At 40.9% G+C, this 144,179-nt stretch overlaps 1 protein-coding gene across 4 annotated transcripts; it reads right to left on the bottom strand.

Annotated features, from left to right (window-relative positions):
• Positions 1-28,662: 28,662 nt before the first annotated feature.
• Positions 28,663-143,218, bottom strand: LOC137006100 (NACHT, LRR and PYD domains-containing protein 12-like). 4 transcript variants are annotated; one of them, XM_067366548.1, is made up of 12 exons: positions 143,100-143,218; positions 141,782-141,860; positions 128,102-128,173; positions 127,890-128,027; positions 127,193-127,240; positions 118,381-120,166; positions 117,875-118,048; positions 84,731-84,904; positions 84,463-84,633; positions 63,841-64,014; positions 40,077-40,123; positions 28,663-30,625 (listed from the first exon to the last, which is right to left on the bottom strand). In XM_067366548.1, exons 3-12 carry the CDS (start codon positions 128,130-128,132, stop codon positions 30,075-30,077), a joined length of 3,294 nt encoding a protein of 1,097 aa, XP_067222649.1. In that variant the 5' UTR covers positions 128,133-128,173; positions 141,782-141,860; positions 143,100-143,218; the 3' UTR covers positions 28,663-30,074. The 4 variants fall into 4 exon arrangements, with proteins under 4 accessions (XP_067222649.1, XP_067222658.1, XP_067222667.1 ...); XM_067366557.1 differs by having other exon boundaries at positions 118,381-120,124; XM_067366566.1 differs by lacking the exon at positions 28,663-30,625 and adding an exon at positions 39,378-39,939.
• Between the last annotated feature and the right edge of the window lie 961 nt (positions 143,219-144,179).

The following is a 144,179-nucleotide window of genomic DNA, read 5'->3' as shown; positions in this document are numbered from 1 at the left end:
GACTTCGCCAATTGGAGATCACTAAAATTAACATTAAAGAGGTGTGTGAACTTGCAAGTACAATGTCAGGAGAAGTAATTTGTTCTGGCCCTCTTCCTGTTCGTAGGAGTGATGAGATAGTTAGCAGATTATCATCACTCAATGTCTGGCTGTCTAAGTGGTGTCCGCAGAATAATATAGGTTTCATAGACAATTGGAAAAGCTTTTGGGGCAGACCTGACCTGTTGAAAAGAGATGGTATTCATCCTTCCCGGGATGGTGCTGCTCTTCTCTCTAGTAATATGGCACATAGTCTCAGAACTAAAACATGACAACCTGGGGCCCAGGACAGGAAGCAGACAGACTGGCTAAACCGACCGTCTGCTAGCTGCCTCACGTTACAGAAGTCAGATAATTCCCAACACATAGAAACTCTTGCACCTAGATATTATCAAATAGAGACTGTGTCTGTACCCCGAATTAATAAAAACAAAAAACTTCCAAACCCATTTAATGGTAAAAATGTAATTGATGTTCAACGAATAAAAAAATAGAGATAATAATGATAAACAAATGATAAAGCTTGGGTTGTTAAATATTATATCACTTTCTTCAAAAGCACTTATTGTAAACGATATTATCACAGACAATAATCTAGATGTGCTGTGTTTGACAGAAACCTGGCTAAAACCAGATGATTACATTACTTTATATGAGTTTAGCCCTCAAGGTTATGATTATCGACACAATCCTCGACAGAAAGGAAAAGGGGGAGGTGTTGCTGTAATTTATAGTAATATTTACAGAATCAGCCAGAAGTCTTTCAAATATAATTCCTTCGAAGTGATGGTGCTTTACGTAACATTATGTAAGTTGACATTTGTGTTGGCTACTGTATACAGGCCACCAGGGCACAATACAGACTTTATCAAAGAGATTGCCGATTTTCTATCAGAATTAGTACTAGCTGCAGATAAAGTCCTTGTTGTTGGTGATTTTAATACCATGTAGATAATAAAAAAGACTCATTAGGATTGGCATTTACAGACATTCTAAACTCTACTGGTGTTAGACAACACGTGTCGGGACCCACTCATTGTCATAATCATACTTTAGATCTAATATTATCACATGGAATCGATATTGATGCCGTTGAAATTCTGCAGCAGAGTGATGACATCTCAGATCATTATCTAGTCTTGTGTTTATTACATTTAGTGAAAGCGGCTAAACTGCCTCCCTGCCATAAATATGGTAGAACCATCACTTCTACCACTAAAGATTGCTTTATAAATAATCTTCCTAATCAGTTTCATCACCTTAGCATACCAGACAGCTTAGAAGACCTCGATATTGCAACAGAAACTATTGACTCTCTCTTTTTTTTCAGCACATTAGACTCAGTTGCTCCTTTGCGTTTAAAAAAGATTAAGGAAATTAATCCAACACCATGGTACAAAGAGCACACTCGGGCCCTAAAAACAGCAGTTAGAAAAATGGAGCGCAGCTGGAAGAAAACAAAACTAGAAGTATTTTGCATTTCATGGAGAGAGAAAATGACTGAGTACAGAAAGGCCTTAAAAACTGATAGATCTGCCTATTTTTCTAAACTTTTAGAAGAAAATAAACACAACCCTAGGTATTTATTCGATACAGTGGCTAAATTAACAAGAAATAAAACTTCTGATGTTTCCAAAGAGCACAGTAGTAATGACTTGATGAACTTCTTTACTTGCAAGATTGATAATATTAGAGAAAAAATTATAACCATGCAATTTTACTTACTTTCATTTACTGCTTTAGGAGAGGAAGAATCTAAACTTGTTAAATCATCAAAATCATCCACATGTTAGACACTATACCGACTAAGCTATTAAAAGAGATGCTTCCAGAGGTCATAGATCCTCTTCTTAATATTGTTAATTCATCTTTATCACTAGGATACATACCAAAAACCTTTAAGCTGGCTGTTATTAAACCTCTTATTAAAAAAACACAACTCATTAGTCAATTACAGGCCGATCTCAAATCTCACTTTTCTGTCAAAAATACTAGAAAAGGCAGTTTCATCACAACTATGTTCCTTTTTAGAAAGAAATACTATCTGTGAAGATTTCCAGTCAGGATTTAGACCATGCCATAGTACTGAGACTGCTCTCATTAGAGTTACTAATGATTTGCTCTTATCATCAGATCGTGGTTGTATCTCTCTATTAGTGTTACTGGATCTTAGTGCTGCTTTTGACACTATTGATCACAATATTCTTCTAAACAGACTCGAAAATTATGTTGGCATTAGTGGAATTGCATTGGCATGGTTCAAATCATACTTATCTGACCGTTATCAGTTTGCAGTAATAAACGATGAGATGTCATATCAATCACAAGTTAAATATGGAGTACCGCAAGGCTCAGTACTAGGACCGTTGCTTTTTACTCTGTACATGCTACCCTTGGGAGATATCATTAAGAAGCATGGCATTAGTTTTCATTGTTACACTGATGATACTCAGCTCTATATTTCTTCGCGCCTTGACAAAAATCACCAATTAGCTGATATAAAAAACAGGATGACCAGTAATTTCCTACTACTAAATTCAGGAAAAACAGAGATTCTAATTTTTGGACCAAAAACGTCTTCACGCAATAATCTAGAATACTGTCTAACACTTGATGGCTGCTCTGTTAAGTCTTCGTCGTCAGTTAGGAACCTGGGTGTGCTCTTTGATACTAATCTTTCATTTGAAGGCCATGTTACTAGCATCTGTAAAACTGCATTCTTCCATCTGAAAAATATATCTAAACAACGACATATGCTCTCAATGAAAAATGCAGAACAGTTAGTTCATGCGTTTATGACCTCAAGGCTAGACTACTGTAACGCTCTACTGAGTGGTTGTTCCTCCCGCTTGATAAATAAATTACAGCTCGTACAAAATGCAGCAGCTAGAGTTCTTACTAGAACTAGGAAGTATGACCATATTAGCCCAGTTCTGTCATCACTGCATTGGCTTCCTGTTAAACATTGTATAGATTTTAAAATCTTGCTAATTACTTACAAAGCACTAAATGGTTAAGCTCCCCAGTACTTGAGTGAGCTCTTAATACATTATAGTCCTTCACGTTTATTGCAATCTCAGAATTCAGGCCAGCTGATGATACCTAGAATATCAAGATCAACTGCAGGTGGTAGATTCTTCTCCTATTTGGCACCTAAACTCTGGAACAATCTTCCTAGCATTGTTCGGGATGCAGACACAAAAACGCATCTCTTTAACCTGGCATACACATAACACATTATCAATTTATATTTTCAAATCTATTAAAAGATTATTAGGCTGCATAAATTAGGTCAGCCGGAACCGGGAACACTTCCTATAACAACTGATGTACTCGTTACATCAGAAAAAGAATGGCATCTACGCTAATATTAGTCTTTCTGTTTATCCCGAGGTTTACCTTAGTCAACCGGATCTGGGCCGTATCCAGCTGAGACCGAGGACCGGTGACAAGACACAACCACAACGCAGCCCTGAAGGATCAGCAGAGATCGAGTCAACTAGATCATCCATTGTGAAGACATCATCAACACGACAGCCAGTGCCACAGTTCATCAACAGACGGTCCATACCGGCGTGATGAATACGATCCTCAACTGGACACGACCACAACGCAGCCCTGGAGTATCAGCAGAGATCGAGTCAACTGGATCATCCATTGTGAAGGCCTCATCGACACGACAGCCAGTAGCACAGTTCCTCAACAGACCGTCCATACCGCGTGATGAATACGATCCTCAACTGGATGGAACTGAAATAAATACTTTGATTGTTGCGATCCTATCAGACTTATGATAGCAACCTGATTGTAACAAAGCACTGTTCGCCAGAGGAGAACTGGCCCCCCGACTAAGCCTGGTTTCTCTTAGTTTCTTCTTAACACCTATTTGCCACTTGTTTGCCACCTGATGTCACCTGATGGAATTTGGGTTCTTTGCCGCTGTTGCCTTTGACTTGCTTAATTGGGGACACTTGACATTTGATATTCAGTAGTATTCTTGACATTTATTCAACAGTGCTTCTGATCTGCCTGCATTGACACTATTATTTAAGAGATGCTGTGCAGCCAAATTATGTACCAGTTATCAATGTAAAGCTGCTTTGACACAATCTGCATTGTAAAAAGCGCTATATAATTAAAGGTGACTTGACTTGACATGCTCCAAAGTGCCAGCGTCTGAAGTTGCAGGTTCAGCAGCCTTCAAAGGACTATCAGGGACATAAACAGGAGCATCCACTTTCATATTATCTCCCTTGGGGGTAGGTTGATACTTTAGCTGCAGCGACTTGGACGATGTTAACATCATGCGCGACAGCGGACAGTTTTTTTAGACTGGACTTCCCTCTGGTGTTCGTCAATGGCCTCCTGAATTTCAGTGACTGACCATTTAATGATAGGTTTACACCTAAACATACTAGAGAGGTTTGGTTCTGAACAGTTTCTGATGAACATCATCGCAATTTCAGAACTCATGTTTTTCATCTTTTCTCCTTGTTTCTGCAAATGGCTGTCTGCTAATTCAGCAGCTGCATTTAATCGAACCCAGTAATCAACAGGGTACTCATTTGCTCTGGGTCGTGTCGCATAAAAGTCAGCAAGTGGTTGACATGATACAGGAATTTCACTGAAGTAACGTCTCAACACATCGTAGATGGTCTCAGGGGAGATGGCTTCGTTAGGGCTGCTTTTGAGTCTTGGCCCTGCCTAGCAGGTGGCTCAGTATCTCATCTGTCAGAGCAATCCGCTTTATGGAGATACAATTCCATCAACTCAATCCATTCTTGAACTGCGTATATGTCTGTTCCATCCCCTCTAAACATTGGAGGCTCTTTGACATCTGGCTTGACTATCAGGCTGACATTAGTTAGATTTCGGCCTGCGTTAGAGGGTTCTGGATGGGACTGAACTGGAGGGGGTGACTGGGCTTTGACTAGTTAATAGCCGGGTGACGATGGAATCACCTATCTGACTGCCTAATTCACCAATAAGTTCATGTAACTATTGTGCAGTGTTATTATTTGCATTACTAGGAGTAGAGGCAGTCGGCCCAATAGGTTGATCTAGTAGGGTATCATGTGATTGAGGACTATAAGCTAACACTCTAGGTTTACCAACGGCAGTTTCTTCTATCCCCAACAACCCTCTGCCCCTCCCCAGATGAGGCTTCGTCATATCAGAGTCTTTCCATGCCCCGGCCATGGTGTAAATTTATGACAGTGACAGAATAAACACAAAAGAAAACTGGCCTCATTCAATGTCCAGTAAGTATGATGAGGAAAAAAACGACAGTTCAATATGTCAGTCCGTGGAAAAAGTTTTTTTTGTTTTTGGTTTACAGTTACCAGAACAATGGTGAAATCGATTCCTCAGTCTCCAGATGCAGCATCAATACGTCACGAACACGTTGCACAACTCCGGCGATCAGCTGCAGCTGATCCAGTTGATCCAGTAGGTCACGGCACCATTTCTATGTAGCAGTTTTACTCTGGTTGTGTTTTGTTACTCTCAAAGAAGACAATACGGGTGGAGCAGGTCTCGGGATGATTTATTCTGAAGAAGCAGGTCTGCAGAAATACACAGAGCACAATTAATGTTTTTTGAGATACACGTCTCTCCCCTTCAGTGATCCATACAGCATGGAGAAAGCAGCACTCTTGTTTGAAGAGCGAGAGAAAGCACAACCGATCTCGTCAATAGCAAATGTGCTTCTCAAGATCACAATTTGCTCACTTACCAGTCTGGTCTGAAATAGTCAGAATATAAACACTTATTATAAGTGTACCATAATGATTCAGGATAAGACAAAAACACGGTTTGGAAAATGGATTCATGTTGTATATTCTCATTATATACTTTATAAATATAAATTATAAATATAAATTTTTAAAAAAATTGTGGACTGCAGCTTTAAATATGGATTTTTTTCTAATTTTAACTTTTTTTTAAAAATGTTTTTTTTATTAAAATGTACCTTAAATATGAAACTAAAGTAAACTGTCAGTCTTCATGAGTGAGTGAGTCAACCGATTTGTTCAAATGACTGATTTATTCAAGAACAAAGCTCAGATTCATTCAGATTCAGTCAGTATATGGAAGTAAATTAATACCAAATGTTTTTGAAATAAAAAGCTTGTTGAATTGCACTAATTGAAAAAAATGCATTACATTAGCTGTGTTTGCATTTAGAAAAATAATTGAAAAAAAAAAAAGCATTACATTAGCTGTTTGCATTTAGATGCGTGCATTGTATTTCTAAAGCTGAAATTCAACATGGTCGTATATTAAAAAAAGCCTCCATGATTATGTGCCCACAGTAGGGGTGTAACGGTACATGTATTTGTACCGAACCGTTTCGGTACAGGGCTTTCGGTACGGTGCACGTGTGTACCGAAGCATTACATTGCAACCAATATTCACCACCAATACCTGCAATAAGCTCTGCGTTTTGTTACTTTCGATAAGAAACAAAGTGTCATCCTTCAAATTCTGTCCACGAAATCATGAAGTTTAAACAGAAAATGCCATTTTGACGTGTTGTGATATGGGGTGACAGATCACTGTACAGGCGCCTCAGTTCAACCGGCAGCGCGAGCGCAGAGCGCAAGTGAATGTGTTCATCTCTTCCTCCTTAATACTAGTTACAGAATAAACATGAAAGAACATCTGAATGTATGTTGCAAGATTAAGTACAACTTACTGAAACGGTCATATCTCATGTAATCGCTCATTCAGTGTTTCAACGGTGGAAAGACATCAATGAAAGCGTCCGTATTCAACAATATGTCATGATGCATTTACCTCAGAAAAGCCATTCAGTGTTCACAGCTTGTTAGTTCGCTAGAGAAATGAACTCTTTCGCTTAATATATGCACTGTATTAGCCAATATATTCATTATTTTACTTAATCTTTTAGTGATATCCTGATTAGGCTATTTAATGTATGTTTAAATAAATCTGATGTTAAAATAACAGCCACTGTGTAGAAATGATTATATTTCAACAACGAATTGGAGTAAAAACATTTAGAAGTTAATGCAAAAACTGCCTTAGGTGCAGCTTACAGGTTTGCATACAATTTGTTATTTGAGTGTTGATTATTTTATCTAAAAATAAAAAGCAATTGAATTTAGGCTAATAGTTTGGGCTTCTTTCAAGTTAGGGCTCCCTACATAGTTTATAGCATTAGCAGAGATCATTTTTTTATCCTTAAGAAACTTTTAGTTTTAATTTAATTTAATTTAATATATTTAAAGACAAAAACACAATTTGTTCAGCAAACCTCTGTTTAATAATAAAAAAAAAAGCAATTTTATGTTTAGTTTTCTCTCCACCTGCTGTACCGAAAACTGTACCGAACCGTGACTTCAAAACCGAGGTACGTACCGAACCGTGAGTTTTGTGTACCGTTACACCCCTAGCCCACAGTATGGTCTACCTGTTAGGTTGAGCTTTGTACTTCCCTGCTAGGGTTGTCTGTTTAATAGTGCTTAGCTCCCTAAGCTGTTCATGGGTTGAAGGCCTCCTTAAGGCCTCCTTAAGTTCAGCCCTAGGTTGGTTTGTGCTCCCCTGTATCAGGGTTTCTAGTGCACAGCCTCCTCAGTGCAAATAATCAACCTCTGAGTAGATCCTAGGATGAGTGGATTACACTCCTCTCAGTACGAGGGTTCACAGCACTCAGCTGAGTTCTGCTCTCCAGGATGCCCGTCTCTATGCGTGGGTTGCTTACTGCCCTTCTTTTGCAGTCGCTCTTACCTGCTCTCTTCTCTGAAGAATGCGTTATATACGATTCTATATTCAGACAGGGTTGGCTAAGACTAAGTTTGTCCTACATCAGAACAGGTTGGCCTCCCTGGTGGCATTGGGAGTGACTTCATTCCCTTCTAGTGACTGGCCGGGGCTCCTTTCAGTTCTCTGGCCACCTTCCCTTTAAGGGACCACTTTTCCTTGGAAAAGTTGGTCCCAAATGCCTTTAGCGGCCTTGGTAGGCTTTCTACAGAAGGCCTCTTTGTGGCTTAGCTTGGGCTGTTGGCCGTAGGGAATGCTGTCACTGACAGCCTCTGTGTGACCCAAGGGTGAGTTGCTAAGCGTTTCCTTCGAAACTGCTTGACGTTTGTCTAGCCATCTTTTGGCATGCACTCTCCTTAAGCATGGTGGCGTGGGTATATCGTTCCCCAAAGTGTGACTGAATGCAGAGTTGAAGTTCCCTTCGAAAGGGAACGTCTCATGTTAGGTATGTAACCATAGTTCCCTGAGAACAGGGAACGAGACTCTGCGTTGCTCTGCCATGTTTGGGGGCTGCCTGATGAACAATCCCACAAGACGAAAAGATACTGACTGTTTCTCCAGGCGCTCCTTTTATACTTCCGGGTCGCGCCATATTACGTCATAGGCTATCACCGGCCAATAGGGATTGGAGTCGTTGGATAGTTGGCTTTCAGACACGGGGTCAAGTGTGACGTTCCCCCAAAGCGTAATTGAACGCAGAGTCTCATTCCCTTTTCTCAGGGAACTATGGTAACATACGTAACCTGAGATGTTTTCCCTTTTGTATAGATGGTGATGAAACAAAGACTAACACTTGTGTAGGTGTTCAGCTTACATCTAATTATTTTGATTGTATTAGATTTTATTTTTAGATTCAGGATATGTTTTAATATAGTGTTATTGTAGAAATGTAGCAAATTTCAGTCTTTCTCATTTTTGTGTTGTGTTAGGTCTTGAACTTAAATTGAACAGTTCTGTAAAGAGTATGTAAGCATTAGGGGTGTGACGAGACGGGTATCTCACGAGACGAGACGAGACGAGAGACTGAGTTCACGAGACGAGACGGGACGAGACAAGATTTTTACACACTATTTTTAAGAAATCCTCAATGGCAAAATACATGACTAGAAAAAATATTCTGCAGGTGTATTTGAAATGTTTTAACTAATCATCTTGTAATGAATGTCATTCAGTTCTACTTTCTGAGTATGAATTATCATATGCAGGAAAACACAATACTCAAGCACTGTAAAAGGTTTTGCCACAAACTCAACTGACTGACTTCTGTATGATTTCAGTCTCTTCAGACCTTACTGTACATGATTTATGAGCTTCTACAACTTTTGTCCTTCTAACTGAACTCCTTTCCACAAACTGATCATAGAAATAAAAATAGTATAAATAAAAATGGTAACACTTTACAATAAGGTCTCATTTATTAACATTAATGTATTAATCAAAATCAACTAACAATGAGCAATATCTTTGCTACAGTATTTATTAATCTTTGATATTGTTAGTTAATAAAAATGGTCATTCATTGTTCATGATAGTTCACAGTGCATTAACTAATGTTAACAAATGAAACCTTACTGTTTGTGCTTAATAAGATTAAGAGAAAACTGTTATTCATTTTTATGGTAACACTTTACAATAAGTGCAACCATAATCGCACCCTCTCAATATTCAAAGTGCAAATAAGACCCACTTTTTCTTTGATACAGAGCTGAGAGATGGTTACAACTTACGCTGCCCAGCCTAAAATGCGGGGTTTTGAAATCACGTTTGAATGTGCGCACGCGTTTACTTTCACTTTCAGCGATCACGCATACTCTTTAAATATGTCTCGCCTCGACGAGAAATCTCGTCACACTTTAGTCTCGCGAGATCTCGTGACACGAGATCTCGTCACACCCCTAGTAAGCATGTATAAATCGACCTAAATAGGATACTTGTTTTGTAAAGATATTTTTACCAAAGGAAACATTGTGAAATGTTTCTGTTTTGTTTTCGTTTTTTTGACAAAGTGTGTTTGTTGGGGGAAACTTTTTTCTAGTCTTGTGAAGAATGACTTGATTTGACACATGAATTAAGTATTTTAGTAGTTTTAGTGCATTTTGAATGGGAAATTAACTGTTGTGAAGCTGAAAGTTGTTACGGTAATTTTTCTAAACTCTTCAATCAGTTCTAAATATTGAGAAATGTGTCGTAGCAGTGGTACAAACTGTTTAAATTTAATTTGGGTAATTCCCAGCATCTTGTCTAGTTTATTTGAGATGTTCCACAGATTCTTAAGGCCCTAATATACTTCAGTTTTTTTTTTTCGTTCTTCGTTTAGGGGTGAAACTAAGTAAGCAGTGATATACTGTAAATGAACATCTGACTCCGCCCACACTGCTGAGAGCGACGGTTAGATGAATATGTAAATATGTGCCGTGCACGTTCTTCTCAGTAACAAAATAAACAAAAATGAGAATTTTTTTATAGAAAGCATAAGTGTCTGATCATAACAACATGGGTATGTTAGAACGAGCTCTGCAAATTAGCACTCCAGTAATGTTTATTTATATAGCAGCTTTACAGTATCAAACATGAAAAACAGTGTCAGTGCCTCATTTTATCAGAAGCATAACTTTATTTTGTACTATAAAGCAGCTATCCAGTGCGTTCATGTTTTCACATGTGGAGATTTACCTTAGTGAACTCGAACACACAAAATGAGTCAAAGACCCGTTCCACACGAGAGAAGGCAGAGCCTCAGCGCACACCTCCTATTATGTTATTGTCCCGGACCTATGGTAGTACGAAGGTGTTTTGCAGCTGGAGCGAACTTTTCTTGAATGTTCGCTTTGGCAAGCTGCTTCGAACTTCCAAACAGAACACAACATGAACTTCATTTTGGCCCGATTTTGTTTGAAATGACGTCACGTCAGTTTGATCTTCGATTCCATTTGAAGTATATCGGGGCCTTTAGACATTGGCAACAGTATTGGTAGTTAGTGAGCTTGTTTGTCTGTACTTCACCTGTGATAAACTGGCCTTTTTTGAAGCCTTCCTGTATTGAAATGTAAATTGCCAGTGGGGGTTTCTCTCATGTCTTCTATTTCATAAAGAAACCTTTCTGTCATTTGTGCATTGTGTTTCTTATTGTACTGTACTACTCAGAGCAGGTAGTCCGGATCTATCACTTAAGCGGCAATTCATTAGCAGACGGAGTCAGAACCAAACATGTCCTGTGCACAATCTTTATTAACTAACTCACAAACACATAACTAAACAAACAAACACGTAACATAACATACACAAAGGGTCACACACACATACACAAGTCAGAATGAGTAATGATAGAGTTGAACCGGAAGAGATGCTGTTATTAGAGCTACATGAAATGTCAAAGGCAATCTGGAAAGGAATCATCAGTTTCTTCAGGAATAGCAACGGTACATCTTACAAATTAATACTAAATTGCTATTTAGTGTTAAAATGTACGATACTTGCAAGGTGCTCTTAGGCTGAGGAGCATCGGCTCTGCCATCTGAGGAGAGGTCTTGATTATTCAGTTCGGAGTTTTTATCAGTCTTTTCCATGTTGGATGAGGAGCACATGGCCTTGCAGGCCTCGCCTAGGCCGGCCGCAAGGACAGTCCGTTCGGTCGTTCAGGAGCAAGGAGAAAGAGAGAGGGAGTGGCCCTGTTCAATCGTTTTTAACTTCTGGTCAAAGCCAACCTCTTAGGAATGATGGGGGCCAATGAGGTCGTTGTATTTCCGGGTGACACACACCTCCCTTTGGTGGGGCTTTTATGACCGAGCAAGATTATACTGGTTGAGCTTTGAAGAAGTACTATTAAAGATTCTTATAACACTTATGTGTTGTGCAGGTATGGACATACCGCATACACAAACATTTAAATCTGCTCGACACGAATGCATAGACACCAAACATGGCATAATTGAAGTGACCGTGCAGGTCATAACATTTAACAATCATCAAACATGTAAATACAATGAGTACAATACAACAACAGTAATAATGGATGCCATTTCCTGAGAATGATTCATATATAGCACAGTCTGTCTATACATTAATGCCATAGAGTCTGTGTTCTGTGTGGAAAATGCAGGGAAGATGCAGATTTTCTGTGTCTCTACTCTGCTCTCCATGCGGCAACCACATTCCTCAGTGCAATAAACTTGTAACTGAAAACTTCCCGGGGGATGGGGACAGTCAAATCCCAGAGTGAGCTTAAAACTATTGGTGAACTAACAAATAATGGTGTCTGATTTGTCTCAGTCATTACAATATTCAAAATGCACTAAAGCTACCAAAACACATAATTCATTTCTCAAATCAAGTCATTCTTCCAGAACACTAGCAAAAGGTTTTTTTTTTGTTTTTGTTTTTTTTTGCTGTTTTCTGCTGTAATTTGTTACATGGTCCATGTTTGCGTTACAGTACAATTTTTCCTCCCAAGTTTTCCCTTGTGTATAAATGGTAATAGAACTGAAAGATGAATACCTGTGTAGGTGTTCAGCTACATCTAATTGTTTTGATAGTATTTTATTTTTTAGATTTGGAATATATTTCAATATGGTATTACTGTAGAAAATTGTCTTTTTCAATGTCATAATAATGTGTTCAATCTTTTAGACTACATGAATACATCTTTCACAGACACAACCACTGCCAAAACTATATACAAGGCCTAAAACTTACTTTTGCCACATCTGCCTATGGCCGGTGACTTAAGAAAATTTTCCAGCCACATATATATATATATATAATGTATATTATATATATATATACAGTATATATATATATATATATATATATATATATATATATATATATATATATATTTTTTTTTAATGGCCATGAAACTGTTTTTGCCAAAACAAGCAGTGATGACACCAACATTTTAGATACCAGTGAAGATTCATAATTCTCTATTCCAATTTCAAGACCACATCTAAAACCACATAAATGTAAAACATTATTAAAGACAAATAAGTAATAAAATAACAAATAATCAGATAACAAGCAAAAGCACCAATAAATACAAATGATATTATCCAAATGGTACAAATAAAATTAACCGTCCTTTTCAGGTTTTTCAGGTAGGTCTAACAGTAGTTTTCAGATACAGAAATTAAATAAAGTAAGGAAATGTAATATAACACCGCATAGCCTTCACTGTACATTAAACATCCTTATTAATGAATATTTAAAGTTACTAGAAAAAAAGTTAATTTGTCCACTTAAAGGTACAATTTGTGATATTTTTTTCCGCTAGAGGTCGCTAGAAGCCTATTCAAAACAAAGGCGTAGTTTGATGACGTAAAGTTTTAGAGTGGAAACTTGGGACATGTGGTCTCCATATCAACGGACGGTGCAAAAGAATAGGGATTGGAGTCTGGAAGAACTCATGTTCATGGATGCGATTATTAACATTACTGTAGTATGAAGTAGAGCAGGACCGAGTGTTGCGGGAGCTGAACGAGGAGCTGGAGCGATTGATCAACACACGCCTCACGAGCAGCGGGACTTTTATTATGACACAGTCGCCGGCGCCGCTTCCGCTTTTCCAGTCATGAGTTTACGGGAGCTGTCCTTGTCGACAGAACCAGCGGCAGATGGTAAACAGTAATTATGTTCCATAAATAAGTAACACAATCCACCATAAAACGTGCAAGAAGTAAATAAGGAACTGCTTGAAGCAAGCTAGTGGTTTGCTGGACACTAGACACTACTTCTGCATTTGTCCACGGCACTGTTGTCATGTGGTTTCTACGTCAGTAAAGGCGGTAACAAAGGTAACTGCGTCATTGACAGGCGACTGCACTGCCCCGTGTCACTGTTTAGAATGGGAATTTTCTCATGATTAACAAGTAGTTGAAAACATTAGAGATATTGTTAGTAATCAGCTGAACAAAATATATAACACTAGCCTAGTGGTTTTTGGATATTTTACTGCAAAAATTTTACAAACTGTACCTTTAAGAACAAAATGTAATGAAAGACAGCTAAGTTTAGTATTTGCGCGCTGTTAAGAGATGCTGATTTTTCGGCATGCGCTTGTTTGCGCAAACAAAACTTTCCTCACAGCACATGAAATGTGCTCCCTTTTGTGCCTTCTTGCACTTGAATACTTAACGTTTCGAGGCTTAAACTCTCTTGATGATGCAGCACTGGCCTGTCAACTGTCCCAATCGTCGTTTATGATTGTTCACGTTCATGCTTTGTTATACGTTTTTATATGCTCCCCAACACCAATTTTTACTCACATTTTGCAGATGTCAAGTATTCATTTTGGGCCCTGTCTATGAGTACAGGCCAATTTTACATGCTCTTTTCAAAACTATTCAACTTAAGTTCAAAACTGAACATAATATTACATTAAATAAGACCTCAATTTGCTATATTTCTGAAGTATTATTATATTGAAATATTTTCAGAATTTAAAAGACGATCTATCAAAATACTATCAAAACAATTAGATGTTGCTGAACATCAGTGATAATGTACAGTGGCATGAAAAAGTATTTGAACCCCTTGCAGAATCTGTGAAAATGAGAATTATTTTAATAAAATAAGAGGGATAATAAAAAATGCATGTTATTTTTTGTTTAGTACTGTCCTGAGTAAGATATTTTACATAAAAGATGTTTGCATTTAGTTCACAAGACAAAACAATAATTGAATTTATTAAACTAACCCCATTCATAAGTATGTGAACCATTGATTCTCAATACTGTTTGTGGTTACCTGATGATCTACGACTGTTTTTATGTTTTGTGATGGTTGTTCATGAGTCTCTTGTTTGTCCTGAGCAGTTAACCTGTTAGCCAGCACCCCCGCTTTTGGAAAATCCCAAGAAATGACATACCCAAACTAAAACAGATACAGTTCATGAACCCTTTGCACTAAAAGCATAAGTAAGGTCTCATTTGAAAGCAGACACTTTGCAGTTTATGGTAAACTCATAAAAATAAAATTTTATTATAAAGCAAAAAAAATGTTATTTAACATCAATAAACCAACCATGGTCAATTAACCAATGTACATACATCAGTATATACCAACAAAGTTTTATGGGTTAAATCAAGCAGAAATAGCACTTTAACACTCTGAGGACTGAGGTATCGCCGGCGATACCACCAGGGTTTTTTCCTTACCAGTGTGAAAGAGACTCAAAATACTACATCAAAGTTGCACATACAATTAAGAGTTATACACCATTTTAATCTGTGGAATAACTTCTTTCATTTGTGTACACTCAGAGTAAAAACAAAATTTTGTGCTTTTTGTAAAATAAGGAAAAAAACATGATGCGTCTCCCTCTGAACAAAGTTGAATCTGATAGTTCTCAGAAAATGAACTGTAACTTAGTGAATACTAATCACAAAAAAATGACTTGTGTCTAAAGAAACATTGAAATGTCAGGTTTTAAATCGTGTAAGTCAAATCGAAAACAAAAATTCTGTGCTTATGTAATCTGTATGAAAAGAGAGCCATGTCAGAAGTCCGTGATTCAGCTCATTATCCACTAATGCGGCCACGGAGCCAGCGCTATTCAGACGCAAAAATTTTTTTTTTTACATTTTTTATTGTTTACAATATAACAACAAAAACAATACAATTAGTGTACATTAAGCAGTATCAGATTATACAAATGTAACATATACATCAACAGGTCCAGTTTGTATTAGTAAAATAGACTAAAACAAAATAATAGCACATGAATGGTCAACGTGTAAACGATGGATAAAAAAAAAAATAATAATAAAAATAAATAAATAAATTAAAAATTAAAGGGTCAAAGGGTTCAAGATAGATCCAAAAAAAATATTCCAGTTCTCTAAGAAGATGTGAGTTTTGTTTTTTAAACTGTTTGTTAAATATTCCATATGTAGTGTGTCGTTTATAATTTGTTTAAATAATTCAAATGTTGGTGGTTGTTCTTTTTTCCAATTCAGTAATATACATTTCTTAGATATATAAGAAATCAGACCTATCCTTTTTATAAATACAGAGTCTGAAGTTTCATTTAAGTCCACCCCAAAAAGATATATTAAAGGAGTCTTGAGATATGTTTTCCCCAGGGCCATCACAGAGAACTCATGTACAGAATCCCAAAACTCATTTAGTTTTGCAGTTCCAAAAAATATGCATAATGTTGCCCCTATGTGTTTTACATCTATTGCATAAAGGGGATGCACCAGAATATATCTTACTAAGGCGAACTGGGGTCAAATATATTCTTTGTATATATTTGTAATTTTGTTCAATTATTTTGTTACTAGAGAATGAAAAAAAAAAAAAACTTTTGTATATGATATCCCACTGATCGTCATCAAAATAACAACCCAAATCTTTTTGCCATACTTTTAATGAAGTTAATGATGATTCAGCTTGATCTCTTAAAATTGCATATATCTCAGACATTTTTCCCTTTAGTATTGACGTGTTCTCTAGAATATTATCTCATTTAGATAGTTCCACTGAGATATGACCCTTTGCAAGAAGATAATTTATCAAATGTCTAAGTTGTAAGAACTTGTAAAAATCTTTATTGTCGATATCAAATTCACTTTTTAATTCAGAAAAAGATTTAGGAAAAAGGTTCCCTCTTTAAAAACTTGCTTAAAAGAGACAATACCTAGATCTTTCCACTTTATGAATGATGTCTTCCCCATAGAAAATGGTAGATCTGGGTTAAAAGACAAAGGTGCCAAAACAGAGATTTTTGAGTGCAAACTGCAAAATCTTTTGATTTCCTGCCAGGCTTTCATTATATTATAAATCACAAATGTATTTACGCAGCCATTTATCCGTTTGATATTATTAATATAGGGTAATGATGTTAACGACACTGGGTAAATGGCTTGTTTCTTGATATCAGTCCATTGTGCATTTTCTCGAGAATGTACACAACTTATGATACTTTTTGTTTGTGCTGCCCAGTAATATAATTGAAAATCTGGAAGCCCTAGGCCCCCATTTTCTTTTGATTTGCATAAAGTTTTAAGAGCAATCCTTGGTGGATGGTTATTCCAAATAAAGGAGCTAATCTGCTTATTTAAAGTTTTGAAAAATGACTTATTTAAGTAACATGGTAGAGACTGAAAAAAATTATTATAGCGCGGCAGTACATTCATTTTAACCACATTGATTCTTCCCAAAAGAGAGATGGGCAATAGAGACCAATATTCTAAGTCACCCTTTATTTTTTTATTTAATGGAAGATAGTTATTGCTAAACAGATCCTCACGGTTAGATGTTATCACCACGCACAGATATTTAAAACCAGTCTGGCTCCAAGTAAAGGGTGATATATTATAAAGTTTTTGGCTAATTGAAGAGGATAATAGGCAAGCATTAGATTTGGTCAAGTTAACTTTGTAACCTGATATATTGCCAAAATCATTTATAATACTAAGTGTTGCAGGGACAGATTGGTCGGGCTTAGTTAAATATAATAAAATATCATCTGCGTACAATGAGATCTTATGAACAGTATTTGAAATACATACCCCTGAAACATCATCCCTACTCCGTATAGCTTCAGCAAGAGGTTCAATTGCTAAGTTAAATAGTAAAGGGGAAAGAGGGCACCCCTGTCGACAACCTCTTTTTAATACTATTTCTTCAGACATTAAATTATTTGTACAAATTTTTGCTAAGGGATTACTATATAAGTTTTTAATCAACAAAATAAATGTATTACTCAAATTGAATTTTTTTAATGCAGCGAATAAAAATTTCCATTCAATTCTATCAAATGCCTTTTCGGCATCAAGGGATACTATTAGTGTTTGTAAGTTGTTCAGTTTTGAATAATTAATTATATTTAAAAGTCTACGAATATTGTCTGAACCATATCTGGCTTTTACGAAACCCGTCTGATCTGAATTAATTAGATTGGGGAGAATTTTTCAAGCCTACTTGCAAGAAGTTTAGATATAATTTTAAGATCAACTGGAAGTAGCGAAATTGGACAATATGACATGCATTCTCTAGCATCTTTATCTTTCTCATGGATTAAAGTTATAATGGCAGTCTTCATTGTTTCAGGAAGACTGCCATTCTCAAAGAAATTATTCACCATTGGCATAAAAAGGGGTTTGATTTAAGCCAAAATGCCTTATAAAATTCCGAAGGGAATCCGTCTAATCCAGGGGTTTTCCCTGATGCCAAGGATTTGATAGCTTTTTGTACTTCAACTGAGGTGGGTAAAGCATCCAAATATGCCCTATCCTCCTCTGCCAGTGACGGTAAAGATATAGAATCCAAAAAAGTTTGTATATTTGAATCAGATGGGTTCTCAGAGTAATAAAGCTTATTATAAAATTCAGCGAAAGCTTGATTTATTAATTTTGCAACATAAGTCAGCTGGCCATTAGAGTTACGAATTACCTTAATTATACGTTCTGCACGTTCCTCCTTCAGTTGGTGAGCCAATAATCTACTAGGTTTGTTCCCAAATTCGAAATACTTCTGCTTCGTAAAGGACAGCAATGAGAGAACGGCGTGTCAGGTGTTGTGTCTGTCCACCGAGGCAGCATGTCTTTGATAAAATCCATGAGCGGCCTTGAGCCTTCTGTGCCTTCACGGAGGCCGAACAGTCGGAGGTTATTTCTCCTGCTGCGGTTTTCTAAATTGTCAACCTTTGCCTCCAGAAGATTCAAATGTTTAGATGCTGAGGTGATGAAAGAATCAGCTGTATCCAGTCGGCTTTCCGCCACCACGATGCGGCCTTCCGTGTCATCAATTCTTTTTTCGTTGGATATTACCGCAGTTTTAATTTCTGTCAAGTTGTTCTCTAATGTCTTAATGGACGATGAAACTTCACTTAATCGTTTTTCAATGCCGTCCAATTTGGTTCCAAGCTCTGTTCTCAGCGTTTTTAATTCAGCTAACACATCCGATGTGTCAGCCATGGCAGCCAGGTCTGGGTCGGCCTGAGATTTCGTTTTTTCTGATCCTGTTTTTCGTGCTCTGGTAAAAATGGCACACTGTTTTGCAGTAAGATGTTTGGACATCAGTTTTGATTGGAGTTAAGTTTACAGGGGTATAATAACTTTTTTTGTGTGCGGGTAGTCAGATGCAAATTCTGAGCCAATGCATGCATACATCGTCTCAATTGTGTATTTGTCTTCAAAAGTGTTTTGAATAGCCATAATTAGCGATCTCTGGAAGCCTGTAGTTCCTGGAGAGTTCCTTTTCTTCTTGGTTGTTCTTCTTTAGATTAATCTGTGGACTAAATGTGCACAGAGCGCCCTCCGGCTGCAAGTATGAATTGAAAACACAGTATCCAACGCTCACAGTGATGACAATAATATTACTCCTCTGTATAGAAAATTGATATAAGGGAGTCACGTGACGGCAAGCTGGGAAATGGCAGCACGCTAGAGCAGCGCTCGGATACCCACCATTAATTACGTTATTTAGTATATTTTTGCTTCGCAAATTTAATCAATCTTCGATATATAAGTTATTTCTTACTTGAAGCATCCGACAAATGACAAGATGACATCGTCCAAACAACCAATTCGAGGAGTGCAAACACGTCTGAAAACGACGATCCCAGAAGCTAATGATTCCCCGTCGCCAGAGCCAACCAGTCAAAACCCGAACTTGAAAGATGTTTTCGCTGAAATTAGTCAAATGAACGCTACTTTGCAACGGGTAGCAAGTGATGTGATAACTATTAAAGCAACTACTACAGAACTTAAAGAGGCGATTAGTTCCGTACAGGCTAGACTCGACGAAGCCGAGAATCGCATCTCGCATGTGGAAGATTCAACGAATCACCTAACTGATGATACCGAGAGGATGGCGAAACTTGTGGACGATCTCTGGAATAAAGCTGAGGATTTAGAAAATCGCAGCAGGCGGAACAACATCAAAATAATAGGCCTTAAAGAGGGCTGCAAAATGAACGAATATGTCCAAAAGATCCTGTCAGAGGGGCTCGGGTTAACGGGGTCAGAGTTCGAGATCGAGCGGAGTCATCGGAGCATCGGGCCAAAGCCTAATGATGATCAACGTCCCCGGGTCGTGTTGGTGAAATTTCTTCGTTATACCGCGAGGGAGAAATTCCTGACAGCAGCGAAAAAGAGCAGGGGATTTGAATGGGAGGAATGCAGGCTTTCCGTCTTCGAGGATATGTCGAGGGAGAGAGCACTGATGAGGAAAAAGTTCTCCGCAGCGAAGAAGCTACTCTGGGACTGCGAGGTTCGACATACCCTGGTTCATCCAGCCACTCTGAAGTTTACTTGGAAGGGGAAAAAGCTGAGTTTTACTGACCATGTGGAAGCGGAAAGATATATAAAGGAGCACATCCAACTACAAAGAGGTGATATGTAAATTGCCGTGTCTAGATATATGTAAGTCGAAGTATTATGATACGTTGTTGAAATGGTGGGCCGGGAAAAGCTTTGTGGGTCTGTCTTCCCGAGTCAGCGAGCGCGCTCTGACTGCGAGCATCACGGACCAATTGTGTGACCCAGAAGTGGGCTCACTGCCCCTTATGGGCAGTGTTTTGAGTTCAGTTTTTTTTTTCCTTTTTTTCCCTGTTTTTCACAAAAATGTTGGAAGTTAAATACTTGGTTTTCTATCAGAAATGACTGTGAGTACAATACCAGTTTATATGTTTGTTACGACCCTTCCTTGGCTGTAATTTATCTAGGGAAGAAGGGGAACATTGGGCCAGTCGAAGGTCGCTGTCATTAAAAAAAAACCACAGGAAAATGGAATGAGAGGTGAACAGAGACTGCAATACAAGGTACAAGTGAACCTGTAATTAATTATAAATTATACATAAAGTTTTAAAGTTGAAATTATTTACAAAGGAATAAAAAAAAAAACAAAAAACAAACAAACACCAGCAAACTCACAGTATTTAAGAACTGAGGAGAACAAAGGAACACCAGACCGTGCCAAATGAAAGAAAAGAATAAAACAAAAACAAGCTTTCTAACCCATTTACACACTAAACCTAACTTATTAAAAATAAGAAAAAGAAAAGAAAAATATTCATTGTCCGAGACGTCGTATCTTTTCTACACTAACTAACAAACCAAAATTACAATAGATGGCACAGATCCCTAACCTAATGTGTCTAAACAAAAATCAAACTAAGTGTGTGCATCATGTAGGTCACGTGACATGCTTACCTAACCCCTTTTCCTCCGTTCAGTTCGACACTTTTATAAGCTTTCAAACAGTCACAAATGAGAAAACAATAGGGAAACTCAGAGAAACAATGTTTACATGGTAAGCAAAGCACACACTAACATAACTCTAAAAAGGAAAAAAAATAAGCCAAAAAGTATAACAAAAAAAAACACAAGATACAGAAACAAAGACTCAAGTTCACACAAATAGGCCGGCTGCCGTCTGCTCTTTGGCGTTTTCCTTATATAGCGTTCCTCCCCTGTCGCACAGCATTCCGATTGGATCATCTCCTACCATCATCCCATCCAATCCGTTTTCTTTTCCCGAATGATTGGTAGCTAAAACAACCAATCAGCTTACATCTGCATCACAGAGAGAGAAAAGAGCAACAGAAAACAACAGGGGAGAGAGAAAAATACAAAAGAACACCTACACCACCACTAAACGTCACAAAAGGACGTAACAATGTTAAAGGATTATTTTTTTTTTTTTTTATTATTTAATAAGCAAGTTACATCGGAGCACAACAGGTGCACAGTTTTACACAGTGGGTGATTGATAGACAATGTATAAATATCATATCATGGAATATAAATGGTTGTGGGTCACCTGTTAAAAGGAAAAAAATACTTGCATATCTTAAGATCAGAAAAACAGACATTGCCTTCTTACAAGAAACGCATTTTAAAGATGAAAAGGAAGCTTTGAAATTTAGACATGACTGGGTCGGTCACGTGTTTCATAATTCTGTGTCAAGCAAGAGAAGTGGAGTAGCCATACTAGTGAGGAAGAAAATAAATTTTGTATTAATGAATCAACACAAAGACAAGGAAGGTTGGATTCTCTGCATAGAAGCAAAGCTCAACGATGTTAAAGTAGTGTTTTGTAATGTTTATGCACCAAATAAGGAGGAACCTGAATTCTTTCATGAGGTAAACAAAATATTAGCCAACTTCGAGGGACATGTTATACTTGGAGGTGACTTTAATCAAACTATGGATAACATCCTGGACAGAAGTCAAAACAACATCAGATCATTCCCTAGAGATAGGGCTGCTATTCACACTCTTAAAGATGATAATGGATTAACAGATATTTGGAGACTGGTCAATCCACGAGAACGGGAATATACATTCTTCTCAAATTGTCACAAGACCTTTTCAAGAATTTATTATTTTCTGATCTCCAACTCTTTAATTAACTCTGTTGCTGATTGTCTAATCGGAGTAATAGGGTTGACAGATCATGCACATGTGGAATTAAAATTAGAAGTGAATGTAGATTTTAAGAAACGGGGGAGGTGGAGACTAAATACTTTTATGCTGGAGGATAAGGTCTTTGTAGATTCATTGCAGGATGACATAAATATGTTTTTGAACTTAATATTGGGTCAACTCAGAGATTAGCAACAGTATGGGACGCCTGTAAAGCATTTATCAGAGGAAAATGTATTGCTTATGCAAGTAGAAAAAAAAAAGAAAGTGTAGGAAAAGTGAAACTTTTAGAGAAACAAATCAGTGATCTGGAAAAGGACTTGGTGCATCATTTTACAGATTTGAAATTTAAACAGCTTTGTCAATTGAAGTTTGATCTCCATGAATTCTTTAATAAAAAAAGCAGAATATGCATTATTTAGATTGAAGACTAAGTATTATGAGAGTGGGGAAAAAGCTGGGAAACTCCTTGCTAGACAAATAAAGCAACATGATGCATGTCATGTCATACCTGTAATTAAGGAAGGCAATAAGGTTCTCACCTCCAACAAAGAAATTAATAGGGTTTTCAACCAGTACTATTCAAAACTGTACACATCAGAAACCATTTACAGTCAGAAGGAGTTAAATGACTTCCTAGCTAATGTTACTTTGCCCACTTTAACCCCTGACGAACGAACCTCAATAGATGGACCTATAGCACAAGAGGAGGTCAGAAAGATTATAATGTCTTTGAAACCTGGAAAATCACCAGGTTCTGACGGATTTCCTGTAGAATATTATAAGAAGTTTGTTAACGAGTTGACCCCAATATTAACTGAGGTATACACAGAAGGACTTGAGAATGACATGTTGCCCGACAGTTTTAATGAAGCCTTAATATCACTCATACCAAAACCGGATAGAGATACGATGGATCCTGCTAATTACCGTCCCATAAGTTTATTAAATGTAGATTGGAAAGTGTTAACAAGATTATTAGCCTCACGATTAGAAAGTATTTTACCTAAAATTATACACAGAGATCAGGTAGGCTTTATTAAAAATAGATCTTCGTCTGACAATATGACAATTACATCTCATGTGGATGAATCTTTCTAATCTAGATCCCATTGCAGCAATATCGCTTGATGCCGAAAAGGCTTTTGATAGGGTGGAGTGGGGGTTTCTTTTTGCGGTATTAGGAAAATTTGGTTTTGGTTCAGGTTTTGTGAAGTGGGTTAAAATTCTTTACTCCAATCCTAAAGCAGCTGTAATAACTAATGGAACAATGTCATCCTTTTTTAATCTGTCTAGGTCTACCCGCCAAGGCTGTCCTCTTAGTCCACTACTTTTTATATTAGTTTTGGAACCGCTTGCTTCAATGATTAGAGAGGAACCAAGAGTTAAAGGTGTTTTTGCAGGGAAAAGACAACATAAATTACTATTATATGCCGATGACATACTGCTCATAGTCAAAGACCCTGTATGTTCCTTACCAGTACTCCTTAATATGATTGAATCTTATTCAAAATCTTCAGGATATAAGATCAATTGGCACAAGTCAGAGGCTATGCCAGTATTTGCCTAGAGATAGAGGGGGATTAGCATTACCGAATGTAGAGCTCTATAGAATAGCATTTGAAATGTCTAAGCTCACTAGACACTGGGGGGAAGATGATTTAGATTTAGATTGGGTGTTAATAGAACGAAAACTTACTCACCCTTTTCGGCCAATAGAGGCTTTTTCACAAAACCCAGAGGGGAACTTACGGCATCATATGGCCAATCCAATATTGCTTCATTCTAAAGAGGTTTGGGTAACCGTTCACAGAAAATGTAAGATTTCTCACATGTGTCAGCATTACTCTTCAATATGGAATAATCCTTATGTTAAGGTTGGGAAACAGCCCCTGTTCTGGGGACAATGGTTTAGGAATGGAATACATACTCTAAAGGATTTATTTAGTGATGATAAGCTTTTATCTTATACAAATTTAAAAGAAAAATTTCATTTAGAAGGCAGGGATCACTTCTGGAAATATTTACAGATTAGAAACTGTCTGGTGGCAAAGGTTTCTATGGGACAGGAAAAGAATGTTTTAGAAAAATTTTGTGAACTACCAAGACCCCTTCAAAAATCATCTAAATTTTACCAACTCATCTTAAGGATTGATGATAACTGTGAAAGCTTGAGATTGATCTGGCAAAGAGACATTAATAGTGACATAGATAAGGACACTTGGAACAGAAATCTATCCTACAGTGGAAGGTACATTAAGGAAGAAAGAGGTAAATTTATCCAGTATAAAGTATTGCATAGGTATTATTATACTCCAGTGCGACTTTTCAGAATGGGATGTCTGATTGATAATAAATGCTGGAAATTTAAACAAAAAACTGGCACATACTTTCACACTCTCTGGCAATGTTCAAAGATTCAACCTTTTTGGGAAATTGTGTTGAAATATCTTGGAAGATGTCTGGGATTTGACCTTCCATTTTCATCAAGGATTTGTCTTTTAGGAGATAAATCTGAGATTTCTCAGATTAAAAATAACGAGTTTTCCCTTGTTACTGTGGGTGTAATCACAGCAGTACGACTGATACTTAGATTTTGGAAAGATATTCAATGTCCTTCACTTAATATGTGGATTGTATATATGATAGAGAATGTATCATATGAAAAAATGTTAGCTAAAGTGAATGGAAATCACATGGATGTTGACATGTGGGAGAAATTCATTCAAATTGTCAATTCAAATTTGGATCCAGTATCAGTCATCTCTTGAAGTGATTTGTTTATCCTGTTGTGCATTTAAATCTCATTTCTATAATTATTATTATTATTATTCATTACATATTTTTTTGTTTGCTTGTTTGTTTTTGTTTGTTTGATTTTGTATACAGTCTAGTTTACTTATTTAATTTTGTACTGGTTTGTTTTGCTCTGTTTAAAGAAAACCAATAAAAAACTTCGTTTTCAAAAAAAAAAAAAAAAAGAAGAAAATTGATATAAACATATTGTTACAGTTCCCTCGTCTCCAAGACTCCATTTCCCATGATCCTCCTGTTTCTACACCTGCACTCACTTCCCTCGTCAGCTCCTCATCATCACCCATCACCATCACCTGGACTTCCTCGTTTGCACTCCATATATATATGGACTCACTCCCTTCACTCCTTGTCTGTTCTTAAATGTTATATTGTAGTGTTTGGTTGTGTGTTATGCTCCTGCTTTCATTAAATACCCATTAATTGTGGATGTCCATATACGACTCGTCTATTGCAACCAGCACCCGTAACAGAAGAACAGACCCAACCGTTGGACCTCCACATCATAAGATGGGTATCTACCTGGTACCGGTTTCCACTACTGCTCATCATATCGAGGCTCCCACTCCTTCACCACCTCTCTCTGCGGCGGAACGGCTCGTAGGACTCTTCCAGGTTGGCCGTTCACTGGAGAGGTATGTGGAGGAGTTTGTAGAGCTGGCTTTCCTGACTAACTGGTCAGATGCACTTTTGAACGCCCTGTTTCTGGATGGACTGGACGAGGAAACTATCCGTTTTGATGAACCTGAAAATTCTTTTTCCTTGAGCGAAACCATTAATCTAATTTTGTATTTAAACGGATCTAATTTCTTTGTCGATGAGGTTCGGGATATGTGTCAATCCAGTCCAGTCCCTCCAGAAACAGAGGTGGCCAGGCCAGTCGGTCAGACTGCTTCTTCCTCCACATATCCCTCCAGTGAACGGATTTCCTGGTCAACGCTGGACCCACAATCCTCCGTTGGGTCCAGAAAGCGGAGGAGGAGGAAGAAATCAGCTCCAGCCGCTGCCGCCGAGCCCTCAGCTCCAACTCTATGCAAGCCGCCAGATGATGCGGTCTGGCTTATAGACTTTTTCTCTGAGCCTGTAGCGCCAGTCTCCGCCGCCGAGCAAGCAGCGCCAGTCTCCGCCGCCGAGCAAGCAGCGCCAGTCTCCGCCGCCGAGCAAGCAGCGCCAGTCTCCGCCGCCGAGCAAGCAGCGCCAGTCTCCGCCGCCGAGCAAGCAGCGCCAGTCTCCGCCGCCGAGCAAGCAGCGCCAGTCTCCGCCGCCAAGCAAGCAGCGCCAGTCTCCGCCGCCGAGCCCTCCGCTCCAGTCTCAGCCGCCGAGCCCTCCGCTCCAGTCTCAGCCGCCGAGTCAGCTGCTCCACGCGCCGCCAAGCCCGCTCCATGCTCCTCCACCCACATTTCCATTATGTCTCTGGGACTCCGTGTTGCTATCCTAAACCTCCCCAAGTATTTTTTGGGGGGGGGGCCAAGTACCCGTGGGTGGGGGACATGTGGGGAATACACATGGGGGTGGGCTCCGAACACTGCCGTGGCTGCCCACGTCTCCTGACCCGCCGTGGCTGCCCACTGCACCTGACCCGCCGTGGCTGCCCACTGCACCTGACCCGCCGTGGCTGCCCACTGCACCTGACCCACCATGGCTGCCCGCTGCACCTGACCTGCCATGGCTCATGGACCCGCCCTGGAGACCTCCACTACTACCAATGCCTCTCCCTGCACCGGCATGAGGTCTCCAGGGCGCCCACCCCCCCTCCCCGGTGTTACATCTACGGGAGGTACTGTTACAATTCCCTCGTCTACAAGACTCCATTTCCCATGATCCTCCTGTTTCTACACCTGCACTCACTTCCCTCGTCAGCTCCTCATCATCACCCATCATCATCACCTGGACTTCCTCGTTTGCACTCCCTATATATATGGACTGACTCCCTTCACTCCTTGTCTGTTCTTAAATGTTATATTGTAGTGTTTGGTTGTGTGTTATGCTCCTGCTTTCATTAAATGCCCATTAATTGTGGATGTCCGTATACGACTCGTCTATTGCAACCAGCACCCGTAACACATATGAGAATCCATCAATATTTCTCCAAATATGCATGCTTTTAAGCATATTAAGAAATTAGTCAATAAGAGTTTTAAGAGTCAAAATGTGAAGCTTGAGTCTTAGATCTTTTTAATGATGTATAGTTTGTCAACTGCACATTAACATTTAGGCTATATAACAAATGTAGTAGCCTATATGAAATGCCATAGAGGTAGGAATGTTCAGACACTTTGCTTCACAGAGATACATTATTAGGTAATTACACCTCATTATGCAATTCTTTTCTCTTCTCAGGTGTGAATTACAGGATTATTCATGCCTCCACGCATACTGTGTTTCTTGACAAAAAGTGTCTTAAATTTAAATCTCTCTATTGTTTCATATGAACGAGTAGGAAAGATAATTTTACTTCATTTTGAAGCAAAAACTCTAGTCTACAACATCCAATACCCAGAAGTCTTGTGAACACAGATTTAATATATTTTTTTGGCTTTATTTCAGTGACATAACCACGCATAAACATTATTCCTTCAAAAACACAAACGTACATACATTTTGCTCACATATTATTGTAGCCTAGTTTGTGCTGAATACAGTGTAATGAAAAAAAGCACACAAAAAGCACAAATGTCAGGGCATGTCAAAACTTTTCCAGGCCCCAAAAAGGGTCAAAGTGTACATGGTATGCAGCAGCAACATATGCATGTTATAGTGATTTTATTACACAAAAGGACACTAGTCCCCTGTTAGATGGTAAAATGTGACACCTGCTTGGTTGCCTTTAAATTTTCATAATATGATTAGCTCTGAATGTAACAGCAAAGTTCGTAATAAAACTAAAAACACCAGTTCTTGCAATAAAAAAAAACTGTAGAAATATTTTGAAGGTCAAAACTCATAAAAGGTCATAAAACAAGTTTTATGTTGATTGTTGCATTGTAAAACTTCAGTTGGCTCAACTAATGTGCCAGTGTTAAAATACATTGTTCACATAATTTAATTAAAATAACTGACAATTTTGCAGCAAGTCAACGTAAGATTTTGAGATCTGACCAACAAAATCTTTACAGTGTGTTTGTGATGGTAAAAAATGGCAAAGCAACCAAACAGATGTTGCAATTTACCATCTAACAGGGGACTAAAGGCATTTTGTTTAATCAAATCAAAATTCACTGTATAAAGTGATGACCTCAACTGTTATCTTAAAGAGCTATTTCTGCTTGATTTAAAACAAAACTTAGTTCCCTTTCGTGGGAACTATCGACGCTACGTCAATGACGTGATGGGAACCCTCTGCATTTTGTGTTCGTGAAGCACCTCTGTATCCAACCAATGAGAAGATGTGATGTCAGAGGCGGCTTTTGCTGAAGAAAAGCAAAAGTGTTCATGCTAAAGTTCAGCAGCAGCAGCAGCATGTGTACTAGTGATTTCACTACACAAAAGGACATTGGTCCCCTGTTAGATGGTAAAGTGCAATTAGCAATATTTCATATTCTGTATATCTCTGAATATAGCAGCAATGTTCATAGTAACACTGAATACCATTTCTTGCCATGAGCCACACTTTACCATCTGACAGGGGACCAAAGGCATTTTGTTTATTCTCTATTCCATGCCAATTTCCACACTAGTTAAACTGTACATGATAAATGAGCAGTTTAAGCATACACAAGTATTTTTCTTGCAACTCAAAGTTTACTGTTGTACCCCATATAACTAAGTATAATGCCATCCATACAAACCCAGAAACTGAAAAGCACTTAAAGGCCTTCTATGTCAAGATCAAAGTTCAAAATTATGAGTTGACTGTTCTATTGAAAATCTTCAGTTGGTTCAACTAAAGTGCCCGTGTAAAAAAAAAGACATTTTGTTTGCATAATTTGAAAAATCCAGCTGAACATTTTCAATGCAGCAAGTCGATATAAAATTTTGAATCTTCACCTGATATGTTGCTTTGTTTTTTTGTTTGTTCCCTCTATCGATGGCAGTTGTATTACATTTTATACTGGATGAGTATATATTTTGAAATATTTACGGTTTAAAATTTCAATTTTAAATAAATTTTAATATTAATGTAATGCAAAGTTTGAAACTAGTAAGTTATAGGCTCTATTGATGGCAGTTGTATTTAATTTTTTACTGGATGAGTATATATATTTTGAAATATTTACTGTTTAAAATTTCAATTTTAAATGTATTGTATTATTAATGTAATGCAAAGTTTGAAACTAGTAAGTTATAGGCTTCCACCCAGATGTAGAATGATGCATAAAAGATTTTTTCTGGTATGGGTTAGGGTTATAAATATAAACACTTGAATATTTTGGCAATTTAAAGGATAATTATCTTGGAATGTATTAGCATTACAGTGAAATAATAATGAAGATAATTAAAATTCAATAATTGGCCTAGTAGTATAAAAACAATAAATAAAAAGGTTCCTTAAGTATGCAGCCTGTTAATCAGCAGCTCGCAGTCTCAGACCCTCTCTAGGACAGCAAGCCATTCAAACAATAGAGGAGTGTGAACAACGTGTGTTTATGGGCCATTGTAGTTCCTGCTCCAGCCTACAGGGGTGTTGCTGAGTATACACACACACACACACACACACACACACACACACACACACACACACACACACACACACACACACACACACACACACACACACACACACACACACACACACCTGTCAGTCCCCACTTGGCCAAAAATGGAAAAAAAAAAGAAAGAAAAAAAATCACCAGAGCGTTTTTTTCCTTGATTTTCATATGATTTAAAGCATGACCTACAGGGGACTTGAAAAATGTCCCCTCTTTGTTTGGTGGTCCCCTGTTCGGGAATGTGTTACAACATCAATGTTCCCTGTTATATAGGTAGACAAGTACACACACACATTTATTCTGACATGATATTTCAATATTAATGTAATGAAGAGACTCTATAACATCTCACTGTCACTGATTCATCATGAGCTCAAAGCATTATGGGTAAAATCTCTCGTCAGTCTGTTCTGATTCATCAACACAGTTTCACTGATGATTCAGACCAAACCATAAACCCAGGATAGAGCGGCTCAGTGAATGTGGTCTGGACTGTGTGGATGAGGATCATTGTGTCTCCAGAGACGCTATAGAAGGACAGAGTTCCTGCACTGTGATCCACATACACTCCTACTCCATAGTGATTCACATTCACTATTGTTTTACTGCTGATGGACTCTACAGGGAGATCAGTCCCTATCTTATTGTGTCTGAATGAGTAACTGGAGGAAGAGCAGTTCAAACTCCAGGACTGATCATTATATCCAAACCGACACTCATGACCCCGTCCCTTCCTGCTGATGCTCTTATATGACACTGATATTAACACAGGTCCACTGCACTCAATCTCCCAGTAACAGCGTTGATCAAACACACTCTTACTACACAACACCTGAGGACTAAAATCAAATCTGTCTGGATGATCAGGATACAACAGCGGTGTGCGAGTGCCAGTAATCACTGTGTTCCTCTCAGACAGACAGAGGAGTTTATTCACTGTGTTTAGATCCGGAGTGAGCCGATGGGAATCTGATGGAGATAAAACACATCACAATCAGGAATCATCAATCTGTCCATCTTTTAATCTACACTGTAAACATGATTTCTGCTGCTTGTTAAATGAACTTCATTAAAATGAGTTAAAGCACACAAATACTGCACATTCTGTCCTGATTTAATGGAGTAAATCCACTTAAACACGTCAAACTGAAAGTTCACTTCATTTGTGTGTGGAGGGTCAAACCTGCAAAAACAATAAATAAATACATACATTAATAAATAAATAAATATATGAAGAAAAAAAAACATAAATGCATAAACATACAAGGAAATGTGGAAAAATATAAATTAATGAGTATTTATACCTCTATTTCCTTATTTATTTTTTCATTTATTTATGCATTTATTTATTTCCACATTTATTTAAATCAGGGTGTCATATTAATAATAATCATATTATTAATTAATTATTAATAATAATAATAATAATAATAATACACTTTAGTGCGCTGATTGTTGCATTAATATTAACCATATAAACACCAAATTAATTTGCATTTGTTTTTACAGTGAAATTACTATTTTTTTTATTTTTTGTGGCCAATTCCAATTTTCTTAGAAGCAAATTGGTCGATTCTGATACTGGTTGCAGTTTTTTTTTTCTTTTTAAGGCTAATTTATTTTTTTTATTTGTTCAAAAATATGTGTAGCTCATTGTCATTTTTATCTCAATCCCAACAAAGATGTTACATGAGCAGTTGTTTTTCATTTAGATTATTGTATAATTAAGATTAACAGCAAATGAACAGCATGGTCTGACTTTAGCTTTGTGAAATTATGCGACCTTTGGATTTATGAGCAGTGGACTAGTGCATCGCTATTTTATATTATAGTTCAAAATGATCCCTGGGCCGAATGGTAGAAGGTAGAAATACTCAATTATTTTTCTTTTTTCTCATTTCCTTGTATATTTATTTATGCATTTATTTATTTATTGTTATTATTTGCAGGTTTGGCCCTCCATATTTGTGTTCAATGAACTGAAACTGGGCAGTGTATTTTTAGTTCCCAGCATGCTTTGCTCTGGTCTGGATCTATTACAGAATCTTGAGTTCAGATCTGAAGAGTTCACATAGGATTTGTCTCAGATCTGAACTTGATTTAGGATCTTCTCCTCTCTCACAGAATCTCCTCTTAACTAATAATTATAATGGTCTTATTTAAAAAGTATTATACTATAGAACTGAACACTCATCACAATTTATGAGTTTTAATCCTCTTTAATGTGTAGAAACATGTAGAGCTAGAGCTTAGCCCGTCTACAAACAACATGAAGAAAAAGGAAGAAAAAACATTAGATTAATCTGATTTTGTTCACTTTAAAGCAGTCTGGTGAACACACACACACACACACACACACACACACACACTAACAGAATAAATAATTTTAATAAGCTATACTGTACACAAAATATGTAATTGGTTATTATGTTATTGCTACTAATATAATCTTTTCTTGATTTAAAAGATAATTACAAACATTTCTCGTTTCATCTTGAATCTAAAGCAGCAGGACTCTTCCTATGGTGAAAATGAATCCATTAAAATCATTTAACACCATAGTGTGTCTTACTGGTTCACAGGAAGTGTTTCTATAAACACATTTTGATTTTGGTTTTTGTCTTATGATTCAAGGCAAGTAAGAAACCTTTATTTCTTCAGATATGAATCAAGTGCTGATTCAGCTGTAAAGCAGCTCTAAAAAGACAATGAAGTCATTATTTAAATCTATGTTAGTTTAATGTGTTCATTAAGAGTGTAAGGGGTCAAAGTTGAACAGTGAGAAACATGCTGAATTCAACAATAAAGCATCATAAAGCACAACTGTGTCATCATTCATCTCAGTTCAGTTCACTTGTGAAATCATTGAATGATCCTCAAACATAATGCCCAGCTTCATTCAGCAGGTAAGCAGCTTTACAGAAAGAAACTGTGTCATCATTCAGCTCAGTTCAATATCAGGATTGAAGGAGTTCATAAGTTATCAATCAAATCTGAATAAGCTCTTATGAACCGTCACTGATATTACTAAGATCAATATAAGAATCTTTTAAACTCCAGCCAAGCCCAAGATCACAGTGGCATTGAGAAAAAGATGTTATGATGTTGGTTTAAGAGTCAAAAGTGATGCTGAAGATGTTATTGAAACTCAACTATTGTGAGAAACAGTGTTGGGTGTAACACATTACTAAGTAACACATTATTGTAATTAAATTTCTTATCCACTGAAAAAGTGAAGTAAGGGACTACTGTTCATTTTTAGGTAATTTAATTACTGTTACTTATAATGCACTTGTGTTAGATACTGTAAATTAGTTGAACCGTTCTGTTTAAATCAATATTGAATTTAAAATTAAATTTGTCGTCTAAAGGTAAAAGTGAACACTGCCTCTTTAAAATCGTTAGCTGTAGAGCATTTGAGCACACCATTTGGCTGTGTAGTCGCTGTCTGAAGGTGTCGGCAGAAGCGAGTGGCTGTTTTGCAGAATGGAAATATTCCCATTACTTCACTTTTTGACACAGGTAGGCAAGAACATTACGGTAAAATTTATGTTATTTCCTAGAGTCTTCAGTCAGTGCACTCTCAACCAAAGTGCACACATTCTCGCAAGATTTTCGCTGTTTATTACACATAAACAAAATGCACACACAGTTATGTCAAAATGCCTTTCTTGGCATATATTCGTGTTGGTTATGTGAATGTGAACAGCATGTGTAACAGTGTATTGTCTCCGTCCATTAGCAGCCTTTAACACTAGAACCGCCACAGGGTAAATTTTACCCGTGGCTGTTTTTCAAATGCACATACCAGGTTTTCTATAAAACATTCAAGTCTCCCAGTCATTGACTTTTACTAAAATTGTGTAATTTACAATCCCTTGGTGTTAAAAATTGTTTCGATAAAACCAGATCATAAAACAGGGCATTTATACCTATAAGTGCCACGAGGGTCAAATTTACCCACTATATAATGCCTGTATTTTCGTGCTGCCAAATTCACCTTTCACTCACAGAATTAGCGGTCATCGGTTTCATAAATAAAGTCACAATGAGTAAAAGCCGCCGATTTATGGATGCCGAAGAGGTAGAAGCCCTAAATGCCATGAGTGAAGGAGTTTGATGGTGGTGAGCTCAGTGATGCGTCCTGGGTCGACTCAGCATCTGACGGCTCATCTGACAGCGATCCAGAGCCTCCGAGAAAAATTAGACTGACTGTTCTTCAGGACAGGATTGTTACAATAGTTACAGAGAGTCAGCATCAATAAACTTTGGATATAAATAATTAAGGTGAATCTGTGCGCTTGAATTTGTCATCGCATCATACATCCTATGCAGTGTGGTGAATTATTATTGTTCATTATTGTCTATAGGCTATTTTAGTCATTTAAATAGCATGGGTTGTCTTAATATATGATTAATTGTTGTCAGTGCAGACTTGACCGTTATAAAAAAAAGTGATTAGTGTAGCCTGCATAAAAAGCCTTGAACATAAAACAACAGGACAAAAATATAGTTGATGACAAGACATTATCATTTCATGACTCTAGACACTTCTTTGTGAAGACTGTGGCATAATACAGTGAAATAATATGTTATTTAGCCATATAAAAACAGGTGTAATGTGCACAGGTAAAATTTACCCGCATGGCGGTTTTAGGTATACAGCGACCCCCGGCGGTTCTAGTGTTAAAACATGCTACTGTCTACATTGGCTCTCTGTATTATAAATGATTATCAAACAACAAATAAAAACTTTAATAAGGATTCATCTATATTTAATTTATACAGTTATGACTATGTAGAGTTATTTTATATTTGATTATTCAATTTCTGTGGTATTTTTACTTACTATTAGACCTACCTGGAAAAATATATAACATTGTTTTATTTGTATTTTTATATATTTTTACAGCGGTCGACTTTGGTATCGAGTATTGTGCACTCTTGGTGGAATCGGTACCGACTACTAGATTTTTGGTATAGTAACATCCCTATTTGTTACAAAAAATATAAGTATTATAAAGAAATAAAAGTATTATAGTGTATGTTTTAATAAAGTTAAAATGTTTTAAAAAGCTATAAAAGGCTAAACTATTCCATGTTTGACTAAATTATTAAAAGAGTTTCCTTTCTATTGTCCATCAGGTCAAGGTTTATAGGGATTTTAAGAAGTATTTAGTAAGTTACTTATTATTGAGTAATTAAATTACTTTTCAGACAGAGTAATTAGAAAAGTATTTTAAATACAACACTGATGATGTAATTAGTAATGATCTGACTGAGATTGATATTCAAACATTTAAAGGGGCTCTATGTAGGAATGACACCCAGTGGTCGAAATAGATACTGCAGTATAAATTCAAAATATTATTTACTCCGCCCCCTCGTTCAAAGACACCGGTGGCTAGCTTGAGAGTGAGCGCAACTGACAATAAAAGCTGAGGAGATTTACACACTGTAAGCTGATGAGTTGATTTAACACTCTGAGGTCTGAAAATGCGCCGGCGCGTTTTGCAGGGTTTTTTTCACATTGCAGCAAAACAGACTTAAAATACTCCGTCATTTTTTGTCATAGAGACATAAGTAATATATCAGTTGAAACTATAGAATATCTTCTTTTATGTGTATATACTCAGAGTAAAAACAAAATGTTGTGTTTTTTGTAAAATAAAGAAAACTAACATGATGCGTGATCTCTCGTCTCCCTCTGAACGAATTCCAATCTGATAGTTCTCAGAAAATGAACTAACTTAGTGAATACTAATCACAGAAAAATTACACTTACGTCTAAAGAAAAGTTGAAATGTCAGGTTTTAAATCATGTAAGTCAAATCGAAAACAAACCTTCTGTGTTTATGTAATCTGTATGAAAAGAGAGCCATGTCAGAAGTCCGTGATTCAGCTCATTATCCGCTAATGCGGCCACGCCCAAGGAGCCAGCGCTATTCAGATGCAAATTCAGAGGCAATACATGCATTCATCATCTCAATCGTGCAAAGCAAGTGACCAGAGCGTTTTTAGATTCATTCCAATGGAAGTTGAGTGGCACACTTAACTTAGCGTGAGACTCAGCTTCCATCGGAATGAACTGAAAACGTTTGGTTCTGGTTGTTGAAACCACATATGTAAATTTTCAATAAAAAATAAAAAATACCAAAAATAAATGTGTGAGAGCGTGTTATAGGCTAAATAACATGTTATAGCCAGATATGACAGTGCTACTGCAGCACACATAACCAAAGATGAGCTCATATGAAGAGATTTCTTTTATTTGTATTATTTATTTATTTATTTGATTTAGGATTTCTTTTAAAATGTCAGTTTAGTTGTTATAAAGATATTTCAATTCCACAAAGAAATATGCAGCTTTTTGTCTGAGAAATAATAAAAAGACATTCTCATTTAAATATAATTTTGTTAAAAAAAATGTGAGAAAATCGAATCGTGAAACCAGTATCGTGGATCATATTGAATCGTAAATTGAGTGAACAGTTACATCCCTAGTTTTTTGGTTTTCAGATAACCGATACCAATCAAAATACCAATGCATGAAACTCTGTGAGCCATCATCACAGGCTCGAATTCTTCATCTGCCAAACAATCTGGTAGGCCTGTTATCCCTATAAATTATAAAGACATTTATAATGTTACAAAAGATTAGATTTCAGATAAACACTGTTCTTTTGAACTTTCTATTCATCAAATAATCCTGAAAAAAAATATTGTACACAAATATTTTGTACAATTGTACACATTAAATGTTTCTTGAGCAGCAGATCAGCATATTAGAAAACATTTCTGAAGGATCATGTGACACTGAAGACTGGAGTAATGATGCTGAAAATTCAGCTTTGCATCACAGGAATAAATTACTTTGTGAAATATATTCAAATAGAAAACAGTTATTTTAAATTGTAATAATATTTCACAATATTACTGTTTTTATTGTATTTTTAATTAAATAAATGTAGCCTTGGTGAGCAGACGAAACTTCTTTTAAAAACATTAAAAATCTTAGTGGTTCCAAACTTTTGGACTGTACTGTATGAAGACATATCGAATATCGTAAAAATTTGGACAATATCGAGATATCAAATATTTTTATATATCGCTCAGCCCTAATTTATGCACACGTTTCAGTTCATTCACATTGTTTTCACCAAATTCAGGATAATGTTTGAATTTGTCCTGTGTATGTTTCTGTGTACTTTAATAAATATGCAGGTCAAGGAGGTTGGTTCAGGTTTTTTGGCTTCTCTATGTGGTCCTGTTCAGTATTGTAACTGGACTTGTCTAAAATGTAAACAAGCTCTTTGCTGATGCACACTGTTACGAATGTGCAGGCATGAGACAGAGTGAGAATCCAAATGCAAGCACCAACATTTAATAACAAAAACTAAGCGGTAATCCATAAGCACAGACAGCAGGCGAGAGCAACGGCAAGAACAAACACATAAGAGCATGACCAACAAACAACTGAAGCGTAAAGGTTTAAATAGACAAGTTAACAATGGGCTGATAAGGGACAGGTGTTGGTGATATGATGTCATGGTAACTAATGAGGGTAACTATAGCTGTGTCCCAATTCAGGGGCCGTGCACTTCGAAGTGCATGAAAGGGGTGGGGTTTTGGAGTGGACGGTTGCCAGGTCTTTGCAACAAAACCATTCCAAAAGTAGTATAATCACAGCACAAGTGTAAAGGTATTCCAATCCTAGACGTGGCAACAATGAGCCAAGCGTTGTTACATCGCTAGCGGCTGTGCGACAGACAGCTGACAGTTGACGTTTGTGTGTGCATTTTGCAGTTTATGACTTTCTGTTGGGTTTTGACATGTTCACTGCTGACGACGACAGGACACTGGACCAAAATATGTATGGTTAAAACTATGTAATGTTAGTTTTATATCGTTAGCAACTAGTTAACCTTGTTTGTTTTTATGTTAAAGGAAATGTTAACTGTCAGTTGTTTTAACTAAAAGAAACTTTCACTTAAAACTTTCACTTATTTTTCTTAAAATATACCTGCTGAGCATGACTTTAGACAAAATTTGAATGGACCATAGATCTGTTTTGTATGTTCAAATATTTCTGATTCTATTTTAATATATTTATATAATATGCTCCACCAGCGTCTCCCTTCTCAGCCGAATGAAAGTGTACACAAATGTTTTGTTCTGTTTTATATACTGATAATTTAAAATGTTATGCTATTTTTCTGATGTTACATCTAAGTTCTGTTGTATATAGTTGTAAAAGGTACTTTATGTAATGTAGCTTTAGAAAGATGTATTTAATGTAAAAACATTTAATTTACATGATGAAAAAAATATTATATACATATAATTTTTCATGTAAAATTACAAGTTGCATAAAAGAAATAAACAATGAACAGAACAATTCTCTTTTATTTACACATGTGAACATATGTAAAAAAAAAAATGTTTAACAGAAATTACTCTGGCTCATTTACAAATAAATTACATTACAAATATATTTATACAACTTATGCATTTGCTAACTTACATCAAAAAATAAACTGTACAGAAATTACTGAGAAATTTAACTGACAAAGTGACATTTAAATAATACTTATATTGACACATTTTAATGCACTGTACTTCTGTTCTTGAAAAAAATGGGGGGAAAGCAGCCTTTGAAGTGCAGCGCGAGGAGGGCTGACGTAATTCGAGAGCGACTTCAAGTGCACCCTCTCCGTTTCCCAGTGGAATGAAGCTCCCATCTCAATACACTTCGCGGTCTACACTATCCCACAGTTCATTGCGCACCAGTGACGACAGGATTTCAGGTGTGAATTCACATAAATGTAAGCAATGCCCCGGTTTCACCAATCAAACTGTAATATCCGTGATGTCCAAATCGTCAGTTTTTTATAAATGCAATATTTGTCTCCGAGATGAAGTGCAGTTGAATAAAATCCTTAAGTACTGTACTTTAAATTCAGACTTAAATACAGAGTAAATGTATAAATATGAATGCATATATTTTTCAAGTTAACATTTTAACTTGCTAACGATATAAAACTAACATTACGTAGTTTAACCATACATATTTTGGTCCAGTGTCCTGTCGTCGTCAGCAGTGAACATGTCAAAACCCAATAGAAAGTCATAAACTTTAAAATGCACACATAAACGTCAACTGTCAGCTGTCTGGCGCACAGCCGCTAGCCATGTAACAATGCTCAGCTCATTGTTGCCACGTCTGGGATTGGAATACCTTTACACTTGTGCTGTGATTATACTACTTTTGGAATGGTTTTGTTGCGCAGGCCTGGCAACCCTCCACTCTAAAACCCCACCCCTTTCATGCACTTCGAAGTGTGCGGCCCCTGAATTGGGACACAGCTTATAACAACACACAAGGGCTGCGTTCCAGTTCGGCTTTTAAATTCCCTTCCCTCGCTAACTTCCCTTGGTCGCGTTGACTCAGATGTACGTCATTGCTTACGTTGCACGAGTGCCCACTTCTGGCAGAACCTTTGCAATGGGCTGAACTGGAACGTCCTAAGCCTTTGATCACTTGGAATCCCGGATTATCCGCAATGGAGCTTATTTATTATTTATTTTTCCCCCTTACAAATTTTACTACAGCATTCTATATGTATATACAGCTATGGAAAATTAAGAGACCACTTAACATTGATTTCTGAACTTGGAGTGGTCTCTTAATTTTTTCCATAGCTGTATGTGTGTTTTAAATGTTTAAAAAAATAAGTAATATATCATAGAATTGTTTGTGGTGGGGTAAAATAAACGCGATATGTGGGTTATGGAGCTGCCGGAAGTGTACATATGAAGTAGACTCGCTCCCTCGGTTAAAATCGAGGGAGCGAGTGTCTGTCCATGTAAACTTCCCTCGTCCACTTCATGAAGTGGAACGCACCTCAAAATGGCGGCAGGGATTCCCCCGAGGGGAAGTGTTTAGGGAAGTTCACGAGTACGTGTCTAAAACTGGAGTGGAACACAGCCAAGGTACAAGGCAGAACAGAAACCAAAACACAGGAAGTGAAAATTGAAACAAAGAAAACCAAGATTACACTTCAACATAAAAGTCCTACAAAACACAAGACAACACAGGGATGGTGAAACACAATATACAAAGTGAATTCTCAAACGATTTTTGCTGTGATTTTTTTATGGGTGCTTTGGAGTACATAAATGTATGAATTATTTGGACTCATATCATTTGGTTATTAGGTGTCCTTTTGGAGTCCGCAAGTGTCCTTTTTTTGGAAAGACACCTAAATTTACCTTGAAAAAAGCTGAAACATACAGTTTTGTGAAAATCACACTTCAATCTGATGGTTTACTTTGATGGATATAGGAAATGATGGCAAAACGGACATGTTAAACAAGATAAATTGTGAATGCGTGTGTGTGTGTGTATGTGTAGACATACATTTGTGCAGTCCTGCTGTAATCCTGAGCTCTCCTCCATGATCCACACTGCAAAAAAAAAAAACAGTTTCAGGAAATACACATTTAATCAGTAAACGCTCAGACACACACACATTCATGCACTACACACACACTAACACATACATTTACACACTACACACACTAAAACCTACATTTGCGCACTACACACACACACACATTTACTCACTATACAAACACTCACATTCAATCACTATGCACATTAACACCTACAAACACACATACACACACAGCAGTGCAGGGTGATTAATCAAATTAATTGTTTCATTGTCACTTTGAAATTACAATTTGGGCTTCCAATGATTATGGAAACAAGATAATCTAGATAAAACAACATGGTAAAACATGCTTTAAACATACTAGTAATATTCTATAGTTCGTACGCTCATGAAAAACCTGGAAAACATCAAAAAAATAGCTTCTATATAATTTCTAGGCATGGGAAAGTTGATAGGAAATTAATAAGAAAAAAAACAAAAAAGTTTTGGAAAAGTCATGGAAATTAGTTTCAAAATACAAATCCGATTCCAAAAAAGTTGGGACACTGTACAAATTGTGAATAAAAACAGAATGCTATGATGTGGAAGTTTCAAATTTCCATCATGCGTAAGCCTATCATTAAAAAAAGACTGAAAATCGACACCAATAAAGATTCACACTCGATCCCCCTTCGTAATCAAACTCAACCAATCGTAATTCAAATTTCCATAGGCATAATGGTTTTTATTCTGTACAAACTGTATATTCTAGACCTACCCATGACAGAAAACATTCTGCTATTTTAGATGTTCAGAAAACATCATTCTGTATGATTTATGTATAAGCTTGTTTGTCCCCACAAAGTCAAAATGCACTGGTATTACGTTACTTGTGGGGATATTTAGTCCCCCCTACCAGGACACACATACACACCCTTCCTTTGGAATAGTCACCCGTTTCAAAATCATGCTAGTTTTTGGTTGCTACTATTTTTTTTTTTTTTTCCAACTACACATGGTTGATGTATTTATTTTGTTTCATACTGTGCAATACTGTATTCACAGCCACAAATGCTTACAGTAAAAAAAATAAAAAATAAATAAATGCTTACTGTTACGGTACACAGGAGGCAGACACAGATGTAAACAGGTAACTTGTCTTTTATTGACACCAGTAGAGCAAGGAGCATGAAACAGGTAAACAGAGGTGAGTCAATGGATGTTTAGATGATAATAATGGATATAGTTACTGTCCTTTTCCTTTCAGATACGGAGATGAATGAACACGCTGGAGCTTGGAGAACGCTGGAGGTGACTGGAGCGCACACACACACACACACACACACACACACAGTAGACGAGGCACACAGAGGGAAGGAGACACGCTGGAGACTGGTAAGTATGGAATGAGGAGTGCTTGAGGTAAGCATTAACACAAGTATATGCGAACGAAACCGAACATGGAGTGCTGTGTGCGTGTGCTCTTTATGGTGCTACTGATGAGTGTGGTGATGAGGTGCAGGTGGCGGTAATCAGTACTCTGGGGAAGGTGTGCGCTGGGATTGGTGGATCTCATGAACCTCGTATGCCGCGCCGTCCTCCAGGATGAGTGGAAGGGGGGTTCGGCGGGAGCCACGTCAGGTCCTGTGGAGAGAGCAGAAGGGTGGTAAGGTTTGAGGAGTGAGACGTGGAAAGTGGAGTGAATACGGTACCCTTGTGACAGCTGGAGTTGGTAAGTGACTGGGTTGACCTGCTTGATGATGGGAAATGGGCCAATGAACCTGGGACTTAGCTTTCTGCAGGGCAGACGCAGTCTGATGTCCCGGGTGGACAGCCAAACCTTCTGACCGGGCTGGAAGACTGGAGTGTTGGAAAGGCGAAGGTCAGCTGTCATTCTGCGTCTGCGCAGGGCTCGTTGCAGCTGATGGTGCGCTGAGTCCCAGACCCTCTTGCTCTCGGAACCAGTAATCCACTGCCGGAACATTAAAGGGTTCCCCGGTCCAGGGGGACTGGTAGCCGAGTACGCATTGGAATGGTGTGAGTCCTGTAGTCGACTGCCGGAGAGAGTTCTGGGCTAACTCGGCCCAACCCAGGATCTGGTTCCAAGAGTCCTGGTGGTACGGAGGAAGCGGCCGATATCCTGGACCTTCCTTTCAGTCTTCCATGAAGAGCATTTCTGCGGTTTCCATGGCAGTGGGTAATCCTCGTAGTGGAATGAGACAACAAGATTTGGAGAAACGGTCTACGATTACTAGGATGCAGGTATTTCCATCAGAAACAGGGAGATCAGTGATGAAGTCCACTCCTAGGTGTGACCATGGTCGGTTGGGAACGGGCAGAGGAAGGAGTTTCCCAGCTGGCAGATGACGAGGACTTTTGGAGATGGCGCACTCCCGACAGCCCTGCACATACCTTCTGACATCAGATGCCATCCCTGGCCACCAGAAGCGTTCTTTCAGCAATGAGAGGGTTTCATTGACCCCCGGGTGACTAGTGCCTAGTGACGTGTGAGCGGAGTGGATGGTTTGAGTGCGTCGTGTCCAGGTGATGTAGAGCAAGCTGGGTGGACAGTCCGGCGGAGGGTTTGTGGAGGCATTGGAGGAGGGAATGGTCTCCTCTGACCAAGTGATGGGGCTTACAATGAGTGAGCTCGGGATGATAGGCTCGGGTTCTTCTATCGCTCTTCTGGAGCATGGAGACGGGAGAGAGCGTCGGCTTTTATGTTCTTTGAGGCTGGACGATAGGAGATGGTGTAGTTGAATCGGGATAAGAACATGGCCCAACGGGCTTGTCTTGGGTTTAATCTTTTTGCAGAACGAAGATACTCCAGGTTTTTGTGGTCGGTTAGCACCAGGAACGCGTGTTTGGCTCCCTCCAGCCAATGCCTCCACTCTTCCAAGGCAAGCTTTAATGCTAGGAGTTCCCTGTCACCGATGGAGTAGTTGACTTCCGCCGGGCTGAGCTTGTGGGAGAAGGCGGCGCATGGATGGAGTCTACTTGGCGTCCCCTGCTGCTGTGACAACACCTCTCCCACTCCGGTGATAAGAGGCGTCTACCTCTACGATGAAGGGTTGTTCTGGATCGGGGTGAACGAGCATGGGAGCGGTGGTGAAGGCTTCCTTGAGGCGGTTGAATGCGTTGGTGGCTGCTGGGTTCCAGAACAGAGACTTGGGCTTGTTACGGAGAAGGCTGGTGAGTGGATGGATGATGGAGCTGTAGTCTTTAATGAATTGACGGTAGAAATTTGAGAATCCAAGGAAGCGTTGCAGTTCTTTGATGGTAGTGGGCTCTGGCCAGTCTGTGACGAGAGGAAGGGGATATCTGAATTTGACGGTGATTTTATTGAGTGAGCGATAGTCTATGCATGGCCGCAAGCCTCCGTCCTTTTTAGAAGTAGACGGCCTTGGGCTAGGGCCTCCTTGATATAATCCTCCATGGCTTTCTCCTTCGGGATGGATAATGGGTAGATCTTACCCTTCGGCACTGGTAAGCCCGGAAGCAGGTCGATGGCACAGTCCCATAGCAGGTGTGGAGGCAGCTCGGAAGCCCTCTGTGGGCAGAAGACGTCGCTGAAGGGGCGTAACACTTGGGGATGTCGATGGAGCGTTGTTCAACTGGACTCTCGATGGAAGTTGCACAGAGGGAGAGATCAGAAGATGGAGAAGATGGCACAGGAAGTTCAGTTAAACAGCGAGAGAAACAGGTGTCGCTCCACTTCAGGATTTCGCCCGTCTTCCAGGAGATGGTCGGGTTGTGCTGCTCCAACCAGGGGTGCCCTAGAACCACGTCAGCGGTGGAATCCTCCAGAACCAGCAGATGTAATTCTTCTTGATGAAGTAGACCGACTTAAAGCTTGAGAGGTCCTGCCACTGTACGAACATGCTTACGGCTGAGAGGCTTGCCAGTTATGGAGTTGATCTGGTAGATCGTCGGAGACGGAGAGGTCTTGAGACGTAGCTGACGGCAGAGGGCGCCGGAGACAAAGTTGCCGGCTGACCCTGAATCGAGGAGCGCGACCACTGTAAGGGAGATATCAGCGGCAGTAAGATTGACGACAGTGAGGAGTGGTTTCATCTTATGAGTAAAAGGAATGATGGCACTCACCATGGGTCGAGGAGGTCATGTGGGGCACGTCGCAATCGCATGCCCAGGAGCGCCACAGTACAAACATAAGTTCATGGTCAGCCGACGGCGGGGCTCAGCGGGAGATAAACGGGAGTTTTCTACGTCCATTGATTCATTGGCTGGTTCTGGGGAGCTGACGGGTTCGGATCGGCAGAGGAGCATGTTGGGAAGTGACGGGTCCTGGTGCTCTTGGAGGCACGCCTGTATGCGAGTGGCACAGCGGATGGAGAGCTGGATGAACTTCTCAAGGCCAATGGAGTCCTTGCATGCAGCGAGATGCAGCCGTACCCGAGGTTCTAATCCTTGACGATCTGTAGTAATGAGAGCTTGTTCATTCCATCCGCTAACTGCAGCAAGCATTCTGAATTGCAAAGCATAATCATAAATAGACATTGATCCTTGTTTTAAATTGTAGAGTTTCTCACCAGCAGACGAATCTGTAAACGGTTTTCCAAACACCTCCCGGAAGTGGGAAATAAACGCCAGATAGGATTGTGTTATTGCACCATGTTGTGATCAGATGGAATCGGCCCATTTTAATGCTTTGCCACTTAACTGAGAGATGACAATGGCGATTTTGGAAGTTTCGCTCGGGTACAGGTGCAGCTGCATCTCCAGGACCAGTTCGCATTGCAGCATGAATCCACTGCAATCCTCCGCCGATCCTTAGTAAGGCGCCGGTTTGGCCATGGGACTGGCGTACGGTGGCAGTGAAGAAGATCCTGTGGTGCTGGCAGTGGTGTTCGCTGGTGCAGGTGAGGGAGAAGTGACTGGAGATGGTGGCGGTGAGGGTTCGCCGAAGCGCATCCACCAAGGCCTGAAATGGATCCGGCTGGCTCATACTGGGTCTGCGGTGTTGGTCCGGTCTTCTGTTACGGTACACAGGAGGCAGACACAGATGTAAACAGGTAACTTGTCTTTTATTTACACCAGTAGAGCAAGGAGCATGAAACAGGTAAGCAGAGGTGAGTCAATGAATGTTTAGATGATAATAATGGAGATAGTTACTGTCCTTTTCCTTTCAGATACGGAGATGAATGAACACGCTGGAGCTTGGAGAACGCTGGAGGTGACTGGAGCTGACTGGAGCGCACACACACACACACACACACACACACACACACACACACACACACACACACACACACACACACACACACACACACACAGTAGACGAGGCACACAGAGGGAAGGAGACACGCTGGAGACTGGTAAGTATGGCGTGAGGAGTCCTTGAGGTAAGCATTAACACAAGTATATGCAAACGAGACCGGACATGGAGTGCTGTGTGCGTGTGCTCTTTATGGTGCTGCTGATGAGTGTGGTGATGAGGTGCAGGTGGCGGTGATCAGTACTCTGTGGAAGGTGTGCACTGGGATTGGTGAATGTTGGAACCTGATGTGTCGGTGACACTTACCATGCATTTTTCAACATCTCTCTGCAAATTATTTTTAATCTTTTGATTGATCGATTGATTTACTTTATTAATCCCCAAATGGGGAAATTCAATTGTCACAGCAGCACAACATACTACAATAAATACATTATGTAAAATAAAAAAATAAAATAAAATAAATAAAAATAACAAAACTGCCCCCTACCAAGTACAACATATCAAACTCAAGTCATGATCATGTAAGATCAATAGATCCTCAGATACTTTGATCTCCTAAGATATGGACAGCACAAACGCATACAGCCATTTGTCTCCACACACCACAGCGTGAAGTTGCGGGAAGGCTTCTTTCCATCCTGTCCTTCCTTCGCATTTGCTCCTTCTCCCCCACTTCCTTCCCTTTACACATTCTTCCCATCACTCAGTTCACTTAAAAAGATTATATACAAATTATAATGTTCTGTCAATGCAAATGAATTAACAGTCATGTCTGGTATCATTTGAAATGTCTCAATGCAACTGGTACAATGGTCTCATCTACATAAAAGTAAACCAAAGGTATTAAAGGTTTTAAGAGTTTTAGAGATACTTTGGTTACAACCATGGGTGTGCCTCTTTCCCAGGGTCTTTCATCTAAATTACCTCCTGTTCCACAGCAAGGTGCAAACCCCTGAGGTCTGTGACCCTAGTCAATGCAAATTCTGATTGTAAGTTCATGCCCCACATTGGGGGATGTTTTGTCTTGGTCTGATTATTTAAAGAAATGTTGCAAAAGGCTCGGGGGGCTTCTGTATTCAGACGAGCCCTCATTGCTGGGTGTCCAGTGTGTATTTTCCTAATGTCAGGTATGCATCTTACTCTATTTCTGAGCATTTGATGTTTGGTATTGATCACCTTTGAATTGATTATGTAATTGGCATGATACATTTACCTGACTAATAAATTGTCACATTTGACTTTATTCTGATTTACTCTGAAATTATTGACTTTAGTAGATTCTGTGTATCCATTGTTACTGCAAATCTGCGTCAGGTTAGTAACGGACTAAAGTCCAGTTGAGTGGAGCATAGGGCACACTAACTGTGACTTTAGAGCTCCGACTAACGCTTGGCATTAGTTCAAGTGTACTTAAGACTGTAAAGGCTAAAAAAGGAATTCCGTTTAGGCAACAAATGTTGATCGACCAACCTAAATAGGGTGAGCCTTACCTCTGTTTATTGTAACGTTACTCTAGCTAAGTGTACATGGGAAACCATGGCATAACCAAACCAAAGCTATTATAAGAGAAGTAATATTGGTCGACTTCCCTGTAAATAGTGGTTATGACCTCTGACTAGAGTTAGTGTTACTTTAATTCAAGTGTATACAGATCTAAGGGGACTACACAAATACTTTTAGACAGAGCAAGCATGAAAGCGGCCTTCTAAATAGTATAGTCAATTACCTCTGTCTAGTGACCAAGACTGACGAGTTTGTGATCGTGGGCCCGCATATTAATGAATGGCCAGTGCGAGGACCCTGTGCGACACTGAGAACCGAATGAATGAGTATAATAAGAGTAAAGAGTTAAATAGAATATTCAAATGTAAAGCTAAATTATTATACAAATGACCAATAATCAATTGACATTCTAAACTAAATTCAAGGTCATAATAACATGGAGTCAGATAAAGGAATATTTGGAATTAAACTACTTTGCCACACTGAAAAGACAGAACGCGCAAGAAACCTTCCCTGCCCAGTGGGAAACCGCCATTGGGCCGATTGGGTGGGCCTTACAATCACAATTGATTAAATAATCTCACAGCAGTTGGGAGAAAAGACCTTCTGTAACGCTCCTTAGAGCAACGTGGATAAATAAATATGTTACTAAATGAACTGTACATATACTGGCTGCCCTTGTCTAATGCCTTGAACATGGGCTGGCATATGCAAATATTGGGGTCATACATATTAAATGATCCTGACTGTTACGTAACAGTCGGTGTTATGTTGAGATTTGTCTTTTTTCCAGAGGTCTTTTAACACTCTGAGGTCTGAGTGCAGCAAAACAGACTTAAAATACTCTGTCATTTTTTGTCATAGAGACATAAGTAATATATCAATTTAAACTATAGAATATCTTCTTTTGTTTGTATACACTCAAATTAAAAACAAAATGTTGTGCTTTTTGTAAAATAAAGAAAACTAACATGATGCGTGATCTCTCTTCTCCCTCTCAACGAAGTCCAATCTGATAGTTCTCAGAAAATGAACTGTAACTTAGTGAATACTAATCACAGAAAAATTACACTTATGTCTAAAAAAACGTTAAGATGTCAGGTTTTAAATCATGTAAGTCAAATCAAAAACAAACCTTCTGTGTTTATGTAATCTGTATGAAAAGAGAGCCATGTCAGAAGTCCGTGTTTCAGATCATTATCCGCTAATGCGGCCACGCCCACGGAGCCAGCGCTATTCAGACGCAAAGAGGCAATACATGCATTCATCGTCTCAATCGTGTATTTATTGTCTTGAAAAGTGTTTATCTGGATGTTAAAGCAATGGTTAGCGATCTCTAGAAGACATGCAGTTAGTTCCTGTTTTCTTTTCTTCTATAGATGAATTTTAGATGAGTTTTTGTTTCTTTAGCGCCCTCCGGCTGCAGTATGTATTGGAAACTCCATTCATGGAATAGACTCTTCTTCTTTCAGATGAATTTGTGGACTAAAAATGCACAGAGCGCCCTCCGACTTCAAGGATGAATTGAAAACACCAGCGCTCATAGTAATGACAGTGAATATTAAATCAATATAACTCCTCTGTATAGAAAATTGACATAAGAACATGAGAATCCAATATTTCTCCAAATGTGCATGCTTTTAAACTAAAAGCCTATATTCAGACTCTCTGCATCACAGAAATACATTATATTTTAAAGTATAATATAAAACCATTACTTTATATTGTAATAATATTTTTCTGTATGTTTCATATATCATGATGAGCTTGAGACATCACAGAAGGTTTTTTTCACAGCCTACCTGACTGAAATGCCTCATTAATATGCAAGTCATTTCAGCTCATTACTATCCAATTCTTTTGTCTTCTCAGGTGAGAATGGCCCATTTTCAGTGGTGATTCACGCCTCCTCGCATACTGTGTTTCTTGGCAAAAAGTGTCTTACAAAAACTAAATCAATATATTGTTTTATATGAAGGAATAGGCAGCATAATTTTTACATAATTTTGAAGCAAAAACTCTAGTCTACAACCCCCAATACCCTAAAGTATTGTAAACACAGATTTACTATACTTTTTTTGGCCTTATTTCAGTGACTTAAGTTTTTTGTTTTTTCAATAACCACGCATAAATGTTATTCCTTCAAAAACACAAACATGTACATACTTTTACATACATATTTTTCCATTAATATGTTTATGAACAACTGAAAAAAGCACAAATGTCAGGGCATGTCAAAACTTCTCCAGGCCCCAAATCAGCCTCAGACTCCAGAGGGTTAAACAAATGAGATTTATATAAGGAGGAGGAAGCAATGGAGTTTGAAACTCATTGTATGTCTTTTCCATGTACTGAACTCTTGTTATTCAACTACGCCAAGATAAATTCAATTTTTTATTCTAGGGCACCTTTAATAGTAACGTGCCCCAGGTTGCACCATCGCTTATTAAAGAACATCGCTAGGCCTCCACCTTTCTTCTTACCAGTCTCTGTCGTATTTCTGTCCGCCCTCAGTAGTTGAAAGCCATCCAGTGCAACAGCACCATCATCTTGTACAGAAATGTACATAGCATCTTATGAAAGAAGAGCTTTAGGTTTTGAATAATTGTGTGTATATGATATATCCAAAAATAGAATATTATGGCAAATGTGTTTGAAAAGTAAGACAAATGTTTGCTTTTGAGATGTTTGTGGCATTTTGCATTTTGTGTGTGCAATTCTTGGATTTGTGTATAAAGTTTTGAAAAACAGAGACAAAGTTTTGAAAATGTGTGTAAGCAGTAAAAAAAAAAAAACTGTAATCGACATTAATAATCATAATTACATCCTAGGTGAATTTGACAATCTTCTCTCAGAGGAATCAGAGTTATATTATAATATCCTGGCGGTCATGATTCTGAAGCCAAAAAAAGTGGCTTTTTTACATATGGCTCCAGGGGGTTAATAAAGGCCTTCTGAAGTGAAGCGATGGGTTTTTGTAACAAAAAGAAAAGAAAAAAAATCCATATTTATAACTTTATAAACAGGGGTGCACACAACTGATATGCTGGTATGCATGCACAGCCAAAATGAAAAATGCGCGCTGTTAATATGCTCAAAATGCTGTGCAAATCATTGACGGTCATTAGTGCACAGTGGCCATTTTAGATCAACCAAAGTTAATACTGTGAGAGATGTCCAAAAAACATCAAACATTAAGTAGCTTCTTTGGCATTCCACCATCTCAAAAGAAACGTCAGACTGAGTCCCAGCCGAGTTTTCTCTGAGAAGTGGCTCCAAGAAGTGCCATGGCTTGAATCTGGTGAGGAGCGCAGTCAAATGTGGTCTAAGATATGTCGTGCACATCCCCATTAAGCAGCCAAAAGTAGTCCTTTTTATACAGGGACAAAGAATTTTAGTCATCCTTTTTTTGCTAAACACAAAAAGAGCAGGGATCATACAAATGTTGTACAAGCTATCGCTAACAGAAATGCAACTCCAGAAGAAATATCCGCTTGCACGCTTGTTAGATGGCAACACAACATCAGTGAAGAGCAACGGACAGCTCTCTGTAATATTTTTGTACTAGCCTAAACACGCATGACCTATGTCTTCACCTGCTGAAGATGTCTCTTTATTAAAAAGGCTGGGAGTGAATGTCGGAGGGAAATATCATTTACGTGAAGGTGGAACATGAATTATCCAAACCAGTGGTTCCCAACCTTTTTTACTGCACGACCCCCCCCCCCCTTTTTTTACTTCACAAAAACATTTGTATTGTAATGTTATTACTTTTCAACTCCATGCTATTATTTTGTAACGAAATGTAGCGGTTATTAATCAATTTATGGATGAAATATGAATATAATAATTCATAAGGTCATGAATAAATTATGATTCATATATCGACCCAATGGGGAATTAAACATATATTGTGAATCAACTACAACGAATTATAATCAATTACATATATGATTAGTTCTGGTTTAATAATTATTTAGAGAAACTGCTCGTTTGTCCAGCAAACTAAGTCCCTCACAGAATATTATAAACGGAGTTATTCTCTGGCCATGAAAATAACTAAAGCATAAAGCGATCGAAAAAACGTTAAAGTGACTTGGGTTTTCCGCTGAAAGAACAAACAGAACAATCGAGCATGAATAACGTTTTAATATATGCAAACTACGAATACAGAGGTTATACATCTAAATATATATACAAGAAAATACACACCTATGTACAAGAATAGAATTAGAGAAGGAAAGAGAGAGAAGGCAAGTAGCAAACTCACAACCAGTCCTAAGCCAGCACGGAAATCAGTTTCATCATCTAAGATTGAGAAACGGCAGTATACTTGCATTGGTTGCGTGTGTCGAATTTCAGGTTAGCGCTGGTGCAGTTCGTTGGCTTCCTCCGTTCAGCGGGAAGGTTTGAACTGAGGACGAGAGTGAGTTTCGCTGGAAGATGGCGATCCCGAAGCTGAGCGCGGTGGCAGCGCGTGGTCACCGGAGGGGTCCGGGAAAAACGTGCACGAGATGCTCGTGAGACAATCGGGAGAGAGCACCGAAATTGTGCGTCTTTGCTTTTATGACAGATAAGCCGACACACCTCCTTGAGGTGGGGTAGCCAATAACATGGGTGCAAAGTTGGCGGGAAAGCTTTTCCTTTGTTTGGCCTCACGACTTAATCTGCATGATTTATGACTCTCAGATCAGATCTCCAAATGGAGTGCGTTCTTCACAGTATCATTAAACACATAGAAAAATGCATTTATCAGCGGTGTGACATATCTCAGTGAATAGCTCGTGTCCGGAGCTTTACGGAGAGACCAAACTCGATAGGTCAGAAAGGCATAGGAGAGAAGTTATGGTTTACAGACAAAATTGTATCGTTAAAATGCACACTAGCACAAATACACTCATTTAAACACTAGGAAACATGCATAGGCCCTAAAAATATATGAAATATATATTTCAGCATAGTGGTAGTTTACAAATACAGTTGAAAATGTATGATTGTGTGTTTCTGTGTCTGTCTGTGTGTGTGTTTTTGTGTGTCCCTGTGTGTGTGGGGTGTTGGAATGTGGATCTGGTCAGTCTCTGGGGGGGTTTTACAACCCAGTCCAGCATGCTAAAAGCGTTCTGAACATTCCAAAGTTTATTGATTATCCTGATACGTGTGCATACGCTACAATTTCTTTAAAGAAGAAACTCAAGATAGATTTAAACCTTCATAGTTATTTTTTGCAAACATACTCTGCAGACATTCTTTACAACTTAAAAGTACTTACTCTGCTCAGTAATACAGTAACAAGTCAACCTGCCATACCAAACAAGACCACAGGGAGATGCCAAAGGACTGAATTTAAATACTATGCGGATCCATTCAAAATGATTAAATGCGTATAACACCAATGATCCTCTCAAACTTCTCCAAAACACGCCTGTCCGCCAAGCTGTTATGGTACAGAGACACGTAGGCAGAGATAATATCAATCCAGGTAAGTTTATTGATAATAAGCAGAGCACGGGATGATGTTGAGCAGATAATAGGAAGTTGAGAGGTGAAGAGAAACTAATACTGTCCTGAATATGTCTTGTAGATGCAGATGGTGGAAGGAGCTGGCGGAGACACTCACACACACAAGCAGGTTGGTAGACACGAGGAGCAGGAGACAGGGGAGCTGGAGGAGACGTCTGAAGCAGGTAGATATGGCGTTGGGAGTCCTTAAGGTAAGCATACATGAGAGGTATAGCAAACGAGACCGGACGGTGAGTGTGTGTGAGTGAGGAGTCTTTATACTGGTGTTGATTGCAGTGCTGATGAGTGGCAGGTGGCGGTGATCAGTACTCTGGTGATTGAGTGCGTGGGTAAGGGAGTGAGGTGGAACCTGACGTGTCTGTTACAGTACCCCCCCCCACGGCCCGCTTCTGAGGGCCGCGGACCCCGACGTCGTGGTGGTCTTCCTCTCGGGCGTGGGGCAGGTCTGTCTGGGTGATTGGCATGGAAGTTCTGTAACAGGATAGGATCAAGGATATCATTCTTGGGGACCCATGAGTAGGGCTGGGTACCGAACTCGATACTTTTTAGGTACCGATCGAACTGCCTCGATACTACCGAGTATTGAAAAGTGTCTTGTCATTCGGTACCAAATTTCGGTACCTCAGAATGGAGCCGAGTAGAGGGGCGGAGAAATGCTTTCGCTGTCTCGTTGAGGAGCAAGTAACGTTGCGCTACATTATTATTTATATCTAAATATATAAAACTATACGCGCGAGAGAGACCCTATGTGCGAGAGGGCGAGTGAATCAACGGTTTCGTTTTCAGTTTATCTCCGAATGGACGGGTGAGAAACGGCTGTTTATGTGAGCAACCGGTTCACTACAGATAATACTGTTAACAGAAAACAAAGTGTCGCACTGCCTGCAGAAACAGCGGAACGCGCAATGTTTTTTAGACTAGTTATGGACAGGTACAACACACAGCAGCTTTACATCAGCGTTCGTCCCTCAAGTCTATGGAAACACGCGACCGGTTCGTGACAGGCTCGTTCGCCTGCACGAGCACAGGCTCTGCCTCTGGCTCCAGAACGCGAACAATTCTGCTGAAAAAGGGGTATCAGCGTCCTCCTGATACTGCGGATAATCTGCGGGTCGGGCCAAGTAATAAAAAAATAACATTCAAATTAATTGCGGGTGGATGAGAGATGAATCATTAATGTGTTGATTTTAATAAAGACACAGAACTCTTATTTCAACGAACTTGCGTCACTCTTACTTCCGCTTTGATCTTGTTAATAATAATTATTTTTTTGAAGAAGAACAATTGCAGAGTGATTTAAAAAGAGCCTCACATACTGAATTTTTGCATTGAAAACTAAACTTTATTAAAACTATTTGCACTGATTTATTGTGTTGGGTAAATTTAGTTAATTTGTGCTTTTTTTATTCCCCGCAGTGGCTCAGGAGATGAGTCTTTGAGTCTGAAAAAAGTCAACAAAATTAAAATATAAAACCAAATTTTTTTTTTTTTTGAGGTTATGTAATCTTGTTTAAACAGATTTTATAAAATTGGTATCGAAGTGAAGGTATCGGTATCGTCTCGGTATCGAAAATTTTTGAATGATACCCAGCCCTACCCATGAGCGTTCCTCGGGGCCATAGCCTTCCCAGTCGACGAGGTATTCGAGCTGACCACCACGGCGCCGGGAATACAGTGACGGTAGGTGACGGGGTTGATCTGCCGGATGATGGTGAACGGGCCAATGAAGCGGGGACTCAGCTTCTTGCAGGGCAGATGCATCCTGATGTCCCTGGTGGACAGCCAGACCTTCTGCCCCGGTTGGTACACAGGAGCTTCGGAGCGCCGAAGGTCGGCTGTCATTTTGCGTCTGCGCAGGGCTCTCTGCAGTTGGTGATGAGCTGAGTCCCAAACCCTCTCGCTCTCCCGGAACCAGTAGTCGACTGCGGGGACATTGGAAGGTTCCCCATCCCAGGGGAACAGTGGGGGTTGGTAGCCGAGTACGCACTGGAAGGGTGTCAGTCCAGTTGTAGCTTGGCGGAGGGAGTTCTGTGTGTACTCGGCCCAACCCAGGTACTGGTTCCAGGAGTTCTGGTGGCCATGACAGAAGGTACGCAGGAAGCGGCCTATCTCCTGGATCTTGCGTTCCGTCTGCCCATTCGACTGAGGATGGTATCCCGATGATAGGCTGACGGTCACACCCAGGAGTGAGAAGAAGGCCTTCCAGGCGTGGGAGACGAATTGGGGTCCTCTGTCGGAGACTATATCTTCAGGTATTCCATAATGACGAAAGACGTGATTAAACATTAATTCAGTTGCCATAGCGGTAGGTAGACCCTCCAGGGGTATTAGACGGCAGGACTTCGAGAAGCGGTCTACCACCACCAGGATGCATGTGTTACCGTCAGACTCCGGGAGATCTGTGACGAAGTCCACTCCCAGGTGTGACCAGGGTCTCTCAGGAACGGGCAGAGGTAGGAGCTTGCCGGTGGGAAGATGGTGTGGGCTCTTGGAGATGGCGCACTCCCTGCAGCCCTGCACGTACCTTCTGACATCGTTGGCCATGTTGGGCCACCAGAAGCGTTGTTTGAGCAACGAGAGGGTCTCATTGACCCCCGGGTGACCAGTGCCAAGTGATGAGTGGGTATTGTGCAGGAGTGGAGTGCGACGTGCCCGTGTGACGTATTGCAAGCCTTGGGGGCAACCCGGCGGAGTGCGTGTGGAGGCATTGGAGGAGGGAATGGTTTCTTCGGACCATTGGATGGGGTTCACGAAGATGGACTCCGGCAAGATTGTTTCAGGATCTTCAGGCTTTTCATCAGGAGAATGGAAGCGAGACAGGGCGTCGGCTTTGGTATTTTTTGACCCAGGACGGTAGGAGATAGAGAAATTAAACCTTGAGAAAAACATGGCCCAGCGAGCTTGGCGCGGGTTGAGTCTCTTGGCAGCCTTCAGGTATTCAAGGATCTTATGATCAGTGAGAACTTGGAAAGGATGATTAGCCCCCTCCAACCAATGCCTCCACTCCTCGAGGGCAAGCTTGACGGCCAGGAGTTCGCGGTCACCGATGTCGTAGTTGACCTCCGCCGGGTTGAGCTTGCGGGAGAAGAAGGCGCATGGATGGAGCCTACTTGGTGTCCCCTGCTGCTGCGAGAGGACCGCTCCCACTCCGGTGGTGGAGGCGTCCACTTCCACAACGAATGGGAGCTCTGGATTGGGGTGGACGAGGAGGGGAGCGGTGGTGAAGGCTCTCTTCACGGTCTCGAAGGCGTTGGTGGCTTGCTGGGACCAGGACAGAGACTTGGGCTGATTACGGAGAAGGTTGGTTAGTGGACTGACAATGGTGCTGTAGTTCTTGATAAACCGGCGGTAGAAGTTGGAGAAACCTAGGAAGCGTTGGAGTTCTTTGATTGAAGATGGAGTGGGCCAGGGCTGAATGGCGGAGACCTTCCCCTCGTCCATCCGGATGACACTGTGATCTATTACGTACCCCAGGAACTGGACAGAGGGCTAGTGAAAGGAGCACTTTTCAGCTTTGAGGAAGAGGTGGAATTGCCGTAGTCGTTGGAGGACCTCCGCAACGTGGTGGCGATGTTCGGCCAAGCTCTGGGAGTAGATGAGGATGTCATCGATGTATACCAGAACGAACTTGTGTAGAAACTCCCGGAGCACCTCGTGTATAAAGTCCTGGAATACGGAGGGGGCGTTGACCAGGCCATACGGCATGACGAGATACTCGTAGTGTCCGGTGGGCGTGACAAAGGCGGTCTTCCACTCGTCCCCCTCGCGTATCCAAATGAGGTTGTACGCGCTGCGGAGGTCCAACTTCGTGAATACAGTGGCACTACGGAGATGTTCCAGGGCCGCTGGGACGAGGGGAAGCGGGTAGCGGAATTTAACTGTTATTTTGTTGAGGGCACGGTAATCAATGCAGGGCCTCAAGCCTCCGTCCTTCTTAGCCACAAAAAAGAAGCTTGAAGCAGCAGGGGAAGTAGACGGGCGGATTTAACCTTGGTTGAGGGCCTCTTTGATGTATTCCTCCATGGCCTTCTCCTCCGGTATTGACAGAGGGTAGATGCGTCCCCTGGGCACTGGTTCACCCGGTAGCAGATCGATGGCACAGTCCCATGGCCGGTGTGGAGGAAGCTTGGAGGCGCGTTGCGGGCAGAAAACGTCACTGAAGGGGGCGTAGTCCGGGGGAACATCCACGGAGCGTTTCTCGACGGGACTTTCAATAGAGGTAGCGTTCATGGAGAGAGATTCGGAGAGTGGAGACCTTGGAACAGGAAGCGTTGGGAAGCAGTCTGGAAAGCAGTGGTCGCCCCACTTCAGGACTTCGTCCAGCGGTGGATTCCTCCAGAACCAGCAGTTGAATTTTCTCTGAATGTAGAACACCCACGCAGAGTTGAAGTGGTCCCACACAATGACGGATGTGCTTACGGCTCAGGGGTTTGCCCGTGATGGAGTGGATTTGATAGTTAACCGGAGACGGGGAGATCTTGAGCTTGAGTTGTCGACAGAGGGCGCCTGAGATGAAATTTCCTGCAGACCCTGAGTCGAGGAGCGCCACCACTGGAACAGAGGTATTTGCAGCAGTAAGGATTACAATAGTTGTGAGTGGTTTCATTTTATGAATGGAAGGGAAAAATCACACTCACCACGGGCCGAGGAGGACGGGTTGGGCATGTGGAGAGAACATGCCCCGGAGATCCACAATATAAACATAAGTTAAGAGTTAATCTTCTTTGTCTTTCATTTGAGGTGAGACGTGAGTGGTCAACTTGCATGGGCTCGGTGGCTGGTTCTGGGGAGCTGACGGGTTCTGACCGGCGGAGGAGGTTGATGGTGGATGACTGGCCCTGGTGCTCGAGGAGACACGACTGCATACGAGAACCCACGCGGATGGCGAGTTGGATGAAGCGTTCAAGTCCCATTGAGTCCTCGTATGCAGCGAGATGCAGCCGCACGTTGGGTTCCAGTCCTTGACGGAAAGATGTGATGAGGGCTTGTTCATTTCATCCGCTGGTAGCGGCTAGCGTTCGGAACTGCAAGGCATAATCATTTACAGAGAGATTCCTTTGCTTTAGATTATAGTTTCTCACCAGTAGAAGAATCCTTCAGAGGTTTCCCGAAGACCTCGCGGAAGTGAGAGACGAACGCCGAATATGACTGGACGACAGGTTCTTTCTGGGTCCATAGAGAATCTGCCCATTGCAGGGCCTTATCTTGGAGTTGCGAAATGATGAAGGCTATTTTTGAGGTGTCGGTTGTGTAGAGCTGCATCTCCAGGACCAGTTCGCATTGAAGAAGGAATCCGCTGCATTCCTCCGCCGATCCAGAGTAGGGCGCCGGTTTGGCCATGGGACCGGCGGTGAATGCAGGTGAAGGAGCGGTGAAGGAGGGTGCGGGAGCAGCAGCGGTGAATGATGATGATGGTGATGATGATGATGGCTGTGGTGTGAGTGCTCGGCGTAATGCGACCACGAGCTCTTGGAACGGGTCGTTGGTGCTCATGCTGTGAAGTTGGTAAGGTCCGGTCTTCTGTTATGGTACAGAGACACGGAGGCAGAGATAATATCAATCCAGGTAAGTTTATTGATAATAAGCAGAGCACGGGATGATGTTGAGCAGATAATAGGAAGTTGAGAGGTGAAGAGAAACTAATACTGTCCTGAATATGTCTTGTAGATGCAGATGGTGGAAGGAGCTGGCGGAGACACTCACACACACGAGGAGCAGGAGACAGGGGAGCTGGAGGAGACGTCTGAAGCAGGTAGATATGGCGTTGGGAGTCCTTAAGGTAAGCATACATGAGAGGTATAGCAAACGAGACCGGACGGTGAGTGTGTGTGAGTGAGGAGTCTTTATACTGGTGTTGATTGTAGTGCTGATGAGTGGCAGGTGGCAGTGATCAGTACTCTGGTGATTGAGTGCGTGGGTAAGGGAGTGAGGTGGAACCTGACGTGTCTGTTACACAAGCATCCATTATAAAACACTTAAAGTACATTAATTTTGACAACTACGCGAATATATTGAACTGTGTTCATGCAGAAATACAATGTTATAGCGATCAGTGAGTCGAGAGCACACGTGTGTGGTTTGTTTGCGCATAATAACGGACTCACGCACACCTAATGTATGACAGCTGTATGTCACTGTAATCATCTTTACCTTCATTACAATCATCATCCATCAAAACCTTTTTAGCGAAACTGGTTTTCTTTTTCCAACTAAGAGAGTTAGCATTTTGAGCCACCATTCAGTCTGTATTTCAAAGCAACACGATGAGAAACAACCTGGGCTGATCCAAACAATCACAGAATACATACGAGAGGTTGTGCCTTGTTTTACATTTATTTTTTAATTAATTTAATTTACTTTTTTTAATGTAACATATTAATAATTAAATTAATTAATTATTTTAATATATTTAAAAAAAGTTTAAGTTATCTCACGGCCCACCTGGAGGATCACTGTGGACCCCTAGTGGGCCATGGCCCATAGGTTGAAAACCACTAATCCAAACCATTGCACAGACTGTCAGTTCAGAACTGAGAGAAAAGTTAAAATCAGCTGAATTTTGAGGTCTACTTTTTGGAAATTGTCTACATTGTTTCTGTGTCCAGCAACGGAGAGTTTACCTCTGATTTCCTTGGATTAATTGAACTTGGTGCAAAACGAAAGGTGCGGGACATAACGGATGGTCTGGTTAATCTATTCCAGGATTTAGGCTTGGATGAATGGGGACAAAGTTGGTCGCTGTTTGCACAGATGGGGCTGCGGTCAATGTCGGCATGTACAACGGCATTTTTCCAAATCTACAGCAAATTGTTGCAATCGAGGATTCTCTTGTGCATATTCTGTGCACTGCACACACACTTGAGACCTGTGTGAAATCAGCCGATCGCTGGGTTTCATATTGTGAGACGTTTAATCGCTCCATTGTCAAGCTGTTGCAGTTTTATTTATTTACAGTTGGAGCAAAAAAATTTGAAGTGTTAAAGACACTTTGTCAAGAGAATGGCATTTCCTATTCTAAACTAGGAAAGTTTCATAATATCAGATGGTCTGCATTGAGTTACGAGACCCTGTTGAAGATATGGAGACAGTTGACTGCTATTCAGATACAGTTGTCTAATACAGATGACAGGGACTTAAAGCAGATCTACACAGAACGTTGTCAGTGCTTTCTGGCTAACATGCTTGACATTGGCAACATTCTACAGCTGACTTCCCAAAGGATTCAGCAGGGAAAACTGACCATAGGGGAATGTAAAGATGAACTCATGCTACCCTCTGGACAGTTCACTATTTGCTTGATGGAGAAGGCAAACACACATTTCACAGTGCTGATGCTGACAGAGACAAAGCTGAATTACTCAGAGGTTTAACTGAAGAGTTTGAAAGCAGATATGAACCTCTGAAGTCATGTGATCACACTGTTTGATTTTTGATGCATCAACCTGGCCTCAAGAAATGCAAGACCTCCAGCGTTTTGGAAACACAGTAATCAGCACAATTCTCCAGAAGTATGAAGCCATCTTGCCTCTTGACAGAGAATCCACTATCTGCTTATTAAGTATTGATGTAAAGAATGCCGTTTCCGGGTCCAAGCCTTGACTCATTTCACTTGACAATGCCATCGACGGCCATTTATGAGCGCTATTTATTCATATTAAACATTAATCATTTTAAAAAGTTAAACATTTTAAATACTTACAGTGTACACAACAGTTTCCGTGATCACAGCATCACAGACATTAATATTTTAATGATTTTGGTATGGAGATAAAGGTTATGATTATAATTTTTTTATAGTATTACACCACATCGTGTGTGTATATTAGCACCATTTGTTGTTTTCTTGTGGTATGAGATAGAGCGTTAGGACCCGGAAGTGCTGCTGCGTGACGTCAGACTTAACAACCAAATAAGGGAATGGATGCTGTAACACAGTTCGTAAATGTGGGAAGAAGGAGGCGGGAACCGGCGAACATTCAACGTAACTTTAATCTCAAAATAAACAAACAAAATGAAAGTAATGCCGGCAGACCCTCGCGGACGTCTGCCGGCCACACAAACATAATAAAACATAAAATAAAGTCCAGGCCTGGTCCTCTCTCGTCCTCCACGGTCGTCGCTCCTCCTTTTATGCTCCCGGAGCTCCTCCGTGAGAGACTCAAGGCCGGTGCGCCTCCCAGGTGATGCTTGTTATCACTTGCGTCACCGGCCTCGCGCCGTTCCCTCACGGCTCTCGCCCGCCCTGGTCGCCACAGATGCATTTAAAGCAAGCAGGAAAGTGGTTGGCAGGATCCTCTGTACAGAGGTGGGTAGAGTATCCAAAAACTCAAGTAAAAGTACAAGTACTTATAGAAATAATTACTCAAAGTAAAAGTGAAAGTAATAATCTTAATAATTATTTGAGTAAGAGTAAAAAAGTATCCAATGAAAAACTACTCAAGTAGCTCGTTACTAGTTACTTGGTAACTATATATACAGTCATGCTCAAAATTATTATTCATACCCTTGGTAAGTATGACCAAAGAAGGCTGTGAAAATAAATCTGCATCGTTAATACTTTTGATCTTTTATTTAAAAAATCTACAAAAATCCAACCTTTCATTGGAGAAAAATAATTTTAAATGGGGGGAAAATCTCATTATGAGAGAAATGTTTTTCTCTAATACACACTGCTCACAATTAATCATACCTTTTTATTCAATACTTTTTGCAACCTCCTTTTCCCAAAATAACAGCTCTGAGCCATCTCCTATAATACCTGATGAGTTTGGAGAACACCTGACAAGAGATCAGAGACTATTCCTTCATGCAGAATCTCTCCAGATCCTTCAGATTCCAGCTCCATGTTGGTGCTTCTTCTCTTTAGTTCACTCCACTCATTTTCTATAGGTTCAGGTCAGGGGACTGGGACAGCCATGGCAGAAGCTTCATTTTGTACTCAGTGACACATTTTTGAGTTGGTTATATGTTTGTTTTGGATCATTGTCCTGATGGAAGATCCAACCACATGATGATGTTGTGTCGCTGCGCACAGGGTGAGTACCAATTCCAATATCTAAGTACTCTCATGAGAACCAGGCTTAAAACGTTGTGTGCATCCCTGTTTATAAACTATAATAACCAGCTTCTGGCAAACATCCATACAAAGATCCATCCATACGACTAAGTCAACTTCCGACATGACGAATGACATATTGACCAACGTGCCAATGTACTTCAAACAAATGTGCCAATTGAATGCTATGGAAACATACAGTGCTTAATTTATTACACTACCTGTCATAATAAAGAGAGAACACCAATGTTTTAGGATTCTATCAAAAACTTGTTTAAAGATAAAAATGGTGTTGTCATTTATTAGGAAAATAACAAACTGAAACAACTAAATAGTTTCTACATAATATTCACACATAATATCCAAAAAAACCCAACAACTTAATAACAGTCTCTGTTCTTATTGACTGTGTCACGATCACGTCTGTTCCTGTCACATCCCGGACTACATTTCCCATGATCCTCCATTGCTCATCACCTGCACTCACTTCACAATCACTCCACACTAATCACCACACCCAGCTGCCACTCATTACCAGGACTATAAAGGACTGTCACACACACCACCTCACCACGAAGTCTTGATTTCCCAGTGTGTCATTTCTGAGTGTTTCTTTGTTTCCTGTCTGCCCGTGTTTGATCTTGCCTGTTCCTGTTTATTGACCCGTTGCTGCCGGTCCTGACTCTTGCCTTGTATACTGTTCTGTGAATGTTATCCGCCTGCCTCGATCTACTGCCTGTACTCTGACTACGACTCTGCCTGTTCCTTGCTGTTCCTGTTTGCCCCTGATCGACCCAGCCTGTACAACTATGCTCACTTTGAATAAAAGCTTGCAGATGGATCTTACCATGAGTCTCCATTCGTTACAGACTGTAATTGAGCATCTGAAAAAATACAATTATGAAGGGTTTTACTTTTTCCTGCCTTTCTTGTAAAACAGTAAAATCAAAAACGCATGGATAACAACAATAAATATATTGTAGCTTTATAAATACTGCTGTAACTAAAGAGCTTACACATACTGGTAGATTTACCATTACAGAAATATGAAAAATGATTTTAGCATCTATACTGATAGTTTAGGCTGCCCTGACCTGTGGCACAAACCATACAATGGGTATCAGATGTCTAATAACTTTAGCACTGTATATAATGAATATAGTTTAAATCTCTATATTAAAAATTAAGATAATAAAGAAAAACACAAACTCAGTGTAACAGGCAAGATAAATGTTCAGCAGGAACACAAACATTCACTCTAGACACAATTACCTCTAACTGTCATTTCTTTATCCCGTAAATAGGCTGGTAGCACTTTATTTTACAGTATGTGTACTTTCCTGGTACGTATATAGTAATTATACTGTACATACAGGTAAAAGAGTGGTAACACAAGGTACTTACCTGACATGTATGTACATGGAAACTAATAAGAAACACTGCTGTCCTTTCCAATGGTACAAACATAGTAACTACTTTGTACCTATAGACAAGTGTTGGGTAATAACAGGCACTTACTTATAGTGAAGGAATATACAGCACTTCAAAGTGTTAATACTTATCAAGTAGTCCTTTTAAGCAAGGTTTTTGACACATGACAAATGAGTATACCAAGTACAGTTGTAGTGTTACTGATCTGTATGTATGTCATCAGAATACCCCTATTGTACCAATCGGTTAAGTGAATCATTGTCCAGTAGATTTATTCCAGGCAAGTTGAACCTCAATTGTATATCATCCAGTACTCAAGAAGTATCTTGTACCATGCTTATACCCCCCCCCCCCCCTTACGCATTAACTAACTAGTAAATTCACTAGTACGTTCATACTAAGTTCATGGAAATAGGACTGTAAAATAGAGTGAACCCTTGTACATAAACATTACATAGGAATTACCAGCTCTTTAACCTTTGTAATAAGAAGCTTAAGCATATTAACTAGTAAGAACTGTAAAATAAGATGCACTGTTGTGGAGAGCAATTTAGCATTAACAGTTCATAAAACACTACATAAAGTACATACATAGTGCAGTGTTTTTTAAAGGCCATCAATGAGAAAACAACACTATTTGGTAAGCCTCTGTTTCGTACTATTGCTGCACACACTGTAAGTAAGTGTCCGTTATTTGTGTCCACACTTGTCCGTGAGTACAACATAGTTACCATGTATATACCACTAGCAAGTACAGTAATATGTCTTACTAGTTAACATAAATAAGTGCCTGTTATTACCTACAATTGTCTGCAAGTACCACATAGTTACTGCGCATATACAATTAGTACAGTAATGTGTCTGTTAGTTACCATATACAGACACTCTAAGTAAGTGCCTGTTATTACCAGGCTTATTATTATATTACATATTAATGTTAATTTCAGTAAGTTGTGGAAATGCACTACAACATAGTAGAAGTCATTAATGCTTAACATACTTGAGTTTGGTCAGTCTGTAGTTTGGATGGTTGAGTGTATCAGTGAGTAACTTCACTCCTGAGTCTCCTGGGTGATTGCAGCTCAGATCCAGCTCTCTCAGGTGTGAGGGGCTCAAACTCAGAGCTGAAGACACATAACCACAGCCTTCTTCTGTCACCATACAGCCAGACAACCTACAAACACACAACAACAATCCAGATCACATTAGTTTAACAGCCAGATGTCACTAGCACAGTCATTTGGGTGGTAGCTGTTATTTTCTGAAGATTCAGTCACAAAAGTAACAAAAGTGAATTCAATAGAAACATTTATACTCCAGTAAAGTAGAAATATACTTAAGAACAGGAATAAAGTATTTCTACATTGTCACTGGACACCATTGGTCATTTTTAATTGATCTCACTGTCATTTCATAAAAAATAATTTCGTGTTCAATTAGCATTATCTGGAAGCAAGAAATATTCCCCCAAAACATTGGACATTATATCTTGCATTTAAATGGAAATAAGGCATTTGGTCTCAACCAGACAACATTACTGCACCTTACACTACAAAGTAGTGAAAGAAAGAATATAAAAATAACATTTAAAAATAACATTTCTAACTCTCACACACACTTTAAAACATAACAGAATCTCCACTTTCAGTTCAAGAAGCTGTCAATCAAAAACTCACTGTCAATCAAAAACTTGCTGTCAACCCTGCCCACATGAAGGATTTGTACCAGTATGGCACAGTGAATTATTTTTTCCAATTTCAAAGAGTTTTTTCATTAACATTTAATTCATATTTTTATTCGTTTATTGAAAAGTTATGTTCAAAATATTTGGCACAAATCTAATTCCATATTAGTCAAGTAACTGAGTGCAGCTGAGAAGCAGTGACTTTACCAGCAGTGTAGGTATTAGTGATGGGAAGTTCGGATCATTTTACTGACTCGGACTTTTGAGTCTCGTTCAACAAAATGGACAAATCTTTTTTCGAGTCATTTCGTTCATTTTAGCAAAATGTAATTAAAATGTTACGTGTTACTTCCCCAACAGGGAACTGCAAACGTTAATTATGCAAACGTTGATCCCACTACAAACAATACAAAACTACAATGCTATAAGTGTTACAACAGAGACACGGAGACTGAAGTAGAAGCAATCCAGTTAAGTATTTATTCACAAGTTGCTGAGCACAGAGTGATAACAAGCAGATATAGCGTGATGAGAGATGAATGGAATATAATACTGTCCTTTTAATCTTGCAGATGCTGAATGAGAGATGCAATGGAGGGAGACGATGGAGACACTCACACACACAGGTAGGTTTGCACAAGGGGAGACCAGGAGACGAAGGAGATGAAGGAGATCGCTGGAGCAGGTAGGTAAGTCGTTTGGGAGTCCTTAAGGTAAGCATACATATGTCGTAGTGCGAACGAGACCGGACAGTCAGTGTGTGTGAGTGTGGTGGCTTTATGGTGCTGGTGATTGCAGAGTTAATGATGTGCAGGTGGCGGTGATTAGAAGGCTGGTGATTGAGTGCGTGGGTACTGCAGTGAGGTGGAACCTGACTTGTCTGTGACAGTACCCCCCCTCCCACGGCCCGCTCCTGAGGGCCGCGGACCTCGACGCCGTGGTGGTCGTCCTCTAGGTCGTGGGGCAGGTCTGTCCGGGTGATTGGCGTGGAAGTTCTGTAATAGGATAGGATCAAGGATATCATTCTTGGGCACCCATGAGCGTTCCTCGGGGCCATAACCTTCCCAGTCAACGAGGTATTCGAGCTGACCACCACGGCGCCGGGAATCCAGGATCTCATGAACCACATAAGCTGTGCCGTCCTCCAGGATGAGTGGAAGGGGGGACTCGGCGGCTGCCACGTCAGGTTCTGTGGAGGGAACAACAGAAGGGTGGTGAGGTTTTAGCAGAGAAACGTGGAAAGTAGGATGAATTCTACTATACTGTGCAGGGAGTTGGAGACGGTAAGTGACGGGGTTGATCTGCCGAAGGATGGTGAACAGGCCAATGAAGCGGGGACTCAGCTTCTTGCAGGGCAGATGCATCCTGATGTCCCTGGTGGACAGCGAGACCTTCTGCCCCGGTTGATAGACTGGAGCGTCGGAGCACCGAAGGTCGGCTGTCCTCTTGCGTCTGCGCAGGGCTCTCTGCAGTTGGTGGTGAGCTGAGTCCCATACCCTCTCGCTCTCCCGGAACCAGTAGTCGACTGCAGGGACGTTGGAGGGTTCCCCATCCCAGGGGAACAGCGGGGGTTGGTAGCCGAGTACGCACTGGAAGGGTGTTAGTCCAGTTGTGGCTTGACGGAGGGAGTTCTGTGCGTACTCGGCCCAACCCAGGTACTGGTTCCAGGAGTTCTGGTGGCCGTGACAGAAGGTACGCAGGAAGCGGCCAATCTCCTGGATCTTCCTTTCCGTCTGCCCGTTCGACTGAGGATGGTATCCAGATGACAGGCTGACGGTCACACCCAGGAGGGAGAAGAAGGCCTTCCAGACGTGGGAAATGAATTGGGGTCCTCTGTCGGAGACGATCTCTTCAGGTATTCCATAATAGCGAAAAACATGGTTGAATAGCATCTCTGCCGTGGCCATAGCGGTAGGTAGACCCTCCAGGGGTATCAAACGGCAGGACTTAGAGAAGCGGTCTACCACCACCAGGATGCACGTGTGACCGTCAGACTCAGGGAGATCGGTGACGAAGTCCACTCCCAGGTGTGACCAGGGTCGCTCAGGAACGGGCAGAGGAAGTTGCTTGCCGGTGGGAAGATGGCATGGACTTTTGGAGATGGCGCACTCCCTGCAGCCCTGCACGTACCTTCTGACGTCAGATGCCATCCCTGGCCACCAGAAGCGTTCTTTCAGCAATGAGAGGGTTTCATTGACCCCCGGGTGACTAGTGCCTAGTGACGTGTGAGCAGAGTGGATGGTTTGAGTGCGTCGTGTCCAGGTGATGTAGAGCAAGCTGGGTGGACAGTCCGGCGGAGGGTTTGTGGAGGCATTGGAGGAGGGAATGGTCTCCTCTGACCAAGTGATGGGGCTTACAATGAGTGAGCTCGGGATGATAGGCTCGGGTTCTTCTATCTTTTCTTCTGGAGCATGGAGACGGGAGAGGGCGTCGTTTGAGCAACGAGAGGGTCTCATTGACCCCCGGGTGACCAGTGCCAAGTGATGAGTGGGTATTGTGCAGGAGTGGAGTGCGACGTGCCCGTGTGACGTATTGCAAGCCTTGGGGGCAACCCGGCGGAGTGCGTGTGGAGGCATTGGTGGAGGGAATGGTTTCTTCAGACCACTGGTTAGGGTTCACGAAGATAGACTCCGGCAGGATCTTTTCAGGCTCTTCGGGCTTTTCCTCAGGGGAATGGATACGAGACAGAGTGTCAGCCTTAGTGTTCTTAGAACCAGGGCGGTAAGAGATGGAGAAATTGAATCTCGAGAAAAACATGGCCCAGCGAGCTTGGCGAGGGTTGAGTCTTTTGGCAGCCTTCAGATATTCAAGGTTTTTATGGTCAGTGAGAACTTGAAATGGATGAGTAGCCCCCTCCAACCAATGCCTCCACTCCTCGAGGGCAAGCTTGACGGCCAGGAGTTCGCGGTCACCGATGTCATAATTGACCTCCGCCGGGTTGAGCTTGCGGGAAAAGAAGGCGCATGGATGGAGTCTACTTGGCGTCCCCTGCTGCTGTGAAAGGACCGCTCCCACTCCAGTGGTGGAGGCGTCCACTTCCACGATGAATGGTAGATCCGGGTTAGGGTGGACGAGGAGGGGAGCGGTGGTGAAGGCTCTTTTCAGGGTCTCGAAGGCGTTGGTGGCAAGTTGGGACCAGGACAGAGACTTGGGCTGGTTATGGAATAAGTTGGTGAGTGGACTGACGATGGTACTGTAATTCTTGATAAATCTGCGGTAGAAGTTGGAGAAACCTAGGAATCGTTGGAGCTCTTTGATAGTTGATGGAGTGGGCCAGGACTGGATAGCGGTGACCTTCCCCCTGTCCATCCGGATGCCACTGTGATCAATGATGTATCCCAGAAACTGGACGGAGGGTTGGTGAAAGGAGCACTTTTCAACTTTTAGGAAGAGGTGAAACTGCCGTAAGCGTTGAAGGACCTCCGCAACGTGGTGGCGATGTTCGTCCAAGCTCCGGGAGTAGATGAGGATGTCATCAATATATACCAGAACGAACTTGTGGAGAAACTCCCGGAGCACCTCGTGAATGAAATCCTGGAATACGGAGGGGGCGTTGACCAGGCCATACGGCATGACGAGATATTCGTAGTGTCCGGTGGGTGTGACAAAGGCGGTCTTCCACTCGTCCCCCTCACGTATCCGGATGAGGTTGTACGCGCTGCGAAGGTCCAACTTAGTGAACACAGTGGCACCGCGGAGATGTTCCAGGGCCGCTGGGACGAGGGGAAGTGGGTAGCGGAATTTGACGGTGATCTTGTTGAGGGCACGGTAGTCGATGCAGGGCCTCAAGCCTCCGTCCTTCTTTGCCACGAAAAAGAAGCTTGAAGCAGCAGGGGAAGTAGACGGGCGGATGTATCCCTGTTCGAGTGCCTCTTTGATGTATTCCTCCATGGCCTTCTCCTCCGGTAGTGATAGGGGGTAGATGCGTCCCCTAGGCACTGGTTCACCCGGTAGCAGATCGATGGCACAGTCCCATGGCCGGTGTGGAGGAAGTTTGGAGGCGCGCTGCGGGCAGAAAACGTCACTGAAGGGGGCGTAGTCCAGGGGAACATCCATGGAGCGTTTCTCGACAGGGCTTTCGATAGAGGTGGCGTTCATAGAGAGAGACTTGGAGAGTGGAGACTTTGGAACAGGAAGCGCTGGGAAACAGTCGTGAAAGCAGTGATCGCCCCACTTAAGGATTTCGCCCGTGCGCCAAGAGATGGTGGGATTGTGTTGTTCTAGCCACGGGCGCCCTAGAACCACGTCAGCGGTGGATTCCTCCAGAACCAGCAGTGAGTGGTTTCATTTTTTGGATAGAGGGAAAAATTGCACTCACCACGGGCCGAAGAGGACGGGTTGGGCATGTGGAGTTGACATGCCCCGGTGATCCACAATATAAGCATAAGTTCAGGGTCAGCCTTCTTTGTCTTTCATTTGTGGTGAGACGAGAATGATCAATCTGCATGGGTTCGGTGGCTGGTTCTGGAGGGCTGACGGGTTCGGACCGACGGAGGAGGTTGGTGATGGTTGACTGGCCCTGGTGCTCTAGGAGACACGACTGCATACGGGACCCCACGCGAATGGCGAGTTGGATAAAGCGTTCAAGTCCAATGGAGACCTCGTATGCAGCGAGATGCAGCTGCATATTGGGTTCCAACCCCTGCGGAATGATGTGATGAGAGCTTGTTCATTCCATCCGCTGGTGGCGGCTAGCGTTCGGAACTGCAAGGCATATTCGTTAACAGAGAGATTACGTTGTTTTAGATTGTAGAGTTTCTCACCAGTCGATGAATCCGTCAGAGGTTTCCCGAAGACCTCCCGGAAGTGAGAGACGAACGCCGAGTAAGATCTGACCACAGGGCCTTTTTGAGTCCACAGAGAGTCTGCCCATTGCAGGGCCTTACCTTGCAATTGCGAGATGATGAACGCTATTTTAGCCGTGTCGGTGGTGTAGAAGTGCGGCTGCATCTCCAGGACCAGTTCGCATTGGAGAAGGAATCCGCTGCATTCCTCCGCCGATCCAGAGTAGGGCGCCGGTTTGGCCATGGGACTGGCGGTGAATGCTGGTGAGGAAGCAGTGCAGGTTAGTGCTGGAGTAGAAGCGTCGCTGGAGGAAGATGACGATAGTTGTGGTGTGAGTGCTTGGCGCAGCGTGTCCACGAGCTCTTGAAACGGGTCGTTGGTGCTCATGCTGTGAAGTTGTTAGGGTCCGGTCTTCTGTTACAACAGAGACACGGAGACTGAAGTAGAAGCAATCCAGTTAAGTATTTATTCACAAGTTGCTGAGCACAGAGTGATAACAAGCAGATATAGCGTGATGAGAGATGAATGGAATATAATACTGTCCTTTTAAACTTGCAGATGCTGAATGAGAGATGCAATGGAGGGAGACGATGGAGACACTCACACACACAGGTAGGTTTGCACAAGGGGAGACCAGGAGACGAAGGAGATGAAGGAGATCGCTGGAGCAGGTAGGTAAGTCGTTTGGGAGTCCTTAAGGTAAGCATACATATGTCGTAGTGCGAACGAGACCGGACAGTGAGTGTGTGTGAGTGAGGTGGCTTTATGGTGCTGGTGATTGCAGAGTTAATGATGTGCAGGTGGCAGTGATTAGAAGGCTGGTGATTGAGTGCGTGGGTACTGCAGTGAGGTGGAACCTGACTTGTCTGTGACAATAAGATTCAGAAATCATTAATTCATTACCTGGGTCTTCAGTTTATGACAAGCTGATTAAGCTCACCTCACCTCTTGTCTGACAAGTCTTCGGGTTTAAGTCATTCCTTAATGACGTGACAGGCAGTCCCATGCTAAACCAACACATTCTGAGCCGGTAAGAGAATTGATTAGTTCATCTCATGAGTCTTTCGGGTTTTTGAGTCGTTCCTTAAACACGTGACAGACCCATACACTAAGCCAATGCATTCTGAGCCGGAAAGAGAATTGATTAGTTCTTTTTATGAGTCTTTCGGGTTTTGAGTCGTTCCTTAATCACGTGAAAGACCCATACGCTATTTCTGACATTTCTGTCACTGTTTTTGTTACTGTTTCTTGAGGATCTGTGGTGTGTTATTATAAATAAATAAAGCCCTGTTATAAATAAAGTATTGATTCATTTATCTTTTTGACTGTCTATCTGTAAATAAACACTAGGCTATATAATAATATAATAATCCAAGCCTACAATACAAAGTATTTATAGCCTAGTTTGTTCATTTTTACTCCAATTTTGAGTTTGCTGTTATAATAATTGCTTTTCCTAGTCAGACTTGACATATTAGTCTAATATATGTATAAGAAGATTGCTCAAAAAGGACATAATGACATAAATTAAAAGCAAATAACATTTTGAATTTGAATTATTAATGTTAGTTTAAGACATCAAGGTTATGATAACTTCAGCTTTAACTGTTGTAACACAAACTCAAACAAAACTGGAGAGTTAACGTTATTTACTAATAAATATAATGTGCTTGGGTCACACAGCATAGCGTATGGGTCTGTCACGTGATTAAGGAAGGACTCAAAAACCCGAAAGACTCATGAAATGAACTAATGAATTGAATCATCAGTTGAACTACTACTAGCAGTACAGAACCTGTAGAATATTGCACATGCGCGACTGAACGAATCACCCCCCGAGACGACTCGTTCTTCCCGAGTCACATTAAAGATTCGTTCAAAATGAACGATTCGTTCAAGAACGACACATCACTAGTAAGTATGCAGAACCTGAACACAGAGCAGAGTATTTGCAGAAAAGGAAACAGGACTGTGCCAGAGATATTGAGACAAAAAAAGAAAACGAAAATGAAAGACAGAAGAGAGCTCAATGCAAGGCACAGAGAGACTGTCATATGACCGACAGAGAGGGAACTGTCATCTTTCAATATCAGTTTCTTTCCAAACTTTCCATTACACCATGCTACATTTAATTCATAGAATGATTTGCTTTGCATGTGCTTTTAACATTAAGGATACAAAAGACCAAGCCAGAGCACAACAAATTGAGCACATATTTCTGTTGCTCTTGATTGTTGTTTGTCTTTTGTTGTAAACTGTGTCCCTTCCTTTTTTTTTATTCTGCAGCATAGGGCTGTCATGATAACCGCAATATCTTAATACAGCCCTACTGACAAGACAACCACAGAGGAATGCAAGAAACATAGCAACCATAATTTCTGAACGTCTGGATGTGCACAGCTGAATCAACAGACTAGGTAAGCAAGCAAGGACAATAGCAAAAAATGGCAGATGGAGCAATAATAACTGACATGATTCATGATAACATGATATTTTTATTGATATTTGTAAATCATCTTTCTAAATGTTTCGTTAGCATGTTGCTAATGTACTGTTTAATGTGGTTAACACTCTGAGGTCTGAAAACGCGCCGGCGCGTTTTGCAGGTTTTTTTTCACATTGCAGCAAAACAGACTTAAAATACTCCGTCATTTTTTGTCATAGAGACATAAGTAATATATCAATTGAAACTATAGAATGTCTTCTTTTATTTGTATACACTCAGAGTAAAAACAAAATGTTGTGCTTTTTGTAAAATAAAGAAAACTAACATGATGCTTGATTTCTCCTCTCCCTCTGAACGAAGTCCAATCTGATAGTTCTCAGAAAATTAACTGTAACTTAGTGAATACTAATCACAGAAAAATTACACTTATGTCTAAAAAAACGTTAAGATGTCAGGTTTTAAATCATGTAAGTCAAATCGAAAACAAACCTTCTGTGTTTATGTAATCTGTATGAAAAGAGAGCCATGTCAGAAGTCCGTGATTCAGCTCATTATCCGCTAATGCGGCCACACCCACGGAGCCAGCGTTATTCAGACGCAAAGAGGCAATACATGCATTCATCGTCTCAATCGTGTATTTATTGTCTTGAAAAGTGTTTATCTGGATGTAAAAGTCATGGTTAGCGAGCTCTAGAAGACATGCCGTTAGTTCCTGTTTTCTTTTCTTCTATAGATTAAGTTTAGATGAGTTTTTGTTTCTTTAGCGCCCTCCGGCTGCAGTATGAATTGGAAACTCCATTCATGGAATAGCCTCTTCTTCTTTTAGATGAATTTGTGGACTAAAAATGCACAGAGAGCACCCTCCGACTTCAAGGATGAATTGAAAACACCAGCGCTCATAGTAATGACAGTGAATATTAAATAAAAATAACTCCTCTGTATAGAAAATTGAATGTGCATGCTTTTAAACTAAAAGCCTATATTCAGACTCTTTGCATCACAGAAATACATTATATTTTAAAGTATAATATAAAACCATTACTTTATATTGTAATAATATTTTTCTGTATGTTTCATATATCATGATGAGATTGAGACATCACAGAAGGTTTTTTTTTCACAGCCTACCTGACTGAAATGCCTCATTAATATGCAAGTCATTTCAGCTCATTACTATCCAATTCTTTTGTCTTCTCAGGTGAGAATGGCCCATTTTCAGTGGTGATTCACGCCTCCTCGCATACTGTGTCTCTTGGCAAAAAGTGTCTTACAAAAACTAAATCAATATATTGTTTTATATGAAGGAATAGGCAGCATAATTTTTACATAATTTTGAAGCAAAAACTCTAGTCTACAACTTTTGTCATTAATATGTTTATGAACAACTGATGTCAGGGCATGTCAAAACATGCCAAATCAGCCTCAGACTCCAGAGGGTTAAAGTTACCATCGTTTCTTACTGTATTCACGGAGAAAAGAGCCGTCGCTATTTTCATTTTTAAACACTTGCAGTCTGTATAATGCATAAACACAACTTCATTCTTTATAAATCTCTCCAACAGTGTAGCATTAGCCCTTAGCCACAGAGCATAGCCTCAAACTCATTCAGAATCAATGTAAACATCAAAATAAACACTGTACTTATGCATGCTGCATGACAAACACTTTGTAAAGATCCATTTTGAGGGTTATATTAGCTTTGATTAGATTTGAACTTTTTTTTTATGTTGTTTAAGGCAAGCGCGAGCTCTTGGGGCATGGAGCGTGAGATTTAAAGGGCCACACACCCTGAATCGGCTCATTTCTAATTATGCCCCAAAATAGGCAGTTAAAAAACTGAATTAAAAAAATCTATGGGGTATTTTGAGCTGAAACTTCACAGACACATTTAGGGGACACCTTAGACTTATATTACATCTTTTTAAAAAAAGTTCTAGGGAACCTTTAAATAGGTTTGTAATGATAAAATAATATGTACCATGGTGATTTGTACAGAGGTTCTGTAGCACTTAACAAACCTAAATACACAGTGAGAGTCCGAACGCCGGCTCAGAATTTGCTGACATGTTCACATGAGCACCATGACGCGTGTGACGCAGGAGCCAGCCAATACAGAGTCAGTGTTCTGGTGTGTGGTAATTTCGTTGCTTTCAATGGAAGATAAAAAAGACTCTTGGATTTCATGAAAAAATATCTTAATTTGTGTTCTGAAGATAAACAAAGTTCTGTCATGACAACTCTCAGAGTGTTTGCATGGTAATGGATATGACATTGTAGATATATTTGGTCTTGGCGGAACAGATCTGCTGCTGCTTTATTGCTGTTGCTGCTTCTGTTGATTATTGCTGCTGCTGCTGCAGAGCAAGTACGGGACTTGCTACTGCCAATACGTACACGACACGCTGCTGTGAGTAAGACATGCTGCTGCTGCTGTACAATAGCGTACATGAATAACCGTAGCAGATCTATACAGGTGGAACTGGGGAAGGTGGAAGGTTTTTGAAGCATACTGCGCTGCTAAGCAATGCCAACTCATGTATTTAAAAATTAAGCACACAAGCTCACTGGCTACTAATACAGCAGGAACCAATCATCTGTGACCTATAGATAATGATGGGATAATTAGCAGGTTGTGTTATAGGACCTATTAGCCTGCCCATTAGAGATTCATGCCAGAACTTTGTATTTCTGTCATGACAACTCTCGGAGTGTTTGCATGGTAATGGATATGACAATGTAGATATATTTGGTCTTGGTGGAATAAATCTGCTATGCTGCTGCTGCTTTATTGCTGCTGCTGTTGATTATTGCTGCTGCTGCTGCAGAGCAAGTACAGGACTTTCTAATGCCAATACATACATGACACACTGCTGTGAGCAAGTAAGACATGCTGCTGCTGTACAATAGCGTACATGAATAACCCCCCCAACAGAGCAGGTGACATGAAATTGGATTGGACAATACAAGCCTGGTGTATTATATGTCAGAGATTCCCCATCAATGCAGAAGGCAAGATGATGATTCACCCTCACCCCCCAGCAGATCTACCGCCAAAACATATGTACTTCTGCTGCTCCGAAGAGCTATAGAAACCGTGTGTATGCCATCTATGTGTGCCTGGACCATTTTTGCCAAAACTAAGTAAAAGATAGAATTAGAACACGCATTATGTGTGGCTTTAAGAAATGGTAAAAGTTGCAGGCTAATAGAGATAAGAAACCCTCCACGACCACCTGAGCAAATAATAGTATAATGATGTAGCATCGTTTGATAATGTCATTGTCAAACCCGGTATACTCCTAAAGAAAGCTCATTCCGATGAATGGAAATTAATGGGCATGACTACAGCCCGAAACACGTAGGTACATGAAAAATTAGCCTTGAAGAGTTCTTGAGGTTGAGCAATACTGTGAAACATTTAGATTTATATGTCATAATATGATTGAGATTTCAATAGAAACTGAATATTTTGAATTAATATTCTATCTGTCTGAGTTGCATGCTAATGCATTACTATTATATCTTTGTCCCATATGCAATGGTTATGTCAGTCAATGCAATTGACAGAGCATCCCATGACATCACTTCGCAGCGTGCGACCGACTCACAGATAAAACACAAATGAAATGTATGGCCGCAAGAGTGTGTAGAACATTCACTTATCTCAGTAGCGAACTCATAGTTCCGCTACGTCAATGGCTGACCACCCACTGCAAGTGTCTCCTATTTACGCTCCTGTTAATGAATACCTCTGCATTTTAAGCAGAGAGAGAGATTTCTGATGGACATGCAGCCACCGCTCAGATTAACAAAGCATGTCCATCATTCAGCCATACTGCCTGCCGCTGCAACACACCGCATATAGAAAACACCTAATGTTTTATAAAATTATACTATACAGATTATGACACAAATACATATTAAGCATCAACTAAGGCGCACTTGCTTCATTTGAAGAATACATGGAACTGCCTTGGCACACTCTAAGGTAAGCAGAAATTATAAATATCATTCTACGTGAAATCCATTAAATAAATGACTTATTGACCTTGCAAAATCGCTGTTCGTCCTGTAGTATGAAAAAGTATATCATCTGTGACCTATAGATAATTATGCGATAATTAGCAGGTTGTGTTAAAGGACCTATTAGCCTGCCCATTAGAGTTTCATGCCAGAACTTTGCATGTATTGCGGGTTTGAGATGACATAAGGGTGAGTAATTAATGACAGAAATTTCATTTTGGGGTGAACTAACCAGTCGGAGATCACTAAAATGAACATTAAGTGAAGGTAATAAACGTAATTTCGGAAGGAGTACGCCCATTTAATCATCCAATTAATACCAAGGTATAAAACAAGCATCTTACCTCTTCCTTTTGTTAGTTCTTTCGGCATTTGGCCCACCCAAACCCGCATTATGACTGACTTCCAGGAAATCAAACTGTTTCCCTCCGATGACAAGCTATCTAATGTGCTAGAAACACCTGCTTTCCCCCGAACAGGTTGGATCCTCCTTCACTTCATCTTTCACCCGTTGATCGCCCAGGTCGCCGGTCTCACCGTTCGACAAGCCAGCTCAACACACCTTGCTCAAGAAGACCTCTTTCTCCTCCTCCATCTAGATCATCATAGGGCTCGGCCGATCCTTGCCATGATGCATCTTGTCCTTCATCATCATCATCATCATCATTATCATCCTCTTCAGCAGCAAGCCCTTCCGTCCCTCCTGTTGAGAAATGGTTCGTCAATGCACTCAGGCAAGGGCTATCCAACGCAGGTATCCATTTCTCCTGGAGGAATTCAAAAGTGCAACTTCACGATCTGCTCGTGCGTTTGCACCAAAACTCTCTGCGTCCTCCCAGCAACACACAAGTTTCAAAGCAAACAGCGGCACGATCCATACGGTTCGCCTCCAACCTCGGTCGCCGCTCATTCCAGCCAGCAGTCTATTACGGCCTCTCCGACTGTTACTGTTACCATTCCTCCTCCCACAGGTGAGTCTCTCACAGCTTCCCCTTTGCTTCCCCTCCTTTCAAATTGTTTTGGATAAGTCCCATTGGTGTAGCCACAAGGAAATTTTCAGGGAAAAAACAAATGATCATTGATCTCTCTGCTCCACACAACAGCACTCATCCAAGCATTAACATCCTCATCCCACTAGAAGAATTCTCCTTGTGCTACCATAACATAGAATGTTGAAGTAATGTCAACTTTTGCTAACCAGGCTCTGTAACCAGCATTTTTTATTAGATGAATAGCTTGGTCTAAGTCATGCCCATTCATCCAGATTTTTGGCACCTTTTTGGCATCTGCTGCAAAGGAAAATTGTATTTTGCAGTGCGTTTAACTTTTGGCAGCAAAAGTAGTCAAAATATTTTTGACATTTTCACCATTTCCCCAAGCTTCTTTCCTCCAGCTGCTCACCTTTCCACCATTCAATAAGTTTTTTCTAAATTGGGAGTTCCACTGTCCCCATCAGGTCCTACCACATCCCTAGAGTTCTTTGGAATTAACCTTGACTACGCCATGCGTACAGTGCCTCAAGGACGCCCTTTCGTCTCCCACTTGCTGTCTGTTGCATCTTCCATTCAGGAATTAGATTATACCATATCTCTAACCCCATCTTGCCTCGCCGATCTGAATCTATGCATCATGTTCCTAAAAAAAATGGAATGGCCTTACCTTCTTTTACTATGACATTAAATCTCATTCTAGTGATCTCTCTCTGTTTACAGATGCTGCTCCCTCAGTAGGCTTTGGAGGTGTTTACCACAGTCACTGGTTTGCTTCAACCTGGCCTCCTAAGCTCTCCATATCAAATCAATGTGCTGCATCCTTAGCTCTTTTTGAGTTATATCTGATTGTTATAGCTGCCTTTTTGTGGGATCACAAATGGTCTTCTAAAAGCATAGAATTCCACTGTGATAATCTGGCCACTGTTCACTGCATTAACAACGGCCGTTCAAATTCCCCTGAAATCATGCCCCTCTTGAGACGCCTCACCTGGTTATCTGCCTGTAAACAGTTCATCTTAAAAGCCGTTCATATTCCAGCCCACCAAAACCAAATCGCTGACGCACTTTCTCGTTTTCTGTTTAAGACTTGATATTCTTGTAACTCACCCATTCAAACATCTCCACACATTATCCATGGATTCAATATTCCATGCCATCCCACCCAGAACATTACAATCCTACTGGACAGTTCGGAGAGCTTTCAAACAATTCCATTCCTACTACAACCAGCCTTTTCCCAAATTTCCCTCCTTTCAGTTTCTTCATTCATCTCATATGTCAACCAGATTAAATCCATCCAATCCAGTACCATCAAAGTTTATCTTGGCAGCATTCAGTTTTTCTTTAAACTAATCTACGGCTATCCATGTCCTGCCATAACAAACCCTCATATCACACTCCTTATTAACCCTCTGGAGTCTGAGGCTGATTTGACATGCCCTGACATTTGTGCTTTTTTCAGTTGTTCATAAACATATAAATGACAAAAGTGTCATTACACTGTATTCAGCACAAACTAGGCTACCATAATATGTGAGGGACATGTATGTACATGTTTGTATTTTTGAAGGAATAATGTTTATGCGTGGTTATTGAAAAAAAAAAAAAACTTAAGTACTTATATTCTTTAAAATATAATGTATTTCTGTGATACAAAGTGTCTGAACAATTATGTTACCTCTATGGCATTTCATATAGGCTTTTAGCTTAAAAGCATGCACATTTGGAGAAATATTGATGGATTCTTATATATTCTTATATATTCTTATATGTCAGTTTTCTTAACTGAGGAGAAATATTTATTCAATATTTATTGTCATCACTATGAGTGCTGGATACTGTGTTTTCAATTCATACTTGCAGCCGGAGGGCGCTCTGTACACCTTTAGGCCACAAATTCATATAAAGAAGAAAAGGAACCAGGAACTAACGGCATGTCTTCTACAGATCGCTAACCATTGCTTTAACATCCAAATAAACACTTTTCAAGACAATAAATACACGATTGTGATGATGAATGCATGCATTGCCTCTGAATTTGCCTCTGAATAGCGCTCCCTCCGTGGGCGTGGCCGCATTAGCTGATAATGAGTTGAATCATGGACTTCTGACATGGCTCTCTTTTCATACAGATTACATAAACACGGAATTTTTTTTTTTTTCGATTTGACGTGCACAATTTAAAACCTGGCATTTCAACGTTTATTTAGACATAAGTGTCATTTTTTTGTCATTAGTATTCATAAGTTACAGTTCATTTTCTGAGAACTATCAGATTGGATTTCGTTCAGAGGGAGATGAGAGATCACACATCATGTTAGTTTTCTTTATTTTACAAAAAGCACAACATTGTGTTTTTACTCTGAGTGTACACAAATAAAAGAAGACATTCTATAGTTCCAATTGATATATTACTTATGTCTCTATGACAAGAAATGACGGAGTATTTTAAGTCTGTTTTGCTGCAATGTGAAAAAAAATCCTGCAAAACGCGCCGGCGCGTTTTCAGACCTCAGGGAGTTAATGCAATTCAAAAAAACCAACCCCACTCATCCTGATTCTAGTCAACCTCTAACCATTGATCTTTTAGCTAAATGCCTGACATTCCTCTGTTCTGTTTACATGCCCCCGGTTACAGCAAGAACTCTGGATGCTATGTTTACCCTGGAGTTTCTGAAATTACAACCAATTCTAAATTCAACCCAGCCATCCACCCAACCTTCTCCGATCTCCACAATTTAGACATAGACACCATCCATTTCCTCCTCAAATGTAGCAAAACTGATCAGTTAAAAAATGGCCATTTCATCTATATCTTCAATCGTCCACACCCATCCAGCCATATCAGTCTCTTTCCTTCTTCCTTGCTCACAGGAAGGTTCAGATCTCCTCTCCGCTCGACTGCTTTTCATTGATGAGAACAACCTTCTAGTCACTAGGCATTGGTTCCATAAAAAAAGCTTACACACATCCTCACCCACTCTGGTATCCAAGCTCACTTGAAAACTATATTGGCATTAGTGGAATTGCTTTGGCATGGTTCAAATCATACTTATCTGACCGTTATCAGTCTGTGGTAGTTAATGAAGAGATGTCGTATCGATCACAGGTTAAATATGGGGTACCACAAGGCTCAGTATTAGGACCGTTGCTTTTCACTCTGTACATGCTGCCCTTAGGAGAGATAATTAGGAAGCATGGTGTTAGTTTTCACTGCTACGCTGACGATACTCAGCTCTATATTTCCTTGCGCCCTGACGAAACCTACAAATTCACAAAACTAACAGAATGCATAGCTGACATTAAAAACTGGATGACAAGAAATTTCTTATTATTAAATTCAGAAAAAACTGATTTCCTAATCTTTGGACCAAAAACTTCCTCACGAAAAAACCTTGAATACTCTCTAACACTTGACGGGTGCTCCATTAAACCTTCGTCCTCAGTTAGGAACCTGGGTGTGCTCTTTGATACCAATCTTTCATTTGAAAGTCATGTTTCTAGTATCTGTAAAACCGCCTTCTTCCATCTAAAAAATATATCTAAATTACGACATATGCTCTCAATGACAAATGCGGAACAGTTGGTTCATGCATTCATGACCTCAAGACTAGATTATTGTAACGCTCTACTGGGTGGTTGTTCTGCTCGGCTTTTAAACAAACTACAGTTGGTTCAAAATGCGGCAGCTAGAGTTCTTACTAGAACCACAAAGTATGACCATATTAGCCCAGTTCTGTCAACATTACATTGGCTCCCTATTAAACATCGTATAGATTTTAAAATCTTGCTACTTACTTATAAAGCTCTAAATGGTTTAGCTCCCCAGTACCTAAGTGAGCTCTTAATGCATTATAGTCCTTCACGTTTATTGCGATCTCAGAATTTAGGCCAGTTGATAATACCCAGAATATCAAAATCAACTGAAGGCGGCAGATCATTTTCCTATTTAGCACCTAAACTCTGGAACAATCTTCCTAGCATTGTTCGGGAAGCAGACACACTCTGTCAGTTTAAATCTAGACTAAAAACACATCTCTTTGCTCTTGCATACACATAACACATTATCAATACATTAACATTTTTCAAATCCGTTAAAGGATTGTTACGCTGCAATAATTAGGTCGGCCGGAACCGAGAACATTTCCTATAACACTAGATATACCTGTACATCAGAACAAGAATGGCATCTACGCTAATATCTGTCTCTCTGCTTATCCTGAGGTTTGCCGGGTGCTGGATCCAGGCCGTATCCAGGTCAGATGGAGAACCTGCGTCTGGACCTGACTACAACGTAGCCCAGGATCCCCGTATCCGCTTACATATATTTATATATAATCGATTTTTAAACTCTATAATAAAAATGTACAATTCAGATTTTGATCTCCATATACATTTACATATATATATCTTCCAAGGGGTTTTTTCCCTCCTAGGACTTTTTTCCCAGTGCTAGCACGCTGGGTTTTTCTCCTAGGGGGTTTTTTCCACCCCTGGAAGTCAGCCGACATTGGCTTAATGTAGCACCATCTTGTATATGTTACATATTACCACACTTGTTTGTACAGTTTTAACCACTTCCCTTTTTTTTTCTGTGCTTCTAATATGTAAAGCTGCTTTGAAACAATTACCAATTGTAAAAGCGCTATATAAATAAATTTGACTTGACTTGAATTTGACTATTCATCTCACTCCTTCCGCATTGGAGCAGCCACCACCGCAGCCCAAAGGTCTGCCAGATCATCAAATCAAACTACTGCTGCTGCAGTGCTCCGCCTAATTTTGATACTGCCGCTGCAGTGCTCTGCTTAAATTTTTATACTGCTGCTGCAGTGCTCCGCCTAATTTTGATACTGCCGCTGCAGTGCTTCACATGATACTACTGCTGCAGTGCTCTGCCTAATTGCGTTACTGCCGCTGCAGTGCTCCACTTGATCCCATGCTGCTGCAGTGCCTCACCTAACTTAAAACTGCAGCAACAGTGACCTGCCTGCCTCAATACTACCGCTGCAGTGCTGTCTTCCATTCCTTCTTTTCTCCAGTTTTTTTTTTTTTTTGGGGGGGGGGGTGTCTTCTGGATTATCGAAATAGTTTCACATGCCAATTCCTTCAATAATCATGATCTGTTCAAATCCAATAATTCTTGCTTGCTGTCTAAATTCTGCATTTATGTTTTTGGGGGTGATCAGAGCTTGAGTAGAATATCCTATCCGAGCCACTCTATAGCAGACAGCAAGCCAAATCTGTTTACCACTTACACTAAGATTATATGGGCACACAAACGTGTGAAGTGAAGTTAATAAATGTAATTTCGGGAGGAGTACGCCCATCTAATCTTCCAATCAATACCAAGGTAAAAAACCAGCATCTTGTTTCTTTGGGCAGGAGTGCCCCTAGAACAGGTGTCCCGGCATGCTGTGGTTTTCACGGATGCCTCGACCACCGGCTGGGGTGCCACGTACAACGGGCTTGCAGTTTCAGGCGTTTGGACGGGACCCCATCTGCAGTGGCACATCAACTGCCTCGAGTTGCTTGCAGTACACCTTGCTCTGAGCTGCCTCAAAGGTCCACTACGAGGCAAGCATGTACTGGTCCGTACGGACAACACTACGACCATTGCGTACATCAACCGTCAAGGTAGTCTACGCTCCCATCGCATGTCGCAACTTGCCCGCCATCTCCTCCTGTGGAGTCGGAAGCATCTGAGGTCGCTTCGCGCCATTCATGTTCCCGGTGTGCTCTACCGCTTAAATCCTCCTCGACCTCCCTCCATACCCTCTTGGGACCTTGCTCTGGTGCTTCGAGCACTTCAGATTGAGCCCTTGCAATCAGCAGACTTAAAGATTCTGTCTCTGAAGACTTTGCTGCTGTTTGCATTGGCCTCCAACAAGAGGGTAGGGGACCTGCAGTCATTTTCGGCCTCCTGCAAGCGCTGCCCTCGGAGGAGGCAGACCCAGCCCTGGCTTTGCTCTGTCCAGTCCGTGCTTTGCGACTGTACATAGACAGAACTCAAAGCTTCAGGACCTCAGACCAGCTCAAATGGGTTTGGGAACAACAGTGATCGATCCTCTCTGTGTGTTAGCCCTGTCCCACCGTCCACAGGCAAGGGGGTTCAGGTGGCTTACAACAGAGCGCTGGAAGAGGGCAGCTCCTGTGGCGCTTTGGTAGGGATTCCTATTCGTCGGTCTGTCCGACGTACGTCAAACGTGACCGACTGAATGGGAACGTCTTGGTTACAAAGGTAACCCTCGTTCCTTGAAGGAGGGAACGGAGACGTACGTCCCGTCGCCACAGTCGTTGTCCTGCTGATGCTGCCGCCTGCTTGGTTCGGCTCCTCAGCGAAAACCCATTATATACCTGCACTGCGAGGCGAGCAGCTGATGCATATGATTGCATGCCAATGTGCATTGGCTCGTTGCAGTTACACTCGAAGTAGATTGGCCTCTCTAACGAGATTCCTATTCGTCGGTCTGTCCGACGTACATCTCCATTCCCTCCTTTAGGGAACGAGGGTTACCTTTGTAACCGAGATGTTTCAAATATAATTATTTCGAAGTGATTACATTTTATATAACACTATCTAGTGTAAGTGATAAACCCCGTTTGACATTTGTGCTGGCTACTGTATACAGGCCACCATACATAATTTGCTGATTGTCTATCAGAGGTAGTACTGGCTGCGGATAAAGTCTAAATTGATGGTGATTTTAATATCTATGTAGATGGTGAAAAATATGCATTGGGATTAACATTTACAGACATTCTAAACTCTATTGGAGTTAGAAAACACGTGTCAGGACCCACTCATTGTCGTAATCATATTTTAGATCTAATATTGTCACACGGAATCGATGTTGATGCCGTTGAAATTCTGCAGCAGAGCAATTACATCTTAGATCATTATCTAGTCTTGTGTGTACTACATTTAGCCAAGGCTGCAAAACCTACTCCTTGTTACAAATATGTAGAGAATTAGTCAATTGCAGGCTGATCTCGAATCTAACCTTTCTCTCAAAAATACTAGAAAGGCCAGTATCCTCACAACAATGTTACTTGGTATCTGTGAGGATTTCCAGTCAGGATTTAGACCATATCGTAATACTGAGACTGCTCTCATTAAAGATACAAATGATTTTCTCTGATCTTATCAGATCGTGGTTGTATCTCTCTGTTAGTGTCACTAGATCTTTGTGCCGCATTTGACACTATCGACCACAACATTCTTTTGAATACACTCAAAAATGATGTTGCATTAGTGGAATTGCATTGGCCTTGTTTAAATAATACTTATCTGAACGTTATCAGTTTGTAAATGAAGTAAATGAAGAGATGTCATACCAATCACAAGTTCAGTATGGAGTACTGCAAGGCTCAATACTAGGACCGTTGCTTTTCACCCTGTACATGCTACCCTTGGGAGATATCATTATGAAGTATGGTGTAATATTATTGTGGTCAATAATCACTGCTTCTAGTGTATGTGCACTAACTTGGATGGATTAAAATGCAGAGGACAAATCTGAAGTATGGTTATCATACTTGGCCTTCACATTTTACTCATTACGAAGTGTTCAGATCACGGTGTTAACTGTTGGAGAACAGTGACCTGAGTTTAGACAAATATATCAAATCGATTGAGAAAAACTGTATTATGGTAGCATTTTGTTAATTATTTTAAGGAAAACCATTTACCTCAAAATCTCCAGCGTACAGTTTCTCTTCAGTCCACCAGAAAGAAGCTTCACTCCAGAATCGTGCAGGTCATTGTTACTCAGGTCCAGTTCTTTCAGGACAGAGTTTGAGGATTGTAGAACTAATGAAAAACTCTCACAGGACTGAATAGTGAGATTACAGTGAGTAAGGCTGAAAGAGAGCAGAATACACACATCAACAGTCAGATTATCTACACTAACACTATGACTGGCTGACTGTAAATGATTTCTTTTATGTTCTTTAATACCTCAGTATTTGCAGCTGACAGTTTGGACTCTTCAGTCCATCAGAAAGAAGCTTCACTCCAGAATCCTGCAGGCCATTGTTACTCAGGTCTAGTTCTTTCAGGACAGAGTTTGATGACTGTAGAGCTGAAGACAAACTTTCACAGGACTGACCAGTGAGATTACACCCACATAGCCTATGTAGAGAACAAAACAAACAGTGATATCAGTGTGATTATCAGGAAGGGTTTATAATCTGAACTGGATGTTTGTGCTAAATTTAGTGTAATGAGACTTTAGTTTAAATGTAATGTTACTCTTGAGGGATAAGTTTATAACTCATCTGTGCATTTTTACTCATCACTGCAGCAAATTTTACATGAATGCAACTGATACAGTTCAACTCACCGACTCAATGGTCTAGTCACAGTGGTTCCCAAGTTACCAACACACTAAATCTGTCATACTAAAATGAGGCAAGAACCAGGAGTAATATGATCCTCGGGGCATGGTGTGCAAAGGATTTGACTGATGAAATGAAAATAAAGCTACTGTAATAATCAAATGCACAAGGAAAGGGACATGTTTTAAATTGTTATTATGACGAAACAGTTCATTGAAACAAACTGTTCATAAGAACCACTTAAGGCGAGACACTACAGGTGAATAGGGATTTTTAATTAAAAGATATCACTGTGAAACTTCTCCAGTTTATTACTGGCATAAACATAAGAAAAAAATGTATTACAAGTTTTGTGTAAATTTATGTTTTAATATGCAAATGAGGCCTTATATACTTAAATATATGCTAATTTGCATACATTTCCAAAAACAAAATCTGAAAATTGGAAAGGTCCAGGTTTAAAATTTTTGTTTCTATTTGTTGACATATTAGATGAAAGGGCTTTTACAGAAGGGATTCTGGATATCTTATTTTGTGCTTTAGTAAATTAGAGAACACTGACAATAGCCTTTAAAAACCTATTTTCGCCATGTTTTTTTGAGTAAAATGACTATGTAACTCAGGATAGGAATGATATATCAACAAATCCCTCTGTAAAAGCCTTCAGAATATAGCTAAGTATAAGTCTGGAAAAGTTGGTGCTTGTAGGTGCTACTGAAGTGGATATATCTGACTCTGAGTGTGAGAAAAAACTCATTTTGAGAAAGCGGCCTTTAAAGTTTTTATATTGTATAATTTCATTTATTTCTATTGAAACCCAACCTACAAACAAAATATATATTCAGTTTATTAATATCAGTATTATGTAATATTTAAAACACATGGAAATTGATAAATGAATAAATTATTAATAACAATAGCCTTAAGCTGAAGAGAACTACCTTAACAAACACACATAAGAGCAGTCACAAAAACTGCAAACTTCTGCAGTACCTATCTCTCTCACACAGACTACACTCCAGCAACACACTGATTCTGTGGATCGATGTTAATTTTCAGCCCTGATCCAGCACAGTTAGGAAAACATAAACCACTGACTAATTCATACAATCGTGTGAGGTGAATTATGAGCCATTCCTGTGTGGCGCGGCTGTCATTCCCAATCCCTCCAACACACTCTTTCCCTTTCCAAACAATAGGTTACGCGATGAGACACTCGCTGATGGGGTTTCATTGTCTAATCTGTTGTTTACTTTCTTTTTTACTAGCTTTTGCAAGTGACAGCTGTTGCCGTATTTTCAGTGAAACTTTCTGACTTGATTTCGGTGCTGTCGCATTTTCTCTCAGGCGCAGAATAAACAAGGAAGCATGACGACTGAGAACCAATCACGTAGTCGGAAATTCACATGATCAATCAGATGTGGTTTTCGGCTGTAGATTCCCCGGCAAACTTCTGCGGTTGGTTATTTCTACAAAGGAAATATCCATATTTGGATTAGACAGCGCTGTTAATGAGACTGAGAGCTTTACAATGATACGAGGCATGACATGTTTCTGTGAATGGAGACGGCACGGGAGCTCGCGTTAGAATGCCAACTTTTGGTGATTTCCGATAGAAATCTAAAGGCGCAAGTTGACAAAATATAATGAAATAACCACCTTAATGTGTAATGTTGACATATTTTTTATTTTTACATGAAAGCTTACATGTTAAGGGAGCAAACTGGCCCAAAATCTCAAAATTGACCACTGCATGAAAAAATTATGTTTTCACCTGCCGTGTCTCGCCTTAATAAAAACAGGAAATTTGGGTATTATTTCTTTGGAAATAATTGTAATTGGAAAAAAGTGGTACGCTCCACCTGCGTGAAGTTGGTCCCCCACCCAACGCAAAACGTCGGCAAAATAGTCTCAATCGTTTGTGCTCTGTTTGTGCCGTAAAAATTTTTGTTTGTGCTGCTTTGGTTTTTTAGATATTAAAAGAATATTTATAGGTCATTCTGAGGTCACCCAGCCCCCCCACATGTTCCAAATTCACCGAAAATAGTCTCAAACGTTTGTGCTTCGTTTGTGCTGGTTTGTGCCGGTAAAAGTTTTGTTTGTGCTGCTTTCGATTTTAAAATATTAGACTTTGAATTATAGGCGATGACGTCACCAGCCCCCCAACAAGCTCCAAATTCGCCCAAAATAGTTTCAATCATTTGCGCTTCGTTTGTGCTGGTTTGTGCCGGTAAAAGTTTCGTTTGTGCTGCTTTCGATTTTAAAATATTAAAATAACTTGTATAGGTCATTCTCAGGTCACACAGCCCCCCACATGCTCCAAATTCGCCCAAAATAGTCTCAAACGTTTGTGCTTCGTTTGTGCTGCTTCCATTTTTTATTTTAGATAGCCTATGTTTATTAAAATAATATTTATAAAATCTCAGGTCACTCAGCCCCCCACATGCTCCAAATTCACCACAAACAGTCGCAATCGTTTGTGCCGATAAAAGTTTCATTTGTGCTCCCTCGCTTTATAAATATTAGACATTGATTGCATTGAATTGAATGACACTGAACGGCTGCAAATGCAAATCGCATAAGAGCATATTATAGTGACTATTAGGCTATATACCAAAGCAAATAAATAGGAGCAATGTGATTTCAAATCAAGTCTCTGTTTGCTTTCTTTCTTTTCAGTGACAAGCGCGTGTCAGAAACGGAAAGTTGTTGCATCAAAAAAGCTGCATCAGTCCGTGTAATTCCTTCAATTATTTACCCTATGTCGAGAAAAAACTACTTATTTAACTGTCTAACTAAACCAAATCGAAAAAACAAATAAAGACATTCGTTTAATTTGATTTTACTTGAAAATAAACAAAGACAAAATAATAATAATAATAATAATAATTAAGCCTATAGGCCAATAACACAAAGAAAATGAGCTTTAAGAGTTTTTTTGTTGTATTTTTGGTTTATGGGTTAAACAAATTAGTTTCTGCTTTAAAATTTGTTTCGAATGTGTGGGTGGCCCCTAAAATACTCATTTTGGCTTTATGTGGTCTAAAACAACATTGAGGAAATTTTTATTTATTTGTATTTATTTTATTCTTAAAAGGCCTAAGTAAAACCTAATGATGCAACTCGTTATGATGTTTCACTCGTTATTACAAGCAGTTTTTTTGTTTTGTTAAATAATAACATAATTTGTGTTTCATTAGTAAAATCTAAAATATCAGAAAACAATGGAAGGGATTGCGCAGGCGCCTCCGCGGACAAGAGAAGTATTGTGCTCTCTGATGAGTGATTGATTCCTAGATGTGTATGTGTTTTATGTTTTGTATGCTTTATATTAATTGTGCCTTGTATTTTCTCCATTTTAATGTACAGCCCTTTGGACAACTTCGGTTGTATTGAAACGTGCTTTAATAATAAATACAAACACAAATACAAGTAGGCCTACAACGTTGTTGAAAGGTTTATATAATATTGTGTTTCCTGAAGGATAATTGATCATGATTACATAATTAATTGATGATAATTCTATATATATATATATATATATATATATATATATATTTTTTTTTTTTTTTTTTTTTAGTTTTGGTTTTGTAAAGAAATAATGAAATAACAATATTGGATGTTTAATTGGGGTCCGGGTCCGTCATCCGTGCGCCATGGTATATGCTGATTAGATTTTTTACTTAAAAAGAAATAAGAAAGAGTTTGATTTTGTGTTTGTGTGTTTGTGTTTGTGTGTGTAAAAAACTGAAAACTGAAAAATAAAGCTAGATTTTTCGTAATTTTATTCATGGGTAAAAATGTGATTATTCTTTAATATTTGTTTCGCATGAGTGGCGCCCTGAAACGCCATTTAACTTTCCGTTTCTGACACGCGCTTGTCACTGAAAAGAAAGAAAGCAAACAGAGACTTAATTTGAAATCACATTGCTCCTATTTATATGCTTTGGTATATAGCCTAATAGTCACTATAATATGCTCTTATGCGATTTGCATTTGCAGCCGTTCAGTGTCATTCAATTCAATGCAATCACTGTCTAATATTTATAAAGCGAGGGAGCACAAATGAAACTTTTATCGGCACAAACGATTGCGACTGTTTGTGGTGAATTTGGAGCATGTGGGGGGCTGAGTGACCTGAGATTTTATAAGTATTATTTTAATAAACATATCTAAAATAAAAAATGGAAGCAGCACAAACGAAGCACAAACGTTTGAGACTATTATGGGCAAATTTGGAGCATATGGGGGCTGAGTGAGAATGAATAGCCAATTCTTTTAATATATTAAAAACCGAAGCAGTCCAAACGAAAATTTCACCAGCACAAACCAGCACAAACGAAGCACAAACAAACAAGACTATTTTGGGCGAATTTGGAGCATGTTGGGGGACTGGTGACGTCATCGACTATAATTCAAAGTTTAATATTTTAAAATCGAAAGCAGCACAAACGAAACTTTTACCGGCACAAACCAGCACAAACGAAGCACAAACAAACGAGACTATTTTCGGTGAATTTGGAAGATGTGGGGGGGCTGGGTGACCTCAGAATGACCTATAAATATTCTTTTAATATATAAAAAACCAAAGCAGCACAAACAGAAATTTTTACGGCACAAACCAGCACAAACGATTGAGACTATTTTGCCGATGTTTTGCGTTGGGTGGGGGGCCAACTTCACGCAGGTGCACAACCTAGCACAAACGAAGCACAAACAAACGAGACTATTTTGGGCGAATTTGGAGCATGTTGGGGGGCTGGTGACGTCATCGACTATAATTCAAAGTTTAATATTTTAAAATCGAAAGCAGCACAAACGAAACTTTTACCGGCACAAACCAGCACAAACGAAGCACAAACAAACGAGACTATTTTGGGCGAATTTGGAGCATGTTGGGGGGCTGGTGACGTCATCGCCTATAATTCAAAGTCTAATATTTTAAAATCGAAAGCAGCACAAACGAAACTTTTACCGGCACAAACCAGCACAAACGAAGCACAAACGTTTGAGACTATTTTGGGGCGAATTTGGAGCATGTGGGGGGCTGAGTGACCTGAGAATGACCTATACAAGTTATTTTAATATTTTAAAATCGAAAGCAGCACAAACGAAACTTTTATCGGCACAAACCAGCACAAACGAAGCACAAACGTTTGAGACTATTTTGGGCGAATTTGGAGCATGTGGGGGGCTGAGTGACCTGAGAATGACCTATACAAGTTATTTTAATATTTTAAAATCGAAAGCAGCACAAACGAAACTTTTACCGGCACAAACCAGCACAAACGAAGCACAAACAAACGAGACTATTTTGGGGTGAATTTGGAGCATGTGGGGGGCTGAGTGACGTCATCGCCTATAATTCAAAGTTTAATATTTTAAAATCGAAAGCAGCACAAACGAAACTTTTACCGGCACAAACCAGCACAAACGAAGCACAAATGATTGAAACTATTTGGGGTGAATTTGGAGCTTGTTGGGGGGCTGGTGACGTCATTGCCTATAATTCAAAGTCTAATATTTTAAAATCGAAAGCAGCACAAACAAAACTTTTACCGGCACAAACCAACACAAACGAAGCACAAACGTTTGAGACTATTTTCGGTGAATTCGGAACATGTGGGGGGGCTGGGTGACCTCAGAATGACCTATAAATATTCTTTTAATATCTAAAAAACCAAAGCAGCACAAACAGAAATTTTTACGGCACAAACCAGCACAAACAGAGCACAAACGATTGAGACTATTTTGCCGATGTTTTGCGTTGGGTGGGGGGCCAACTTCACGCAGGTGTACGATCCCACATGTGGGATTTTTATTTCTGTGCCCCTGGGCATTCGGTCCCACATATGGGATTTCGAAAGTTCAGCGACGTCACATAACTGCCAGATTCAAACTGTGCTTTCGCACTTTGGCTGCAAGATGGACGCGCGCAGCTCCTGTCATATATCACAGCTATGCAGTGTTTTCAGCCACATAATGTTTCTTTTAAGGTTTCATACATTTAAATATGCATAAAAACCATTAAAACAATACATTTAGAGTTTATAAAATACACACTGATGTCAGACATCAGTGGAAGCAGCAATAACAGTGAATTCAAATATAATTTGCCGACATTTATTCACACATAATGGGCCTAAGTAACTATAAAGTTTGCTCTTTTATTCTTCCAGTTCACCAGCCACTTAATTGCATATATTTCAGGAGAAACTGATGAATTCACCTGCTGTAAATCCAACTGACAGGACTCAGGACTGCAGCACAAACTAAGATGGGGGCGCCCATCTCGCATTATAGATCAAGATAAAGATAATTTATAAAGGTTTTAAAACGACAAAACACACTCACTTACACATATTTGAGAATCGGAATATCATATAGTTGATGACATGGTAAGCAATTTTGCGAATATTTTAAATAAAGGAAAAACTAAATGGCCATGGAAACAATAAGGGCAAACGTTCTAAAATAATGGTCGCCTTAAAAAAAATCACTCTGGGGGGACAGTTAGAATATTTTAAACTCACGCTCGAAAGGGTTAAAAAAATTCCAGGTTTTTCAAGGGTCAGTCTTCACTTGCCTCACAATTTGATTATGATTCAGAGGGTAATGATTAGATTATTAAGCAATTCACAATACATCTTTTCCTCCAATTCTTTGATTAATAATAATTATTATATGAATAATCACAATATAGTTCAAAAATGCAAATGACAATGAGTAGAACAAATACAATGTGAGAAAGAAACATGAAATTAACAATGAAATTGTGCTTCACTTTTTTCATTTTACATCTATTTAAGAAATATTACAGAAATTAAAGTGATAGTTCACCCAAAAATGAAAATTCTGTCATCATTTACTCACCCTCAGGTTGTTCCAAACCAGTATACATTTCTTTGTATTGCTGAATGCAAGGGAAGATATTTTGAAGAAAGTTTGTAACTAGGCTGCTTTGGGCCACCATTGACTTCCATAGTAGGAAAAAAAAAATTCTATGGAAGTCAATGGTGGCCCAAAGCGTATTAACACTCAGAGGTTGGCTGGTCGCACCGGCGATACCACCTTGCTTTTTTACTTATCAGTATGTAAGAGACTCAAAATACTCCGTCAATGTTGCACATACTATTAAAAGTTATACACCATTTTAATCTGTGAAATATCTTTTTTTATTTGTGTACACTCAGAGTAAAAACAAAATGTTGTGCTTCCCTTTCAAAAGGGGAACCGTCACTTGTGATAGGTGTTCGAAATGCCAAGAATCACAACACTCCAATCCTATTGGCCGGCAACAGCCTATGACGTTGAATGGCGCGAACCTTGACGTATAAAGGGAGCGCCTGAGGAAGCAGTCAACATCTTCTCATCTTTTCGGGACTGTTTTGTTCGTGCCATTGTTTCACAAACTCCGGTAGGAAATTACTCCTTTTATATCTGCAAACTTCCAGGAGGATGTGTTTATCCGTGTCCCAGGGGTTTGACACTTGATGTACACATTTCTGGCGTTTTTTTGTCTGGAGAGGAGCAAACGCATGTGTGTGCTGAGGCAATACGGTGGCTGCAAGCATAGGGCTTGCAGGTGAGCTCGTTGGGAAGTCTGAGAGAATTATATTTCTCTCGGCTTGCCCGGGGCTGACGAGGTTGTGAGTTGGATGGCGGTGACGTCCGTGTTTAATGTCACCGCGTCCGATAGCGAGCGCTCCTCTGGTCGCTGGGTATGTGAGCTGCTGTGTTTTTGGGACGCACTTTTCGGCGGGCTGCAGCTGTCGTGAGAGCGCGTTAAGAAAGGGGACTTTCCTAGACTTTCCATTCTCTCCTGATCTACGCGTTTGAGATCGGGTGGGCATGGAAAACCCCCTGGCCATTCAGATTGGATCTGAGCCAGACAGAAGGGAGGAGGAAGAAGCGAGAGTGAGATGGGTGATCGATTGTAAACACTGTTGCGTTTATAATCGATCCCCCAGCTATTTAACCCTCTGGAGTCTGAGGCTGATTTGGGGCTTGGAGAAGTTTTGACATGCCCTGACATTTGTGCTTTTTTCAGTTGTTCATAAACATATTAATGACAAAAGTGTCATTACACTGTATTCAGCACAAACTAGGCTACAATAATATGTGAGGAACATGTATGTACATGTTTGTGTTTTTGAAGGAATAACATTTATGCGTGGTTATTGAAAAATCAAAAAACTTAAGTCACTGAAATAAGGCCAAAAAAAGTATAGTAAATCTGTGTTTACAAGACTTCTGGGTATTGGAGGTTGTAGTTTTTGCTTCAAAATTATGTAAACATTATGCTGCCTATTCCTTCATATAAAACAATATATTGATTTAGTTTTTGTAAGACACTTTTTGCCAAGAAACACAGTATGCGAGGAGGCGTGAATCACCACTGAAAATGGGCCATTCTCACCTGAGAAGACAACAGAATTGGATAGTAATGAGTTGAAATGACTTGCATATTAATGAGGCATTTCAGTCAGGTAGGCTGTGAAAAAAACCTTCTGTGATGTCTCAAGCTCATCATGATATATGAAACATACAGAAAAATATTATTACAATATAAAGTAATGGTTTTATATTATACTTTAAAATATAATGTATTTCTGTGATGCAAAGAGTCTGAATATAGGCTTTTAGTTTAAAAGCATGCACATTTGGAGAAATATTGGATTCTCATATGTTTATGTCAATTTTCTATACAGAGGAGTTATTTTTATTTAATATTGACTGTCATTACTATGAGCGCTGGTGTTTTCAATTCATCCTTGAAGTCGGAGGGTGCTCTCTGTGCATTTTTAGTCCACAAATTCATCTAAAAGAAGAAGAGGCTATTCCATAAATGGAGTTTCCAATTCATACAGCAGCAGGAGGGCGCTAAAGAAACAAAAACTCATCTAAAATTCATCTATAGAAGAAAAGAAAACAGGAACTAACTGCATGTCTTCTAGAGCTCGCTAACCATGACTTTTACATCCAGATAAACACTTTTCAAGACAATAAATACACGATTGAGATGATGAATGCATGTATTGCCTCTGAATTTGCGTCTGAATAGCGCTGGCTCCGTGGGCGTGGCCGCATTAGCGGATAATGAGCTGAATCACAGACTTCTGACATGGCTCTCTTTTCATACAGATTACATAAACACAGAAAGTTTGTTTTCGATTTGACTTACATGATTTAAAACCTGACATCTTATCGTTTTTTTAGACATAAGTGTAATTTTTCTGTGATTAGTATTCACTAAGTTACAGTTAATTTTCTGAGAACTATCAGATTGGACTTCGTTCAGAGGGAGAGGAGAAATCACGCATCATGTTAGTTTTCTTTATTTTACAAAAAGCGCAACATTTTGTTTTTACTCTGAGTGTATACAAATAAAAGAAGATATTCTATAGTTTCAATTGATATATTACTTATGTCTCTATGACAAAAAATGACGGAGTATTTTAAATCTGTTTTGCTGCAATGTGAAAAAAAACCTGCAAAACGCGTCGGCGCGTTATCAGACCTCAGAGTGTTAAAGGGCGATTTATATCTACCCTCTCCTCTTCTTCTTTCACCTCCCATATATATATATATATATATATATATATATATATATATATATATATATATATATATATATATAAAAATATATAAATATATAAATATATAGGATGTATTTATATGGATGTGTATGTATATATTTTATATCATGCTCAGATACTTCTTATGATCAGACTGACGGCTGGGCCCATAGTAATTATTTTTGTTGGCCCACTTTCTCGGTTTGAGGATGAGTGGATCTTTTAGGCTTAAAAGAACCCTAGATTCTTTCCTCTTTATGTAAAAAAAAAAAAGAGTATTGGGATCTTCGGTCTTTTAGCCGCAGGAATATGAGATGGGTCTATTTTATGTCTTTAAAATAAGACCTTATTTTCCTGTATAGTTTTTCTGAGCATGTAGTTTTTCAGGAGGCTGGCCCTTCTTGAGCTGAGGCTCTGAGACAGGGCCAGAGGTCCAGTATGGCCGCTCAGGCACCCCCTCTTTTCAGAGCAGGCACAGAGACGGCTGGACTCGAGGAGGAAGAAGCAGGTTTGAGGAGGTGATTGATCACGTAAATCCGTGTATCATTCGTTCATTCATTTTTCTATATAAAACCAAAAATCAAAAAACAAAAAAACTAAAGTTTTTTTTATTCTCCTTTTTAAATCCAAAATGAAAAAACAGAAAACAAATAATTTTCCGATTTTGTGCTCAAATAAAAAATGGAAAAAACGGATAACGAGCCCTCAAATTACATTTTGGTTTTCTCATGCAAGTGGCTTACCGGAAGTGATCGTTACGCGCGCGGGGAAAGCATCAAAGCGAGTGACGTGGCCGGACTAAAGTAGTTAACAATACATATACTAAAATACAATAGTTAGAAAGATATGAGACGAAATAATTAATAAATATAAATGTGCAAAACATATAGGCCTACAATGTAAAAAGCTAAGGAAACGGAATCATCATATAGAATATGTGACCCGTCACGGAAACCAGGGACACAAGTCGGCAGCACAACTCTTGAGCAAAATGAGAAAGAAGCATTTTTTTTCAAAATTGGTGATTTTCATTTTTTTTTGCAGAATCTGTTAGTTGAGATCATGAAGAAGCCTTTCCGTGTTTGAGATAGCAGTATTGGAATATTTAAAAGCGTACATTTTGACGTTGAAATCGGCTTGTTTTTCGGAGATTCTAGCACACAGTAGGGGCGTGTCATTGTCTGTGTGTATTTCCTTACTGGGAAGCGTGGCTACTTATTATGCAGCGCTCTGGCCGGCTCTAGCTGATATCAAAATTCAATGAAGAACCGTGGCCGTTACACCGAAAATGTTTTGAAGTACTTCTTCGACAAGCCGGATGCTTATGAACAAGCGCTCACTGATTCTGAAGACGATCTGAGCGACGATGAAAGCGGCTGTAAGGTAACCTTTAGGTCATTTATTAGATCAATTTAATTGTTACAGGGAATAAGAATTGAATCAACTGTAAATGATTCACTGTAAATGATTCTGTCATGATCACCGTCTGTTCCTGTCAGTTCCCGGACTACATCTCCCATCATCCTCTCTGCCACTCACCTGCACACACTTAACACTAATCACTAATCACCACACCCAGCTGCTGCTCATTATCAGGACTATAAAGGACTTCCACTCACACCACCTCACCGCGAAGTATTGTTAACTGTTGTTGCAATTCCGAGTGTTCCCGTGTTTTCTGTCTGCCTGTTTTGCTGTTTCCGGTCCTGCTTGTTCCCTGTTTATTGACCCGTTGCTGCCTGTCCTGACCCCTGCTTTGTATACCGACCTGTGAATGTTATCTGCCAGTCCCGACCTCTGCCTGTACCTGGATTACGATTCTGTCTACCCTCTGCTGTACCTGCTTGCTCCTGATTGACCCTGCCTGTACGACCACGCTTACATTTAATAAAAGCTGCACATGGATCTCTGCCTCAGTCCCGCTTCACAACAGAATACTTCGCCACTACCAAGATCCAGCAGCTACCGTGAGTGTTCCTGTCTCAACAATTATGAATCCATCCACCCAGTTGATCGGTCTCCGTCAAGGAGACAGATCCATTGAAGAATATGTTTTGGACTTTATTGAACTGGCTCCGTTAACATGCTTTGATGAGTTATGTCTTATGACATTCTTTCGCGGGGGACTGTCTGAACCGCTCAGCTCTATTATGCCAATACATGAGCCAAATGGGACTTTAGAACAGTATATAGAGCTGGCGTTGCTACTGAGTGGATCTCCGTTTACTGTGGGTGTCGCGGAGGAACGCGATTCCTCGTCTGGGTGTGTGATGGCCGCCGCGCCAGATGACACTCACCAAATGGCGGCCGCAACAATGAGTCACGCCTTCGCTGATCGCCCAGAGCAACGTCACGCCTTCGCTGATCGCCCAGAGCAACGTCACGCCTTCGCTGATCGCCCAGAGCAACGTCACTCCTTCGCTGATCGCCCAGAGCAACGTCACGCCTTCGTTGATCGCCCAGAGCAACGTCACGCCTTCGTTGATCGCCCAGAGCAAAGTCACGTCGCCGCTGATCGCCCAGAGTCACGTCAGGTCTCTAGATCAGTCCGGGAGCGGAGAGGGTTGCGTTCCAGTGTGACCGATCCACCGTTGATTTCAGTCCGAGCAGCTGGCATCCCCAAGTCTCCGTCGGCCGCTTCGCTCTCAAGCCCGGTGGCCACTTCGTTCTCCGTACTCAAGTCTCCGCCGGCCACTTCACTCTCAAGCCCGGTGGCCGCTTCGCTCTCAAACCCGGTGGCCGCTTCGCACTCAAGCCAGCCGGCCGCTTCGCACTCAAGCCCGCCGGCCGCTTCGCACTCAAGCCCGCCGGCCGCTTCGCACTCAAGCCCGCCGGCCGCTTCGCACTCAAGCCCGCCGGCCGCTTCGCACTCAAGCCAGCCGGCCGCTTCGCTCTCAAGCCAGCCGGCCGCTTCGCTCTCAAGCCAGCCGGTCGCTTCGCTCTCAAGCCAGTCTGCCGCTTCGCTCTCAAGCCAGTCTGCCGCTTCGCTCTCAAACCTGCCGGTTGCAACGCTCTCAAGCTCGCCGGTTTCAACGCTCTCAAGCTCGCCGGTTTCAACGCTCTCAAGCTCGCCGGTTGCTATGGACTCTTGTTCGCCGATTGCAGTGGACTTAAGCACCCTGGACGCGATGGACGAAATGGCTGCTTTGCCAGTGCCCACGGGCAAGATGGCTGCCCCTGCGGTGCTCAAGGATGCAGGGGTTGTTCCAGCCATTGAGTCCGCTCCAGCCAGTGAGTCCGCTCCAGCACAGCCTGCTCTCCTGGTCTGTCCTGTCTTGGCCCAGAGGGCTGTGCTCACTTTTTATGTCTTGGCTGTCCTACGTGCATTAAGGAACTCAAGCTCTTTTGCCGTCCCGGAGCAGCCCGAGCCCGCTGCCGTCCCGGAGCAGCCCGAGCCCGCTGCCGTCCCGGAGCAGCCCGAGCCCGCTGCCGTCCCGGAGCAGCCCGAGCCCGCTGCCGTCCCGGAGCAGCCCGAGCCCGCTGCCGTCCCGGAGCAGCCCGAGCCCGCTGCCGTCCCGGAGCAGCCCGAGCCCGCTGCCGTCCCGGAGCAGCCCGAGCCCGCTGCCGTCCCGGAGCAGCCCGAGCCCGCTGCCGTCTCGGAGCTGTCTGCTCTCCCTGATACGGCCATGGAGGCCGTCACCGAACTGCCCGCTCTCCTTGATATGGCCATGGAGGCCGTCACCGAACTGCCCGCTCTCCTTGATATGGCCACAGAGCAGCCTTGGTCGGCCCTGCCACCACCGCCTGGACCATTTGCTCTACCGCTGCCGCTCAGGCCATCTGCCCTGCTGGCGCCACCCGAGCTCCTTGCCCATGAACCCGCCAATGCCTCCCTTGATTTCCCCAAGAACTTTTTGGGGGGGGGCAGTATACCTAGGGGTGGGGAGCTTGTGGGTGGGGACCCTGCTCAACCATGGCCTTTAAGGGCCTCTGAACTACTATGGCCATTCATGGACTGTAGGCCACTAGGGCCATGTATGGACTCTGTCCTGCTGTGGCCGTCCAAGCCACCTGACCTGCCGTGGCTGTCCGAATCACCTGACCTGCCGTGGCTGTCCGAATCACCTGACCTGCCGTGGCCGCCCGAGCCACCTGACCTGCTGTGGCTGTCCGAACCACCTGACCTGCCGTGGTTGCCTGAACCACCCGACCTGCCGTGGCCGCCCAGGCCACCTAACCTGCCGTGGCCGCCCGAGCCACCTGACCCACCGTGGCTGCCTGAGTCCCTGGGGCTGCATTGGAGATCCCGTTCCCGGCTACTGTTAGATCTCCAATGCACCCACCCCCCCCTCCCTAGCTGTTCCTTTAGGTCGCGAGGATGCGCCTTCCGGGAGGGGGGCGTTATGTCATGATCACCGTCTGTTCCTGTCAGTTCCCGGACTACATCTCCCATCATCCTCTCTGCCACTCACCTGCACACACTTAACACTAATCACTAATCACCACACCCAGCTGCTGCTCATTATCAGGACTATAAAGGACTTCCACTCACACCACCTCACCGCGAAGTATTGTTAACTGTTGTTGCAATTCCGAGCGTTCCCCTGTGTTTTCTGTCTGCCTGTTTTGCTGTTTCCGGTCCTGCTTGTTCCCTGTTTATTGACCCGTTGCTGCCTGTCCTGACCCCTGCTTTGTATACCGACCTGTGAATGTTATCTGCCAGTCCCGACCTCTGCCTGTACCTGGATTACGATTCTGTCTACCCTCTGCTGTACCTGCTTGCTCCTGATTGACCCTGCCTGTACGACCACGCTTACATTTAATAAAAGCTGCACATGGATCTCTGCCTCAGTCCCGCTTCACAACAGATTCAGAATTAATATTTCAAACTTCATCAATTATTCGTCCAGCGAAAATTGAGGTTAGAGTATTTTACCAATTGTGGATAAAATATTATTCTGCGGCCAACAGTAACAATATTTTATTATGATTATTATTATTATTATAATTATTATAAGCAAGAGGAACATGATCTTTAAAGTTTAAGGCAGTAATTTGACACACAGCACAAGAAACTCGTATATGAGACGAGTTAAACTCAATATAACAAGATTTATTGACTACTTCTAATGATTACAGGAAACTAAGGCTAAACACACACACACACACACACACACACACACACACATACATACATGCACACACATTCGCGGAGTTGATGAGTTATGAAAAGTCCCAAGTTCAGTGCTAACTTAACCTGAGGAAAATCACAAAAGCAGAGCTTTGGCTCGATTCTTTAGGTTTAAAGGAGTTTCACCAGTTTCCAGCAAGAGAGAGAGAAGTTTGCTTGTACCTGCGTTTGCTCTGACAGCTGAGGTAATCGGGTTGTTCCGTGACTCGTGTACAGCGGAGTCCCGTTCTGGATTGGCTGTCTTTCAGGTGACGTCTTCTCGGGGGTTGCGCGGAAGCTTTGAAGGATGTTGCTGTTCTGATCTGAGCGTCTGGCTTGAGCGGCTCTCTTCTTGGGAGACTTTGGTCAGGTATTTCACAGAGGGTTGTGGAGTCTGAATGTGACGGCTGTTGATCAGCGGCGTGGCTCGTAGTTGAAATCGGCGGCTGTTAGATGGAAAATCAGCCCCGATAAAGGATCTTCTCAACTTCTTCTGTTCAGCATGACCCAAGCAACTTTTCAGCCGTGGTCAAAGTATTTCTGACCGACTTCTGACTTCCAGCTTCTGACTCTATTTCATATTTCTCGACTGACTGACTGACTTTAGCTTGTTCGGACAGCATAGTTTTAAAAGAGCAATTCTGGCTCCCTCCTTCAGATGCGATCCTCCAATGAGACGTTGCTACGGAGATTAGACACGCCTCGTCTATTGTCTATTGATCACATCGCGTGATATCTGCAGAACATTCTCCTGTTTTATTAACAACTTTATAAAGTTTCTTAATACTTTCCTGATACTGAATTTCAAAGTTTCATTAACACAGAATTACAGAGAATTATAAATTCTGCATTTAGAGCTCAAACACGACACACTTCTTACACACATATTACTAGACTGACCTAATTAAAACAATGATTACAAGAGAAAGAAAATGCATACGGGAATCCAAACATATAATGCATTGACTCCAACATATTAGTAATCACATCATAGCAAATTTTATCCTGGATATAGTTAATACTTTAAGTAATCGACAATTGTCCCTTTTGAGATTCAAAATTGAGTCCTTAAGCATGGTTTAAACTTCGACCGGAGTCACGAGTGACCGGGTCAGGATGGATTGCTCAAACAAGGGAGGTATAGATAGGACAGATTCGTCTTTAAATCCATTGATGGGTGTTTTCCTGTTCTGTCCGATAATACAAGAGGGTTTTGTGAGAGAATCAATAGATTTAATGTGATGAGACCCACGTGATGGGTTCTGATTAGTTTATTGCTGATGAGCAAAGAAGTCCTTTAGACAGAGTCCTTTGTTAAAAGAAGTCACGTCATCACTTCTGTAAAAGCTAGGTTTTTCCTGTCAGGAAATGGATCTTTTGGACCAAATGAAGCTTTGTTCAATCATGCCTCTGGCTGATAAAGCCATTTGGTAACGTCTGTCGAACGGGTCCCTACACGGCATAATAAGACATTACCTCTCTGGAGTCGGGTAACACGCCGGCGCATTTTGCAGGATTTTTTTCACATTGCAGCAAAACAGACTTAAAATACTCCGTCATTTTTTGTCATAGAGACATAAGTAATATATCAATTGAAACTATAGAATGTATTCTTTTATTTGTGTACACTCAGAGTAAAAACAAAATGTTGTGCTTTTTGAAAAATAAAGAAAACTAACATGATGCGTGATCTCTCGTCTCCCTCTGAACAAAGTCCAATCTGATAGTTCTCAGAAAACGAACTGTAACTTAGTGAATACTAATCATAAAAAAAATTATACTTATGTCTGAAAAAATGTTGAAATGTCACGTTTTAAAACGTGTAAGTCAAATCGAAAACAAACCTTCTGTGTTTATGTAATCTGTATGAAAAGAGAGCCATGTCAGAAGTCTGTGATTCAGCTCATTATCCGCTAATGCGGCCACGCCCACGGAGCGAGCGCTATTCAGACGCAAATTCTGAGTCAATACATGCATTCATCGTCTCAATCGTGTATTTATTGTCTTGAAAAGTGTTTTGAATAGGCATAGTTAGCGATCTCTGGCCTCTGTTAGTCCAGTTATTTCCTGGATTGCCTATTCTTCTTTAACAGGCTTCTCAGGTGAAAACATTTCATTTCATGATTATAGTGACCAAAATGATCACGGTTATCACAGAATCCTGTTCAAAAAGTAAATTCACCAAGTTTTATGTAGAAAACCAGCAAAAACATTTATATAAACATTAAAATAATAACATTAAAAATGATGGGCAGATTTTAAAGGAGTGTCTTGCAACATGTTATCTACAATGCACAAGTTCAAAAAAAGTTTTGACAAAAAAAGTCACATATTTCAGCCTCTAAATAATTTTTATAAAAGTCAAAAAAGATAAATTACTGACATTTATAATGCACATTAACCTTTATTATTAATAGTATGTGGTCAATGCAGCTTTACAGGGGGTATGGCTTATCTAAATGAGATGTAAATGAGCCCTATTGTCACTCCCAGCAGGTGAGAACAGGCGAGAACTGCAACTTTAGAGGCGTTTTTCTCCCTATAGAGCTTTCTTGAATGCCTACCTTCAAATGGCCACAACTTCTCCAAATATTATCAGATTTCCATGTGTCACACATCGTTGGAAAGCTTTGAGACTACACTTTCAGAATCTATGAATAACTCAAAATGCCCCAGAACCGACTTGTGTCCCTACATTCCGTAACTGGTCACATATATAAAGTTGCTAAAATTTTGGCCATATACAGTAACTAGTTATTATTATTATTATTATTAATATTACTATTATAGCTACATGAATTATTGCACTTATTGAAAAGTAAGTCACATTATCTTTATTAATTCATGTAATTAAATAAAATGCATGAATTAATAAAACTATTTCGTTAGGGCAATATATTTATATTGTCCCTTAAAACTCCTAAAATTTTGTATTTTGCAAGACCAAAAGCTATGGAGGCCCGTTTCCGCCACTAAATAAAAAATAAAAAGAGTAATTGCGACTTTTTATCTCAGAATTCTGACTTGTTTCCTCACAATTGCGAGTTATAAAGTCAGAATTCTGAGATATAAACTCGCAATTGCGTGATATAGAGTCAATTCTTTGATATTTTTTTTTCTCAGTCAGAATTGACTCTATATCACGCAATTGCGAGTTTATATCTCAGAATTCTGACTTTATAACTCGCAATTGTGAGAAAACAAGCCAGAATTCTCAGATAAAAAGTCGCAATTACTCTTTTTATTTTTTTATTTAGTAGCGGAAACGGGCTTCCATAGCTTTTGATCTTGCGGAATAGGCCTATGAAATTTTGTACAGTTTTAAGGGACAATATAAATATATTGCCCTAACCAAATATCTTTATTAATTCATGCATTTTATTTAATTACATGAATTAATAAAGATGATGTGACATACTTTTCAATTAGTGCAATAATTCATGTAGCTATAGCCTAATCAGCGTGCGATTTGTGAAAAAAACAGAGGGGGGGGGGTGTTTTGAAAAGTTTTTTTTTAATATATATAATTGTTTAAAACCACAGTGTTTACAATATAATAATAATTATTATTATAGTATAATAGTAATAGGCCTATACTATTTTTGGCAGCTGTTACAGAAACATTTTTACAAAAAAATTCAAATTTAACCTTGAGATTTGAAGTATTAGGTAGCTTAGATATTTTGCACCACTACAATGACACTAATAATTCTTAATTTCTGATAGAAATGCAAAATCAATCTGTAGTTATTAATAGAATAACGAGATACAAACCTTTAAAACCATGTCAACAAATACATGCATGCACAGTTTTGAGGCAGCTTTAATCGTATGTTTGGTAATTTCATGAATTAACTTACAACAGAACATTTTTATTTTTATTTATAGTCCTACATAGCTTTATTTAAGCTATAATAAAGTAATTATGTAGCGCGCGCCGGTGCATTTGCTCATGCAATTCTTGAGTGCGCACCATGAGCACAGTATAACGGCTAATTGAACAGTCATGTTAATTGTTAATTGAGTTTAACCGACATAGCTTGACAACATCTCATCTGACGCAGTTCACTGTTGTTCAACTGAAGATCCTCATAGTGACCTGTAGCCTACCTTTTCCGCGCTCGTTTGACTTGAGGTGAAGTTGGAATGCGCGTCTGAAAAGTGTCCAGTTTGTTGTGGTCATAAAGAGACAGCTCTATATAAACACAGCGTTTTACTTGGTGATGTTTTAAAAAAAATATTTTTATTTTTGGTATTTTATATGCTCTTTTGGTGGTTTGTGGAGTAACATCACAGATACAGGGATACACAGACCAGACCAGACAAATCGCACCCTGGCTATAATAATAATAATAACTTTTGCATTAACACTGTATATGGCCAATATTTTGAGCAACTTTATATATTCTATATAATGATTCAGTTTCCTTAGATTTACATTGCATGTATTTATTGTATATGTATATGCACATTTATATTTATTAATTATTTTGTATCATATTTTTCTAAATATTGTATTTTAGTATATGTATTGTTAACTACTTCAGTCCGGCCATGTCCCCCGTGCGCGTAACGATCACTTCCGGTAAGCCACTTGCATCCAATGAGAAAACCAAAATGTAATTTGAGGGCTCGTTATCCGTTTTTTCCATTTTTAATTTGAGCACAAAATCGAAAATCGGAAAACGAGTCATTTTCTGTTTTTTCATTTTGGATTTAAAAAGGAAAATAAATAAAAAATTTTGTTTTTTGATTTTATATAGAAAAATGAATGAACGAATGATAAACGGATTCACGTACACCAATAGCGTCTGTGACCGATTCCCTCTCGTTGCGAGGGCAACATTACATTTGCCCTTGCCCCTTCTTCCTCCGTCTCCTGAGTTTGAGTTCTTTCTACTTGCTCAGGTGCTTCTTTTACAGTTAGGTTGTCGGCTGGCCTTTTGATAATATTTTTTCTAAAGGCCGCCTTCTGGCTTGATAGTGAAAGTGCTTTTAGGCTTAAAAGAACTTTTGATTTCATCCTTCTTCATGCATTAAAATGAGGGAAAATCTTCGTTCTGCGAGCCGCAGTAAGGTAAGCTGGGTCTATATTTTTATGTTTATAAAAAGTGTAGACCTTGTTTTTCCTGTAAAGCTTTCCTGAGCATGTAGTCAGTAAAGTTAGATGGCAAAATAACAAATAATAAAATTGTCTTTTGGGCAAAATAACTAGCATTAGGTTGGCTAATTTTCAAAACATGCAGGCCACTTTATGGCCGCTATTTTGTAGCCTCCTATGTTAGAGTAGCTTCTCAGCTAATACTTTAGTTTGGTTTGAGTTAGCATTCATCTCTTCAGTTATTTGTGTACAGGATGGCTTATCAGCCGCCTGACACTGTTTGCTTGCAGTGCTTAATTTTCTCCTCATATTTGAAGGTTTCAAAATGAAGCCCAAGCTTTGCTTGGCCCAGTAGGCCTTAGCTAGTGGCTAGGCTAGAGCTAGGTTTAAGTGTTTGTTTGTTACATCACCCTTATTATTACTATCCCTGTGAGGTTGTATATTTCCTAGTTCTGGCCTCCTCCTGAGGGAGTTGCGGGCCGTATGCCCATTTCCCCTTCGATGTGAAAATGTAGGTGCTATGGCTGAGGTTAACAGCTAAGGTTATAGGCTGTTATTAGCCTTCCTAGTGCTGTTTTTCCCAGGTGGTAGGCCCTTATCTTCGAGAAGATGAGTTATGCAGTGCTGCTAGGCCCCACTTTTTAGAACTTTTGTCATGCTTATAATGTCTTAACATGAGCCCCTTGAATTATATTCATGTTTCAGATTATGGTGCTAAATATTCTAGTTTTCGTTCTCTAGGGTTCATTACAGATTCCAGTTCTGCTCTGTGAAACATTTATTTTGTTTGGATGGCATGTATTACAAAGCATTCATGTTTGCTTTGGGGTTCTAAGCTTTAGCCCTACATACATATGTGAGCTTACTCATGTGCTGCCACAGGTTAACACCTGCTTCTGTGATAGCAGGCTGTGATTAGCCTCTATCTATGAACGTGGTGTTTTGTTGTACTCCCCGGTTAGGATGTGTGTTTCGCTGAGTGCATCACCTGTTAGATTGCACACTCAGGTTGAGTGTAGAGAGTCTTATTCTTGTTAGAATAGTATGATCTCTGTTAGCTCCCAGTTGATCATGACCACAGCAGCTGTCTTGCATTTGCTGTTAGATTGTTGGCTCTTTATTGTAGCCTCTCTCTTATCACAGCTTGTTTTTGGGCGCTGTTGGTTACAATCATGAGTTTGCTCATGTATTTTTTAGCACTGCCTTAGGCTTTTGCTCACGTTGTCTGGGGTGATAGGCCTGTTCGGCCTTCCTTAGACCGTGATAGCATTTATATGTGTACTGAGGTACATTGCCTGTTGGAATGTGTAGGCTTAAGCTCAGGCTGCGTAGCTAGTTCCCCCACAGTTATCTTGTAGGTTCTAGAGCTGGTCCCCTTGAGCTTGGTCCCTGTCATGTCCGCTGGCTGGCGCCACATGGTGGTAAAAGTAGTAGGCCTGGGCCAGGCCTCCTTTTGTACCCTCTGTGTTGGCCCAGCTTGGCTGGTTATGTCTAGACTCATTCCATGGTCAAGTCTGTTTTGACTCTCGCCGTCTTCGGCTGCGCCCATCTCTGTACGAATAGGCCCTAGGTTAGGCCTTTCGTTGAGTTCTGCGGCATAGTGTGTACTTCTCATACCTGAGGGTTTCTCAAGTACTTGGCCTGCAGGCTGGCCCTAGTCATGAAGCTACCACTGGTTGATGCCATGTGTTCATAGAGGTTGTAGGCCCCCGTCAGGGCCTCCTTTCGGTCTGCATGTTGGCACAGCTTTGTGTGGGTTTCTATGTGACTCATCACCATGGATGGTTCATGATGCCGCTAGCTGACGCCGCGTGTATACGGGTTGTAGGCCTTCGCAGGCCTCCTATGCGTCACGCTGGAGTTTGGCTTTGTACTCCTCTCGCTTAGAGAGTAAAAGGTGCTTTTACTGAGTACATCCCTGAAGTGGCCTGCCTCTTGAGGTGAGCACTTGTACTAAAACCAACTTTTGGTCTGTTTTTATGCATTTGCTGCCTTGAGCTTGGTTTCCTTTAGCTCTGGTCAAGCTAAATAGCTACCTGTCTGTTACTCGGTTCTATTTTGCTCCTAGAACTTTAGTGGCTAGCTGACGCCGCGTGCGACGGGTAAGCTTTAAGTGCCTTCTTTGTAAGCATGCTGGCTTTTTCCCTGTCAGTTTTTATTTACTTTACAGTAAAGGGTCTTATGTTGCTTGCTGGCCGGGGCTCTGGCTGGCTAATGACCTTCCTTTGTAGTTGGTCTTGATAAAACCTCGATAATACTGCCACGAGCTGATGCCACATGTCTTCTGAGGTTATAGGCCCATGGGGCCTTCTTTAGCGCATGTTGGCGTACGTTGTACTCCTCTTGCTTAAAGAGTGAAAGGGTGCTTTTACCGAATACACTGCTCGTCGGATTGTGTTGGATGGGCTGTCTTGTGGGCACTCACAGCTACCTTATTACTTGGCTGGTCATGCGCTCAGCCTGCTTTGTTTTCAGTTCTTTGGCCTTATGGGCCTTCCTGAATACCACCTGGTGTGTTGGGTTCGTGTTGTGATGTTAGTTCATTGTAGAACTCATAGCTATGTTGTAGGCCCCTTTTGTTCGGCCTCCATGGTTATGTGCCTACAGTACGGTCTGTCTGTTAGGTTGAGCTTCGTACTTCCCTCTGGGTTGACTGCGTAATTGTGCTTAGCTCCCTAAGCTGGTCATTGGTTGTAGACTTCTGTGAAGTCTCCCATTCAGACTGGCCCCAGGCTGGTTTGTGCTCCCCTGTACCAGGGTGCTCTAGCGCACAGCCTCCTCAGCGCTTTATTGGAAGCTGAGTAGATCCTAGGATGAGTGGTCTTACTCCCATCATTACGAGGGTTTATAGCGCTCAGCTGAGTTCCACTCTCCAGGATGCCCATCTATGCGTGTGGGTTTGAGTTGCTCACTGCCCTTTCGCAGTCGCTCTTACTTGCTCTCCTCTTTTGGAGTTTGAGCATTGGAGATTCTGTATGTCAGACAAGGTTGGCCCAGACTATGTTTGGCTTTTGCTAAATTAGTATGGCCTCCTTGGTGGCGTCAGGGGTGAATTTATGCCCCTAGTGACTGGCCGGGATTCCTTCTGGTTCCCTGGCCACATTCCCTTTAAGTGACCACTTCCTACAGGTTGTTGGTCCCAGATGCCTTGAGCAGCCTTGGCAGGCCTTTTACGAAAGGCCTCTTTTAGGCTCAGCTTGGGCAGTTGGCCGTAGAGAATGCTGTCACTGACAGCCTTGGAGAGTTGCTCCCGGTTTTCCCTGGAACTGCCGGACGTTTGTCCAGACTTTTTGGGCATGCACTCTCCTCCAGCATGGCAGCATGGGTATATCGTTCCCCGTAGCGCAATCAGCGCAGAGTTGAGTTCCCTTTCGAAAGGGAACATCTTGGGTTGGGTATGTAACCCTGGTTCCCTGAGAACAGGGAACTAGACTCTGCGCTTCCTTGCCATGCTCCGAGATGCCTGCGGAACAGTCCCTCAAAGACGAGAAGGTGTTGACTGCTTCATCAGGCGCTCCCTTTACACGTCACGGTTTGCGCCATTCGACGTCATAGGCTGTCGCCAGCCAATAGGATTGGAGTGTTGTGATTCTTAGCATTGTCACGAGTGTCACGAGTGATGGTTTCCCGTAGCGCAATCAGCGCAGAGTCTCTTTAACTGTTCTCAGGGAACCATGGTTACATACGTAACCTGAGACATTTTTGCAAAATAAAGAAAACAAACATGATGTGTGATCTGTCGTCTCCCTCTGAACGAAGTCCAATCTGATAGTTCTCAGAAAATTAACTGTAACTTATAGAATACTAATCACAAAAAAATGAGACTTATGTCTAAAGAAACGATGAAATGTTTAAATCATGTAAGTCAAATCGAAAACAAAAATTCTCTGTTTATGTAATCTGAATGAAAAGAGACACATGTCAGACGCCTGTGATTCAGCTCATTATCCGCTAATTCAGTCACGCCTGCAGAGCGAGCACTATTCAGACATGAATCATGTATTTATTATCTTCAAAAGTGTCTATCTGCATGTTATAGCCATGGTTAGTGATCTCTGGAAGCCTCTATTAGTTCCTGCAATGTCACATGGTATGCCTGTTCTTCATTAGGAGTTATTTTTGGATTAAATGTGCACAGAGCACCCTCCGGCTGCAAGTGAATTGAAAACACAGTACATATGATTATCCAGCGTTCATAGTGATGACAATAAATGTTAAATAAATATTACTCCTCTGTATAGAAAACTGACATAATCATGAGAATCCATCAACACTTCTCCAAATGTGCATACGTTTAAGCTGAAAGCCCTGATGGATGTTGTTTTGTAAAAGTTAAGGTTTTTCATATTCATAACTCCTGACTGTTACAGATCCCTTGTTTCCCTGGACTCCATTTCCCATGATCCTCCTGTTTCGTCACCTGCACTCACTTCCCTCGTCAGCTCCTCATCATCACAGATCACCTGCACCTGGACTCTATTGTCAGCACTCCCCATATATTGCACTCACTCCCTTCACTCCTCTTCCGTTCTCTGTTTTGTTAAGATGTATGTTTGGTGTTTCCTGCTTTCTGTTTAATAAACATATCATTCGTATTGTGGAAATCCGTATCAGCCTCATCTCTACCAGCATCCGTAACAGAAGAACGGACCTTAAACGACCGGATTTTCCACAAAAAAAAAAATGGAGACTTCCACCAGCTCCCTGGCTCCTGCTCCTCCAGCGCCTCTCACTCTTCTGACAACCGGCGATCGCCTCATCGGGCTCCTACAGGTGGGTCGTTCGCTGGAGAGGTATGTGGAGGAGTTCGTGGAGCTTGCTTTCTTGTCTGACTGGCCTGATGCTCAGTTGATCTCCTTGTTTTTGGATGGATTGGATGACGACACTATCCGTTTTGATGAACCTGTTTTTTGTTTCTCCTTAAGCGATACTATCAATTTAATTTTGTGGTTGAATGGCTCCAAATTCTTAGTAGAAGAGGTTCAGGATCAGTGTTGTCGTCCGGTCCATCCAGAAACACGGTTGGCCGGGCCAGTCAGTCAACCTCCGGCTTCCTCCGCATACCCCTCCAGCGAACTCCCTGCCTGCCCCAGGCTGGACCCATATTCCGCTACTGGGCCCAGTAAGCGGAGGAGGAGGAAGAAAGCGGCCCCAGTGTCTCCAGAGCCCGCTCCAATGTCTCCAGAGCCCGCTCCAGTATCTCCAGAGCCCGCTCCAGTGTCTCCAGAGCCCGCTCCAGTGTCTCCAGAGCCCGCTCCAGTGTCTCCAGAAGCCGCTTCAGTGTCTCCAGAGCCCGCTCCAGTATCTCCAGAGCCCGCTCCAGTATCTCCAGAGCCCGCTCCAGTATCTCCAGAGCCCGCTCCAGTATCTCCAGAGCCCGCTCCAGTATCTCCAGAGCCCGCTCCAGTATCTCCAGAGCCCGCTCCAGTATCTCCAGAGCCAGCTCCAGTATCTCCAGAGCCAGCTCCAGTCCCCACAGAGCCAGCTCCAGTGCCTGTGGGGATTTTAATTGTATTTGAGGGGATGAAATGGCCCTCAACCCCAGTCTCCGCCGAGCCAAGTTCTCCAGTCTCCTCCGAGCCAAGTTCTCCAGTCTCCTCCGAGCCAAGTTCTCCAGTCTCCTCCGCCGAGCAAAGTTCTCCAGTCTCCGCCGCCGAGCAAAGTTCTCCAGTCTCCGCCGCCGAGCAAAGTTCTCCAGTCTCCGCCGCCGAGCAAAGTTCTCCAGTCTCCGCCGCCGAGCAAAGTTCTCCAGTCTCCGCCGCCGAGCAAAGTTCTCCAGTCTCCGCCGCAGAGCAAAGTTCTCCAGTCTCCGCCGCCGAGCAAAGTTCTCCAGTCTCCGCCGCCGAGCCAAGTTCTCCAGTCTCCGCCGCCGAGCCAAGTTCTCCAGTCTCCGCCGCCGAGCGAACAGCGCCAGTCTCCGCCGCCGAGCCAGCAGCGCCAGTCTCCGCCGCCGAGCCAGCAGCGCCAGTCTCCGCCGCCGAGCCAGCAGCGCCAGTCTCCGCCGCCGAGCCAGCTGCTCCTATGAACTGTGTGTCTGAACCCTCCAGCCCAAAGACTGTTTTCCCTCCCTGCCTCCCTCTCCCACCTCCATCCAGTTATGTTTACACGGAACCTTCACCTCCAGCCCCCTCGCCCAGATCTCCACCTCGGACCTCTGGGCGATTACCTACACCCCGGCTCCAACCTCCCTCTGCTCCACCGTTACCCATCAGTCCACCAGCGTCACCAGTATCCATCCTGCCTCCACTCACACCTTGTGCACTCGTCAGCCTGCCCTTCCCTCTGGACTACACTCCTCCGTCTCCGCTCCGTCACTCCGTCCCTCAGTTTCAGTTGGCCTCCTCACTCCCCCCGGTGTTCTTTTTGTTGGCTGTCCTACTGCTTCTACTGCGGCCTTCTGGAGTCCCGGCTGCGCTTCGGTCGGCAGAGCCTTTGGTTCCGCCATCTCCCGCCGGTCCTTCAGCGCCGCCTGGGCTCAACGCCTCGAAGGCTTCGGCTCCTGACCCGCCATGGCTGCCCGCTGCACCTGACCCGCCATGGCTGCCCGCTGCACCTGACCCGCCATGGCTGCCCGCTGCACCTGACCCGCCATGGCTGCCCGCTGCACCTGACCCGCCATGGCTGCCCGCTGCACCTGACCCGCCATGTATGCCCGCTGCATGTCTGCCCGCTGCACCTGACCCGCCATGGCTGCCCGCTGCACCTGACCCGCCATGGCTGCCTTCAACCCCTGACCCGCCATGGCTGCCTTTGGCCCCTGACCCGCCATGGCTGCCTTCGGCTCCTGACCCGCCATGGCTGCCTTCAACCCCTGACCCGCCATGGCTGCCTTTGGCTCCTGACCCGCCATGGCTTTTGAGCCCGCCCTGGAGACCTCCACTCCAGTCTACTCATCCCCCTGCTCCGGTTTGAGGTCTCCAGGGCGCCCGCCCCCCTCCCGGTTGTTACATCTACGGCGCGAGGACGCGCCTACCGGGAGGGGGAGGTACTGTTACAGATCCCTTGTTTCCCTGGACTCCATTTCCCATGATCCTCCTGTTTCGTCACCTGCACTCACTTCCCTCGTCAGCTCCTCATCATCACAGATCACCTGCACCTGGACTCTATTGTCAGCACTCCCCATATATTGCACTCACTCCCTTCACTCCTCTTCCGTTCTCTGTTTTGTTAAGATGTATGTTTGGTGTTTCCTGCTTTCTGTTTAATAAACATATCATTCGTATTGTGGAAATCCGTATCAGCCTCATCTCTACCAGCATCCGTAACACTGACGCATAGGCTAATAACAAATTACGGTAACTATAAGAGTAAAACAGAGGTCAAAATGTGAAGCTTGGGTCTTAGATCTTTTTAATGATGTATAGTTTGTCAACTGCACATTAACATTTAGGCTATATAATATCACAAATATAATAGCCTATATGAAATGCCATGGAGGTAAAATGAATGTTCAGATGCTTTGCATCACAGAAATACATTATATTTTAAAGTATATTAAAATAGAAAACGATTATTTGGTTAGAGACTTGAGACTTCTTTTTAAAACATTATAATAGTAATGCGTCCAATCTTTTTACTGGTACTGTAATTTAAACTATAAAAGGCCTATACAAAAATTTCTTCACATATGCAATAATACGTGCATGCATGAGATCACAAAAATCATGTTTTTTTTTGTCACGAGTGGACATTATATTTATGTTAATACAGCTGATATGATCCTGTTATCAGAGGGTTTTTTCACATAGCCTACCTGACTGAAAGGGCTTATTATGCGTGTCTTTTCGTTACTGTACTTGAGTACACTTTTCAAGTATATGTTCTTTACTCGAGTATTTTAATTTTTAGCAACTTTTACTTTACTACATTCCAAAGCATAAGATCATACTTTTTACTCCACTACATTTCATAAAACATATCATTAATCCTTATTTTAAAATGAAGAAATCATCGCATGTTCAGAGACGCAAGTTCGTGCACGAAGTCATTATTTTCAATCATCCTGTTAAATCGGTTCACAAATCACATCAACAATTCATTTGCGAATTGGACTAATCATATTGCAGCTGTCCTCGAGTGAACAAATCACTGATTCAATGATCCATTGAAGTGACTCTCCAGTGAATGAATTTACAAGTCTGACTGAAAATTAGCCAAGAACTGGAGGATCCTCTGCATGCGCGACTGATGGTGAAAAGTAAGTCAGCCTACTAATGTTGAATTTTAGGATGAATTATTGTAACTGGAAATCATATTTAGGTCAGTTGTTTTTGAACTAAATCTGCTGTAAAGGGCGATCTGTTTAAGTCCACTGAAATGCTTTAATGCGGACAGGTCAATGTAAATATGTCTACAGATCGCAATCTTGATTCAATCAGATCAAATAACATTTTAACACTTGCCACTTTAAATAACGTGTAACAGTTCTGAAAAGCTGTTTCATGTTGTATGGTGTAATGCTTCTCCCCACCTCAAGGGGGATCTAGGGAGGTTTCTGAAGGATAGGCTATCCTTTTAAGAGAGACGAGTAAGACTGTTTAGAGAGGTCCAGTACATCTCAGTGATGCATGAGACCCTATTATGAGGAACCTCTGTGGTTCTACAGCTCAGTGTAAGTTTTGTATATATTTTGTAACTCTATTTGTTTTCTGTGTTCAATTGCATGTTTTGATTTTTGTTTGCATATTTGTTCAGAGGGTTGTCTTTCGGCCTCATTCATCAAACAAGGACACTTCATCTGGACTATGTGATCTTTTCTACACCTTTGATTATTTGGACTGATGTTTGGTAATGGTTTGGGACACTGTATATTGAACTTTTGTGGATTTCCTGTGAACTATCGGAATGTGGTAAGATACTCAGTTCTTACCTGACTATGTGGGAATTGTGAGAAATGGACTTTATTCCTGATTGAACTCAACACATGTGGTTGGGCTGAAATGCTCTAACAAGATGTGAATTTTCTTGTCTTTGAAGGTAATGTTTTATTGATATTGTTGCTGTTTGGGGGTGTCTACTCTTTAAACCTTTAAATATATTCTTCTCTGCTCTTGGATGAATGGATCCCCTTCATTTGTTACGGCACTAGGAGGCAACAAGTGACTGTTAAAATGTATTTGACTGTTAAAATGTATTTGACATTGAGTGATTGATTCAAAAGATTTGTTCAAAAACATTGATTCATCCAGTAATAAAACAAGTGAAGTAGTTATGAGTGAGTCATTAAATCATTCATTCTAACCCATTTTATTACATTAATTAATTAAATATTTTTAATTAGACTTCAGCAATTAATATTTTGTCCTCTAGTAAATAATTATACACAATTTTGTTTATTTGTCTATTCAGAATCATGGGAGGATCATGATTTTTATTTGAAAGAAACAAACAAACAAACAAATCTTGATTCTCATTTTATCCAGAATTGTGCAACTCTAACACATATAATCACACATGCACGTTCATCTTCCCCGCTGCTATAACAATTTTACAATGTTATGTATTTAGCGCTATATGTTTTGTCAACACACATTGCATATTATGTATCTGCATCCATTAATATTGCATCCATACTGACTAGTACTGGCTATTTGACAATTCATAATCATTTACAATTATTTTGAGCAATAGGATTATATAAAATTATATAAGTAGCCTATATATATGTTTTTTTCAATAACCACGCATAAACGTTATTCCTTCAAAAATATAAACATATACATACATGTTGCTCACATATTATGGTAGCCTAGTTTGTGCTGAATACAGTGTAATGACACTTTTTCCATTAATACGTTTATGAACAACTGAGAAAAGCACAAATGTCAGGGCATGTCAAAACTTCTCCAGGGCCCAAAAAATCCTCAGACCCCAGAGGGTTAAGTGTATTAATTCCGTGTATTAATTATAAATAAATTGATTGTTATTAAAGCTGAAAAATTATTAAGTCAAGAGCAGTGAGTGATTCCCTCTTATCTTTTGTTGTTTGAGTAACATTACTGACACAGACAGCAGCAGGTTTATTATATTAAGACCTAATGCACAGATCTAATATAATGCTACTGTTATGCATTCCCAGTTTTGTGTACCATGTGTTTTTGTTATTTGGACTTTTAGGATGCATTCTGCCCTTTTGTTCAGGTTTCCTGTTTCATTTGTAGTCCTTTTGTAGTTTTTCTAGTTGATTAGTTCCCTGATTGTTTCCAGGTTTGTTTTGTCAGCCTGTTAGCCCTTGTGTATTTAAACCCCAGTGTTTCCTGTATTCTTGGTCAGGTCATGTCCTTGTATGGGTGTTTTTGTTGGTGATCTCAGTTCTGCTCCTGGGGCCCGTTCTTCGTTTGTCGCTTATTACATCTGAGATCAAATGACACATCCAAGATGATATCATCGTGCTAATCGTGATCCGGCTAATTGGGTTCTTCGAACACACCTGTTGTTTATGATTAGTATCGCTGGATTGAGTTATCTGAGATAATTGCGCATTAGGGCTGGGCGATATATCGAATGCTTTTGTCAAGCGCATTTCGTCAGTAAAGCCGGTTCCCTGATTACTACTAAATCGCCATCACCTGCTTTCAAATGAAACGGCATTTAATAGACAGAGCCGTAGTTCACTGATAAGCCACGCAATATTGCGTTCAATATCGATATGAATCGCCGTCGATATTGAACGCGATATTGCGTGGCTTATCAGTGATCTACGGCTCTGTCTATTAAATGCCGCTTCATTTGAAAGCAGGTGATAGCGATTTAGTGGTAATCAGGGAACCGGCTTTACTGACGAAATGCGCGTGACAAAAGCATTTGATATCGCCCAGCCCTATTGCGCATTCATGTGTTGGCTTAAAAGGGGATATGTATCGATAGTAGAAACATTGATCAGCAATGCAGCGATTGGCTGGAGTCAAGACGGCAACGTAATGATATCATAGAATGAGAAAAGACACCTGACGAAAAACTTGACGAATTTCTTGACATTTATAAGGAAACAGCCAAGCGAATAAATGACAGAAGAACGACATAAATGTTAGATAAATGAAATGTGCACGATTTTTTTTTTTACATGATTACCCAATTATTTAGGCTATATTCACAATTTCTATTATTTGTACATTCAATTTTTTATTTCAGTGTTGTAATTAGCAACTAAGTTACCTTTGAAGCATATTTGACAGCATTAATTAAAGTTTCTTAAGGGTCAAGATCAAGTTATCTGCATCTCCTGCGCTTCATCAAGCCACTCCCATAATATATGTCGCAGTTCAAATGCACAAATGCATGTATGGCATAGACATCTGTACATCATGTGTGTAAAACTCCAATAAAAAATATTACGTAATTATTCCCTCACGAATGAATCTCTCACAGAGTAAAACTGTCGGTGTCTATATTATGACACTACACGGCATTATAGTGTTATTTGCAAAGTTATTTGTCCCTGGTTTACATTAGGGTACTCTTGTGGGAAAGTAGCAGAGGCTGGGACAGACTTTAAACATCACCTCCGCTTAAAAAGATGCAATCTAATCCTGTTTTAAAGAAATAAGCCTGCTCCCGAGCAGGTTTGAGCTTACGGACCTGTTGCTATGACAGAAAGTCTAGGATGAGCTTCGAAGAACCAAACGATCCAAGATCATGCCAAATCGTCAACAATCAAATCCAGCTGAGTTAGCGACGTACGAAGAACGGGCCCCTGGTGTTCAGTTTCGCTTGTTTGTCCCCTTGGAATTATAAGAATTATATTATAATCTGACATTTTTGTCAAAATTGAGTTATTCACATATTCATATTCTGTGGCAACATATTTACATTATGTGATGTTTCTTTATTTGTTGTGTACATTTTGGTTCTTTAGATTAAATGAGATGAAATGTTAAATTTTAGATTGTTGGTAAAAACTAAGTTGTTGCATAGTTTAAATAATTTAAATATTTTAAATTATATATAGTCAGTGAAACATTTTTCAATGTTTATTAAATTTTGTTAAACACCTTTGCTGAAGCATTGTCTGTTTTCTTGCAGTTTTTTAGTCTTAAAATGTCCTAAATTTTTACAATATTAAGCCTTAAAAGGTCAAATAGTAAATAATTTATTGATGGGGTCTTAATTACAAAAATGAACGTTATGTTCAGCCATACTGATGTCTAAGAGAAAGCCATTTCACCTGTCCCTCTTTCTATGGAATAAAGTCCTGCTTAGATGTATTACAGTAGCTGCTTTCTGTCTAAACAAAAGGAATTTTTAAAAAAAAAAAATTAAAATTGAACTCTCATGCATGTCAACACATTGTTACAACACTAATCATATGTTTTAAAACTATAAGCAAACTGTAGGTGTTTCTTGAAAATTACTGCTTCAATGAATTTTTTGGCAGATAGAACCTTATAATTCCAAACAAAACATTTTTTTTTCTATCTGCATTTGACCTGTTCCCAAAATCCCCATTTACAAATTTGAGAGGATTTTGATATTGTATGTTTACAATACATTAAGGGTCCCTGTCATTTTCATGTTTGAAAGAAACTTGTTCCCTACATAGGTTTTGCTATATGTAATGCAAAAACTTTGAAGCTCAATATCTCAAAGCTGCTCAGAACGCAGATAGAACCTTATAATTATAAGGAACTGTTGTGTTTCCTGAGTTTTTGTTTTATTTTGGCTCTTATTTTTATTAAATCTCTTTTTGGATCCTCCATTTGGATCAAGCTCTCCCTCGTTTCTGAGTTTCACAATCATTATAGTTACACATCAGATTTACCCCCAACTCTTTGCGTTCACTTAAGACATAACTGACTATGTTTACAAGAATATTCATCAAGACAGATATTTTGAAATAATTGTGTGCTTGGAGAAAACACCACTGATACATTCATATAACAATATAGACAGGACAAAATATGTGTTAGTCATAGTTATGAAAACAGCTATTTGTCCACATTTTTGAATATAGAAAATGAGTGAATGTGAATGTCAAACCTCAGTATGTTCAGTTTACAGTTTGAACTCTTCAGTCCATCAGAAAGCAGCTTCACTCCTGAATCCTTCAGGTGATTGCTACTCAGGTCCAGCTCTCTCAGATGGGAGTTTGATGATTGTAGAACTGAAGATACAGTTTCACAGCAAGTTTCATCAAGATCACAGCCATCAAATCTGCCAAAACAGAACGTTTAACCATATTGTTTTCTGATGTTCAGTGTTTTCCAATAACACCTTGTACCCTACAAAATCAGGACAGATATTTTATTATTCAGTATTTTTACATTTAGTTGTTTAGTAATAGAACAAAATAGAACAAATAGAACAAAACCTTTAATTACAGCCATCAAATCTGCCAAAACAGAATGTTTACCCAGATTATTTTCTGATGTTATCATCAGGACAAGATGCTATTTCAGTATTATATCAACAATATTTTGACATTCAGTTGTTAAGCGATGTAGAATAAAACCTTTAATTAAACAGCAATCAGTGAAATTACTCACAAGGCTTTTCTGCAGCATCTCGCAGCTGGAATGAGTCTCTTGTAGTTTGAAGACGACGTGAACCTCTTTGGGTTAAACTCATCCAGCACCTTCTCTGACATCAGCAGTATGTAGGTCAGCACTGTGCACATTGAAGATGAGAGTTTTTTCCCTGGATCTTCATCTGAACTGAGGTATCTCTGGATTTCCTCATATAATGAATGATCCTTGAGCTCAAGTAAGCAGTAAAACAGGTTGACTGAAGCTTCATCTGAGATATTCTTGTTTTGTACTTGTTTAATGTATTTACTTGCTTGTGTGATGCTCTCTGTAGTGTCTTCAGTGTGTGTGATCAGGCCTTTTAGCAGGTTTTGACTGGATCCCAGCGAATTTCCCATCAGAAACCGCAGGAACAGGTCCAGATGTCCTCTCTCACTCTTCATGGCTTTATCAACAGCCTTCTCTAGTAGCTCACACAATGTGATGTTTTCTTTTGGCTTCTCAAAGAAAAACTGAAGCTCCTCCATTTTCTTGTCCAGGTAACAGAGGAACACATGCACTGCAGCGAGGAACTCTTGAACACTCAGATGCACAAAGCAGAAGACCTTTTCTTCATGAAGTCCATCTTCCTGCTTAAAGATCTCAGCGATCATTCCTGTGAACTCGGTGTCTTCACTCACATCAATACCACATGCTTCCAGATCTTCCTCATAGAACACAACGTTTTCCTCCTTCAACTGTTCAAACGCTAGCTTGGCTAACTTCAAAATCATTTCTCTATTTGACTGTAAGAGCTTTTTACGTTGTCTTTCTGTTTTTCCATCATATTTCTGGCTCTTCATTTTCATCTGTATTAGCAGGAAGTGAATGTACATTTCAGTGAGTGTTGTGCTGATGTTCTCAGTGTTGTTCTTGAGAATTTTCAGAAGTACTGTGGCAGTGATCCAGCAGAACACAGGAATGTAGCACATTATGTAGAGACTACGAGACGTCTTAATATGTGAGATAATTCTGGAGGCCTGAGCCTCATCCGTGATTCTCTTTCTGAAGTACTCCTCCTTTTGTTGGTCAGTGAATCCTCGCACTTCTGTGAACAAACCCACATACTCAGGAGGGATCTGATTGGCTGCTGCTGGTCGTGAGGTCATCCAGATGAGAGCTGATGGAAACAGCTTCCCTTTGACCAGACTTGTGAACAGCACATCTACAGATGATCTTTCCTCAACATTGTTCAATGTTCCATGTTTAAACTTCAGATCCAGGCGACTCTCATCAAGTCCATCAAATATAAACGCAAGTTTACATTCTTTATATAACTTTGATTTTTCCAGGTCCTTTAATTGAGGATAAAATTTCAGCAGAAACTCATGGAGATTGAACTCTCTGTCTTTAATCTCCTTGATGCTGTTAATATCTCGGAATGGAAGCAGGAACACACAGTGTATATCCTGATTGGCTTTTTCTTCTGCCCAGTCCAGGATGAACTTCTGCACGGAGACAGTTTTTCCGATGCCAGCGACTCCTTTGGTCAGCACAATCTTTTCCTCATTGTTTCTCCTCAGTTCAGTAAATATATCATTGCATTTGATTGGTTTGTCCTGTGTTTTTTTGTACTTGAAAGCATCATCAATCTTCAGAATCTCATGCTCCTGATTGACATCTTTCATATCTCCCTCTGTGATGAAGAGTTCTATGTAAACAGCCTTGAGATGTGCTTCATTTTCTTTCTTGCCTTCAAAAATACGCTCTGCTTTCTTCTTCATGTCTGTTTTGTGAGTTACCAAGAATTTTTTCAGAATCAAATCCTCTGTTTGGTGTAAATAAATGAAACATGAGGGAAAGCAAAAACTTATGTTTCTTTTTTTTTAATAAAATGTCAGAGCTTTCACATCAGCATGATCTGATCAAAATTAATTCAACATATTGTAATTAAATTACTGTTGAAGTTATTACAGCTCAGAGGCTTCAGATCTTCCATTTAATTCACTACACTTTGATAAATATATTACACTCATGGAAGGGAATACCTTTAAGCATTCAAAACAGAACTGTCATCCAGGCATATATACATTTTGTAATGCCTAATGTGTAAACACAGTACAGAGGATAGGGTTTGAGGAACATCTGGCAGTGAATGCTCTAGTTCTTGTATGTAAGGTATACTGGCATGGTCATTGGCAGTCACATCCACTGGTTGACTAGAGTATGTGGCTGTTGAAAAGGTCAGTGGTGCTGTTTAGTTAGTTCCCTTTCGAAAGGGAACTCAACTCTGCATTCAAAAACGCTATGGGGAACGCCTCCATGTGAACCGGTGTCTGAAAACAATATCAACTCACAACAATCCTATTGGCCGGCGACAGCCTATGACGTATCATAGCGCGACCCGGAAGTATATAAGGAGCGCCTAGAGAACCAGTCAGTATCTTTTTCGTCTTCAGGGACTGTTTTGTTTGAAACAATATTAAACTGATATTAAGGTAAGACAATTTATGTCTGACAAACATTTCAGGAAGTGTGTGCATCCATATCCCACAGTTTTGACATCTGATCACATACATAACTTATAATGTTGTCTTTTATGAGAACAAAAGAGCATGTACAGGTAGTTCTTGTGGGATCTGTCTGTTTGTTGCCATTGGAGCAGGTTAAGAAAGAAACCGCTCGCTGACGGTTCGTCGAGCAGTTTCTTTTTTTGCCATAATTCTCCAGCCACCGTAAGCTTTCCATTCTTTCTTGATCTTCATACTGAGATCGAGAAGGCTTGGAACGACCTGTATTCAGCTTGCATTCATCAACATCAGCTAGTTAATTCGCTCATGTTGATGGAGTGTATGGGTACGCGTCGATGCCTGACGAGATGAGTGCAACTATCTCGAGATATAGGTAGACTCCAACGCTCTATACACGGCAGCAGGTCAGGCGGGTGTTGCATACACACAATGGGTCTCATTCATGAAACACGAGCAGAACAAATTTTTGTGTAAATCGTGTGTAAAGTGGTTCTGGCGTAAATGTTCGGATTCATTAAAATGTTCGTATTTTCCAAATGTTAGTTGGTACGAAAGAAATCTACACCTGCTCCCAGCCACGCGTAAATAGTGCGTTTAACATTTGAAAGTTTTGCTCATTAATAAGGCTGCACTTTAATTCACCTTAACCCTCAGGGGTCTGAGGATTTTTGGGGCCTTGGATAAGTTTTGACATGCCCTGACATTTGTGCTTTTTTCAGTTGTTCATAAACATATTAATGGAAAAGTGTCATTACACTGTATTCAGCACAAACTAGGCTACAATAATATGTGAGGAACATATATGTACATGTTTGTGTTTTTGAAGGAATAACGTTTATGCATGGTTATTGAAAAAAAAAAAAAAAAGTCACTGAAATAAAGCCAAAAAATATATATTAAATCTTTGTTCACAAGACTTCTGGATATTTGAGGTTGTAGACTAGAGTTTTTGCTTCAAAATGAGGTAAAAATTATGCTGCCTGCTTGTTCATATAAAACAATAGAGAGATTTAAATTTTCTAAAACATCTTTGGTCAAGAAACACAGTATGCGTGGAGGCGTGAATAATCGGGAATAATGGGTGATTCTCACCTGAGAAGACATATAAATTGCATAAAGAGCTCTAATGAGCTGCATAAATAATGAGCTCTTTCAGACAGGTAGGCTGTGAAAAAACCCTCTGTTGATCATGTCTCAAATCTCATCATGGTGTAAATCAAACATACAGAAAAATAGCAATTCTGTGAAAGATTATTACAATTTAAAATAATGGTATTCTATTATATTCTTTAAAATATAATGTATTTCTGTGATGCAAAGTGTCTGAACAATTATGTTACCTCTATGGCATTTCATATAGGCTTTTAGCTTAAAAACATGCACATTTGGAGAAATACTGATGGATTCTCATGTTTGTCAATTTTCTAGTCAGAGGAGTAATATTTATTCAGGATTTATTGTCATTACTATGAGTGCTGGATGCTGTGTTTTGAATTCATACTCGCAGCCGGAGGGTGCTCTGTACACCTTTAGTCCACAAATGCCTGAGCACTAAAGAAGAATAGGCAATCCAGGAAATAACTGAACTAACAGAGGCCAGAGATCGCTAACTATGGCTATTCAAAACACTTTTCAAGACAATAAATACACGATTGAGACGATGAATGCATGCATTGACTCAGGATTTGCGTCTGAATAGCGCTGACTCCGTGGGCATGGCCACATTAGCGGATAATGAGCTGAATCATGGATTTCTGACATGGCTCTCTTTTCATACAGATTACATAAACACAGAATGTTTTCGATTTGACTTACATGATTTAAAACCTGACATTTCTATATATTTTTTTTTAAACATAAGTCTAATTTTTTTTCATTAGTATTCACTAAGTTACAGTTCATTTTCTGAGAACTATCAGATTGGACTTCGTTCAGAGGGAGACGAGAGATCACGCATCATGTTAGTTTTCTTTATTTTACAAAAAGCACAACATTTTGTTGTTACTCTGAGTGTACACAAATAAAAGAATATATTCCACAGATTAAAGTGGTGTATAACTCTTAACTGTATGTGCAACATTGACGGAGTATTTTGAGTCTCTTTCACACTGTTTAGAAAAAAAACGCACTGATCACGCCGGCGTGACCGCCGACCCGAGAGCGTTAATAAGGTACATTACACAGCATTTTGAAAAAATATTATATATAGTAATTACATACGTTTTTTCTTTTTACTTTTATTGTGAGAGCCAGTAATAGCATCTGCAAACGGAGCACTTTAATCAAATAATTAATTGATTTCAATAGAGCTGGGCAAACTAATGGCCCCAAATGGCCAAAATCCTTCGTTTGGAGTCATAATATGATGCCCATATATAGTTGTCAGTCGGATTTAATGAGTGGGATTTATGGTAATTGAGAATGAGCATGCACACGCATCCCATTTACGACTGATTGGAATTCAACACACACACACACACACACACACATTTCGCTATCACTTCTGACGTTTACGAAGTATTTGTGAATCAGGAGAAGAGTTTTCGGGAAGGTCTCTTTACTCGCAAATCACTCACATATTTACTCGTATATTTACGAATGTTTCATGAATGAGACCCAATGTCTATTTGTAAGCATATCAGTCAGACCTGCTGATATTGGCTTGGTAGGTTTCTTTATATTTATAATCAGTTTCCTGTATAGGATCTGTATAGTTTCCTGAAGTTCCATTAGGTTGGCTGGAACGATATATTATTAGGGTAGTACTTTGTTTGTCCCCTTTTTTGGATGTGTTGGCTTCAGAGAATGAAGACACCGTTCAAATGTATTCAGCTGTCGGCTTTAACTAGGCCGCACCGTTAGCCACCTTTTGGTTAACTAGCTTTCTCCTCTGGTAAATGCTAGAGTTTTGAGATTAGCTTTCACTAACTTCAGATAGATCTATGTGTAGTGTTGGCCTTTCAGGCCGTCTGACATTGTGTGCTTTAGGGGCTGTTGTTTCTTAGCCCCAGGCAGATCTATGCTTATGTGTTGGCCTTATAGGCCAACAGCTATAGCTGGCCTAGGCTAGAACTAGGGTTTAGGTGGTCTGCTAGTAGCGTTTATGCCCTTTTTATACTACCCCCATTATGTGAGTGTAGTTTTTCCTAGTTCTGGCCTCCTCTTATCAGAGTTATCAGGCCAAGGCCCAATGTCCCTTCGGTGTAGGTGCAAATAGATAGCAGCTAAGGTAGCAGACTATTGCCAAGTCTCCCTGGTGCTGTTGTCTCAGGCGGTTTAAGCCTCTTTTCACTATGTGAATAGAAACTTTGTTGCTGTGGCCCCACTTCCCCAGAACTATCTAGTGGTACTTTGACTTCAGTTTTTCCCCTGAACCCCTTTAACTATGTTCAAGCTTGAGTGATATGCTTGTAGATTTTTATGAAAGCTCCTGTTCCCTAGGGTTCAGTACAGATTGTATCTGTTTCTGGTGAGAATTTCTGATGTTAAGTACCCACCCTGTATATTTCAGGGTTGGATTAATAGTACTCCCTAGGCTGTTGTACTTTAATAGGTAGTTCTTATTCCTGCCCTACACTTTTTGAGCTCAGTAACTCTAATACTGTCACAGGCTAGCACCCGTGTGTTCAGGAGTAGTAGGCTTGACTTTGTGAGGTAGTTTGTACTCCCCTTGCTGTAAGGGTAAAAAGTGTTTTTACTGAGTATAATGCCTGTTGGAATGTATAAGCTCAGGTTGAGTTTAATAAAGCTAACCTCACTACATAGTTTGGTTTTCATATATGGCTCCCTTAGAGCTTGAACACTGCCACAAGCTGGCGCTCGTGTTGTGTGAAGTAGAAGGCTATGTTTGGGCCTCCTTCAAAGCGCAATAGCTTGTTGTATTACAAGGCTTGTTGGTAGATGTTTCAGTTAGAGTTTGCTCACTTGGAAACTAGCACTGCCACAGGTTGACGCCCATGTCATTCTGAAGTCGCAGAAAAAGTGATTTTACTGAGTACATTGCCAGTTGGAAGGTGTGCTCAGGTTGAGCTAAACTAGTCAACCTCACTGGATAGTTTGGTTCTCAGATTTGGCTCCCTTAGCGCATAGACACTGCCACTAGCTGACGCCACGTGTCTTTCTGGAGTCGCAGGCCCTGTTTGGGGCCTCCTTCAGAGCATGATGGTGTAAGTTTGTACTCCTCTTGCTTAAAGAGTAAATAGTGTTTTTACTGAGTACACTGCTTGTTGGAATGTGTGGATAAGATTAGCTCAGGTTGAGCTAAACTAGTTAACCACACTGGATGGTTTGGTTCTCAGATTTGGCTCCCTTAATGCATAGACACTGCCACTAGCTGACACCACGTGTCTTTCTGGAGTCGCAGGCCCTGTTTGGGCCTCCTTTAGAGCATGATGGCGTGAGTTTGTACTCCTCTTGCTTAAAGAGTAAAAAATGTTTTTACTGAGTACATTGCCTGTTGAAATGTGTGCTCAGGTTGAGCTAAACTAGTCAACCTCACTGGAAAGTTTGGTTCTCAGATTTGGCTCCCTTAGAGTATAGACACTTTCCCTAGCTGATGCCCATGTCATTCTGCAGTCGCAGGTCCTGTTTGGACCTCCTCTAGAGTATGATGGCAAACTGCTTGTTGGAATGTGTTGAGGTAAACTGTAATATGTGGGCACTTTACAGTCGTATCTGCTAGTTAAACTCAGTCCATTCGGAGCGAATTCCATGTTTGTGGGATCTTGCTTATCAGCAAGCAAGCTGTTCTAGGTGTGTGGCCTTCACAGGCCACCCTTTAAGCCCACCCCATTCCCACTTTCTCCCTATTGAGGATCAGCTCCCAGGCTGGTAAATGTACTACCCTTGTTGGGTTCCTTAAGAGTGCACAGCCTCCTTAGTGCAAATAATCATGCATAGATCCTAGGATTGAGCAAAAAGTTACTCCTCTCATTGGTTAGGGTAAAAAGCGCTAAGCTGAGTCCTGCTCTCTGGGATGTCTGTCTCTACGCTCTAATCTGAGTTAGTTACTACCTCTTTGCAGTCACTCTTACTGGATATCTTCTCTGAATAATGTGATTTGAGACTCTTTGATCAGACAGGTTGTTGGCCAAGACTAGGTTTCTGTAAAAGTAGACCAGGTCGGCCTCCCTGGTGGCAATCAGGGTCGAGTACGATCCCCTGACAAGTGGCTGGCTAGGGTTCCCTCTGGCCCCCTGGGCACATTCCCTTAAAGGTACCCTCTTTTCTTTGAAAAGAAGCTTGGTTCCAGAAGCCTTTGAGCGGCCTTGGTAGGCTTTCTGCGGAAGGTCTCTTTGAGGCTTTTAGCTTGGGCTGTTGGCCATAGGGAATGCTGTCACTGGCAGCCTATGTATGACCCGTAGGGGGAGTGGTTCTGGCACTTCAGTTGAAGCTGCTAGTTCTGACGTTTGTCTAGCCATTTGTGGCATGCACTCCCCTCAAGCATGGCGGCGTGGGTATATTGTTCCCCATAGCATTTTTAAACGCAGTTTAGAGTTCCCTTTCGAAAGGCAACGTCTCAGGTTACATATGTAACCATGGTTCCCTGAGAACAGGGAACGAGACACTGCGTTTCCTAGTCATGCATCGGGGCTACCTGCTGAACAGTCCCTTCGGACGATAAGATACTGACTGGTTCTCTAGGTGCTCCTTATATACTTCCGGGTCACACTATGATGATGTCATTGGCTGTCGCCGGCCAATAGGATTGTCATGAGTTGATATTGTTTTCAGACACCGGTTCACACGGAGGCATTCCCTATAGCTATTTCGAACGCGTTCCTTGTTCTCAGGGAACCATGGTTACCTGGGACGTTCTGGTGATACAGTACATCACTTCTCATGGTTAACCTTTGTTCCAGTATTAATAATGATCCCACCCTGACCTGTCCAACCACTACATGGCAGTGTTTAGATTTAAAAAGTCATAAATAATCTTACACTAACTCTGATTTATCAAGAGAATAAGTTTTGTGTGTATACAGACATTTAGGATAAAACACACAGATTTTCTATACATTAGGCCCCTGGGCTAGTGTCCAAGTTCAAAATACATCCGATATGTTTAAATCACTTCTGAAACACTTTAAAAAGACTAGTTCATACTGTACAGACTGATGCTGATCAATCACCAGATCACATTCCGGCTCCTGACAAATAGTGAATGAACATGTTCTGTAGGTAAAAACAAACACCGACTAACACTAACAGATGCCAACAGGGAAAAGACTTGATATCTGACAATATCTGTCTACTGGTGTTGGTTGACATCTGATGGTGCAATGTGAACTAGCCTTAAGAAAATATGACTGTTAAGATGGTACCTTGCTCTTCTTTGTGTTTCTCTGCTGTCTCTGTAATATTTTGTGGCTCTGTGAGGAGAGAAAAATATATAATTTTTACGGATACACAAAAGAAAATCCTGTAACTAAAGTATGTCTGCCTGTGAAAAATATGACCTGAAAATGAACTGTGAGATTTAGAGGCCTCTTACAGCCCTTTTATTCTCTTCCTGAATGTAATATAAGTCACCATTCACTTCCTTTATGTTCAGTCACCATAGAGAATATGCATGAGTGAAGAAGTCACACAGCCTCTTTTGTATGTTTCCATAATTGCCTTATAAGGAGTTGTTTTTCAAGTGATATGTTTCTTTTCCTCTTATTTCTAGCCACCTTGTTCCTGTTTTTCTGTGTTCACATTTATGTTCCATATTTGTAATTTCAGAGTATGGAATGATTCATTTTACAGATACATTTTCTATGGAAGGTATAAATTGTGTAAACTGCTCAATAAAGATTGAAGATTTGTGACATAACTCTGTTCATGTATTGATTCTTCCCACGGCCGCTGACCATATATAACTCAGAGGGAGTGAAGCTTAACTGAAGAGTAAGAGAAATCTAATTCTTACATGACCTTTATAGGAAAAGGCTTCACAATCATGGAGCATTATTTCACTCAACAAGCTATTAACTGACTGCTAATGTGTCTCAGTAAGCACAGCTATAGTGATAGTACCGTTTCCTGCAGGGTTCATGATGAAGGTCACTGGGCCTGTGATGTTGTTTCCAGCGAATACAGGAGCATTTAGAGTTGCTCCCGTCTGAGCATTCAGATCAACACTGACTCCAGTGTGAGCGCTGCTGCTCATCTGGACTGGAATAGAGACAGAGATTAATTACATTTCCTAAATGACAACTTTAACATTACTGATATTCTTTTCTTCATACCTTCCTTGTGTTTCAGCTTGTCTTCTTCCATCTCATCTCGTGTGTCACAATGCTGATCAACAGATCAAGGCGCTTCAAAAAACAAAACAAAAAAACAGGTAAATAAAATATAGCAGCAATTATGAAATATATTATGATTATATATACAACAAGCAACAATTATAAAATATGAGTTATTAAATGTGAAGGGGGTGGAGAAGATGAAGAATATTATCCTTCTACACATTACATGATTTTTTAAATACTTCCTCTGAAATTTTACTTAATCATGGAATTATATGTTAAAGCATTTATTTTCCTTTTCATCTTCAAACAATAGAGAATAATGATGAATATTGTCTGTACATATATTGTCTGTCTATATGTTTTGGGGAAATATCCTGCTTAATAAACTTCAACCCTGGAGAAGCTACACATCCTCTGTATCTGTATGTGTGTTGGTATTCTGGTTGCAATTCAGTATTGGTGAAAGATGAACAACTGGCATACTGGATGATGGAATGACTTTTTCTTGACAAGCTGATGCCTAGAAGAGCAGTTCTGTGACCTCGGAGGGTCATTCTGTGCCTAAACCATGACAAAAGACTGAAAGACTCAGACCGGTGTAGGTACTCGAGAGGTGAACTAATCATTTCTGTTTCCTAGGCATAGCCTATATGGCTGAATGAGTGAATAGTTTCGGAGAGACAGTTTCCTATTTTGTGTTAACATAATACATTACACTGTCTGTTTGCATTTGTTTTCTGATAGTATAGTTCTGATTGATAAGAGCAGCAGTGTTGCCGATTTGGGGATTTTGTTGCCAAATTTAGCTACTTTCTCATTATTCCTGCAACTTTTATTAATGTTTTGCGACAAGGAGCTATTTTGGATATAATTAAATAAAATTATTGATTTTTTTTGGAGATTTTTTTATTTTGGGCAATGAAACTCTTGCACTGGTTGGCCACACCCTGCTGTAATCTCACGTTCACACTCAATCCTCAATCCTTGGCAGACAGATAATTATTATATTGTAAGACAATATTAGACATATTAATTTATTCTAATATCATTTATTATTTTTATAATTCATAAAACACATTTAATGTACATGCCCTGTCCCAGACTATTGTATGTCATTTTGTACAGTTGACTGATGAATGATAATAATCATCATAATAATAAGTTTTATTTATATAGCACCTTTCCAGGGCTCAAGGACACTTTACAATGTACATTTAACAAGGAAGAGATAATACGAGTAGACAATGATGAAAAACAATAGTTTGAAGATAGAGTAAAGGAACATTATATGGACAGGGAAGCATACAGAAGAATAGAATCAAGCGCAATAAAATACAAAACAGGACTTAAGAGACATACCATAACATTCAGAGAACTATTAGTTAATTAAGCAGAGCAATTAATCCATCAAATCAGAGGTATAACATTCCGAAAACAAGTGAGTTTTGAGAAATGATTTCAATTCAGAGATATTATTAACACAACAGAGTGAGCGGGGGAGAAAATTGCAGAGTTTGGGTGCAATAGTACGGAATGATCTGCCACCTATTAAAGAGAGGTGATGCCGAGGAACAACGAGAAGGCCAGAGTCAGAGGAATGTAGTGAGCGAGTCGGGTGTAGGGGATGAGCATGTTACAAAAGGTAAGCAGCAGGAGAATTTTGAATTTAATACAGTAGGCAACTGGAAGCCAGTGGAGATCATACAAAATTGGGGTGATTTTGTATGAGTGAGTATTCTAGCAGCAGAGTTTTGAATGTATTGTAATCTGGAAATGGAGCTGGAAGGTAGACCAATGAAAAGGGCATTACAATAATCAAGGCGTGATGAGACAAATGCAAGGATGACAGTTTCAGCGTCTCTGGTACTGATGAAGGTAATGGCTGGGCAATGCGACATAGATGAAAGAATGCAGATTTGGTAATATAGGTAATATGAGACTGAAAGGAAAGGATGGAGTCAAAGATTACACCTACATTTTTAACAGTACTAGATGATTTGATGTGAGAACCAGCAATCTCACAGGTGATATTGGTAGAAATATTGCTGGTAAGTGAGGGAGTTCCAATGTAAATGATCTCAGTTTTGTCCATGTTAAAGGGGTGGTTCGGTGTTTTTTTTTCCAGGCTTGATTGTGTTCTTAGGGCACAGTTTAACATGTCTTAATGCTTCGTTTTTTTGAAAACGCTGTTTTTTTCATATATTTTACCTTTATTCTACACCTCTGTTTCCACTGTCATATGAATGGCTCGTTTGACTTCCTGCTTCAATGAAGCCACTCCCTCCGAAATACGTAGTGTGCTCAAATTGGTTAGCAGGTTGGCCGCTGGCCCAGTGTATTGTGATTCGCTGAAGCATCCGGAAACGACACCCCCCTTTACCATCCATTTCTTCATTCAAAATGAAAATAATGCCGTCTACAGTATATTGCTGTATCAAATAAAGCCCGAATTAAACACAAATGAAGAGGGTAAATCACAATTGCGGCTTTTAAAGGATGTTTATGAATGGTATTTCATTTTGTATTTGTGTCAAAGTGTTTAAATATGCTGTCACTGCTGTTTGTTAGCTTTCAATATACAGTTTTATCCTGATTAAAGCTTTACTGTAGCCGAATACATGACTGAGTAGTTGCATTTTTGTAAAGGTAGCGTTTAATTTATAGCATGAAAAACTGTTTGTCTATGAACAGACATTTGGTGTTTGTAAAATATAGCTAACTGGCTAGCGAAACAAAAACGAGTTGCTCTTTGTAGATGTCCTTTTATGCAACCAAAAAAAGCAACAGAACTATAAGTCTAAAAGAGTACTTACAGTTTGAAGCCAATAAACAGCAGCTTCTGTTTAAAGTGGGTACTGCTTCATCTTTCAGTACAAGCCTTTGTGCATTTAGTAATAGCCATCCAGCATTGAACTCGTGTAGATTCAGGAAGCTGTCTTCAGCCCCGCATCCAGTGTAGAAAATATCACAGATTATAATGGGTTCTATTATTTGTCGCGTCGCACGCATGTGTGCGTCCGGTGTACACAACTCTTTCGCTTCCACATGCTGCACCACATGGCCTCGCCCACTGTTCCCAGGGGCATGTTTGAGGGTTTATGATGTCACCAACCCGTTGTAGTCCAAAACCGGTTGTGTTTGTAGTCATTAAACTTTAATAGACAATATCTCTGTAACACAGTTCGTAAATGTGGGAAGAAGGAGGCGGGAACCGGCGAACATTCAACAAAACTTTAATCCAAAATAAACAAAGAACAAAACGAATGTAATGCCGGCAGACCCTCGCGGACGTCTGCCGGCCACACAAACAACAAAACCATAACATAAAGTCCAGGCCTGGTCCTCTCTCGTCCTTCACTGATGTCACTCCTCCTTTTATGCCTCCGGAGCTCCTCCGTGAGAGACTCGAGGCCGGCACGCCTCGCAGGTGATGCTCGTTATCACTCGCGTCACCGGCCTCGCACCGTTCCCTCACGGCTCTCGCCCGCCCTGCTCGTCACAATTTCCGTTTGCATTGAACTTTCAGCGCTGTAACTTTGCAGATACTGTTTATGCTCAAGCAGCAACATTACACACTAACTAAAGTTAAAAAAACTGAAATCACATTGAACCACCCCTTTAAGTTTCAGAAAATTTTAATTAAGTCAATCTTTCACACAAGCAGAAATTTTGTCTGTTTAGGGAAGTAGAGCAGGTGTGCAGATAAAATATAATTGAATGTGATCAGCATAAAAGTGATAGTTAAAACCATGACGTTGTAAAATCTGAGCAAGTGTTATGATGTAAATTATGAATAATAAAGGCCAGAGAACGGATCCCTGGGGAACACCTTGCTTCAGGGGGACAGTAGGTGATCGAAAATCCTTAACTGAGATGTAGAATTGTCTGTCAGAGAGATAGGAAGAAAACCAAGAGCAGTAGCAGAAATACCCAAATCTGAGAGACTAGAAATAAGTAATTCATGGGAGATGGTATCGAAGGCAGAGCTGAGGTCAAGTAGCATAAGTACAGACAGAGAACCAGAGTCACCAGAAAGCAGTAGATCATTCACTACCATTACAAGTGCAGTTTCAGTACTATGGAGGGGGCAAAAACCAGATTGAAAGGGATCAAAGAGAGTTGGGAGGCAACAGTGCTTTCCAGTAATTTGGCTATGAAGGGTAATTTGAAATAGGACGGTAATTAGATGGGGTCGAGGTTGGGTTTCTTGAAAACAGGGGCAACTGCAGCAGTTTTGAGTGGCAGAGGAAATGAAGCAGAGGTAAGAGATGTATTGATGAAGTGAGAGATAAGTGCAGAGATGGAAGAATGGCAAAGTTTCAGGAGAGAAGTAGGAGCAGGATCATGTTGACAGGATGAAGAGTTGGAGTTCAAGATCAACTTAGAGACAGAAGATGGGGGCGTCAAAAAAAAAACAAGACAGAGACTGACTGGATAGATTTGGTGGATAGCTGAGCTTTGTATCAGTAGAGAAGCATTGGTGGACAGCATCAGTTTTTTCCAAGCAAAAAATCCAGAAAAGAACAGCAAAGCTCATTAGAAGCTAGGGTGTCCTGGGGTGGAGGTTTAGTAAGCTTATTTATTGTATTAAATAATGCTTTTGGCCTGTTACTTGATTTATTAATTGTGGCAGAGACAAAACTAGAGCGAGCCGAGATGAGAGCAGATTTGTATATTTTGAGATTATCAAGAAAAGCTAAATAATGTACAGTAAGTCTGATTTTTTTTCTCTAGAGACGTTCAAGCCGTCTACCAGTAGCCTTAAGAATACGGAGCTCAGGGGTATACCAAGGAGAAGAGTGGGAAGAAGGGACACTTCTGGTCTTAATAGGAGCATGCTGCTGTAAGATTTCAGAAATTATGGAGTGATAGTTAGATAATATCATGGAGGGAGAAGAAATATCAAAGACATCAGAGAGGTTCAAAGAAACAATAGATGCAGTATCAATAGATAAATGATGATAATGATAAATAGATAAATGATGCAGTATCAATAGCTTTCAGATTGCGGTATGAAAGAACAGTCTTAAGGCATTTCTTACGCATAGGCAGACTTAAGCTAAAATCAAGAAGTTTGTGATCAGAGATACCAGTGTCAGAGGAAGAGATGGAACAGATATCAACCCTGGATGTACATATAAGATCAAGGATATGACCACGAGTATGGGTGGGAAAATGAGCATGCTGAGTCAGATTAAAACATTCAAAAACAGACAGTAATTGATTAGTGTTAGAGCAAACGGTATTGACATGAATATTGAAGTCACAAAGCAGGAGAATGGGAAATGACAATAAACAGGCAAGGGTTAACAGTTCAGAAAAAAGAGGACGATAGAGCAAGATGATTATAAGAGAGTCAGCCTTCAATACCATATATTCAAATGAATTGGAATCATGAAAATTAAGTTGCGCGAGTCATTGCTGGGCATCAGTGAGATAGATTAAAGAGCGATGTATAGTATAGCTGGCGGGTAATTGTCTGGGCATGGACGACAATCTATGGTTAGTCCAGATGCACAGAAGGGCATCAGGCTTAGAGCAAAATGTACTCCTGAAGACACACTGTGAGCGGTGTATGTATCGTGGGCACCGGAGAATCCCTAGACTCCGGCAGAATTCATACGTCACAGAATCGAGATGCGGGTGGCAATTCAAAGCCCTTAGCTGTGATGGTAAATATCCAATATCCATTACGGAAGTGAGATAAAAAAATGAGGCAGATAAGAGAAGAAAAAAGAAAAAAAAAGTGCGAGCCAATCACAGGCAAAAACCACTTTAGCCTAAATGACACTTCACCAAAAACAGCAGACTAAATAGGAGACAACACACCCAGATAGCAAGCATTAAACGAACAGCGAAACCGACTGAGAGAGCGGTTACTCACCCATCAGAATAGCCGAACGTGGTGGAGACATTAACAGGGTGGGCTCGCAGCAGCCCAGTGGCAAGCTCACAGATAACAGGAGTTTGATAATGACAACAGTCCAGTTCAAAGATCAGCAGTGAGAAATGGAGTAATCCAGACAGAATTCTGATTAAAAAAAATAATCCGAACAGAACTGTGGAAAAACATGTAGCAAAACATACAAACAGTCCAGGTGCGAAGCATAGTGTTCTCCACCTGGAAGTTCATGAACGATGGACTCAAGGACTCAAAATGACTGAAATATGATGAATATGATGAGCAACAACTCTCCACACGATGGCTACAGAATACAGCTATCATGTGCGGTTCCGCAACATAACTTGGGGATGTGATAATAAATCAATGTAAAATCAATGTAAAGTCATGGCCTCGAGATCCTGTGTTCAGGGAACAACATATTTTATCATGGCCACGAGTTAAAAACAACCTGCTTGACCATAGTGAACTGGAATTATTAGAAATGGATAGGCCTATAATAATATTTATTTTTAATTAACAATGACAAAATAGGGGAGGAATTAAAGGTGCTAAAGAGGATGTTTTGTTTTATACATTTTTGCAATATTACTTGAAACTGTCTTTACTAACTGATAAAAGACTATTTATTAGGTGCACTGAAAGGAATAATATTAATATACATCATCTGTGCACAAGGTAGGGCCTTAAAAACATCAGCCAATCGTTTACGCGATCATCGCGTAAACGATTGGCCCTCTTGCTTGTCAATCACTGCCATGACGTTCCTTGTGCGAGACGTGCGCGGCTGCGCTCCAGTAACTTTCCACACTCTACAGGCGCCGCATGCAATGTTTTTGTCAGGAGACAGGAGTAACAACTGCAGATTATGAGTTACCTGCGGTGAGTCCGACATAATGAATCCACTAACTGTCACGGAATGAAGGAAGGATGCAGATGCAAGTTAAATCTCTTTAATAGAGCTTCACACCGAAGGTAGTCAGATTCAACATACACAAAGAACATATAACAGTCAGCAGGAGAGTGGTAACACAGGGACGTCGATGGGCGGTGAAGATCCGTGAAGAGTGATGACCGAAGAGCAGTGTCCGTGAAGTAATCCGTGCGTGAAGTCCAGAGAGTAATCCAACGAGAACACGAAAACCAGGAAGCAATGAATCAAAATCCAGTCCAGGGAAACACACAACAAGCAACACAGGAAACAACACGCGGACACCGTACAACGATCTGACAAACAAGAGACGAAAGACAAGGCGTTATATAGGCAGATGGTAATTGCTCACAGCTGCCGCTGATCAACAATCAGCGGCGACGCCCACACAAAACAATCAGGTGACACACCCACACCATCACACAGACACCAGAATGAGACAGCGGATTCATGAACCGTGACAGTACCCCCTCTCCTAGGAACGCCTCACGGCGTTCCCAGAACTCCTTACCTGCCGATTGTAATCATCGATAAGGGAGTGATCCAGAATGTCTCTAGCAGGAACCCAACTTCTCTCCTCCGGACCGTAACCTTCCCAGTCCACCAAGTACTGGAATCCGCGTCCCCTCCGCCTCGAGTCCAGAATGCGATTAACCGAATAGGTTGGTTCCCCGTCTACGAGCCGCGGCGGTGGGGGAACCGGAGTAGGCGGATTAAGATGCGAGTGAAAAACAGGCTTAATTTTGGAAACATGGAAGGCGGGATGAATCCTCCTGTACGCCGGAGGCAATTTGAGTCGGACTGCCACTGGGCTAATAATCTTAGTGACAGGAAACGGGCCAATGAATTTGGGAGCTAACTTATTGGCAACGGAACGGAGCGGAATGTTCTTGGTAGAAAGCCACACTTTTTGACCCACGACGTATACGGGAGGCTTTGACCGGTGGCGATCAGTCTTAGCCTTGGTGCGCGCCCTCACTTGCAACAGAGTCTCGCGGGCTCTGTTCCAAGTGCGGTGGCACCTCTGGACAAAGGCGTGAGCAGAGGGGACCGCGACTTCGGATTCCAGACTGGGAAACACAGGTGGCTGGTAACCTAAACTACATTCGAACGGAGAGAGGCCCGTAGAAGACACTGGTAACGAATTGTGTGCGTACTCAATCATAGAGAGTTGTTGGCTCCAGGAGGAAGGATTCTTGGATGCCAAACATCGCAACATCGCTCTAAATCTTGGTTGGCTCTCTCGGTCTGTCCATTGGTCTGGGGATGGAACCCAGAGGAAAGACTAGCCGTCGCGCCCAGCAGTCTACAAAACTCCTGCCAAAATTTGGACACAAACTGGGGACCCCTGTCGGACACCACATCTACCGGGAGGCCATGTAACCGAAAGATGTGGTCTACGACAGTAACCGCTGTCTCCTTGGCAGAGGGCAATTTGGTCAAGGGAATGAAATGAGTCGCCTTCGAGAACCGGTCCACTACGGTCAAAACGACCGTGTACCCCTGGGAGGGTGGGAGGGCGGTGACAAAATCTAGAGCGATGTGGGACCAGGGTCTCAAAGGGACAGACAGCGGTTGGAGTAACCCATCTGGAGGGCGGTTGGACGTCTTACCAGTGGCACAAACCGAGCAAGCCAAAACAAAACTGCGGATGTCCCGAGCCATAGCAGGCCACCAGAATCGTTGCTTAACCAAAAATCTGGTTCGATTAACCCCTGGATGACAAGCCACGTTGGAACAATGCCCCCACTTGATGACGCAGGACCTTAACTCCTCCGGCACAAACAAACGGTTCGGTGGGCACCCGGGCGGAGGCATTACCCCTTCTAAGGCCGCCAGGACCTTCGATTCGACCTCCCATGTAAGAGTGGAGACTACTAATGTCTCAGGAAGAATACACTCGGGAGTAGACGGGCGCTCGGATGGATCAAAAATACGAGATAAAGAATCGGGCTTGATGTTTTTGGAGCCCGGGCGGTACGATAGAGCAAAGTCAAAACGTCCGAAAAAAGTGCCCACCGAGCCTGCCTGGAGTTGAGTCTTTTGGCCGATCGAATATATTCTAGGTTCTTGTGATCAGTCCAAACGATGAAGGGCACCCCCGATCCCTCCAACCAATGACGCCACTCTTCCAACGCTAATTTGACTGCCAACAACTCTCTGTTACCAATGTCATAATTGCGTTCAGCGGGAGACAAACGATGAGAAAAATACGCGCAGGGATGCATCTTCTCGTCCGAGGGCGCCCGCTGGGAAAGAACTGCTCCTACCCCCACCTCTGACGCATCGACCTCCACCACGAACTGACGCGAAGGATCAGGGGCGATAAGAATGGGAGCCGAAACGAAGCGGCTCTTCAGTTTGGCAAATGCAACCTGAGCTGCATCTGACCACCTGAAGGTCGTTCGTGGTGAGGTCAAGGCGGTCAGAGGCGCGGCTAGCTGGCTGAAATTGCGAATAAAACGCCGGTAAAAATTGGCAAACCCCAGAAACCGCTGTAGGGCCTTACGGGAATCTGGACTTGGCCAATCCACCACAGCCTTAACCTTGTCAGGATCCATGCGAATTCCCTCGGACGAGACGATGTACCCTAGAAAGGAAACAGACTGTGCATGAAATTCGCATTTCTCCGCCTTGACAAAAAGCCCATTCTCTAGCAGACGCTGGAGCACTCGTCTGACGTGTTGAACATGTTCCTGGAGAGACGACGAAAATATCAATATGTCATCCAGGTAGACATAAATGAACTGATCAACCATGTCTCTCAACACGTCATTGACGAGTGCCTGGAAGACCGCGGGCGAGTTGGAAAGCCCGAAGGGCATAACCAAGTATTCAAAGTGCCCTCTAGGGGTGTTAAAAGCGGTCTTCCATTCATCCCCCTTCCTAATGCGGACCAAATGATAAGCGTTCCTCAAGTCCAATTTAGTGAAAACGGACGCTCCCTGCAACCTCTCAAAGGCTGAAGACATCAACGGCAAAGGGTAAGTATTCTTTACCGTGATGTTGTTCAACCCTCGGTAATCAATACAAGGTCGCAGAGATCCGTCCTTCTTCCCCACAAAAAAGAACCCCGCCCCCGCTGGAGAAGAGGAAGGGCGGATGAACTTAGCTGCCAGAGAATCAGAAATGTATTTCTCCATGGCCTCCCTCTCGGGAACAGACAGAGAGTATAATTTGCCCTTAGGCGGAGACTTACCCGGAACTAAGTCTATGGCACAGTCATAGGGACGATGCGGAGGGAGAGAAGCAGCACGGGACTTACTGAACACTTCCTTCAGGTCCAGATACTCCGCGGGCACGTTAGACAAATCCGCAGCCTTTTCCTGTAACACAGAGACAGACACAGTGGGACAAGCAGACTTAAGACAAGACCTGTGACACAAAGTGCTCCACTCGGTGATGGTGTTGAGTTGCCAGTCGATCCGAGGATTGTGCTTGGTGAGCCAGGGGTGTCCGAGAACTACGGGTGCTTGCGGTGAGTCCAAAAGCATGAACTGAATCCTCTCGTTGTGGTTACCGGAGGTGGTGAGGGTGACGTAATCCGTGATCTGAGAGATGTTAGGAAGGCATTGACCGTTGAGTGCGTTGACTGTAACCAGGTGAGTAAGTGAAGAGATGGGTAGTCCATGCTGTAGTGCGTAACTGGTGTCCATAAAGTTCCCCTCAGCCCCGGAGTCAACGAGTGCATTGCAGGTGATGTTGTGAGACGCCCATCTCAGTCTTACCGGGAGAAGAGGTGATGGTGAGGACTTCTCAGCGGAGATCCCGCCCGATAGTAGCCTCGAGTTTACTATCGGGCTTGGTCTTTTACTGGACAAGACCTGAGAAGATGTCCCGATGCTCCACAGTATAGGCATAAGCCCAGGGATCTCCGCCTTTCTCTCTCCTCCCGGGAAAGCCGAGCTCTCCCTACCTGCATGGGCTCAGGATCTGTGGCGGGACCGACCGTATTAGCAGCGCTGGCCGTCCGGCCCTCCGCTCCCTGTAGTCTGGTGCTGGGGACCTCCAAAAACTCCAGTTTCTGGAGGCGGGAATCCACCCGTAAAGCGAGATCAACCAGCCCGTTGAAAGTCTGAGGAAGGTCCAGGGTGTAAATCTCGCGGTGAATACGGCCGGCCAGCCCATGCAGGAACACATCCCACTGCGCCTCCTCGTTCCAACGGCACTCCGCCGCGAGGGTGCGGAACTGGATGGCATAATCCGCGACCGTGCGGCTTCCCTGCTTGAGTTCGGTAAGCTGTCGAGCGGCCTCCTTTCCTGCTACCGCACGGTCGAACACCCTCTTCATCTCGGCGGAGAGTGCCTGGAACGAGGAACAACATGGGTCTTTATTCTCCCACACCGCCGTTCCCCATAAAGCCGCCTTCCCAGTCAACAATGTAAGTACGAACGCCACCTTGGATTCCTCATGCTCGAATGTACGAGGCTGCAGAGAAAAATGCAGGGAACACTTATTCAGAAAAGCTCTGCAAAACTCTGGCTCACCGGCGTAACTCTGGGGCACAGGCAGGCGGGGCTCCGGTAGATCGCGTCGCTCCAGCGACGCGGGGGGAACAGGCGGTGTGGGTGGCGCAGTGGGAGCGCGAAGTTGTTGAAGTTCCCGGGAGAGCTCGGACACCTGTGTTACCAGCGCTTGGACAGCGCGTCCGGTGGAAGTGATGCTCTCCTGCTGCTGGTCCATGCGGGAGATGCTGTGGTTGATGAACTCCGTTAAAGCTGCTGAACTCGCTGCATCCATATTGGTCAGATCGTTCTGTCACGGAATGAAGGAAGGATGCAGATGCAAGTTAAATCTCTTTAATAGAGCTTCACACCGAAGGTAGTCAGATTCAACATACACAAAGAACATATAACAGTCAGCAGGAGAGTGGTAACACAGGGACGTCGATGGGCGGTGAAGATCCGTGAAGAGTGATGACCGAAGAGCAGTGTCCGTGAAGTAATCCGTGCGTGAAGTCCAGAGAGTAATCCAACGAGAACACGAAAACCAGGAAGCAATGAATCAAAATCCAGTCCAGGGAAACACACAACAAGCAACACAGGAAACAACACGCGGACACCGTACAACGATCTGACAAACAAGAGACGAAAGACAAGGCGTTATATAGGCAGATGGTAATTGCTCACAGCTGCCGCTGATCAACAATCAGCGGCGACGCCCACACAAAACAATCAGGTGACACACCCACACCATCACACAGACACCAGAATGAGACAGCGGATTCATGAACCGTGACACTAACACGATACAGCGAATGCCGGTGGTAAACACTCGTGTTCCAATACTTGTGTTTTGGGAGGCGTTCCCTCGAAATGAGCTGTGAATGAGGGAGGTTGTTCTTACACATGCACTCATTTCAAAAACTCACTAACAGTCTTTGGTTTCTCAGTCGACGAAAAGATCCTCTTTAGCACCTTTTAAGAAATGATTATATTAATATATTATAGCCTATTATATTGCGCACGATGTTGCCTATATACAGCATTTAAATGTTTAAAAAAAGTTTGTTATTATCAATAAATGATAAAAGAATATATAAAAACATAAAATCATGTTTATGATATATAGAAAAAAAGGTTTTAGAAAAGAGTTAACTTGTTTACAGAGTGACAACTTAATACACACTCCTGAAGGAGTTTTTTGTTTAGAAATAATTAATCAAATGTAAAATAATATAAAATAAAATGTGCTCAAGTTCACACACTTTACTGTTGAGCTGTTGAGTTGTCATTAATGGGTGTCCCTAAAATGGGGATTTTTTTTATACACATATGCAGACCTGTTTATACTTTATTTGTGAAAAATGAAGACTTTTGAGGATGATCCTAGAGATTTTCAGAGGGAGGGGTTTGGCAGCACTGGCGAGCAGTGACCCATAGACAGTGAAGAGAGATAAAGAGAGATATCTCGGTATCATGATGTAAAGTAGTGTTCACTCTCTTGTCTGTCTGTGTTTACTGCAGTAAACTGGCTTACAAATCTTTCAGGATTTGTTTCATAATATGTTTGAATATTCAGTTCTTTGAGGTCAATCACTTGCTGGGATCAAAGTAAACAAATGACTCTTTTCCCTGAAGAAATGTTCAATTGTGTGTTTTATTAAGTACCTGCCTTCTGTTTCAGTGACAAAGACATTATCCCATGATGCATTAGTGGTAACCATTACCTATACTAGTAATAATATGCACTGTCACATCAACAACATAATTGCAGTTAATTTCTGCAGAAACCACTGCAGAAATATGTTCATCTTCAGAACCAGTTAAAGCAGGGCGGTTTCAGGAAAACAAATGAAACCGGTTAATGCTGAAAGTCTATTTACAGCTGGAGGGGTTTCCAGAAAGAAGCTTTGTGTCTGGATCATGTTTCAGGGTTACTTTACTTCAGATAAATGTCTCTGAGATTCAGAGGTTTTCAGCACATGCATGAAAACACAGATTATGTGTGAATTCATTATGAATCATTATTATGATGATATAAAGTTATTCAGTCTTTCCAGTCTCACACTTCATGGATCTACACTGAAAACTGAACAAACTACATGCATTTATGGACACTTTACTTTTGCAATGGGTGATTTTAATATTTGGGAGCTGTAAATATTTCTATAACTCTGTTGTGTTCAATACAGTGTCATACAGTGTCACAATATTAGAATGTGCAGCTTTCTGTGATTTGCTTACAAAGACCCACTTGATCATCTGTTAGATCATGATATAAAGAAGTTTAAATGAATCAGAATGACTTCAGCACAGCATTAAAGTCTCAGAAGTGACCAATGACACATCATGAGATGACACACATACATGAAAACAACTGAAGAAAGATGAAACTCACCTCAGATCTTCCCGTTTTCTCTGAACTGTCGTGTTGAACAGCAGCTCTGGATTTTCCTTCACTTCTACAGAACCAGCAACTGTTTTCAGGACGAGACATGATAATGAGAAGAATGATAGACATGTCAACACACGCACTCATTCTGATCTGGTGTGTTATTCAGAAAGATTCATTATCAGAAAACAGTGCTGTAGGATTATCCATGAACGAAGCCCATCAAATGAACACAACACCACATTTCACAGATCACAGAGATCCAAAACACAACTGCTGAAGGAGCCCATGCCTGCTGAACCTCAAATTAGGGTTTGTAATGACAGAGCTGATCAATAAATAAGACCATCTTTTGTTCAACAAACTTTGAGATCAAATGGCTAAGTAATGCTTTTGTGACATTAATGCATAAATCACGGTCATATCAGGAAACAGAGATTTGTGGAGACGGTCTCAAGGCCTAAATCAACACAGACCTGAACAGTGACCTCCTCCAGGACATCTCCTATCCAGCTGCACAATCCAGAAACATCTTCTCTTAAACCAATAGAAACTTCATGAATTTACTCAAGATTTTAACAAAAAAAGGTCTCAAAATTGCTGCCAGTAAGCTGCATTAATTTGCCTTCGATATATCTTATGTATCATGTGTGTTTTAAATAACCTCTGGAGATCTTTCTCTGTGTTAAACATTTACAGCTAAATTCATATGAACTTCCACCTCAATTATGTAAAGTAACTGACTAAATGATTTCTAATATTCTGACGCAAAGTAGATTTGTGTAGGATGCACCATATTTGACTTCTTACTGCACACCCACATTTTGTGTTTTCAGAGAAGTTAGTAACACTTTACAATATGGTTCATTAATTAAACATTAGCTAATGTATTATCTAGCATGAAATAACCATGAGCAATACATTTGTTACTGTATTTACTAATCTTTGTAAACATTAGTTATTGAAAATACAGTTGTTCACCCTGTTGAAAAACCAGCATATGCTGATAAGGTTCTGGTATGAGCTGGTCCTAGACCAGTTCAAAACCTACCTTACCAGTATGCTGTTTTTTTCAACAGGGCATTTTATTCATGTTAGTTCACAGTGCATTAACTAATGTTAACAAGATTTTAGTAACGTAATGTTGAAACTAACATTATCAAAGAAAGATTAATAAATGCTGTAGAAGTGCAGTTCATTATAGACGGGTTTTCTGTATAAAAACAACACTGGATGCGCACACATTCAGGGGGGGAAACGCTAAAGAGTGATGCCGGTGACACGGATCAACTGGGGACGCGCGGGAGCGCGCAGATAGTTTTACCTGGATTTCCAGCAGATGTAAGACGGAGACAGATTCGTCATGCGATATTCCAGGGATCATAGATTTAAAAACGTATGTTTCACCAGTTCACAAGCGCCTCGATTGCGCGGTGTTCGTTCCTGCGTTTTTGGAGCAGTTTTAAGGAAGTTTATTATGCTCTCATGTCACGCTCACAAACCACGCCCACGTTAGTTTCAATGAATGACAAATGTCAAACGAAATTAAGTAAAGTATACGTATTTATTTTCAACATAAGTGTATCATATTGTGTCTGTAGTGTGCCGTCATGTTTTCTAAATACAAATTACAACAGACAGATTAATGTTTTATTAACAAGTCTTGTTAATTGATCTGTTGTTTATTATAGTTCATAATCAAATTATTTATTGTATGAGCAATTACATATAGCCTATTAAGAAAAAAGAAAAAACTTTGGCTTGTGTTTGTTCTAGGTGATTTTACTGATTTTGTTGATTTTATTTTCTGAGATCTCTTGCTTAGGTTTCAAGTAAAACCTCTGTATCCTAAAACAACTGTTTCATTCTGGATTCATGACTAATTTAAACTCAACATTTGCATTGTCTTAAGAATTATAAAAACACTTTTTCCAGTTTCCATACTGTCTTTTGTATGAAAAAGACCGTATACATCATGAACTCATAATCAGTTGGCACCTCACACGAATACAATGCCTCTCTCCCAAACAATTGGAATAGGAAACTGAAAATATGACACAGTAGACTGTCAGTTTTATAAATATAATTTAATGAGCGTGGGCCTCTTTATATGTAATATAACTTTGTATTATGCCAGTTATCTTTATTTGGTACCGACCTCACTAACATTTGGATTCAGCCTTTGTGAAGATTTTAGATGACCCCAACACCTGTGAAGAGATGAGGACAACACCTGCAAGGACTTCAGATGACCAACTCTGAATCAACATGCAAAATTATCCTTATATTATAATCATTATGGCCACATTATGTAATTGCCTTAATGTTTACAGTTAATATGTTACTGAAAGATGTTAACCATCATGATGTTGCCATATAAACATTAAGAGTCATTTTTGACATA

This window comes from Chanodichthys erythropterus, chromosome 3 (genome assembly GCF_024489055.1).
Source record: "Chanodichthys erythropterus isolate Z2021 chromosome 3, ASM2448905v1, whole genome shotgun sequence".
NCBI classification, from domain to species: domain Eukaryota; kingdom Metazoa; phylum Chordata; class Actinopteri; order Cypriniformes; family Xenocyprididae; genus Chanodichthys; species Chanodichthys erythropterus.
Note: the sequence above shows the minus strand (reverse complement) of the source record. Positions and strands in the feature narration are given on the sequence as shown.

Coding starts and splice junctions, on each gene's coding strand:
- LOC137006100 (XM_067366548.1), bottom strand. CDS start 128,132: ATGGAAGAAGACAAGCTGAAACACAAGGAAG. Junction 118,049..118,380: donor AGATGCTGCAGAAAAGCCTT/GTGAGTAATTTC, acceptor CTGTTTTGGCAG/ATTTGATGGCTGTGATCTTG. Junction 40,124..63,840: donor TACAGACTGACCAAACTCAA/GTATGTTAAGCA, acceptor TTTTTTTTGCAG/TGTGGATCATGGAGGAGAGC.